We start from the raw sequence: 144,179 nt of genomic DNA on the forward strand, positions 1-144,179 counted from the left end.
CGAATGGGGCATGACTCCACCAGGGCACTGGGTTGGCTGACTTCATTACAATGGAGGACTACTAATACTCTATGGGGCTGAATTCAATCAAACTTGCACTGGTAAAATATTGTTGTTACCGCGGTGTAAAAGCACACTCTTAGGAAGAGTAATGAAAAAGAAAATGAAAAAAGGTTATTTTGATTACGATTACAATTCTTTTTTTAGTCATGAAGTGCCTGCAGGTTTAATTTAAAAAAAAAAACATTTGGATTCTGATTACAATTCTTGATTTACTTATGATTTGATTTGATTGAAAAATAATAAGTGCATTTCTTACCCCACAGGTTACTGGTTCAACGATAACAAGTATCTCATGTGTACTTATGACTGATTGTGCTGAACGTTTTTGGCTGTCTCACAACAAAGACAGAATGTCCATGCATCGAAAACGACAATGACTCCCCTGCTATCTGAAGGGGATGGGTGTGTTCGTGCCAGAAAAGTCTCTGAAGTCATATAAGTCAATAACCAGTCTGTCAAGCCAGGTCTCTTTCATGGTCTCTTAATACCAGTTACAGTAGGAGGTTTAGTGGAGACCCCCTGACTTTGGTGCAGTAATAGTTTCAACAACTGGAATGCAACTTTGGATAAATCGTGTTTGGTGGTTTGATAAAAGGGTGATTTGATGGGTGATAAAAGTGATTGTCAACATTTTATTTGAGAGGGAATTCATCTAAAATCCAAACATTGTTGTTATTACTGTAATACCAAATAGGCGTGGTTGCAATCTGTGAATATGGACGTTGGGATTGGGATAGACAACAGTGTACACAGTACTAGATCTGATTTATCTCAAGACAACGAGGGAAACCCTGACTCTGTTCATTTTGATCCTTGACCTCTGAAGTGTGTTGCCACCACCCTGAGGGCTTGGCTCGGCCCAACCTTTCCCACAGCCCCCTGGGAATGATAATCTCAGTGTGGGCGTTTACAACGGACGCCAGACACAACACTATTAGCCACAACCCTACTGCTGCTCATTAGGACCCCGGTCGATAAGAGGTGACCACCGAGATCGCCAGCGCTGCAGAACCACCAACCAGCTATATCACTCTTCAGAGTTATTATTATAAACAGGAGTGTCTGAGACTCAGGGCTGTCTTCCTCTCCTTATGGCTGTAAATGGGGAAGGTTGGCCTGAGTAAGTGAATGACTCTAGCTACCTTAATTATAACATATACTAATTTAGTCTGCAAAAGAGTATTGTCTGCAATAAAAATGGAAGTAATAAGTGGGTGTTCTGGTCTCCTGTCTTCTTTATGGGGTTGGTATGACACATCGCTAAGAAAAGAGAAACCTAGGCTGGGATTTAATCACATCGCACTTTGTGGAAAATGCGTCAATTAAAGGTAGTTTTCGATTGAGCCGGCATATCCAGTCTTTACCTTTCATGAGGTCTCGGCAAACGCGGGAACATTGCTTTTAAAAGCACCATTGTTGACAAAGGTAAACGGATTGAATCACGGCCCTAGTTGAGAGGTAGGGTAGAGTCTAACAATCACAGAGAAGATATTTTAGGGTTGATGAACCTCATATACCATGGACAAAGTGTTTGTAAAATTGACATTGGAAATGTGTTTTTCATGATGTCAATATTATTGTTACAATGGCAGTCATTTGTGAACATACAATGGTAACATCAAATTCTCTGAGAGACCAGATCACAACGTGTAAAAAAAAAAGAACTACCTTAGTTGTGTTATAAAATAGTGATTATAGGATCTGTTTTGTATCAAAAGAGCAAAATAACTTGCCATTCATTTCTCAATTTCTTTGCTTTAAATGAGAGTTGTGGACCTATAACTCACAGGAAATAGAAGATAAAAGAAGCTGATCCTGCATGTGTATTCAGCTGAGAGGTGAATCATATCGAGGCAAAATGTGAAACTAAGAAAAAGGGGAGATGTATTGATTTTTGGTGGAGCCAAAGAAAAGAGAGGGAATAAAGAAGTGCTCTTTGGCCGATGTGTCCAAATGATGTCCAGTGGGAGCTGCTTAATGGTGGGGGAGGGGTGAAGGGGGGTGAGGTGGGGATGACGGGGGCAGGTGCCTACCCTGACTAAGGCATGGAACTGCCCTTAGGCTAGGGCTAATGGTATTGGCTGAGCTTACTATAAGCAGCTCTCTCCTAATGGCCAACTATGAGTGTGCCACAGGACAGACAGGTATTGATTGGTTCAAATGCTCTCGAGTTGACAACAGCAAAAAGTGAAAACCTTTCAGGCATATATAAACTCCCAGCAAATTTTGTCACCCAGCAAGGTAATTAAAAACGCGCGCTTAGAGTAGATACACTCATTAAAAGTGCATAGAATCTTTCCTCTCTCACACACACACATAAAAAAACACACGCATGCACACACACTCTCTCTATCCTCAATTAATTTTGCCTTGTTTAGAGTGAACGACCTCTACTTTTTAACACTGACATCCTAGGTTACCTACCATCATTGAAGAACTTACATTTGTTGTCTGTGAGAGCCTTGAGGAAAAATCACTCTAATGCAAATGATTCAGAAGGAAATGGTGTTTTTTGTTTTGATGAATGTGTATTAATTTTGTACTCAGTTATGGATTGAGCCGTAATGTAGAGGGTTGGCATACTGTATCTCTTTGAAAAAACGAGCAGCATGCAGGTAAGCCTATATTTTACATGGAACAATACCATATGTGTTAGCTTTGTTGCCATGTTTTCATGCCTCACCCGTCCCCCCCCTTCCCCAAATGCTGCGTACAAGATTTTCTCGTATTCACAAGAGGCACTTTCCAGACTGCTTGAGGCATCTGCTTTTGATTGCATAATTCTCCAGAGAAGAACAACACAAAACAAAAATACTGACTGAATGCAGACCTATAATATACCGAACAAATACAAACCAGCTCTACTCTTCATATCCACGGTTCCTAAAGAGAAGGAATTGGAAAGTAAATGTCTTACTTGAAACCTTAGCTCATTCTAAAGGCACTGGAGAATGACGATGAGAGGGGATACAACCTTTTTTTTCCTGACTGAGCAGCGTATAGGCCATAGCCCAGACTGTCTATGTTGCCTGATGGGATCAAACACCGTGCCAGTGGGACAAAAGGCTCCACTACTAGCTCATCTTCCTAATGTCACAATCAAGAGAATTGAGGTGATCAAAATATTGGGAATAGTTTTATTTTTGGGGAACAAAGGCAACCACTTTGTCTTAATGAGACCATATGTTTTCATGGGTGATTAAATGCTAAATAAAACTGATAAAATATAAATATCCATGTTTTGAGACTAGCATGGTTTCATCGGAACTTTCTCTACATTGTGCTGGGAGTTGATGTTCATTTAATACTGAGTGAACGTGGGCACAATCAGACTGTGTGTTGTATGACTGGAACTCCCTCAAATTATGTGATTTTTTTTTTCTCCAAAAGTCAAGGAAAGGACCGTTACTTTCTAATGATAGAGCTGCTCTCAAAACAGTAGCTTTTTAGTTTTCCATTAAATGCTCTTTGTCTGGCTGTTTGTGGCATACAGTGGAGTGCGCTACATTGCTACTTTCTTCTCTACAGGGGCCCTGGGCTCCCCAAGCAATAGGAGTAAATTAGAGTGCACCTGTTCCAGCTCCAAGATAAGCCATCTCCAGGGGCTTTGCTCTGAGTAAAATGAAGTGAGTGAAGAATAAACAGAATATCACAGCATTACCCCACCAAGGTGAAGTTGCTGCCACTCTGGGGAACTGGTTCGTTTTGCACAACACCCAGTGAAATATCCTCCATAAAGCCCAATCGTAGACTGGAGGAACGGCCTTGTTCCCAGAGCACAGAGAACAGAGTTATGTTTAGTGCTCTGAGCAAGGCAGTCTGTTTTTCTATCTATTGGTAAGCTGAAGTTCTATCCTCTAGTATAGTGGTAAAGGAATCGGTCATTTCAAACATGTTGGGACAGAATCAACATAGAACATCTCTAATGGTCAAATATGCAATAGCTCACATCTCACATCTTTCTGTACTAATATACAATATATTCAAATGTATTTCATTAGCTGTGCAAAGTCTAACTAAGAAATGTGCCAGTGGATCTCCCCTTTCTTCTCAGCAGCCTAGCTGCATGAGTTACATCTGGCACTCCTTTCTTACAAGAAATAAAAGCTAGAACCCCAGTGTGATATCTGAAGGCCACTGGCCAGAGATGGCTAGTATGCAAAAAACATGCTGTTGGTCCACACATAAGGGAATGGATAATTAAAGGCTAGAATTTAAATCATCACTGCATTGTATGTTTGATTTTCTCCATATCCCACAACATATAACCCCCCCCCCCATTAGCCTCCCATTCGCATCTCACCCCAGCACTGTTCATCTATAACACATTATCATTATTGTGGCTAATTGCATGGCTTGCCTTGAAGTCGGGTTGGAGACTCGTGATCTGGGGTTGAAACGTGGACATGGATCCTGTCCTCCCTCACAGCTTGTCATATACTGCTAATTGCTGTGTGGCGATGGGCTAAAACCTACTAAGTGGACATGGCATAGAAAAGTCTAGGGAGGAAGGCTTATGGTATGGGTCCAGTGTTAGATGTTGGGGGTCATGGGGAGTGGTGTACCCAAATGATCATGTAAGTACTTATATTGTTTTGAACGGCCTCTAACAGTACAGCGACTTTATCTCAACTCTGGTCCAAAGACTCAAATTTAAATCAGAAAAGTTTAAAGAGAGGGCAACAGAAGAAGGATTTCTCTCAAAAGTATGAGGTCACAAGAAAATAAAAATGTTTCATTCCGAAAACATATCTTTGCTATTGATGAGTTCGTGTAAATGATGCTATCCCCCTTAATTCAGATGAGAACAGTTCTATAGTACATTATTAACTTATAACCTCCGATGAGTCACAGCTCCCAATGGGCATTAGGAACAGGAAATGAAAAGCTGCACAGTGGTGACAAAGCCTCAACCACCTCGTCTGCTGTTGTGATCTCATACCATCTGTAGGAACTCTGGCTCGACAGTAGAACTGGTTTCTTAAAACTCATTATTCTATTTGTCCAAAAGAGATTTCAAAATCAAACAAAAATGTATGATATTATTATTTATACATCACAATCCTCTTGGATAAATGATTTACACATTCTCTATGATTCTTGATTGATCTATGTGCAAACGAAACAGAGCTAACATTCAGCGCTAACTGTTATAAGAAACAAGCTGCTAAAGATAACATTTCCAAAATGCGAACACTGGCCTTTAGCAGTGTCTTACTGGGGTACTTTGAGACATGGGTCATACCACAAAATGAATCTCTTTTGCATCCCTTTGATATTGTAAGTAAAAAATGTCCACCAAATATTGAATGTTAAAAGCCTGTTATGTTAAATTAGTTTCCCTTTATTATCGACCACATGGAACATTAAATAAAGCCCTAGTTATTTGGTTGCTTTAACAAAATCATTTCTGAAGTTTATTGTTTATTTCATTTAAAAAAACACATCTTTGCCAATGATGAGTTCATATGAATGATGCTATCCCCCTTCATTTTAAGTATAAAAAAAACCTGGCCCAGGACAATTGCTGCTAACGTGCGTTAATGTGACTAGAATGACATTGTATACAACAGACAACTTTCTGGGAAAAATACATTTCTTGTTAATCTAACTGCAGTGTCCAATTAACAGTAGCTATTGCAGTGAATAAATGCCATGCTATTGTTTGAAGAGAGGGCACAACAACAACAACAAACTTATCATGGCAACTGGTTTGATACATTCACCTCTGAATGTAAATAATGTACTTACATTCAGTAATCTTACTCTGATGTGTCATCATGACGCCCCGGAGATAAAATGCAGCATAGGTTTGTTTGATAAAATCTATTTTTATGTGAAAATGTAGCAACTGGGCTCTACAATTTGACCCCACTGCTGTATTTGGTTCCACACCCACCACGCCCGGCCAACTAGATGTATGAAATGTAGTGTATGAGCTAATGATTCATCATGTATGACATTCCTGAGAGTATGTAAACTTTCATTTTTTATTACCATAGCATTTTGTATGTTCTCTATAGTTATGTTCTTTAAAATGTATCAATTGACCAATTCGTCACATTTGGGCAAACTCCTGGCAGACTTGAAACAAAATATTGTGCAGTAATGTAATTCTTCACTGGATCAGTCTGAAACTTTGCACACACACTACTGCCGTCTGGTGGCCAAAATCTAAATTACACCTAGACTCCTATCTGAAAATATGGCCTATCTCCTGCATTTCAAAGATGGTAAAAAAATATATATATGTATTATCTTTTACCAGGTCTAATGTGTTATATTCTCCAACATTAATTTCACATTTCCACAAACTTCAACATGTTTCCTTTCGAATGGAATCAAGAATATGCATATCCTTACTTCAGGTCCTGAGCAGTTAGATTTAGGTATGTCATTTTAGACAAAAATTTACAAAAAATGGGTACGATCCTTGAAGCTCAACACTGTTATGTGAACTGAAAAATGTAATATGGTGAAAAATATGCTTTAAGAAACATTGAACATATAATAGTCAAATCTGATTCTGGGGTTTTATGGTGGAAAACTGAGTGGGTCGAGCATAACTCGTTAACCCTTTTACTTATAGATAAAAAGAAAACGTTTTTCCTGTCTAACAATTAAAATGTTTGGTGAAGCTTGCATCTGATTACACCACCATGTCGTACACAAAAGCTTCAGTTACCCTTTCCATTGGGGGATTAATGGCTAATTTAAGATTAAATCATCACCCCTGTTACGGTCAACCCTGTAACTTTATTTTTCACTTAATAGGCACTTAATATAGTCATTTTTTATTTAACCTCTTGAGATTGGAAAACATGTTTCTTTATTAAGTTGAACATGTGCTCTTCATGACAGAATGTTAAAATTAGGTGAAATAAAATGTTTGTTTTTTTCACCAAGTTATACTATACCCAAAAAGGACTAATTTCATGGAACGACACACATATCCATCAAAGCACAGCTGTATTCATTAATATTTCATACTTACCTCTTCTCACAGTGCTTTAAAACTGTTCTTTGATCAAAGGATATAACTTGGTTCTCAACAGGAAGGTTCCCTGCCTGCATACAGTAGATAACGTATACTGTAGAAAATTCCTCCTATAGCAAATACCTGTTGTTACAGTAACTCAGAAATGACTATGTTTATTTACAGTGTGTGTTAATGAGATAGACATGCTTAGGTTGAAGTGACAGCTGTTTGATTCAATTCTTTGTTTGATTTTGAGAAATGTTAAATTTGTATGATTTACAGTGTGTGTTAATAATGAGATAGACATGCTTACACTTTCACTATGTACATTTGTTCATCCTAGCAAATATTTTTTTGTGAAAACAGCAGCATGTGCCACTCACCTGGATTTTAAGACCAGTGTAACCCAGCCTCGGCAATTAAAATATATTATTCTTAAATGTTTTCACCAACATGTGACATGCATGTTTTAGGTTGAAGTGACAGCTGGTTGATTCAATTCTTAGTTTGATTTTGAGAAATGTTAAATTTATATGATTGAAATGCTTGATGAGGTATGGACTAGATTCATAAGCAGACAGCTCAACAGTGTCACCATGTGGGGAAATATGGACATGGCAAAACATTCAAATGTAATATGTGATGTATTATGAGACCAGCATCATCCATTAGGCAATTTTAGTTTTGGTACAACACACTGAATTGGTGCTTTGTTGCTCACAGTCCAAAGTTTAACAATAACATAATCACTACAAAACATATAAAAATGATTTGATATGTCAAATAATATAGATCAAATAGGCTAATGATTGCCTTAGACCACCACATAACCTTGTCATCCCAAGTTCCTTGATGGATACCCTTACTATGAGACACTCAAATCGCTTTAAGTTCCCTCTGAAGTATTTGATGGCCTCCCTTGCATTTAAACTCTCTCTGAAGACTAACTTTGCTTCTCTCTATAGCCTGCGGGAACATTGTACTACCCTCATGAAACTTCAATTGATATTCCATCTCACGGTTACCTCATGGGATATTCACCAAGCTGTTAATAATAAGAGACACAATAATAAGTCACCTACTAGGGCATACAACTTCATCATACACTCAATCGTAACTGGTCTCACTGATGAATGTTTGAAACGAGCATTTTGTTTCTTTCTCTTCAATGCAAGTATACAGACCAATTGATAATAATCTCTAAACTGATACTGAAATTATGAAAACAAAGTAGGATGCTTGTTGGATGTACTCTTTTGACAGATATAAAATGAAATGCTTTGCCCTTGGATGGATGGGTTTTGAGACATTTTTCCTGAAGCTATTATCAAAATAAGTATTGTTTTGAAGATTACTCAATGGGACAAAGAATCAAAATGTATTGCTCTTCATAATAGTATTCCCTCCGAGCGAGGACAAGTAACAATGGGCTATTCTACCATCCTGTCCTTTCCCTCTCAATGTGCCAATGGATGTGACCTCCATCTTTAACAATAGCCAACCAATAACACAAGCACTTGGCCCTCTGGCACCACCACTAAGGCCCTATAAGGTTGCTTTTTATCTCTGTTGTTATATTTAAAGATGACATCCTAGCCTGCCGGCCTCTACTATTGTCTCCACCATGATTGTTTGCCACTGTTGTTAAGCTCCAGTTGCAGGTCTTGGATGAAAAGGTCACCACTCAATTGGAAAACAGTCATTAGAATGCAGTGGGTACTATTCACCCGTGTGCATGGGGGAGAGAATGCAACAGAGCTGGTTAATCAAAAGTTAATTATAAAAATTTCATGCAGATGAGGGCAACATTGAAATGAATCCCAACACTACAATCATTACCAAAAATAAATAAATATATAATTCCAAAATGCTATAAAATGTTCAGGGACTAAGAGGCTGTAAACAATATGAGGTTTAATTTCAGGTAAACAAAGTGAATATCCACCAGGGGGTCTGGAAAGGAGAGAGTGAGGTTAAATCAAATTTGGAAACATAGATACCGGCAATTTTTGTTTTGTATTAAAAGATGTGCAATTAACTAGGTCCTTGGTGAGGCCATCTGGAAAAGAAAAGGGGGATTTAAGAAAGTGTACTTGTTACAATTGCAACAACATTAAATGAATGTGTGGGTAGACCTAAACATATTTTAACCAAATATATACCCTCATCTTGTCTCATGAACCAATTAAGTGTTACTTGGATGAAAAAGTATGAAAAAATGTACTGATAGAATAAAAAAATATATATTAGCTAAAAGTATGTTGTCTCCCTGTCAAAACAATTCTATACTGAGAAAAATGTTGTTTCTTAAATGGTTCTTCCTCAGCTCTTAAGGTTTCTTGGACAACGTATGCCTAACAAACAACTTTTGAGTTCTTAACATTCTTAGATCTACAGTATGGAAGCCTGCAGATGTGTCCCTTTCATATCAAACAGCAAATGGGACAATATTACCTAGTGTTAATTTTACATTACATTTAAGTCATTTAGCAGACGCTCTTATCCAGAGCGACTTACAAATTGGTGCATTCACCTTATGACATCCAGTGGAACAGTGACTTTACAATAGTGCATCTAAATCTTAAAGGGGGGGTGAGAAGGATTACTTATCCTATCCTAGGTATTCCTTAAAGAGGTGGGGTTTCAGGTGTCTCCGGAAGGTGGTGATTGACTCCGCTGTCCTGGCGTCGTGAGGGAGTTTGTTCCACCATTGGGGGGCCAGAGCAGCGAACAGTTTTGACTGGGCTGAGCGGGAACTGTACTTCCTCAGTGGTAGGGAGGCGAGCAGGCCAGAGGTGGATGAACGCAGTGCCCTTGTTTGGGTGTAGGGCCTGATCAGAGCCTGGAGGTACTGAGGTGCCGTTCCCCTCACAGCTCCGTAGGCAAGCACCATGGTCTTGTAGCGGATGCGAGCTTCAACTGGAAGCCAGTGGAGAGAGCGGAGGAGCGGGGTGACGTGAGAGAACTTGGGAAGGTTGAACACCAGACGGGCTGCGGCGTTCTGGATGAGTTGTAGGGGTTTGATGGCACAGGCAGGGAGCCCAGCCAACAGCGAGTTGCAGTAATCCAGACGGGAGATGACAAGTGCCTGGATTAGGACCTGCGCCGCTTCCTGTGTGAGGCAGGGTCGTACTCTGCGGATGTTGTAGAGCATGAACCTACAGGAACGGGCCACCGCCTTGATGTTAGTTGAGAACGACAGGGTGTTGTCCAGGATCACGCCAAGGTTCTTAGCGCTCTGGGAGGAGGACACAATGGAGTTGTCAACCGTGATGGCGAGATCATGGAACGGGCAGTCCTTCCCCGGGAGGAAGAGCAGCTCCGTCTTGCCGAGGTTCAGCTTGAGGTGGTGATCCGTCATCCACACTGATATGTCTGCCAGACATGCAGAGATGCGATTCGCCACCTGGTCGTCAGAAGGGGGAAAGGAGAAGATTAATTGTGTGTCGTCTGCATAGCAATGATAGGAGAGACCATGTGAGGTTATGACAGAGCCAAGTGACTTGGTGTATAGCGAGAATAGGAGAGGGCCTAGAACAGAGCCCTGGGGGACACCAGTGGTGAGAGCGTGTGGTGAGGAGACAGATTCTCGCCACGCCACCTGGTAGGAGCGACCTGTCAGGTAGGACGCAATCCAAGCGTGTGCCGCGCCGGAGATGCCCAACTCGGAGAGGGTGGAGAGGAGGATCTGATGGTTCACAGTAACGAAAGCAGCAGATAGGTCTAGAAGGATGAGAGCAGAGGAGAGAGAGTTAGCTTTAGCGGTGCGGAGCGCCTCCGTGATACAGAGAAGAGCAGTCTCAGTTGAATGACTAGTCTTGAAACCTGACTGATTTGGATCAAGAACGTCATTCTGAGAGAGATAGCGGGAGAGCTGTCCAAGGACGGCACGTTCAAGAGTTTTGGAGAGAAAAGAAAGAAGGGATACTGGTCTGTAGTTGTTGACATCGGAGGAATTGAGTGTAGGTTTTTTCAGAAGGGGTGCAACTCTCGCTCTCTTGAAGACGGAAGGGACGTAGCCAGCGGTCAGGGATGAGTTGATGAGCGAGAGGTAAGGGAGAAGGTCTCCGGAAATGGTCTGAAGAAGAGAGGAGGGGATAGGGTCAAGCGGGCAGGTTGTTGGGCGGCCGGCCGTCATAAGACGCGAGATTTCATCTGGAGAGAGAGGGGAGAAAGAGGTCAGAGCACAGGGTAGGGCAGTGTGAGCAGAACCAGTGGTGTCGTTTGACTTAGCAAACGAGGATCGGATGTCGTCGACCTTCTTTTCAAAATGGTTGACGAAGTCATCTGCAGAGAGGGAGGAGGGGGGGGGGGAGGAGGATTCAGGAGGGAGGAGAAGGTGGCAAAGAGCTTCCTAGGGTTAGAGGCAGAAGCTTGGAATTTAGAGTGGTAGAAAGTGGCTTTAGCAGCAGAGACAGAAGAGGAAAATGTAGAGAGGAGGGAGCGAAAGGATGCCAGGTCCGCAGGGAGGCGAGTTTTCCTCCATTTCCGCTCGGCTGCCCGGAGCCCTGTTCTGTGAGCTCGCAATGAGTCGTCGAGCCACGGAGCGGGAGGGGAGGACCGAGCCGGCCTGGAGGATAGGGGGCATAGAGAGTCAAAGGATGCAGAAAGGGAGGAGAGGAGGGTTGAGGAGGCAGAATCAGGAGATAGGTTGGAGAAGGTTTGAGCAGAGGGAAGAGATGATAGGATGGAAGAGGAGTAGCGGGGGAGAGAGAGCGAAGGTTGGGACGGCGCGATACCATCCGAGTAGGGGCAGTGTGGGAAGTGTTGGATGAGAGCGAGAGGGAAAAGGATACAAGGTAGTGGTCGGAGACTTGGAGGGGAGTTGCAATGAGGTTAGTGGAAGAACAGCATCTAGTAAAGATGAGGTCGAGCGTATTGTCTGCCTTGTGAGTAGGGGGGGAAGGTGAGAGGGTGAGGTCAAAAGAGGAGAGGAGTGGAAAGAAGGAGGCAGAGAGGAATGAGTCAAAGGTAGACGTGGGGAGGTTAAAGTCGCCCAGAACTGTGAGAGGTGAGCCGTCCTCAGGAAAGGAGCTTATCAAGGCATCAAGCTCATTGATGAACTCTCCGAGGGAACCTGGAGGGCGATAAATGATAAGGATGTTAAGCTTGAAAGGGCTGGTAACTGTGACAGCATGGAATTCAAAGGAGGCGATAGACAGATGGGTAAGGGGAGAAAGAGAGAATGACCACTTGGGAGAGATGAGGATCCCGGTGCCACCACCCCGCTGACCAGAAGCTCTCGGGGTGTGCGAGAACACGTGGGCGGACGAAGAGAGAGCAGTAGGAGTGGCAGTGTTATCTGTGGTGATCCATGTTTCCATCAGTGCCAAGACATCGAGGGACTGGAGGGAGGCATAGGCTGAGATGAACTCTGCCTTGTTGGCCGCAGATCGGCAGTTCCAGAGGCTACCGGAGACCTGGAACTCCACGTGGGTCGTGCGCGCTGGGACCACCAGATTAGGGTGGCCGCGGCCACGTGGTGTGGAGCGTTTGTATGGTCTGTGCAGAGAGGAGAGAACAGGGATAGACAGACACATAGTTGACAGGCTACAAAAGAGGCTACGCTAATGCAAAGGAGATTGGAATGACAAGTGGACTACACGTCTCGAATGTTCAGAAAGTTAAGCTTACGTAGCAAGAATCTTATTGACTAAAATGATTAAAATGATACAGTACTGCTGAAGTAGGCTAGCTGGCAGTGGCTGCGTTGTTGACTTTGTAGGCTAGCTGGCAGTGGCTGCGTTGTTGACACTACACTAATCAAGTCGTTCCGTTGAGTGTAGTAGTTTCTACAGTGCTGCTATTCGGGGGCTAGCTGGCTAGCTAGCAGTGTTGATTACGTTACGTTGCGTTAAAAGAACGACAATAGCTGGCTAGCTAACCTAGAAAATCGCTCTAGACTACACAATTATCTTTGATACAAAGACGGCTATGTAGCTAGCTATGTAGCTAGCCACGATCAAACAAATCAAACCGTTGTACTGTAATGAAATGAAGTGAAAATGTGATACTACCTGTGGAGCGAAGCGGAATGCGACCGGGTTGTTGAGTTCTATTCGGAAGACGTTGGCTAGCTGTTGGCTAGCTGTTGGCTAGCTAGCAGTGTCTCCTACGTTAAGGACGACAAATAGCTGGCTAGCTAACCTCGGTAAATTAAGATAATCACTCTAGGACTACACACTCTAAACTACACAATTATCTTGGATATGAAGACAGCAAAGACAGCTATGTAGCTAGCTAACACTACACTAATCAAGGAGTTCAGTTGAGTGTAATAGTTTCTACAGTGCTGCTAATCGGTGGATGTTTGCTAGCTGGCTAGCTGCTGGGCAGAGCAGTGAAGACTACGTTGGGACGACGAAATACGATAATTACGCAATTATCTTTGATACAAAGACGGCTATGTAGCTAGCTAAGAAGAAATTGCTAAGATTAGACAAATCAAACCGTTGTACTATAATGAAATGTAATGAAATGTAATGAAAAATGTATACTACCTGCGGAGCGAAATGCGGATGCGACCGCTCGCTCCAACCCGGAAGTAGACAATTACATTTCTAGTGTTGATGCAAGAGTTAAAGTAACACTGTAAAAAGTTAAATTAGCACCCAGTGGTGTAAAATAATCCCATTGTTGGTGTTAATAACCAGAATTGAAACAAAACCACACCCATTATTATCATATTTCCCACTATGCTCTATTGCAGCTTGATCTTCCAACCAATCATCTTCCACAACAACTTCTCCCACATGTCGTGTGCACCTCTGTCATATTGGTCAGACATCTTGGCAATGAAGAGATGGTGTTTGTAGCTCTTATTTGGATTGTTTTTTCTGCAAGCTCCGCACACATTGACTGCAGATTGTAAGGGTGTAGTCTTTCTTATTCTCGGTGAAGCCATTAGCTAGCTAGATATGTCCTTTGCTACGTAATTAGCTAGCTGGAAGATAGGGCATGTCATTTTTTTCTCTCCCTTGAGGCCAGGGGGAATAATTTCCACTATATAGCACAGTTACAAATTCAAAATGGCCTAATTCATAAAAAATAAAAATAATAAAAAATCCTGAAAACAAAAATGTGCTTTTTGGTCTTAACCTCTTGAACCTCTGGGGGCAGTATTTCATTTTTGGATGAAAAACGTTCCCGTTTTAAACAAGATATTTTGTCACGAAAAGATGCTCGACTATGCATATAATTGACAGCTTTGGAAAGAAAACACTCTGACGTTTCCAAAACTGCAAAGATATTGTCTGTGAGTGCCACAGAACTAATGCTACAGGCGAAACCAAGATGAAATTTCATACAGGAAGTGAGCCAGATTTTTGGAGGCGCTGTGTTCCAATGTCTCCTTATATGGCTGTGAATGCGCAAGGAATGAGCCTACACTTTCTGTCGTTTCCCCAAGGTGTTTGCAGCAATGTGACGTATTTGTAGGCATATCATTGGGAAATTGACCATAAGAGACTACATTTACCAGGTGTCCGCTCTGTGTCCTCCGTCGAAACTATTGCGTAATCTCCAGGTGCGTGCATTTTTCCATTTTGAACAGAGGAGAAACAAAATTGCCATCTCTGATTTATCATCGAATAGATATGTGAAAAACACTTTGAGGATTGATTCTAAACAACGTTTGCCATGTTTCTGTTGATATTATAGAGTTAATTTGGAAAAAAGTTTGCGTTGTAATGACTGAATTTTCGTTTTTTTTTTCTTAGCCAAACGTGGGGAACAAAACGGAGCGATTTCTCCTACACAAATAAACTTTTTGGAAAAACTTAACATTTTCTATCTAACTGAGAGTCTCCTCATTGAAAACATCCGAAGTTCTTCAAAGGTAAATTATTTTATTTGAATGCTTTTCTTGTTTTTGTGAAAATGTTGCCTGCTGAATGCTAGGCTTAATGCTATGCTAGCTATCAATACTCTTACACAAATGCTTGTGTAGCTATGGTTGAAAAGCATTTTTTGAAAATCTGAAATGACAGTGTTGTTAACAAAAGGCTAAGCTTGTGAGCCAATATATTTATTTAATTTCATTTGAGATTTTCATGAATAGTTAACGTTGCGTTATGGTAATGAGCTTGAGGCTATAATTACGCTCCCGGATACGGGATTGCTCGTCGCAACAGGTTAATTTAAGGTTAGGGTTAGGCATAAGGTTAGCAGTGTGGTTAAGGTTAGGGTTAGGGTTAGGCATAAGGTTAGCAGTGTGGTTAAGGTTAGGGGGTTAGGTTTGAAATCTAATTTTAAGAAGATAGATTTTAGAAATGGGTGGGGTTTTGGCATGATTAGGACTTTGTGACTGTGTTAACTAGTGACAACCAGGGGGGAATGTTTTTCTAGCAAAGGACATAGCCTGATGACAAATACTTTACTCAGTAAGGTCACTCCAATAGAATGCTATGGTCACTCCTACTAAGGTAAACTTTGAATGGTTTATATCCCAGGCTTATACATATGTGCTGTGTGCACAATAGCCTGGGGACAATGTTGCACCAAGAAACATTTAGCTTGATGAAAGCCTCCAACATAAGGACATTGAATGTGGCATTCTTCTGGAACCAAGTTACAGGTTCTTCAGTACACACAAACACAACAATGTAACAAACCATAGCGTGCGGTGCTGGGCCCAGTCAGGTCTTTGTCACATTCACCCACTCCCCCACTGAAAGATCTGCAACAAAATGTTGGATCATTGTAACAGGTTGTAATCAAGCCCTGGTCTCCAGCATGGCAACAGAAGAGGAATATCTGGTGCGGTAGTCTCAGGTAGGACTACTCCAAATCATCTTGGCTCTGACACATACACACACAAACCAAAGCAAACTATGCATGTCCATCAACCCATCTAAACACCCTACAGTAACCTATGGATTATGAGAGAACCTTCATAAATGAACAGAACGTTTATAAACTATGTATTGACACATTATGTAGTGTCCTGTAATACTCAGCCTGAATATAACATGGATTATTTTGAGATTGTTTTGTCACTGCATAAACACTATACCCCATATTGTCAAAGTAGAATTATGTTTTTTCGAAAGGTATACAAATGAATAAAACACGAAAAGCGGAAATGTCTTGAGTCAATAACTATTCAAACCTTTTGTTTTGGCAAACCTAAATAAATGAACGAGTAAAGATTTGCTTAACAAGTCACATAATATGTTTCATGAACTCACCTTGTGTGTAGTAATAATGTTTAACGTGATTGTTGAATGACTACCTCATCTCTGTACACCAAACATACAATTATCTGTAAGGTCCCTCAGTCGAGCAGTGAATTTCAAACACAGGTTCAAATACAAAAGACTAGGGAGGTTTTCCAATGCCTCGCAAAGAAGGGCACATATTGGTAGATGGGTAAAAAAAAATGACATTGAATATCCCTTTGAGCATGGTGAAGATATTAATTGCACTTTGGATGGTGTATCAATACACCCAGACACTACAAAGATATAGGCGTCCTTTCTAACTCAGTTACTTGAGAGGAAGGAAACTGCCAATAGTGACTTTAAAACAGTTACAGAGTTTAATGTCTGTGATAGGAGAAAACTCAGAACTCAGGACAGATCAACAACATTGTAGTTACTCCACAATACTAGCCTAATTGGCAGAGTGAAAAGAAGGAAGCCTGTACAAAATACAAATATTCCAAAACATGAATTGTGTTTACAACAAGGCACTAAAGCAATACTGCAAAAAAAGTGACAAAGTAATTAACTTTTTGTCCTGATTACAAAGTGTTATGTTTGGGGCAAATCCAACACAGGACATTAGAGTACCAAACTCTATATATTCAGAAATATCAAGTATATTTTGATTTGTTTAAAACTTTTTGGTTATTACATGAATCCATATGTGTTATTTCTTAGTTTTGATGTCTTCACTATTATTCTACAACGTAAAGAAAACCCCTTGAATGAGTATGCGTTCTAAAACATTCGACCGGTAGCTAAAACATTCTACCGGTAGTATAAATCAATCATTGGTTCCAGCCTTAAAAGTAACAAGAAAGAAAGTTAGCAAGTTGTTAGAAAATACAATTGTCAAACCTTCTGGATAAGGGTATTTCTGTGCTGCACCAGAAATACTCTCGATTCATATGTGACTCACCAACTTGCAACATTTTAAATGATGTTTTTTACATTGGATAAAAGTAAAGACTCAGAGCTACAAAATGGTATATCATACACTGAATTTTTGAGGAACAATGGGAAATAAATATTTTTTTGAAAGCTGATAAATCAGTACACACACTTTTGAGAAAATGGCATTTGAATGTTTTGGTATCTAGTGAATAGCTATTATTTGTCAACACCCATTCAGCATCGTTCACACCCTCTCAATCTTTAGCCCCACCCATCTCGTTTCACTCTCAGAGAGTTCACTGCGCAAACTTGATGCTCTGGTCAATGATTTGTTTACCTCTGGATAACATGAAAACAGCCTAACCAGCTCTGCTGCCAACAATTGCATTATGTTTTTTTGCCGATGTTTACCAACACTGGCCATATTCAATGGGTGTTGTACACTTTAGCTTAAGACATGTACCTAGCTAGATCAGTAAACAATGAACCTAGCTAGGTAAATAACATGTAAGATCACACACGTCACATAACGTTAGCTAACAAGCCAGACAGCTTACGTTAGCTAGTTAAACAACAATGAACATAGTGCCAAATCATGTCATTATTACCCTGCATGAATCTTCTGGAAGCTAACCAACAAGGTTTAATGTTAGCTAGTAATCTGGAGACAGGTGTTTTCTTCATCTCTTTAGCTATCATACTCTAATTCCGCTGATTTCAAAACTCGATCCTCCAGGAAATGGAGAGCAACACATATGCAGCTCCACTACATTTTACAATTTTTTTAAAGTCACGTTTGACACGATTACAACACAGACTGACCTGCTCAAATTGACAGAAGCCCTCTATATGGCAGACCGATCCAAACTCCTCACTCTGCATATCCAGCCCACTCATTATGTCAGCCAATCATGGCTAGTGGGAAGGTTGCTTACTTTTTCTGTGGCTTAACTAACAAGGCTTGTATGTTAACAATTGTATAAGTATTCACAGATGGCATACAAGTTTGTTATTAAGGCACAATGAAAGTTCATGTTTCCAAAAAATAAATATATAAATGTTTCTCCTGTGAAGTGGTGACTTGCGACATACCCCTACTTTCCTGAAATGGGTCAATATTATTTTCGGCCACTTTCATTTACAAATCTCATGACGTGACTATGAGATGTGGCTATATCTAAGGGGATTTTTATTTAATTGAGTCTGCTAGCTAGCTACATGTTGTATTGGTATAGCTAGCTAGCTAGCTCATGTGTAACGACGTTCGTCTGTAGAAGGAGAAGCGGACCAAAATGCAGCGTGGTGGTTACTCATGTTCTTTAATGGAAAATGAACGATACATGAAATAACTTAAATCTACAAAACAACAAACGGAACGTGAAAATCTATACAGCCTATCTTGTGACAACAAACACAGAGACAGGAACAATAACCCACGAAACACTCAAAGAATTTGGCTGCCTAAATATGGTTCCCAATCAGAGACAACGATAATCACCTGCCTCTGATTAAGAACCACCTCAGGCAACCATAGACTTTCATAGACAACCCTACTCAGCCACAATCCCAATACCTACTAAAACCCCAATACAAAAACACACCACAAAATAAACCCATGTCACACCCTGGCCTGACCAAATAAATAAAGAAAACACAAAATACTAAGACCAAGGCGTGACATCATGCTGCTAATATTAGCTATCTATCTAATGTTATCTTGCTAGCAATTACTGTGAAGTCACCAAAATTATTTTAAATAACAATTGAGGTAGTTATGTAATCTACCTCAATGCTTAACTACTGCAAACTCATTGAAATTATAATAAATAAAGGTTATCTTACTCATTCGCTGTCCAGTATTACCACAAGTATCCATTTGATTTGCAAATTCCTTTACATGTGTGGTTGCTGTGATAAAGAAACACTTCTAACCAAACAGTGCATGCTCACTGAATTAAACGGTAACTACACTCAAAAATCTAAGTTTCTTAGATTTTTTCCATACCTCAAAAGTGGTCCCCTGACTCAGTTTAAGCATGGTTGTGAAGACAAAAAAATCACATTGTGCAGTTTTTCTATTAAAACAAGTGTGAAAATAACTTGGGGAAGCCAGAAAAAACTGTGAGAAATCCGAAACCTGGGAAAACATAACCCAGAGAACTGAATTTGGGAAAATGTTACAGAATTAGCTAAAAAAATACAAACAGATTTTAAAAAGGCCCTACTAGTGTAGGCTTTCTATTCTGTCAACCACCACATCCTCATCGGCAGACTCGACAGCCTTGGTTTCTCAAATGATTGCCTCGCCTGGTTCACCAACTACTTCTCTGATAGAGTTCAGTGTGTCAAATCGGAGGGTCTGCTGTCCGGACCTCTGGCAGTCTCTATGGGGGTGCCACAGGGTTCAATTCTTGGACCGACTCTCTTCTCTGTATACATCAATGAGGTCGCTCTTGCTGCTGGTGAGTCCCTGATCCACCTCTACGCAGACGACACCATTCTGTATACTTCCGGCCCTTCTTTGGACACTGTGTTAACAACCCTCCAGGCAAGCTTCAATGCCATACAACTCTCCTTCCGTGGCCTCCAATTGCTCTTAAATACAAGTAAAACTAAATCCATGCTCTTCAACCGATCGCTACCTGCACCTACCCGCCTGTCCAACATCACTACTCTGGACGGCTCTGACTTAGAATACGTGGACAACTACAAATACTTAGGTGTCTGGTTAGACTGTAAACTCTCCTTCCAGACCCATATCAAACATCTCCAATCCAAAGTTAAATCTAGAATTGGCTTCCTATTTCGCAACAAAGCATCCTTCACTCATGCTGCCAAACACACCCTTGTAAAACTGACCATCCTACCAATCCTCGACTTTGGCGATGTCATTTACAAAATAGCCTCCAATACCCTACTCAACAAATTGGATGCAGTCTATCACAGTGCAATCCGTTTTGTCACCAAAGCCCCATATACTACCCACCATTGCGACCTGTACGCTCTCGTTGGCTGGCCCTCGCTTCATCCTCGTCGCCAAACATACTGGCTCCATGTCATCTACAAGACCCTGCTAGGTAAAGTCCCCCCTTATCTCAGCTCACTGGTCACCATAGCATCTCCCACCTGTAGCACATGCTCCAGCAGGTATATCTCTCTGGTCACCCCCAAAACCAATTCTTTCTTTGGCCGCCTCTCCTTCCAGTTCTCTGCTGCCAGTGACTGGAGCGAACTGCAAAAATCTCTGAAACTGGAAACACTTATCTCCCTCACTAGCTTTAAGCACCAACTGTCAGAGCATCTTACAGATTACTGCACCTGTACATAGCCCACCTATAATTTAGCCCAAACAACTACCTCTTTCCCAACTGTATTTAATTTATTTATTTATTTTGCTCCTTTGCACCCCATTATTTTTATTTCTACTTTGCACATTCTTCCATTGCAAAACTACCATTCCAGTGTTTTACTTGCAATATTGTATTTACTTTCTCTTTTTTGCCTTTACCTCCTCACCTCATTTGCTCACATTGTATATAGACTTGTTTATACTGTATTATTGACTGTATGTTTGTTTTACTCCATGTGTAACTCTGTGTCGTTGTATCTGTCGAACTGCTTTGCTTTATCTTGGCCAGGTCGCAATTGTAAATGAGAACTTGTTCTCAACTTGCCTACCTGGTTAAATAAAGGTGAAATAAATAAAAATAAAAAGTATGCCATCCTGCAGCACAGCAAGTTGAGGTCAGGGGCAATACTGACTATGCACCCTAGAGGGAAAGAGGTTGGGCCATCCAATAACTGTTTTTGAGTAATATAATATATGCCATATAATATGTACACTTTTATCCAAAGAGATTTATAGACATGTGTGGATTAATTTTGACGTATTGGTGGTCCTGGGAATCTAACCCACTATCCTGGAATTACAATACTCTACCAAGATGCATGATACGGTTATAAATGCTTTGTGAAGCCTCAATTTAATATTATTTTATAAAGCTTTTATTAAGCGTTGCTTATGCCACCCTTTATAATGCACGGGTTTATGCCCTAGTAGATTATTTGACATTGGTGGTTATGTCACACAGTTATGCCACATTTATGAACTCTTTATTGTGCATGACATATGGTTATAGATGATTTGTGACAGATGTGTTCATGTGACAGATTGTGTTCATGAAGGCTTTATGAAGCCTTCATTAATAACTGCACATAATTTAAAGCAGGACCAAAATATGTATTGTATTGTCTTAAAAAAATTACATTTTAATGACAACATATTCACTTAGGATCTCACTTGGTTAAGGCCACAGGAGTGAAAATGAATGAATGCAACAACCATGAATCTGTCACTAGCAAGCACAGTCATGAATGGTACTGGTAACTATACAATTCACTCTAAGGGGACATGGAAAAATATGCAAATAAGATTAAAAATCTACTGCAGGGCTATTCAATTCCGGTCCTGGAGGACCAATACATTTTTGTTTTCTAAATTTTTGTATGGTTCTTCATAGACCCATCCCATTTATGGTTCTTCAGAGACACTGAATGGTTCCCTATGGCATCTCTTTCAAGAACCATATTTGGTTCCAACTTGCATTTTATTTGAACCTCTACGGGATCGGTGTCGCTAAACCGGGACGGTTGTTGCTAATGTGACTAGAATGACATTGTAAGTAACTTTCCAGAACATAGACATGTCTTTCATGGGCATAAATCTTACATTCTTCTTAATCTAACTACACTGTCCAATTTACAGTAGCTATTACAGTGACAAAATACCATGCTATTGTTTGAGAGTGCACAACAACAAAACACTTTTATCACGACAACTGGTTTGATACATTCACCTCTGAAGGTAAATAATATACTTACATTCAGTAATCTTGCACTGATTTGTCATCTCTCGGTCCCAGAGATAAAAGGTATTGTAGCATAGTTTTGTTTGATAAAATAAATTTTTATATTCAAATGTTGGAAATGTATGTTTGAGCCCCTGCTGTCTCTGAATAAAGAAAAACCCTTGACTGATTAGGTGTGTCCAAACTTTTGACTGGTACTGTGTATCTTTGTTGCAATAGTTGGAGCAAGTCCTCAAGTAAAAAAAAAAAAAAAAAGTTATTTTTTGAAGTAAAATAGTTAAGTTTTTCCTTATCCAAGAAAATGATTGCATTATGCAAATTGTAAACATGAATATTAAACGAACGATGTTAGGTATCACAAATGAAGAACCATTGTTCTGAAAGTGCAATGGAAAGTGGTTTAATTTCTTTCTAAATTCTATGTGCTTTAAAAATGTTCACCTTTTCCCTAAAGTACCGGCGGGTTTGGGTTCATTTGGTGGGCATTACAACCACACGCTAACAATGAAGGGTCTCCCTCGTGTTGGCACAGTTCATGAATCATGGGCCCCTAATGCACTACACGATTAGTGAGGTACCATGTCTGTTGGGCTTTGCCAGATTATGAGTTCTATTTGAAACAAATGCCCCCTGCAGAGTCCTTTCCTTGCCTGATATGAAATGAAAATGTGTATAACTAACACCAATTTATTGAATGACATTAAAGTTTTACACAGTCTTTTAGTGATGTCTATGATCCTGGCAAAACTATTCGAAAAATGTCAACCCTCTTGACATTTCAGAATTATTTTTAACTAAATAAAATGCAAGTATTCAACAGGTGACATACTCACATACATTTGAGGTAAAAATAAATGTCCTGTTTCAAAATGCAAATGGTCTTGTGGTTTTTATGGATGAAACGACTGACAAGCAATACGATCTTGTTATAAAGGGATATGGACCGCTGTTTCAAATCTAATGACACCATTGAATTTGAATACATTTACTTAATCACCAGCTGCTGTCATGCTAAGGTTGTTGAATTACAAGTTGATCATGCTTGTCGGTCATGGAAAACAAATATACAATAATATTCAATTGATGGTTTATCAACTCCACCCCAATCTTATGACGGGTCACAAATTGATGAATCCAAAATGGGATAGGACACTGCAGATACTGTATTGTAAGGACATACAAAGAGACATATCTTTCAATCACTCTTTATTACAATTTTACAGGAGGTTAGTGTTTCATACTTCAAGTAAATTACATCAATCTAAATGTGATCTTAGTTGGAAATGGACAGAACTGTTCTTGAATGCTCCATCATCGCTGTCTTCTTGCTTTTTGTGAAGAATTATCTCACTGTTCTTTATTTATGCGGCATCCGTTTCTTCGACATCTAGGGAAACCGTGTCAATGTCAGAAGTCTACTTTATGTTGTTTAATACTGTGTCTACAGTATATTGCAATGATGTATCAGAAATGAGCAACATTGTCTCCATACATTTATAAGTACCACTTCAGGAAAGCTTTCCGTTTGTCAGCCAATACTCTCATCTTAACATTTCTTTTAGATACTTTTACAACATATTACAAGGAGACATCAATTCAATATCTTTAGACGAAACAAGGACATTACCATTAGAAATACAATGAATACATTATCTAACCTAAAATATGAATATGAATACTTACTACATCATATGGTCTCAGTCTCTCTGGGATATGGGCATCTGTCTCCTCAGGAAGAGCCATTACACCACCTGTGTCCATCATCTTGATAGCAATATGTAAGAGGAATTTGTAATGTTATTACCCATATACTCGATATGCAACACCCTCAAAGAGCTTCTTAAACGTTGCCTACGTACTCTTGAAAAGTGCTTCTTGAACAAATATCCCACTCCAAAAATGACGGCCATTTCTGAGATACTGGATCTGGCAAGCCTGGCACGACAATCATACCATGCTCAAAGTCGATTTGGTCACTCGTTTAGCCCATTCTGATGTTCAATCGAACAGTAACGGAATACCTTGTTGCTTGTCTGCCTGCATTATATAGCAAACCACGGCCACGTGACTAGCAAGCCACAGCCACATGACAATGTCTGTTGGAGCGATACATTTTTGTGAACGGGGAACTGACCCATGAGTGTATATATATATATATATATATATATATATATATATATATATATATATATCTTCACAGGTTTTCAAGGCACAGTAAATTTACTTAAAGGACAATTACATGTATGTTCAGGTAGACATAGTTACTTACATACAGGTAAACATAGGGTAAATAGTACTTGCCCTGATGGTGGCCTCCAGCTCCCCAACACTTCTCTTTCCTCCAGGTAGCCACCCATACGACCAATGCTGAGAGAAAGTGACCTGAGCTATCAACGCCAACATCACCACCTGCACAACCGTTTTGCTGCTAAGATCCATGGAAGCTGGAAAAAAAAGGCAGTAAAATACAAGCTACATTTGATAGTCCAAAATATTTTATCGTAAATCAAATATAGTTTGGGATTGTCTTGCAATGATTACCTATTGAACATGCACTTAGTAGATATTATCAACACATAAATCAGTTAACAATTTGAAAGGTACTTGAAAGCATATGAATGAATCACATACTGTCCGTTCGGTCTATTCCTTCTTACAGTGTGGTGGGAATAATCATGGGTCCTTTTTATAAGGGTCGTTAGAAATGGAACAGTCTGTGGCATTAGGATTATAATCCCTTCTCCACAGGTGTGACACACTAAGTGCCTAATGGACACTAAACGTCACCAACGGGACCTGCTTAGTGCATAAGCTTCAAACTGAATTTAATGGAAACAAACAAATTCGTAATGTGTTAAGAGGTGACGTCAGTGTAGATATGATAAATATGTAATGTTTGTAAATTAAATAATATATTTGTCTCAATAAAAAAAAAAAACGTACTTTGATACAAGTGGCAGCTGGTGTGAAATGGCTGAAATGGAATAAAAGGAACGGAGTCAAACATGTGTTTTCCATATGTTTGATACCGTTCCATGAGTTCCATTTCAACCATTACAATGAGCTCATCCACCTATAGCTCCACCCATCAGCCTCCACTGTTTGATATACATGTTTTGTATTTTTTTACAAATATTCAGAAATGAATGGCAAATCAGTTTATTTTCATTGCATTTATTGCACTCGGAATAGAAAATTGTAAACTTTATACAGACTTATGATTGGGGCGGCAGGTAACCTAGTGGTTAGAGCTTTGGACTAGTAACCGAAAGGTTGCAAGATCAAATCCCTAAGCTGACAAGGTAAAAAATATGTTGTTCTTCCCCTGAACAAGGCAGATAAACCCACTGTTCCTAGGCTGTCATTGAAAATAAGAATATATTCTTAACTGACTTGCCTAGTTAAATTAAGGTTAAAAAAATAATAATATAAGAGGCTGTACAGGAACAAGATGCTTGTGCACTACAGCAACCACTAGCCTTAATTTCATACTCAGTACATAAGACTGATTCTAAATGAAGACACAATCCTTATATCTTTACCTAATACAGTTTGCCATTTAGCTTACAGTTATTAGTACATACAGGTGGTCCTGAGAATCCAACCCACTACTATACTGGCGTTGCAAGTGCCATCTTCTACCAACAGAGCTACAGATAACCACTCCTTAGAGGTTATAAATGCATAAATCTACCTTTGGTATGAAAAGGATAGCCTAACAACACTTAACCAGGTAACCAAGTAATTCCAATTTGTATTAAATTACATTTATGATCATATACTGTGTATATATTTCACAGTACATGACAGTACATTGAAATTTCAGAAACTAGCATCCTGAAATTTGCTATTGTCAATAACCAGGTGGCAGGTAGCCGAACGTGTTGCCTAGCGGTCGGGCTAGTAACTGAATAACCACTGGCTCGAAATCCCTGAGGCAACTAGGTGACAAAACTGTTAAAGTGCCCTTGAGCAACACACTTCACCATAATTGCACCGTAAGTTGCTCTGTATAAGAGTGTCTGCTAAATGATACTAATAATCAAGTTAATGAGTGATTGATATGAGGGCACCATGACTGAACACTCCTTATCAAGAGGAAATTGATGCCTGTTTCTAAATTATACTTTTCAAGTTGAGAACTCTATAAACAGAATAAATAATATACTTTTGGTTATTATAATAATTTCCCTTAACACCAACCATGTTTATTACAGAGATGAAGGCTGTTTTATTAACTATATGGAAACAGTAAAATGTATATTTTGTTGAAATCTAACTTCTTAATTTAGTCTTGAAAAACATAAAAACAGTCTGCTGGCTGAGCTATCTATGTCTACTTGAAGTTGAAGTCACTTGTTGACAATTTTTTCTTGATCAGAAAGGTTTTCCAATCTTTGTATGGCACTGCTTCATGCACACGCTGAAATATTAGGTCCAATATACTGTTATTTTGAAAAGCATACAAATGCTATATATATATATATATATATATATATACTACCTTTAAAAAGTTATTACAACTGTATGTACAGTACCAGGAATGAGTTTCTTTATTTGTACTATTTTCTACATTGTAGAGTAATAGTGAAGACATCAACACTATTAAATAACACATATAGAATCATGTAGTAACCCAAAAAGTGTTAAATAAACAAATCAAAATATATTTCATATTTGAGATTTCCAAGAGTGTGCAAAGCTGTCATCAAGGCAAAAGGTGGTTGTAGAATCTCAAATATATTTTGATTTAATTAACACTTTTTTTGGTCACGACATGATTCCATATGTGTTATTTCATAGTTTTGATGTCTTCACTATTATTCTACAATGTAGAAAATAGCACAAATAAAGAAAGAAAAAAAACAATACTGTTTATTTAAAAAACACATCATACACAGCAAATATTAAATGGCACTTAAGTCACTTGTAAGGTCAGTAATACAATGACAAACTTATGGCAGGTTGTGTATCTTCACAACAGCAGTTTTTTTTGTCCAATCTGTGGACTTCCACTGTATGTGCCATAGCTATGGTACACTACAGACCACAGGCAACGAAAGGCAATCTCGTGGTAATGTTTTTAACATACTCAAAATGTACATTAAATTCTACATTATATAAATAGATAAAGATTATATGCATAAGTTAATCAATATACACTGAGTGTACAAAACATTGAGGACACCTGCTCTTTCCATGACAGACTGACCAGGTGCACCTCAATATCAGGAAGCTGTCCTTAATGTTTTATACACTCAGCGTATTTACATAAAGTTAACATAATAAACCCTTCATTCCCATTTTTGATCAAATGGTTTTAGGTTTTCAATTCAAAACGTTTGACATCCAAATACTGAGGACACAAAGCTAGTTGAAAAGTCCATGACTAAATATACATAATATTACATTTTATTTTGGGCTGTTTTGAACGAGCTAACAAAATAAAAACAGACAGAGATACAAACAAATATATTACAATATGGAACAATAAGTTTAAGTACTGTGTTTAAGTGCAAAGCGTAAAAAGAGTGATCTAACAAAATGGTATATGCCTGTTGGAAAAATACATGGGTATATGTAGCAGATATTGTCATTTGAAATTGGCATAGTCTGAGAAAATGTCAACAAAATCTTGAACCACTCTGTAGCAGAAGTCATATTGTTCCTGAAACAACAAACACACACAAACATAAAATCACTGAAATACATCATTGTCATTCTATTGAATATCATTTGAATATGTCACCTTTATACTGTATCTTTTAATGAATTTAGACTACTATCATGCATTAAATCTCTATGATAGAAATTGTATCCAAACATTGCAAACAATGTGTTGATGCTACGATATGCAATACATACCACAGTCTGAACCATGTGTGGTCTCTTCATGCGTAAACTCTTGACTGTCTGAAACACATCCAGTAGGCCCTCGGCTTTCACCCGCTCCAGAATATTACTCAGGGCGATGAATGTCCCAGTCCGACCCGCACCAGCACTGAGAAATAATCCCAGGACAGAATCGTCATTATCTACAGCATCGACTAACTACCATTAGAGGGTATTGAAATGATGTGCTTAGAACTGAATGTGAATCAAAGGAGTTTACTACATTACATACACAGGGTTCTACCAGTTCACTGTCGTGCTGTTTGGGCTGCATTAAGCGGCAAAGCAATGCACTGATTTCACAACATTCAGGTAAGTTACACTACACGACTAAAAGTATGTGGACACCTCTTCGCCGAAGATCTCATTCCAAAATCATGGGCATTAATATGGAATCGGTCACCCCATTGCTGCTATAACAGTCTCAACTCTTCTGAGAAGGCTTTCCACTAGATGTTGGAACATTGCTGCGGGGACTTGCTTCCCGTTCAGCCACAAGAGCATTAGTGAGGTCGGGCACTGATGTTGGGCGATTAAGCCTGGCTCGCAGTCGGAGTTCCAATACAACTCAAAGGTGTTCCATGGGGTTGACGTCAGGGCTCATTGCAGGATCATTCAAGTTCTTCCACAGCGAGCGACAAACCATTTCTGCATGGACCTCACTTTATGCATGGGGACAATGGCATGCTGAAACAGGAAAGGGCCTTCCCCAAACTGTTGCCAAGGCCTAAGGGGCCATGTCCGAACCATGAAACAGCCCCAGACCATTATTCCTCCTCCACCAAACTTTACAGTTGGAAAGGTGGCATCCTATGACGCTGGCACGTTGAAAGTCACTGAGCTCTTCAGTAAAGCCATTCTGCTGCCAATGTGAGTCTATGGAGCTTACATGGCGGGATGCTTGATTTTATATACCTGTCAGTAACGGGTGTGGTTGCAATAGCCAAATCCACAAATTTAGAGGTGTCCACATTAACAAGATACTTTTGTATATATAGTGTGAGGTTGATAAGAGATATCTCTAATAGTAGAGCTCCTAGATCTACACCTTCCTAGTCTCCCATTTCCCTAGCCATAGGGCTATACTGCAAATCTAACAGCTTACAGTGGCGTCCTTTCCCATTTGTATTGAAAACAGTTAGTTGGAGAAAAGGTGACCTTTGACTAATAGTACTAATAATCAGCCTCCCTTAAAGAGACACTAATCCAAATGGTAGCACTAATAAATCTGTTATCTCTCACTCTCTTTGGATTGAGTCAGTGCTTACAATGCTGGTGAGAGCGAGAGAGGAGAGAGGGCGATTGTAATGGGCAAGCACCCATTCCCAACGGATGAGAAAAAGCTTTAAAAAGCCCCTCTTTAGACAGGCCCTGATGAAGGAATACGAGAGAGTGATGACACCATTTCCTGTCGTTAGCTCATTCTATCAGATTAATCAAAGCGCGAGTCGTAGGAGATTTCACTTTGAGAGGTTTTAATTGACTGTGAATCAGTGGATTGGATCAATCCCAGTGGGCCGTGCTGCATGATAAGTACTTCACCTGGAGCTATGCATGTTCTGATCAGAGCTTTCACAGCAAGTCTTTCACACAAGTAGTAATAGAGAGTTGGCCTGTAGAACAGTCTACAAAGGCTAAATGTACCACTTATTGAAACTGACACGACCAAAATGGAAAAAAAAGTTATCTATATTCTTTAAAACATAATTTTGTGTTTGGTATGATCCAAATGTGTTTTTCACCCCCTAGATTCGATTGACGCAGTACATACCAAATATATATATATATATATATATATATATATCCCCATCAAAATCTGTCAGTTTAAGCTAGAGATATATATAAAACAAATTGCATTGGATGTGTCTCAATCCACCGCATCTGCCAGTGCACTTCCACATCTTTGGTGAAAAGTAGTAGAGCTAGCACAAAAATGTCTGTAACATCCAAATGGTTTGACCTACAAACTATTATGATCACTCTATGCTCTACGACCCCTGAAGGTAACCTGTACCAGTTTTAAAAGACAAATGAAATATGATGGTAGTTTTGTGTCTACCCCAAAAAGTGGTTAAATGTGTAAAAAAAAAGAAATACATATATTTCACAAGTTTTTTTATATCTCCTAGATATACTCTAGGACAGATACTTTACAACCTTGTTTTTTCATTATTTATTTTTTGACTGTCCTTTTCGCTCTTTATGAATGCGTTATTCAATGCGTTTCTATGGGCTTTAGTAGTAAAGGCCAAAATCAATATTTTCTCAAATCATTTTGGGATATTTTTTTTTTACACCTAAAGGGGTCCTAAAATTCTAAATCCAATAACTAAATGATCCATAGAATAACCATCTGAAAAAAACAACATATGTCAGCTTTGCACCCCCCAGCCCCCCACACCCCTCAACGTCTTGCGCTCCACAGAATTAGAAGGGCAGTAGTAATGAGGCTACCAGATTTGGTGTGTGTGTACAGTACATGTACCTTACCTGCAATGTACTATGATAGGGTGGTTTCCAGACTGTTGTTGCTGTCTCTGCACTGAAGCAATGATGTCGATCATTCCCTTCCCCTCTGCCGGTATTCCGATCTCAGGCCATCCGTGGAAATGAAAGTGTCGGACGTGCCTTGACTGTTTTTCCTGGTGATGGGAAACATATGTGATTCATCATTACATACATCGTATACCTGGTAACAATAAAGGTAAACCTAACATGAACTTAAACTAATTCACTTCAAGATAAGACACACATTTAGATAGCAGAATGCCATTGATTAGAGGACCAAACCCAGTGATCCTCAAGGACAAAAATAAAGATCAAAGAATATATTTAAAATACATCCATATCGGATAGCTCACGTGCTTGTTTATGTAAAGGAAACTTACTGGTCCATATGTGAGCACCATGTCCTTCAGAGTGAAAGTGTCACATAGGGCATCCCCCTTCAATTCCAAAGTGTAGTCTTCAAATGTCGCAGTGCCCTCTGCTGGCCAGTACTGGAAACATTTGTCCTGGAGAAAGTGACAGATAAATATCAGGCAGGGGTGTCAAACAAAGCCCACAGGTGGGAAAAACAACCTACATCTATATTGAAATTACTAATAATAAATCGAAACTGTGTAGAAATTATAATGGTTGAAAATAAAATAATGAAAATGGATCAACATTTATAGTCTCTCTGTTCAGCTTAATAAAAATTCTAGAGTCAGGCCACATTGAAAAAAGCTAGAAAAGCTAGAGTCAGGCCACATTGAAAATACAGAAAAACGATGGATAGAAATGTCTTTGCTAATTTTGACGACAAGGAATGTTTGAGCGGACTTACAGACCACTAAAGTGGTCCCACGGGGCAAAATGTATTTGACACCCTGATGTAAGGCAATTCTACATGGACATTTCTGTAGAAGACTACAGAACATTTTAACCTCCCAAAAATTCTAAGATAAATAAATATGTTGTGTATCACTATTAGAGGCAGCTAACTAGCAACATGCATGCCCAGCCCACCTGAGGATCTCTATTTCCTGTATATGAGGGGTGCAAAATCGACTTGTCACTTATCTCTCGTTGGATTGATTGCTTTCATTTGACACTGTTAGCTCTTTCCCACTCTTGCTTGTGCCATTTTTCCCCCATTAACTTTAAGACCTTGGAAACATTTGAAATGACCTGTTAAACACATTCTAGTAATGGCTGAAATGGGCTCAATGGAATACAATGGTGTTGGAATACAATGAAAAAGTAAACATTTTAATAAAGTTGACATTTTTACAAATTAGATGTGCTGAAATTAAAGCAATTATCGAATATGAACACTCAGATTATAGTGATACTGATCTCTCAAACAATGTAAAGCAGGGGTCTCCAACCTTTTCTAGCATGAGAGCTACTTCAAAAAAGATATATATGCTACAAACAATATATATAATTTTAGCTTTTAAATAGGCACATTATTCTCTTCTCCTCTCCCCTGCAACTCTTCCCCAGGTCCTTATCGCACAAAATAATGTAGTGCACTATATTTTATAAACAAGCGTAAGGGGGGGCCCTATAAAATCATTTAAAAATATATTTTCCCAAATTATGTCTCCATTTTATTTTTCACTCTTAAAATTACAATCGTTCATAGAGAAACAACAAAATTGGATGTTCTGAATCCATGTCAATTCTTAAATCACATCGACATGTTGGAGACCCTTGATGTAAAGTATGCATAAATAGGTGTAATTACAGCCAAGCATTTTGTTTTTAAATCGCGGGGGTATCCTTCTCTACACACTTATTCAATTATGCAAGGGAATGTGACAACGACAGTAATTCATAATTAATGAGGCAGCATAGACAGTGCAGGTTAGCACTGCGGTAGGCCTAAACAGAGGAAGTCTTTGGTGGTTGCAGCCCTGTTATATAATGAATGCAAATACACCCAGTATATACAAATGAGGCACATATAATTAATTTTAAAAATACCCGATATACTAAGAAAATGTACATTAGGAAAAAAAGGTGAAGTTCAGAGGATTGTCATCCATTGTCCAACTGCAGCATTCATCAGAATTGTATTTGAAACCTTTTAAGCATTTTGTCGACTGCTGCTAAAATAACCGCTGTTATTTACTGATTAGCCTGTAGTTAGCGCTTGCCACAGTGGGATCCGTACCTGTTCCCTCTCCTTGAGTTCAGTGAGCATGACAATAGAGTGACACCTGTACTCCCACACCATCCTCCAGAAGTCCTCCACCGTGTGGGACAGAGGACCTTGGGTAGCGATGAAGTAGTCCTTCTGTCTGTAGCCCTGGACAAAAAAAAAAAAAAAAAACACTGTTCAGGTCATCATATACGTAAAAGACATAAACGGCTCTGGAGAAAGTTAAATGAGCTTCTAAATACTTACATCAATAAATGATGCATTGATGTAGTCCGTGAACTCTTGGCCCCTTTTCATTGACAATATAACCCGGTTGAAGTCATCTGTGGTAAAGCAAAAACCTTAACAACTTCATTTATTTCCAACAATAGTTCCACTACTTGTGTCGTTTGTGTCATTTAACTACAGTATATTAATTCCAAAAACTAAGACAACTTCAAAGGATTAGCTTGGCAAAGTTTAGGCCTAAAATGAATTCATATCAAGCATCAATACAGCACTAAGAGTTTGATGGTGGTAGCGTTGTAATGTAATATGGAACAGTTAAGAGTGTCAAGAGTATTCCTTACATGGAATGATCTGAAGCACACGGTTCTTCTTCATGTTGGCGGGAAGGTTTCCGGTCCTCATGTTCTCCTTCATTATGCGTACATTGGTCAGTTTCTGAGAAGACATGGAGTGAAATTAGGACTACTTAAGAGAGATGGCTACCCTCCTTTGAATGTGGCTATAAATGTGAGACAATTTAGGAAAGCAGATATACAGTAAGTGTTTGACTGGCCCTTACCCTGAACTCTTCTTCTAGGCCCAGCCTTTCGAGGGGTGCTCTGGTATTGTGGAGCTTCTGCAGATGGCCTTCCAGAGAGGACACATCCAGCTCTGTGTCACCATAGAGATAATACTCCAACAGAGCCTGATAGATGAATGAGTACTGCATCTGAAACACAGACAGAGTGGTGAGAGACGGGGTGAAAGAGTCATCTTTGCATGTTTATACTGCAGGAATACATTGAAATGTCAGGAAACACTTACATCAGTCTGGACGAGTTGAGAGCGCTGCTCCCGTATTCTGGTCACAAACCCAAAGACATCCAGCCTCTGCTCTACATGCATCATGTCAATCATGGCGTCTATGACGATAAATGTTCCAGTCCTTCCTACACCAGCACTGAGGAAAGACAAGAGACAGGACAGAATAGTGAACCTTACATTGTCATAGAACTCTGAGGTAAGTTAGATGATTCAATTGAAAGATAATGCACTGTATTTCCATGGCTCAGTTAGCAACAGGAATCTTGATTGTGGTGTGGCCTAAAATGTGCTAAATTGCAACATGTCCATAAGAAGTATTCTAAAAAGCCACATGTCTACAAGCCAACAACATCCACAGTGTTTGAAGGGCCAGTCACACAGAGAGCAGTCTGGGATACCAGCATACGGTGAAGGAAACCAATCAATGAAGCCCATTCAGGAAGCAAAGCCCCAGGGCCAACACCTGCTTCAACAGTTGTTCCTGCTAGTGTCTAACTTTGGTGGTGTAGTCAGAGGCAACATGCCCATAAGGGAAGGTGCCCCCTCAGATTTGTTCTGTTTAAAAAAAATACTTATGTATACAGTACCATTCAAAATGTTGGACACATCTATTCAGATTTGTACTATTTTCTACATTGTAGAATCATTTGTTTTTCAACAGGACAATCCAGGCTGAGTAAGGGCTATTTGACCAAAAAGGAGAGTGATGGAGTGCTGAATCAGATAACTTGGCCTCCACAATCACTTGACCTCAACCCAATTGAGATGGCTTGGGATGCGTTGAACAGCAGAGTGAAGGAAAAGCAGCCAACAAGTGCTCAGCATATGTGCAAACTCCTTCAAGGCTGTTGGAAAACTCATTCCTCATGAAGCTGGTTGAGAGAATGCCAAGAGTGTGCAAAACTGTCATCAAGGTAAAGGGTGGCTACTTCGAAGAATCTCAAATATAACACATATTTTAATATGTTTAACACTTTTTTGGTTACTGCATTATTCCATGTGTGGTATTTCATAGTTTAAGTCTTCACTATTATTCGACAAAGTAGAAAATCTTTCAAAGATAATTCGTAAAAGTCCAAATAACTGCACAGATGGCAACAGGATGGCAACAACAACTGTCCGAGTTAACCCAGGAACGCACAATCCCTCCATCAGCGCTCAGACTGTCCACAATAGGATGAGAGAGGCTGGACTGAGGGCTTGTAGGCCTGTTGAAAGGCAGGTCCTCACCAGACATCACCGGCAACAACGTTGCCTATGGGCACAAACCTACCGTCGCTGGACAAGACAGGACTGGCAAAAAGTGCTCTTCACCAGGGGTGTTGGTCGGATTCACGTTTATCGTCGAAGGAATGAGCGTTACACTGAGGCCTGTACTCTGGAGAGGGATCGATTTGGAGGTGGAGGGCCCGTCATGGTATAGGGCGGTGTGTCACGGCATCATCGAACTGAGCTTGTTGTATTTGCAGGTAATCTAAAACGCTGTGAATTACAAGGAAGACATCCTCCTCCTTACTGTGCTACCCTTCCTGCAGGCACATCCTGAGCGGTTCAGCCCTCAGCGGTCCCGTTCTGTGAGTTTGTGTGGCCTAACACTCCATGGCTGAGTCATTGTTGCGTCTAGACATTTCCACTTCACAATAACATCACTTACAGTTGACCGGGGCAGCTGTAGCAGGGCAGAAATTTGACGAACTATGATGGTGCCATGTTGAAAGTCAGAGCTCTTCAGTACGGACCATTCTACGTCCAATGTCTGTATGGCGGTGTGCTAGTTTTTATACACCTGTAAGCAACAAGTGTGGCTGTAATAGCAGAATCCACTAATTTAAAGTGGTGTCAACATATTTTTGGCCATGTATAATTTTAGTCCCCCCCAAAAAAAATATAGACACAGTTGAAGTTGGAAGTTTACATAGGTTGGAATAATTAAAACTCATTTTTCAACCACTCCACAATTTTCATGTTAACAAACTATAGTTTTGGCAAGTCGATTAGGATATCTACTTCACGCATGACACAAGTCATTTTTCCAACAATTGTTTAAAGACAGATTATTTCACTGTATCACAATTCCAGTGGGTGAGAAGTTTACATACACTAAGTTGATTATGCCTTTTAACAGCTTGGAAAATTCCAGAAAATGAAGTCATGGCTTTAGAAGCTTCTGATAGGCTAATTGACATCATTTGAGTCAATTGGATGTGTGTCCGGGGATGTATTTCAAGGCCTACCTTCGAACTCAATTTCTCTTTGCTTGGCATCATGGGAAAATCTAAAGAAATCAGCCAAGACACCTCAGACCTCAGTCTTGTATATCCTTGGGAGCAATTTCCAAACACATGAAGGTACCATGTTCATCTGCACAAACAATAGTACGCAAGTATAAACACCATGGGACCACACAGCCGTCATACCGCTCAGGAAGGAGACGCCTTCTGTCTCCTAGAGATGAACGTACTTTGGTGCGAAAAGTGCAAATCAATCCCAGAGCAACAGCAAAGGACCTTGTGAAAATGCTGGAGGAAACAGGTACAAAAGTATCCATATCCACAGTAAAACGAGTCCTATGATCGACATAACCTGAAAGGCCGCTCAGCAAGGAAGAAGCCACTGCTCCAAAACCGCAATAAAAAACCCACACTACGGTTTGCAACTGCACATGGGTACAAAGATCGTATTTTTTGGAGAAATGTCCCCTGGTCTGATGAAACAAAAATAGAACTGTTTGGCCATAATGGCCATCATTATGTTTGGAGGAAAAAGGGTGAGGCTTGCAAGCTGAAGAACACCATCCCAACCGTGAAGCACAGGGGTGGCAGCATCATGTTGTGAGGGTGCTTTGCTGCAGGAGGGACTGGTGCACTTCACAAAATAGATGGCATCATGAGGAAAGAAGATTATGTGGATATATCGAAGCAACATCAAGACATCAGTCAGGAAGTTAATGCTTGGTCACAAATGGGTCTTCCAAATGGACAATGACCCCAAGCACACTTCCAAAGAAAATGGCTTAAGGACAACAATGTCAAGGTATTGGTGTCATGTTTTGTCTTATATCATCTTGTCATTTTGCTTTTCTTCTGTTCGTTTCCCCCTGCTGGTCTTATTAGGTTCGTTCCCTTTTTCTATCCCTCTCTCTCCCCCTCCCTCTCTCTCCTCTCTCTATCGTTCCGTTCCTGCTCCCAGCTGTTCCTATTCCCCTAATCATCATTTAGTCTTCCCACACCTGTTCCCGATCCTTTCCCCTGATTAGAGTCCCTATTTATTCCTTTGTGATCCGTTCCTGTCCCGTCGGTTCCTTGTTTTGTATTCACCATGCTGTGATTGCGTTTCGCCCTGTCCTGTCGTGTTTTTTTGCCTTCATCAGATGCTGCGTGTGAGCAGGTGGCTCTATCAACTACGGCCTGCGCCTACCCGAAGCGACCTGCAGTCTGTGGCCGCTTCTCTAGTTATTCCCCTCTACAGACTAGAGGATTTTTGTTATTCCCTGTTTTGGATTTAAATAAACTCTGTTTCTGTTAAGTCGCTTTTGGGTCCTCTTTCACCTGCATGACAATTGGAGTGGCCATCACAAAGCCCTGACCTCAATCCCATAGAAAAAATGTGGGCAAAACTGAAAATATTTTGCGCGAGCAAGGAGGCCAACAAACCTGACTAAGTTTTACCAGCTCCATCAGGAGGAAAGGGCCAAAATTCACCCACCTTAATGTGGGAAGCTTGTGGAAGGCTACCCGAAAGGTTTGACCCAAGTTAAACAATTTCAAGGCAATGCTTCCAAATACTAACTGAGTGTATGTAAACTTCTGAACCACTGGGAATGTGATGAAAGAAATCATTATCACTATTATTCTGACATTTCAAATTCTTAAAATAAAGTGGTGATCCTAACTGACCTAAGACAGGGCATTTTACTAGGTTTAAATGTCAGGAATTGTGAAAAACTGAGTTTAAATGTATTTTGCTAAGGTGTATGTAAACATCTGACTTCAACTTTATATAGTAATATTACCAGCCAACCAGCAATTTTATGAAGTTGGCTTTATCTATCTCAGATAGGTTCCCAATCCACCAACTGCATAACTAGCCACCAATAAGTCATTTCAGGCTATCAAGTTAGAGTAGCTAGCTTGTCTAACTATCTTAGCTGGCATGCCTGCTGGCAATGTGGGTAGACCTTAAAAAAACAAGCAAATCTAAATGTCCTGTATAATAAATCACATTTCTTTCAATCTTTTACCCAGAGTTAATCAAAAATATACATAGAATCAAGCAAAATGATTATGGCTCTAGATTGCAGGAAAATGCGGTTTCAGGTGTTTAAATACGGACCCCCCCGCCATCCTCACGTACCGTGTGCCCCCTTAGATCAGTAACGATGCCCTTTTTTAAAGTAGTTTCATATGACATGACACAGGCATTGAAATTCCAGCCATACCAGTACTAAATGGGAAGATGATTGGCATACTTTTTTAGTAAACAATTTTACATTGTACAAAATCCTCCCCCCATTATACAAAATCATACCATTTATATTAACCACTATAGCCTTTAGTACAACCTGTAGATATGAATTTCCAGTTACAATCCCCAGTCTCCTCCCCTGGTTCAGTACCTGCAGTGCACCACGATGGGTCCTGCATAAGACGGGTTGACCGTCTTCACCTTCTTGAGGAACTTGAGCATGCCAATGGGGGAGAAGGGCACCCCAAAGTCTGGCCAGTTGGTGAAGTGGAGCTGGGTGACCAGGCAGGGGGCCCTTGGACCATCACTCCCCTGCTGTTTACAACAGGAAAACACATCAATCATTTAGATAATAAACTGCAAATTGTCACACTGATCTATTTCACCCGTCTGGTGCTTGTCTCCACCACCCTCCAGGTCTCGCTCATTTTCCCCATTATCCCCTGTGCATTTATACCTGTGATCTCTGTTTGTCTGTTACCAGTTCGTCTCATCAAGCCTACCAGCGTGGTTTTTCCCGTACTCCTGTTCTCTCTAGTCCCCGTTTTCTAGATCTTCCGGTTTTGACCATTCTACCTGCCCTGACCCTGCCTGCCATTCTGTACATTACCGACTCTGCCCTGGATTACTGACCTCTGCTTTCCCTTGACCTGTCGTTTGCCAGCACCCTCTTTTGTAATAAACATCTATGAATCGAACTGTCTGCATCTGGGTCTTATCCTGAGTCCCGATTGTAAATACCTGGTCACAGTCTCACACAGCATCATGTTTTATAAGTGAGGGATCATACGCAGGGTTGTCATGTAGGCACACACAATGACACTTACATATTGTACACAGAACTTGCGCATGGTGTAGTCCACCAGTACAGTAAAGTCCTCTGCTGCCACCCTCACATTCCCATACATCCAACAGCCCTGGTCTGGCCAGTACTGGTAACATTTGTCCTGAAGAGAGGTGAAATGGACATTCAGCAAAGCAAAAATTACAAAATAGACACCATTTGAATAGTTTCACCATTGTGAATGGCAGAGACTTTCATGGGGATTAATATTACTGACCAGCTGATAGAGTTGACAGAAGTGATAGTCTGTCAGTCAATAAGTTAATCACTCTGATGTTGTAGACTATTAATGAGACTCTCAGACTAATTATAATCAAGCCTTGGGATGACATTATCAACAAATTGTTTAGTGCCGCTAAACCCTTTGTTTTGTTATTTATTGATCAGCCCCTTGAGGTTCAATGGAATGTGATGCCAAGTCATTTGGGGTGACATATTGTATGGATTAGGAATGTTAGGAAAGGGTCAAACCCATAACCTTGAGGTGTGAGAAGACAAGAAGGGGTCTAGCAAAGGCCCTTTATAACATCTAAGGATGTTGAACTGTCAAATCATTCCACAAGAGATCCCATTAGCAAATCTGAAGACCTGCTTATACAACCAGTAAAGAATATAAGGGATCAGTCAAAGTGAGAGACCTCTTTTCTCTCTTTCAGGTTAGTGAGCATCACTATAGTAGCAGTCTTCTGTTCCCAAACCATCCGCCAAAAGTCTGCCACAGTGTCGTGCATTGGGCCTATGGAAAAGAGAGAGTGACACGCTTACCACAGACGTAAGAAGACATACTGTTGATATACAGTAGGCCTAGTGTGCTGGAAAATGGCATATACTTAAATAAGAGTTCATTGAAAAAAATGAATCTCCTAGTAGTACAGTATTTTTACAATAAACATTTTTACAATAAACATTATTTTACAATAATGTTGCACATAGCTTATTTACCTTGAGCTGCAATGAATTTGTTCTTCTCTTTGTAACCCTGGTGAAAAAGAAAATGTGTTTTGGCAAGTTACAGTAGTTATTAGACCGTAATGAGAAAGGAAGTAACACTGGATGCATTGAAATTATTTATAATAGGATGGAATGAAATACATAGTAAATATAACTCACATCTATGTACGAGGCATTTATGTAGTCCGTACAAGAATAACCATCGATTTGAGTTAACAACACTCTGGAATGGTCATCTGTTGAAAATGTCAAAAGAGACAAAATTGTACTAGGAAAATAGGTATCCTGTTTAAATGATTTCATGACATGTTATAATTTTATTTGTATCTCTCTTAAGTGGGTTTAATGGTTACAAAATGTATTCCTATAACAATTCCATCACTCACATGGTAGGATGTTTGGATATCTGTTCTTGTCCCTGTTGATCACCCTGCTAGCCTCCTCAAAGGAGCAGTGCTGGTAGCCACAGGGCAGTGACTACACAGACACAACAAACACAGGGGGTCAAACTATGAAGCCATTAATGTAACCCTCATACATGCAGCATAGTATGTACGTAACAACTATAAACTCTACATGACATTATTAGCATTAACAAAGGGAGGTATCACACTACTGTGACTACTATGTGTTGTATGAAAAGGAACCCACATTGAACTCCTCTCTGAAAAGCTTGCAGTCGTCTGCCGAGCATATCCGGAACTGGTCTTCTAGCGAGTCCAGGGCGATGGGGAAGTAACGCTTGGATGGAGATGGGGATCGTGGGAGGAGGACCACTGTCTGCTCTCCTGTGTACAAAAAAATAAAATACATGTAAACATCAATGTTTTTACATTCAGTACAATAATTGTGATATAACTGAAATAATAGTTCTGCAATTCTCCTTTGTATAGGGGAAAAAGTAGATGACCTAATAAATGTGATGAGGTGAACATAAGGAGGGTGACATCATACAGGGATTCATAAAAACAACTGACAGGGTCTTCAACTCTCACTCACACTTGCTAAACATTGTACTTTACATGTGAAAGTTACATTATAACTTACAATAACACACCTCACCATCGCAGGACAGATCATCCCTCCCTCCCCCTTACACAGAACCCAAACCGGCTGCGTGCGTGCGTGCGTCATCGTGCATAAATGTATTGTCAAACGCGATCACGACACACAGGTTCAAATATCAAAACAAACTCTGAACCAATTATATGAATTTGGGGATAGGTCGAAAAGCATTAAACATGTATGGAGTTTTAGCTAGCTTGCTGTTGCTCGTTAATTTGTCCTGGGATATAAACATTGAGTTGTTATTTTATCTGAAATGCACAAGGTCCTCTACTCCTCCAATTCATCCACACATAGAATGGTAAACAGAGTCGTTTCTAGTCATCTCTCCTCCTTCCAGGCTTTTTCTTCTCTTGACTTTATATTACGATTGACAACTTTCATAAATTACATGCATTACCGCCACCGACCTATTTTGTCTTTCAATCCCCCACGTGGGTATAACCAATGAGGAGATGGCACGTGGGTACCTGCTTCTATAAACCATTGAGGACAGGGGAAAGACAGGACTTGCAGCGCGATCTGCGTCAGAAATAGAACTGACATCTATTTTAGTTCGTGGCAACTCAGACGCTCGTTGGCGTGCGCAAGCAGTGTGGGTGCAATAATTGAATAATATAGATGTAAAAAAAAATATTTTGCAACACGAGCGGTGTAGTCAGCATGTCAGTTTCCAATCTGGGTGTAAAGCTAGATTCCTCCCTAACCTTTGACCCGCCACATCAGACACCTTTGTAAAGCATCATTCTATCACCTCAAGCACATTGCCAAACTCTGTCCCACCCTCACTCAGTCTGATACAGAAAAGCTTGTCTATGCCTTTATCTCCTTGAGGCTGGTTTACTGCAACACACTCTTCATCGGGATCGCAGGCAGGAGTCTCCAGAAGCTCCAATACATCCTGAACAGAGCTGCCAGAGTGTGGAAACGCCAACACATCATCCCCATCCTGGCATCTCTGCAATGGCTCCCAGTCTCATTCCAGATTGAATTCAAAAACCCTCCTGCAGATTTTCCAGTGTATTCATGGAAATGCCCCTCCTTATCTCAAATAACTGCAGTCCCTTACCCCCACCCGCACCCTCAGCTAGACTGCCCCAGCCTCTGGAATGCCCTTCCGGGCCGCCTGAAGGCACCACAGACTCTGGGCTCCATTAAAATGGCCCTAAATACCTTTCTCTTTAGGAAGACTTTCTGCTGATAGCTTGCTTTATATATATATATATTTTTTTATATATATATATTACATAAAACACAAGGTAGGGGTAACAAAGTATTAGAACTTGAAGGACAAACAATACAGCATCAAGACACTATCAAACATGTATCAGTCTTTCCGCAACAGAACCTTCCTTGTGTGTGAGGGTGCGTGGTAGTGATATAAAATATGTCATAGTTTCCTTTTTCATGATCACAATCTTGTGAAACCCGAACCCTCCAAGGCCCCCCCCACAGTTCTCCAATAGCTGTCCCTCAACCATTCGAGACTCCTCCCGCAGTCCTCCCCCCCGGAATAAAAAAAAATCCATAAATTACTAAATGAAGTAACGAGAAAAAAGGAAAAGACAGAAGGAAACAGAAAACAATGCAAAAAAACAACAACTATAATAACAATACATTTAAATCAAAGAACATCAAGGACAACTGAAATCATAACAGCAATGCCTACTTTATATGTTTGTGTGCATGTCTGGCACTTTTACATGTATGTGTGTGTTCTTGTATGTGTTTATTTGAATGAGAGTGTGTGTATATGCATGTGTACAAACACCTGCATGGCATCAGCATCAGCCTCAGGCAAACCAGCATTAATTGTAAAAACATTGCCACTTAGTGTCATTCAAATGTACTTTTATTATGTTTTATTTGGACTTTTTTCCCCTTTATCCTTTGACCATCATTCCCTCTCTCACACAGCAACTCCACTCCCACTTGTCTCCAATTCCACATACCAACCCTCAGCCTCCCCAGCCCATCCCATCTAGCTCTGCTGGCCACCCATTTCGTGTTTCTATGCAACACTCATCTTTCAACTATGCTATGATGTATAACGTACAATTTCAATCTATCGAATCGAATAGAATCTACAAATTGCATGTTGAAGATAAATACTTTTACTAATAGTATTAGTATATTAGTAATTGACTGACCCGTTCTCTCCAGATCTCCTAACAGTACTATTTCTAGGGTCAATTTTAGATCAATGCTATGCATTTTCAGCCATTCCTGAACCTGAGACCAGAAAAAGGCTACCTAAGGGCAATACCAAAATAAATGGTCTATTGATTCTGTATCCTCACAACAAAATCTGCAGAACTTCAATGATTTTATGCCTCAAATATTCAACATTTTGTTGGTGGCAAGAATTCTATAATAATTTTAGCTTAAAAGCACGACGTCTATAATCTTGCGTTGTTTTATATATCAACTCGTACACCCTGTAGCATGGAATCAGTACATCAGATTGCAAAATAGTTGGGAAGAGATCTTTGTATGGCACAACTGTCAACATCCTGGTCCTATAATTAAACTGGTGTAATTTCCTATTTATGCTATTTTTATTCCTCCACCAGTTTTGATCCTTTATATTGGGCAGACAGACCAGTTCCATTACATTTACATTTAAGTCATTTAGCAGACGCTCTTATCCAGAGCGACTTACAAATTGGTGCATTCACCTTATGACATCCAGTGGAACAGCCACTTTACAATAGTGCATCTAAATCTTTTAAGGGGGGTGAGAAGGATTACTTTATCCTATCCTAGGTATTCCTTAAAGAGGTGGGGTTTCAGGTGTCTCCGGAAGGTGGTGATTGACTCCGCTGTCCTGGCGTCGTGAGGGAGTTTGTTCCACCATTGGGGAGCCAGAGCAGCGAACAGTTTTGACTGGGCTGAGTGGGAACTGTACTTCCTCAGTGGTAGGGAGGCGAGCAGGCCAGAGGTGGATGAACGCAGTGCCCTTATTTGGGTGTAGGGCCTGATCAGAGCCTGGAGGTACTGCGGTACCGTTCCCCTCACAGCTCCGTAGGCAAGCACCATGGTTGCACCTGTTGCGAGCTTCAACTGGAAGCCAGTGGAGAGAGCGGAGGAGCGGGGTGACGTGAGAGAACTTGGGAAGGTTGAACACTAGACGGGCTGCGGCGTTCTGGATGAGTTGTAGGGGTTTAATGGCACAGGCAGGGAGCCCAGCCAACAGCGAGTTGCAGTAATCCAGACGGGAGATGACAAGTGCCTGGATTAGGACCTGCGCCGCTTCCTGTGTGAGGCAGGGTCGTACTCTGCGGATGTTGTAGAGCATGAACCTACAGGAACGGGCCACCGCCTTGATGTTAGTTGAGAACGACAGGGTGTTGTCCATGATCACGCCAAGGTTCTTAGCGCTCTGGGAGGAGGACACAATGGAATTGTCAACCGTGATGGCGAGATCATGGAACGGGCAGTCCTTCCCCGGGAGGAAGAGCAGCTCCGTCTTGCCGAAGTTCAGCTTGAGGTGGTGATCCGTCATCCACACTGATATGTCTGCCAGACATGCAGAGATGCGATTCGCCACCTGGTCATCAGAAGGGGGAAAGGAGAAGATTAATTGTGTGTCGTCTGCATAGCAATGATAGGAGAGACCATGTGAGGTTATGACAGAGCCAAGTGACTTGGTGTATAGCGAGAATAGGAGAGGGCCTAGAACAGAGCCCTGGGGGACACCAGTGGTGAGAGCGCGTGGTGAGGAGACAGATTCTCGCCACGCCACCTGGTAGGAGCGACCTGTCAGGTAGGACGCAATCCAAGCGTGGGCCGCGCCGGAGATACCCAACTCTGAGAGGGTGGAGAGGAGGATCTGATGGTTCACAGTATCGGAGGCAGCCGATAGGTCTAGAAGGATGAGAGCAGAGGAGAGAGAGTTAGCTTTAGCGGTGCGGAGCGCCTCCGTGATACAGAGAAGAGCAGTCTCAGTTGAATGACTAGTCTTGAAACCTGACTGATTTGGATCAAGAAGGTCATTCTGAGAGAGATAGCGGGAGAGCTGACCAAGGACGGCACGTTCAAGAGTTGGAGAGAAAAGAAAGAAGGGATACTGGTCTGTAGTTGTTGACATCGGAGGGATCGAGTGTAGGTTTTTTCAGAAGGGGTGCAACTCTCGCTCTCTTGAAGATGGAAGGGACGTAGCCAGCGGTCAGGGATAAGTTGATGAGCGAGGTGAGGTAAGGGAGAATGTCTCCGGAAATGGTCTGGAGAAGAGAGGAGGGGATAGGGTCAAGCGGGCAGGTTGTTGGGCGGCCGGCCGTCACAAGACGCGAGATTTCATCTGGAGAGAGAGGGGAGAAAGAGGTCAGAGCACAGGGTAGGGCAGTGTGAGCAGAACCAGCGGTGTCGTTTGACTTAGCAAACGAGGATCGGATGTCGTCAACCTTCTTTTCAAAATGGTTGACGAAGTCATCTGCAGAGAGGGAGGAGGGGGGGGGGAGGATTCAGGAGGGAGGAGAAGGTGGCAAAGAGCTTCCTAGGGTTAGAGGCAGATGCTTGGAATTTAGAGTGGTAGAAAGTGGCTTTAGCAGAGACAGAGGAGGAAAATGTAGAGAGGAGGGAGTGAAAGGATGCCAGGTCCGCAGGGAGGAGAGTTTTCCTCCATTTCCGCTCGGCTGCCTGGAGCCCTGTTCTGTGAGCTCGCAATGAGTCGTCGAGCCACAGAACGGGAGGGGAGGACCGAGCCGGCCTGGAGGATAGGGGGCATAGAGAGTCAAAGGATGCAGAAAGGGAGGAGAGGAGGGTTGAGGAGGCAGAATCAGGAGATAGGTTGGAGAAGGTTGGAGAAGGTTGGAGAAGGTTGGAGAAGGTTTGAGCAGAGGGAAGAGATGATAGGATGGAAGAGGAGAGAGTAGCGGGGGAGAGAGAGCGAAGGTTGGGACGGCGCGATACCATCCGAGTAGGGGCAGTGTGGGAAGTGTTGGATGAGAGCGAGAGGGAAAAGGATACAAGGTAGTGGTCGGAGACTTGGAGGGGAGTTGCAATGAGGTTAGTGGAAGAACAGCATCTAGTAAAGATGAGGTCGAGCGTATTGCCTGCCTTGTGAGTAGGGGGGGAAGGTGAGAGGGTGAGGTCAAAAGAGGAGAGGAGTGGAAAGAAGGAGGCAGAGAGGAATGAGTCAAAGGTAGACGTGGGGAGGTTAAAGTGGGGAGGTTAAAGTCGCCCAGAACTGAAATACGAAACACGGCTTGTAACAAAAATAAAACAGTAGCCTACCGAGAAAGTCAATGGTCACTATCTTCCTTCTCCTGTGCACTGAAACCACTGAAGTCATCTCCTTCGGTGTCGGAGTTGAATAGCCTCAGAATTGCTTCATCCGATGTTGGATTGCTGCACTCTTCAACACGCAGCAGCCTTTCGAAACCCGTTGATGATAGTGGATTTTTTGACAATGCTCCATGCTGTCAGCAGCTCTATTTCCTTATCCAACAGCCAGATCGATCACCTTCAACTTGAAAGCTGCATCATATGCATCATATCCTGGTTGCAGGATCTTGTCTATTTTTTTTACAAGTATTCTATTGAAATTCATTGTGGAGAGCTTATTTATATATTTGTGATATGAATCCCGAGTATGTCTACTTCACCATCAGTCCATTTTATAGGTAAGCTGCAAGGTTATTTTTTAAGGATCCAATACGTAATATTGTACACTAATCATAATGAACTTTTCTGTAATCTCTGGATGAAAACCTATCTAGATCTTTAACCAGTTGGATATAGGGGGGGGCTGTTTTAATTTTTTGGATGAAAAACATTCCCATTTTTAAACAAGATATTTTGTCACGAAAAGATGCTCGACTATGCATATAATTGACAGCTTTGGAAAGAAAACTCTGTCGTTTCCAAAACGGCAAAGATATTGTCTGTGAGTGCCACAGAACTGATGTTACAGCCGAAACCCAGATAAAAGTCCAATCAGGAAGTGCCACATTTTTTGAAACCGCCTCATCCCAATGACTCCTTATATGGCTGTTAAGGAGCTAGGAGTAAGCTTACGTTTTCCACGTTCTCCCCAAGGTGTCTGCAGCATTGTGCCATCTTTTTCGGCATTTCCATTGGAGTATGGCTGTATGTGGACGCATGGTGTCTACTGGACAAAACCTTGTGTAAAATACTGAGGTAGCCATTTTTCCAATCATTTCTTATGAGAAACCAACTGCCTCCACGGATATATTATCGAATACATATGTTAAAAACACCTTGAGGATGGATCCTAAACAACGTTTGCCGTGTTTGTCGATATTATGGAGCAAAGTTTGAAAAAGTTTGCCGTTATAGTGGAAGTATTTTCGGTCGATTTCTCAGCCAAGCAGGATGAACAAACGTGACGTTTTTCGCCTACAAATATGTTATTTTTGGAAAAAAGGAACATTTGCTATCTAACTGAGAGTCTCCTGAGTGAAAACATCTGAAGTTCTTCAAAGGTAAATGATTTAATTTGGTTGCTTTTCTTATTTTTGTGAAAATGTTGCCTGCTGCCAGCACAGCCTAGCATAGCATTATGCCATGCTAAACTTACACAAATGCTTGTCTAGGGTTGGCTGTAATGCATATTTTGAAAATCTGAGATGACAGTGTTGTTAACAAAAGGCTAAGCTTGTGTTTCAATATATTTATTTCATTTCATTTGAGATTTTCATGAATAGGAAACGTTGCGTTATGGTAATGCACTTGATTATGTTTATGCTCCCGGACATGGGATTGCTCGTCGCTAGAGGTTAACGAGACATTGCAGACTTGCGGACTTAACATAAAACGTGAGTCATCGGCATACATGGACACCTTCGTTTTTAAGCCTTGGATTTCTAATCCTCTAATGTTGTTATTGGATCTGATTTTTATATCAAGCATTTCGATGGCCATAACGACATGGTGACAGCGGACACCCTTGTTTAACTCCTCTTGACAATTCAAAACTCTGAGAAGTAGCTGTTTACTATTTTACACCTCGGGTTGCTATACATTACTTTTACCCATTTTCTAAGAGAATCACCGAAATTGAAAAAAAAATCCAGGCATTTAAAAAAAAAAATTCAGTCTTACTTTATCAAATGCCATTTCAAAATCCGCTATAAATACCATTCCTGGCTTCATATGTTTCATGATGTTCTATTATTTCTAGTAGTTGTCGTATATTATCTCCAATGTATCGCCCATGTAAAATAACTGTCTGATCAGGATGAACAATACCTTGTAAAACCCTTTTAATTCTGAGTGCTATGTATTTAATAGTATTTTTGCATCACGACATTGAAGTGTAAGTGGCCTCCAGTTGTTTTTAGATAGACCGGGTCTTTATATGCCATCTGGGTCTTGTTTTAATAATAGAGAAATCAGACCTACCTGACAGACTACCATTTCTTTAGGAGTAGTTAAAGCAATCTAACAATGCAGCTTTTAGTATATAAAAATTTACTTGATATACCTCTACTGGTATGCCATCAAGCCCTGGGGTTTTTCCAGACAAAGGATTTTATAGCCTCAAAAGGTTATTCCTCTGTAATTTGGCCTTCACACTGATCTTTCAATACATTTGTTCATTTTCCACTTTTTATATTATTTGGAAAGAATTCCTTACCGTAATCCTCATTCAGTGGGAGAGGATGAGACGGAAAAGAGAACATCTACCTAAAATAATTAGCTTCCTCTTAAAATATAATTTGGAGAATCATAGATGACTCAGTCTTCAGTAACGAGTTTCTGCAAATTATTTTTGTTAGCGTTCCTGTATTGGAGATTCAAGAATACATTTTATTAATCGCTCTCCACATTCCATCCAGTTTGCTATATTTTTGTAATAGATTACATTATATCGTTCTTGAATAAGTTCCTCAAGTTCTTAGTCTTAACTTATTTTGAATCTCTGTTTTTATTGCTATGTACCTGTACTATTAGTTCATGGATTTCCCTTGTTAGTCTTGTTTCTTTAGCCAGAAACTGCTTTTATTATTGATGAATATTGAATGACCCCTGAAGTTACATTTAAAAGGTATCCCAAACAAGAGGATTTTCTGAACCTATATTATACTGGAAAAATTCAGTTATAAATGATTTTGTCCCAGTTAAAAATAAATTGTCCTCCAGTAAACTTTGATTACATTTCCAATATCCCTGTTCACGTGGAAAATCTATAAGAGTTGTGTGAATGCCAAATAGATGATGATCCGATCGCATTCTGTCTCCTATTAAAACGTTTTAAATCTTTGATGCAAGAGAGAAAGAGACAAGAAAGTAGTCAAGACGACTAGCTTGATTAAGTCTCCTTCCATGTAGACCTCAATAGGTCAGGGTTTATTAGTCTCCAAATATCCACTATTTCTAATGTGTCCATAATATTTGTGATTTCCTTAAATGATGATAGTTTGTAGAGTGATTACCTTTACGGTTCATTGAGGTACTTAACACTGTTATAGTTGCGTGTAAGTTCAATAAATTTGTATAAATGTTTTCGAAGAAGAGTGGATCATCCGGATTTGGACCATATAGAGTAATGAGCCAAATCTCTTTTTTGTCCACTTTCATATTCAAAGGGATTCACCTTCCTTACGAATCATTCCTGATTATTTGGACATTCAGATCTAAATGTTTGTTAATTAATATCATCACACCCTTTGAGTTCCTTTGTCCATGACAGAAAATTCTCTCACCACCCCAATCCTTTTTCCACGCAACTTCATCTAAGGATGAAGAGTGAGTTTCCTGTAAACAGTACATGTTATATTCCTTTTCTTATAGCCATGTAAAGACTGATCTTTTTTTAATAATCTGCCAAATCATTACGATTGTAACTAGCTATACGTATTTCACCCCTTACCATAAGGGTTGAAGGAAATTCCTTCCTGCGCTGACAGAGATGGCCGCCTCGCTTCGCGTTCCTAGGAAACTATGCAGTTTTTTTTTAAACGTTTTATTTCTTACATTAGTACCCCAGGTCATCTTAGGTTTCGTTACATACAGTCGAGAAGAACTACTGAATATAAGAGCAGCGTCAACTCACCATCAGTATGACTTTCGCGAAGCGGATCCAGTGTTCGGAATGGATCCCAGCCGGCGACCCAAAAAAACACTTCGTAAAAGAGGGAAACGTAGCGGTCTTCTGGTCAGACTCCGGAGACGGGCTCATCGTGCACCACTCCCCAGTATACTTCTCGCCAATGTCCAGTCTTTTGACAACAAGGTTGATGAAATCCGAGCAAGGGTAGCATTCCAGAGGGACATCAGAGACTAACGTTCTTTGCTTCATGGAAACATGGCTCACTGGAGAGACACTATCAGAGTCGGTGCAGCCAGCTGGTTTCTCCACGCATCGCACCGACAGAAACAAACATCTTTCTGGTAAGAAGAGTTGCGGGGGCATATGCGTTATGGCTAACGAGACGTGGTGTGGTCACAAAAGCATACAGGAACTCAAGTCCTTCTGTTCACCTGATTTAGCATTCCTCACAATCAAATGTCGACCGCATTATCTACCAAGGGAATTCTCTTCGATTATGATCACAGCCGTATATATTCCCCCCCAAGCAGACACATCACATCGATGGCTCTGAACAAACTTTATTTGACTCTTTGCAAACTGGAATCCATACATCCTGAGGCAGCATTCATTGTAGCTGGGGAATTTAACAAGGCTAATCTGAAAACAAGGCTCCCCAAATTCTATCAGCATATCGATTGCGCAACCAGGGCTGGCAAAACCTTGGAATACTGCTATTCTAACTTCCGCGACGCATATAAGGCCCTGCCCCGCCCTCCTTTCGGAAAAGCTGACCACGACTCAATTTTGTTGATCTCTGCCTACAGACAGAAACTAAAACAAGAAGCTCCCACACGGAGGTCTGTTCAACGCTGGTCCGATCAATCTGATTCCACACTCCAAGACTGCTTCCATCACGTGGACTGGGATATGTTTCGTATTGCGTCAGACAACAACATTGATGAATACGCTGAGTCGATGTGAGAGTTCATTAGAACGTGCATTGAAGATGTCTTTCCCATAGCAACTATTAAAACATTCCCAAACCAGAAACCATGGATTGATGGAAGCATTCGCGTGAAACTGAAAGTGCGAACAACTGCTTTTAATCAGGGCAAGGCGACCGGAAATATGACAGAATACAAACAGTGTAGCTATTCCCTCCGCAAGACAAACAAGCTAAGCGTCAGTATAGAGACAAAGTAGAATCTCAATTCAACGGCTCAGACACAAGAGGTATGTGGCAGGGTCTACAGTCAATCACGTATTACAAAATAAAAACCAGCCCCGTCACGGACCAGGATGTCTTGCTCCCAGGCAGACTAAATAACTTTTTTGCCCGCTTTGAGGACAATACAGTGCCACTGACACGGCCTGCAACCAAAACCTGCGGCCTCTCCTTCACTGCAGCCGAGGTGAGTAAAACATTGAAACGTGTTAACCTCGCAAGGCTGCAGGCCCAGACGGCATCCCCAGCCGCGCCCTCAGAGCATGCGCAGACCAGCTGGACATATTCAATCAATCCCAGTCTGCTGTTCCCACATGCTTCAAGAGGGCCACCATTGTTCCTGTTCCAAAGAAAGCTAAGGTAACTGAGCTAAACGACTAGCCCTCACTTCCGTCATCATGAAGTGCTTTGAGAGACTAGTCAAGGACCATATCACCTCCACCCTACCTGACACCCTAGACCCACTCCAATTTGCTTACCGCCCAAATAGGTCCACAGACGATGCAATCTCAACCACACTGCACACTGCCCTAACCCATCTGGACAAGAGGAATACCTATGTGAGAATGCTGTTCATCGACTACAGCTCGGCATTTAACGCCATAGTACCCTCCAAGCTCGAGACCCTGGGTCTCGACCCCGCCCTGTGCAACTGGGTACTGGACTTCCTGACAGGCCGGCCCCAGGTGGTGAGGGTAGGCAACAACATCTCCACCCCGCTGATCCTCAACACTGGGGCCCCACAAGGGTGCGTTCTGAGCCCTCTCCTGTACTCCCTGTTCACCCACGACTGCGTCATCATCAATCATCAAGTTTGCGGACGACACAACAGTGGTAGGCTTGATTACCAACAACGACGAGACGGCCTACAGGGAGGAGGTGAGGGCCCTCGGAGCGTGGTGTCAGGAAAATAACCTCACACTCAACGTCAACAAAACTAACGAGATGATTGTGGACTTCAGGAAAAAGCAGAGGGAACACCCCCTTATCCACATCGATGGAACAGTAGTGGAGAGGGTAGCAAGTTAAGTTCCTCGGCATACACATCACAGACAAACTGAATTGCTCCACCCACACAGACAGCATCGTGAAGAAGGCGCAGCAGTGCCTCTTCAACCTCAGGAGGCTGAAGAAATTTGGCTTGTCACCAAAAGCACTCAAACTTCTACAGATGCACAATCGAGAGCATCCTGGCGGGCTGTATCACCGCCTAGTACGGCAATTGCTCCGTCCTCAACCGTAAGGCTCTCCAGAGGGTAGTGAGGTCTGCACAACGCATCAGCGGGGGCAAACTACCTGCCCTCCAGGACACCTACACCATCTGATGTTACAGGAAGGCCATAAAGATCATCAAGGACAACAACCACCCGAGCCACTGCCTGTTCACCCCGCTATCATCCAGAAGGAGAGGTCAGTACAGGTGCATCAAAGCTGGGACCGAGAGACTGAAAAACAGCTTCTATCTCAAGGCCATCAGACCGTTAAACAGCCACCACTAACATTGAGTGGCTGCTGCCAACACACTGACTCAACTCCAGCCACTTTAATAATGGGAATTGATGGGAAATGATGTAAAATATTACTAGCCACTTTAAACAATGCTACCTAATATGTTTACATACCCTACATTATTCATCTCATATGTATATGTATATACTGTACTCTATCATCTACTGCATCTTTATGTAATACATGTATCACTAGCCATTTTAACTATGCCACTTTGTTTACATACTCATCTCATATGTATATACTGTACTCAATGTCTCTATAAGAGTAAGACTATAATGTGTTATGTCCAAATAAATAATAACTCTGCCAATTTGCATGTTTGAGTGTCTGTGTGTTATGCAGTGCGTATAGCCTTAATATTATTCACTGTAATCCATATCGTATCACATTCATAGTTGCATCATAATTACCTTTAACATAATTGAAGAACACATCCCAGCATTTCCATAGCAATTGACATTTCACATGATCATGAAAGAGACCTTGCATTACTATAGAGACGGCTTCAGCACATTACAAATGTATTCCGTACAATATGTTACTATTCCCCAATTTTGATATCTTCCCCTTGCTTGTTGTAAACATATATAAACTCGTGGACAAATACATAAAAAAGATAGACAAACAATAAACACATTAAATTATAAAACAATATGACAATAGAGAGAGAGAAGAGAAAGAGAGCTGTGCTCCTTAGTGTACTTGTTGTCCCTTGTAGCATCAGCTGTGTTCTTTGTGTCAGTTGACCTGTTTAGTTGTGTTCATTATTTGCTATTTGGTTTCTTTAATATTGTATTTTATGCACTTTGAGTGTGTACAATGAAGTGCTTTACAAATGTAATAAATTATAATGATTAATTACAAGGTTAGAAAGTTACAATTAATTTTGCTTCAACTGCATGTGGTAAGGTAGACAGTGAATCTTTTTATAATTTTCTACCATTTTAGACGTGTTAATTCGTCTTGACAGATCTCAATAGCAGAATATGCCTTCAGTAGGATATCGCTACAGAATAGACCTGACTGTGTTTTGATTGTGACGACTTATCTAGACAACAGATAAGTATTGAAATTCAAGAAGAACTATGTACACAACCTAAGGCTTCCATATCATATCCCACAACACATACTCAATGGTTCAAATTAAATATTGTATACATAATTAGGGCTGTGGCGGTCATGAAATTATGTCAGCCGGTTATTGTCATGCAAAAGCCTGCCGGTCTCATGGTAATTGGCCGTTAATTAACAAACACGTTAAGCATCTCCAGGCCACCAGCATAGAAGCCGCTGATGCGTGCCTTTGGAACATATTCTTTCCAAATGCACTGTATTCAGACTCCTTGACCTTTCCACATTTTGTTACGTTACAGCCTTGTTCTAAAATTGATTTAATATTTTTTTCCCCTCATCAATCTACAAAGAACAGTTTTTTTTTGCAAATGTATTAAAATGTACATAAATATTCAGACCCTTAGCTATGAGAGTCGAAATTGAGCTCAGGTGCATCCTGTTTTTATTGATCATCCTTGAGATGTTTCTACAACTTGATTGGAGTCCACCTGTGGTAAATCCAATTGATTGGACCTGATTTGGAAAGGCACACACCTGTCTATATACAGTGCATTCTGGAAGTATTTGACCTTTGACTTTTTCCACATTTTGTCACGTTACAGCCTTATTCAAAAATTGATTAAACTGCATTTTTTTCCTCATGACAGCCTGCTTGGAGTTTGTCTACAGGCTTCTAATGGACTCTAAAGGACTTTCAGACCATGCGAAACCAGATTCTCTGGTCTGATGAAACCAAAATTGAACTCTTTGGCTCGAATACCAAGCGTCATATCTCCAGGAAACCTGGCACCATCCCTAAGGTAAAGCATGGTGGAGGCAGCATCATGCTGTGGGGGTGTTTTTCAGCAGCACTGGGAGACTAGTCAGGATCGAGGGAAAGATGAACGGCGCAAAGTACATAGAGATATTTGATGAAAAGCTGCTCCAGAGTGCTCAGGACCTCAGACTGGGGCAAAGTTTCACCTTCCAACAGGACAATGACTCATAGCACACAGCCAAGACAATGCATGACTGGCTTTGGGACAAGTATCTGAATGTCCTTGAGTGGCCCATCTTGAGCCCAGACTTGAACCCGATCGAACATCTCTGGAGAGACCTGAAAATAGCTGTGTAGCGAAGCTCCCCATTCAACCTGACAGAGCTTGAGAGGATTTGTAGAGAAGAATGGGTGAAACTCTCCAAATACAAGTGTGCCAATGTAGTAGCATCATACACAAGAAGCCTTGAGGCTGTAATCACTGCCAAAGGTGCTTCAACAGAGTAATGACTAAGGTGTCTGAATTCTTATGTTAATGTGATATTTGCATATATAGGCCAATGCATATGCTCTAATATGCATAGGTGCCAACCGGCTCAAAATCGGTCTTATGCAGCAACATTTGAAATGTAGTCTTTTACATTGGATAACAGTAGAGGCTCTCTACCCAATGGTATATCATACACTACAGTGGATAAACAATGGGAAAGTCATTTTGCTTTGAAAGTTTATAAACTTGTATACTCACTTTTGAGAAAATGGCCTTTGAATGTTTCGGTACTACTATTGGAGAGCCCTTTGTCTACACCCATTCAGCATCGTTCACACCCTATTAAGCTTTATCCCCACCCATCTCTTTAAGGGTTGATCCCAATGTACTAACAACAGCAGTCAAGCAACCAAGCTAACTTGCTAGCTACTTCCAGACATTTAAGTGAGAGAGAAGAGATCACTGAACATTACTCGCCCTAGCAGAGATGGTTAGGCCGGTATGTTATCCAGAGCATTGGTGACTAACTGTGCTGTCAAATTGTCCGTTTGTAAATTCAGAGCGTTTCGTGATCAGAGCGCACACCGGATGCTCTGGCCGATGAGTAGGGTTGATCCGAACGTTCTGACTTCACAACGGCACTCAAGCACCCAAGCTAACTGACTAACATTGACTAATTCCAAACACATAATGAGAGAACATCCCACTCTGGCCATTTTACTCACCCTGGCAGAGCTGGTGAGGCTGTTTTCATGTTATCCAGAGCGTTGGTGACTGTAACTATGCTGCTAGCAACAATTGAAATTGAGACTCAATTTACGAACGCACCCGAAATGGTTACTTGCATAGTGGAGTCTTTGGTTAACCTGTTAAGCCTAGCCCTGTTTACTGCCTCTTCTGGAGGAATTGGGTACCCATATAAAACAGGATACATTTTTGTCAAAAGTTGCTAATATATGCATATAAAAAATATTATCGAATAGAAAACTCTAAAGCTTCTAAAACCGTTTAAATTTTGTCTCTATGTAAAGCAGAAGTCTCAGGGCAGGCATTCTCCCAAAATCTCTCGTCATGGAAAAAGTTGGCCCAACTTTGACGTCATCTTAAACGCACTTCCCAAAAGGCTACCGCTCTGGGAACAGTTACATTTACATTACATTACATTTAAGTCATTTAGCAGACGCTCTTATCCAGAGCGACTTACAAATTGGTGCATTCACCTTATGACATCCAGTGGAACAGCTACTTTACAATAGTGCATCTAAATCTATTAAGGGGGGGGGGGGGGGGTGAGAAGGATTACTTTATCCTATCCTAGGTATTCCTTAAAGAGGTGGGGTTTCAGGTGTCTCCGGAAGGTGGTGATTGACTCCGCTGTCCTGGCGTCGTGAGGGAGTTTGTTCCACCATTGGGGGGGCCAGAGCAGCGAACCGTTTTGACTGGGCTGAGCGGGAACTGTACTTCCTCAGTGGTAGGGAGGCGAGCAGGCCAGAGGTGGATGAACGCAGTGCCCTTGTTTGGGTGTAGGGCCTGATCAGAGCCTGGAGGTACTGAGGTGCCGTTCCCCTCACAGCTCTGTAGGCAAGCACCATGGTCTTGTAGCGGATGCGAGCTTCAACTGGAAGCCAGTGGAGAGAGCGGAGGAGCGGGGTGACGTGAGAGAACTTGGGAAGGTTGAACACCAGACGGGCTGCGGCGTTCTGGATGAGTTGAAGGGGTTTAATGGCACAGGCAGGGAGCCCAGCCAACAGCGAGTTGCAGTAATCCAGACGGGAGATGACAAGTGCCTGGATTAGGACCTGCGCCGCTTCCTGTGTGAGGCAGGGTCGTACTCTGCGGATGTTGTAGAGCATGAACCTACAGGAACGGGCCACCACCTTGATGTTAGTTGAGAACGACAGGGTGTTGTCCAGGATCACGCCAAGGTTCTTAGCGCTCTGGGAGGAGGACACAATGGAGTTGTCAACCGTGATGGCGATTGACAATGCTATAATGCTATAACATAATGCTATAGCTAGCCAAGCAAATGGTTGTCAATTTAAAACGTGTAATATCTGAAAATGTATAGTTAGCTAATGCACTGTAAAGTACAATTGACCTTATTTTAGAGCCCAAAAATGTAATATTTTCAGGTCAACTGTAATATGAATACCATTGTAAAGCACAATGTCTCCCCTCTCCAGCACAATCAATGACGAGACCTTCATGCTGCTCGTCTCTGCATAACTGAAGGCAATGAGTTCCGTTGGGTCTTTTAAAAAAAAATGATGGGTGGGGAAGCGAAACCTACTTTGTGACAGGGAAAGGGGAGATGAGCCATGTGGGGAAACAGCTTTTTCATCCGATCTGTCCAACATCACCTCTAAAATGTAAATAAAACATTATAAAGATAATGTATAAGATATATAATGTGTAATTGCATAGCTATTCGAAGGTTTGTGTCGAAATTGGATTGGGTTTTTAGGGCGGTGCTAAAGTTATCTTCAGAAGTAAACAGAGGCTGTCGCGGCTTTTGAGAGTCATGGTGGCTTGCTGTGATGAAGGAAAAAATGTATGCATTCAGTTGACACAGAATTAGTTGCATTACGCGTGCTGTACGTTACGTCATGACACGTCACAATTTAACGTACGGTGTCAGAGGGGTTTTCTCCAATACTACCGGACCATTACCATGTCAACCAATGCTTGAATAGAAACGTAGTTCACACCCCAGATTTTGATGCCAGCTGCTACAGTCCCATTAGTTTTCATTGCAGCCTCGTTTGAATGCCGCGGTTGCACACATTTGTACGGAATGGGGTTAGTCAACAGTGGCTAGCTAGACTATCTTACCCATATACATCATTCATGGTTGGACGAGTCTCCTGTCGGATGCCATGGTTGCCCTTAGTTTGAAGATGTAATTCGGAAACATGTGTTTTCTCCATCTCCTTAGCTATCATACTCGAAGTCCACTGATTTCAAAACTCAGTCCTCCAGAAAGTAGAGAGCAACACTTAAGCAGTTTTAATACACAATACATTTTTAAAAGCAGCGTTAGCCAGTATGTCTAGGTAATCCTGTCTATCTCAAATAGACAGAAGCGTGCTATATAGCAGACCAATCCAAACTTCTCTCGGCATGTCCAGCCCACTCATCATCTCAGCCAATCATAGCTAGTGGGAAGGTTGCTGGCTTTTTCTATGGCTAATCCAACTAGGCTCGTAATTTAACAATTTAATTCGTAATTACAGATGGCATACAAATTTGTTAATAAGGCACATGAAAGTGCACATGTTCGAGAAGGCATTTCTGCCAAAAAACACATTTTTGACAAATAAAAAAGTTTACGTTTAAACGGCTCTCCTGTGAAGTTGTGACCCGCGACATATGCCTATTTTCCTAAAAACATGTCACATATGGATGTTTTGAATTAATCAATCAATCACTTTCGAAAGCGCTGTCCATTTTGTTGTGTTAGGCTTTGAAACATCAACCATGTTTTACAATCAGTTTCAACCGGTTGTTGAACTTCTTTCTTCAAATTGATCATCACAGTGAGTAGAATTTTAAAAGCACATACTCTTTTGATGATAAGTATATGATGTGATTTTCAATTGCTTTCACGTTGATGTCAGATGACAATACAACCCTGAGCCCTGAGTACCAGGCCATGAGAACCGGATGATCGTTCGAGAGTTGGGTACTACTAACGCATGGCGAGAGTGCATAAGAGGAGATTACTGTGAGTCGACGGTCAAGTGGAATTTTACTGTGGTCAACTCATGACTGCCGGTGTGGTGGTAATAGTTACCGCAACAGTCCTATACATAACATGTACTGTATGAGGAAAAGTGAAGTTGTGAGACGTACCTTGATCTTCCAAGAAGCCATTTGGAATCTTCTTATCAACTGAGGTGACAATAGCCTTCCTGTGGTTTCTAAACCTAACCAGAGATTGTGACAGAGAAGAGGAAAAGGAAACAAGAGGAAAGAACTAAAATGTTATCCGACCATAACCGATGAAAGAGAATATTTCAGCTCAACAAGTCAGAAGAAACAGAAACCCACCATCTGTACTGAAAGCTGTTCTTTCTCATGAGAAGCACAGAGTATCCTCACCTCTGAGAGAGGAGTTGACAGTGAGTGAGTGAGTGAGTGAGTGAGTGAGTGAGTGAGTGAGTGAGTGACCGAGCGAGCATGGTATAATATAACCTAGCTAGGCATTTGTTTTCTGTTTTACTGGTAGAGCAGTTGTTGGAACACTTTCCACCCACACACACAGTGGGGGTGGGCTGGGCTGATGATAAAGGAAATGATGGGGGTGAGGTGAAGCCACCCAGTGTTGTTTGTTACCTTAGGAAGTATACTGTCGGGAGAACGATGATGATGAGAAGAAGAGAGACGACCAGCATATAGGAAAGTACATGGGCACCCTGGGGGGTGGGGTTTTCTGGGAAACAAAGATAAATATATTATTTTGTATACTACACATACAAGTGTTGTCAATATTTTCACATCTATATGCAGCCATTTAAATAGCTAATTGTTAGACATGCCCAGTGCAATTGTTTACATTTAGGATCGAGTTAATGTATGCTGATTGTCCTGGGCCTCGTTTCCCAGAGCCTTCATAGCGTTACGTTCATCGCTAGAACCATCTTTAGTAGCCGAGTTGTTTCCCAAAACCATAGTTACATCTCTAACGAAGTTGACTACAAATACAAGTAAATAATAAAATGATGCTTCAAGTGAAAATGTAGATGACTGCAAAAGATACATACATTATAGGGCAGGTAGGCCTATATATTTCAATCACATTAACATACATTTTATGTTCATTCCATTGTATTCTATTTAGATAATTATAGGCTGCTGTCTGTAATGTTTTGCTCAATATATTTCATGTGTAAGTAGAGGTCAGGAACTTTTTTTCCAACTTGAAAATAAATATATATTATGGCTGTCAAACAATTAAAATCATTAATTGCAGCCTCCTGAGTGGCACAGCTGTCTAAGGCACTGCATCACCCCAGGCTGTGTCACAACCGGCCGTGAACAGGAGTACCATAGGGCAGTGCACAATTTTCCCAGTGTCGTCAGGGTTTGGGGAGGGCTTGGTTGGGGAGGGGGGCTCATCGTGCTCTAGCGACTCCTTGGGGCAGGCCAAGTGCCTGCAGGCTGACTTTTTCGTCAGTTGAACAGTGATTCCTCCGACACATTGGTGCGGCTGGCTTCCAGGTTAAGCGGGCAGGTGTTAAGGAGTGCGGTTCAGCAGTTCATGTGGACTCATGACTTGACCTTCGCCTCTCCCGAGTCCGTTGGGGAGTTGCAGCGATGAGACAAGATCGCAATTGGATATCACAAAATTGGGGAGAAATAGATGGAAAAGTCCTGTAACTTACTCTCTCTCAAACACACACATTCTTGTACAGGTAACCTTGTGGGGGGACACAATTCAGTCCCATTCAAAATCCTATTTTCCCTAACCTTAACACAAAAGCCTAACCTTAACCCTAAACCCAAACCTAGCACCGAATCCTAAACCCAACCCTAGTTCTGATGTCCCCAGTTGGTCAATTTTTTTATTTGTTTACTATTATTGTGGAGACCATAAGTCCCCACAAGAATAGTTAAACACACACACAGTCGTCCTTCTGTTTCTTTTCACTGAGGCAGTTCCAAAGACAAACAAGACTGTTGACATTTTCAGATGATAAAGCTGCCCTTTACTTTTGCACAATATGCCCAGAGAGTGAAAACAACCTCTCACAAGGTACTGATGTAGCAGGCGTTGCCAGGTAACTCCGTGCAATGCAGGCCAGCCTGGTGTGTGCCCCTGCATGCTCTGACCACCACTGTAGTAGACAATCCTCCATGTTGATGCTGGGCTCTGCCTTGTAACGCTCTACACATTTCTCAATGAACTCCTCTTCATCAGAGTCCGACTCAGAAGAATTCAACAAAAGGGCAGCTTTCTTTTTTGGTGGCTCTGACTCTGTTGCTTTATCAGGTTGCTGGGCAGGCCTCTCTTCCTTCAGAAAGTTGCTGAACAAAGCCCCCACCTCACCCTTCTCAGATTTGGGAAGGCACTTCAGGTCTTTAAACCTTGGGTTGAGAGCTATGGCGATCTTCAGCCATGTGAGGTTGGTGTTTTCCTTGCGTTTCTCCAGGTCTGTTGTGAATGTCAGCTTGAATCTTTCCATGTAGGCAGGGTCATTATCAGAACTCTCCATCGCCCGAAGGAGATGACACAAAGCAGGCAACACCACAGAGAAGGAAATGTACTTCTCTCCATATCAGAAGTTCAGTCAAGTACCTGCAGTGAAAGATAATTCAAAATTACTTCAGTCAATTGTGAGAGGCTTGTTACACACAGACTCTCTCACACAGACACCACATCTTATTATAACACTAATATAGAGATAAAGAATATTACCTGCAGGGCTCCCATAGAGCCTCCAGCTTCTACAGTTTCTCCAGTTCAGCTGTGATTGGCATGGTGATGTTCGTTTTCTGTTGGGCCAGAGGCTTTACCATTTCCAGAGTGGAGGTCCATCTTGTGACATCTTGTGTGAATGACTCCTTCTTTAGCCCATTTGCAACTTGCTGCGGTCATAGCAATGCAGCGTTTGGTGGGTTGTTCGGCACTTGGCTAGGGCATGTTCGAACCCGCTTGTAATGATCGTCTTACGGGAGAAAGAGAGGAGGACCAAAGCGCAGCGTGGTGTTCATCATTTTAATTAAAGGAAGCACTGAATCAAAACAAAATGACCGAAACAAACCAGTCCTATCTGGTGACATACACATGCAACACAAAGACACAAACACCCACAAAACCCAGGTGGAAAAAGGCTACCTAAGTATGACTCTCAATCAGAGACAACTAACGACACCTGCCTCTGATTGAGAACCATACTAGGTCGAACACAAAAACCAACATAGAAAAACAAACATAGACTGCCCACCCCAACTCACGCCCTGACCATACAAAAAAAAGACAAAACAAAGGAACTAAGGTCAGAACGTGACACCGCTGTTCTGTAGGGACACTGTGATGGACATTTGGAGACAGTGTGCGATGCAGGGCAGGTGTTCAAAAGGCATATGTCTCGAAGCTGCAATTATGTTCCGTGCACTGTCTGTGCAAACTGTGGTAACTTTGTTTTCAATGTTCCACTGCTTTGCTAGATCCATGTCTTCTGTCTTCATTATGGCCATAGCATGTGAATGCAGTTTCCAGTTTTTATTGATGTGGTGCGCAGTAACCCCAAGGTAGTTGTGGATACAGACAGAAGACCAGTGGTCTCCTGTGAGAGCAACAGCCATTGCATGTTTCAACTCCTCCGCTTTCGTAGCCCTCTCGCTTTCATACAGCTTGTGTATTTTTGTAACGACGATGGCTCGAGGGTAACTCATACGTTGAGTCGTCCGATCCTATCCAAATAATATCCCTCAAGCCTTCGTCCTCCAGTGTTAGCTCACTGCTCGTCGACTTGTCCATAGGCCTCCAGCGCGCACACTCCTCTAGCTTGCCAAAGATGTCCTCTATTGCTACTATTAACGTTACTTGTATTGCTGCCGTCAACAGCATATTTTGCTTGTAAATGATAACGAAGATTCGATGTTCAGTACCAGTCAAATATTTGGACACACCTACTCATTCCAAGTTTTAACTTTATTGTTTATATTTTCTACACTGCAGAACAATAGTGAAGACAAAACTATGAAACTATCAAAACTATGAAATAACACATATGGAACCATGTCGTAACCAAAAAAGTGTGAAACAAATCAAAATATAATTTATATTTGAGATTCCACCCTTTGCCTTGATGACAGCTTTAAACACTATTGGCATTTGTTCAATCAGCTTAATGAGGTTGTCAACTGGAATGCATTTCAATTAACAGGTGTACCTTGTTAGAAGTTAATTTGTGGAATTTCTTTCCTTCTTAATGTGTTTGAGCCAATCTGTTGTGTTGTGACAAGGTAGGGGTGGTATACAGAAGATAGCCCTATTTGGTTAAAGACCAAGTCCATATTATGGCAAGAAGAGCTCAAATAAGCAAAGAGAAATGACAATCGATCATTACTTTAAGACATGGAAATCAATCAATGAAAAAAATTAAGAACTTTGAATGTTTCTTCAAGTGCAGTCGCAAAAAACATCAAGCACTATAATGAAACTGCCTCTCATGATGACCACCACAGGAAAGGAAGACCCAGAGTTACCTCTGCTGCAGAGGATAAGTTCATTATAGTTAATATTCAACCCTACAAATGTGTTTGATATAGAAAGACCAGGTTTTTGGAAGGTTTTTGAACTTATGTTTATTAAATTATGACAAATATTAATTGTATTCCACCAATGAGGCCAATAGATGGCGATTTGGTCAATTGACTGCAGGAAGGGCTAGATGTACTCGGAGGGCTAATATCAATAACATGCATGTCAATCTGTTGGCTCAAAGTAGAGGAGAGATTGACTGTATCACTACTTGTCTTTGTGAGAAGTATTGATGTGTTGAAAGCACTGAAATGTCTGTACGAACTGGGAACACACAGCTCAGACACCCACATTCTTATAAAAAAGGGTACCAAAAGGGTACCAAAAGGGTTCTTAGGCTGTCCCCAGGTGGAACCCTTTTGGGTCACAGTCCCCAAGTCCAGAACAGACTCTGAGAAATGCACAGTACTACATAGAGCCATGACTACATGTAACTCTCTTCCACATCAAGTAACTCTCAAGCGAGCAGTAAAATAAGAAAACAGACAAAACAACACCTCACAGCACAATGCGGACACACGCACAAAGCCTTGGCAGCAGCTAATGGGGATCCTAATGAATACTAAAATGATAGGTTCAGCATTGAGAATAAGCTGCATCTATATCTGCAGCCATAAGTGGTAATTTATCTCGAGGAGCTGATCTGTCGTTAGTATTTTAGGATAATTATAATGCTGAGGTACGATTTGAATGGAGAAAGCTGATCCGAGAGCAGCTCTGCTTTTCTTTCGATCCTATCAGTATTGTCAGATGTTCTAACATTGCACTTAACGAACGTTCTCTCTACGTGCTTGTTTGGGGAACACTCTTAAAAAGTTGACTCGTGAATAACGATGCATCTGGTAAGATCATCGAAATGCTTAAGTTACATCGCAACTGGGAAACAAGGCCCTGTTTGATTCCCTATTCTTTTGAAAGTTACTTACCTGTAGTCTGGTTCTCATGAGAGGAGTTATTCAAGGTTATTATAGTTGCAGTCAGAAACAACACCATTGTGACTGTGGAGATAAAACAGAACATGAGTGAATACATAATGCTGTAAAAAAAAATAAAAAAACACTAACTAAATTCCACTAGAGGGCGCCCACGATACAAACACATTCTGGCCTGACGATGTCAGTGTTGTCAGTGTAAATAAGAGGATGATGCCCTCTGTCTGTCTGATTCTGTAACTCCTTATAGCCTATCAGTTTCCTGTCCTGTCTGAGCATATCCACATAGCAGCATGGTGCATCTCCTCTGACCTCATATCCCTAAAATACACATATCAATGTCCAAACAGGCAGCATTATCTCATAGACAACAGAAACCAGATCCGCTGTAGTCCTGGACAGACTGGAGCAAAGCTAAACATAAGCTCAAGAGATGTACATCTCACATAGCAATGAGCAGCGCTTGGATAGGAGGGAGTGAGAAACAGTGAAAACCGAATGAGAAATATCCTTTTCTCAGAACAATCACTTTGAAGGAAGAGGAATCCCCTGTTACCATTGAGTCACTCTATGTAGCCTGAAGGCACTACAAGGATACATAGGCTGTATTAAACCAGAGTACAGTTATTGTTAAGAGTTTTATCCATGTGCAGACTTGAGAGCACCACTTTCTTCTCTGTTTTAGTCAAAGCTGTATGGCATATATATATAATCATTAATACTGCCATTGTTAATACTTTTCTCTCTCTCTCTAATTATATTTGCTTCATTGGCATGACGTAACAATGTACATATTGCCAAAGCTTACTTTGGAGAATTACAATATTAACATAATGAATAATAATAATCAATGTTGTCAAAGGGACAACAGTAACAACAATAACCAAGGGTCAAAATAACCCTACATTAAACAATAACAATAAGCATAGAGGACATGTTCAGGTTGGTTGGTTGGTCTGTCAGACACTGTCCCTCATTTTATGACAGGCAGAAATGTAGTGCGCTGCCAACCCACGGCTCTCTGCATCCTCCCCCAACAGTGTCTAGGCTGTGATCACTGAGCCTGTACTTTGTCAAGGTTTTTATGGTCAAATAGTTTGCCACGGTGTACTGTCGATTTAGGGCTAGATAGAACTGGATTTAGCTTTGTGCTTGTGCTTCCCAATAAGTACTGTAGTTTTGTTTTGACTGTGTTATAATTTGTTTTGATCTGATGGATCGGATGTTCTGGTCCTGAGGCTTCAGTGTGTTAGTAGAACAGGTTTGTCAACTCAGCCCCAGGACCAGCTGGATGTGGGGACTCATTTCTTTGCTCAGCTCTTGGCATTGCAGGGCTTGGTAATGACATCAAATCAAACTTTATTTGCCACATGCGCCGAATATAACAAGTTTAGACTTTACCGTGAAATGCATTCAATTACTTTTAGCCAAATTGTATTAGTCTCTCTCTCTCTCTCTCTCTCTCTCTCTCTCTCTCTCTCTCTCTCTCTCTCTCTCTCTCTCTCTCTCTCTCTCTCTCTCTCTCTCTCTCTCTCTCTCTCTATTTTCTACATTGTAGAATAATAGTGAAGGAATCAAAACTATGAAATGGAATCATGTAGTAACGAAGAAAGTATAAAAAATACATTTTATATTTGAGATTCTTCAAAGTAGCCACGCTTTGCCTTGATGACAACTTTGCACACTCTTGGCATTCCCTCAACCAGCTTCATGAGGTAGTCACCCTGAATGCATTTCAAAACTTTTTAATTAATGTGTGGAATGTCTTTCCTTCTTAATGCATTTGAGCCAATCAGTTGTGTTGTGACAAGGTAGGGGTGGTATACAGAAGATAGCACTACTTGGTAAAAGACCAAGTCCATATTATGGCAAGAACAGCTCAAATAAGCAAAGAGAAACAACAATCCATCATTACTTTAAGACATTAAGGGCAGTCAATGCGGAAAATGTCAATCATTTTTCAAGTTTCTTCAATTGCAGTCGTAAAAACCATCAAGCGCTATAATGAAACTGGCTCTTTTGAGGACCGCCACAGGAAAGGAAGACCCAGAGTTACCTCTGTGCAGAGGATACGTTTGTTAGAGTTACCAGCCTCAGAAATTGCAGCCCAAATACAGTGGCAAGAAAAAGTATGTGAACCCTTTAGAATTACTTGGATTTCTGCATAAATTAAGTCGAAGTCACAACAATATACAAACACATCCTGCTTAAACTAATACCAAACAAACAATTATACTTTTTCATGTCTTTATTGAACACACACTGTGTAAAGTGCAGGGAAAAGTATGCGAACCCCTGAATTGAATAACAGGTTGACCCTCCTTTGGCAGCAATAACCTCAACCAAACGTTTTCTGTAGTTGCGGATCAGACCTTCACAATGGTCAGGACTGACTGGGCCACTCCAGAAGGTCAGGACTCTGACTGGGCCACTCCAGAAGGCGTATTTTCTTCTGTTCAAGCCATTCCGTTGTTGATTTACTTCTGTCTTTTGGGTTGTTGTCCTGTTGCATCACCTAACTTCTGTAGAGCTTCAATTGGCAGACAGATAGCCTTACATTCTCCTGCAAAATGTCTTGATAAACTTTGGAATACATTTTTTCATCGATGATAGCAAGCTGTCCCGGCCCTGGGGCAGCAAAGCAGCCCCAAACCATGATGCTCCCTTCACCATACTTTACAGTTGAGATGAGGTTTTGATTTTGGTGTGCTGTGCCTTTTTTTCTCCACACACAGTGTTGTGTGTTCCTTACAAACAACACAACTTTAGTTTAATTTGTCCAAAGAATATTTTGCCAGTAGCGCTGTGGCACATCCAGGTGCTATTTTGCGAACTTGCAGCAATGTTTTTTTGGACAGCCATGGCGTCTTCCATGGAATCCTCCCATGAACATCATTCTTGTTTAGTGTTTTACGGATTGTAGACTCGTCAACAGAGATGCTAGCATCTTCCAGGGATTTCTGTAAGTCTTTAGCTGACACTCTAGGATTCTTCTTGAACTCATTGAACCTTCTGCGCTGTGCTCTTGCAGTCATCTTTGCAGGACGGCCACTCCTAGGGAGATTAGCAACAGTGCTGAAATTTCTCCATTTATAGACAATTTGTCTTTACCATGGACTGACTTTTAGAGATACTTTTGTAACCCTGCCCAGCTTTATGCAAGGCAACAATTCTTAATCTTAGGTCTTCTCTTTTGTTCGAGGCATGATTCATCAGGCAATGCTTCTTGTGAATAGCAAACTCAAAATTTGTGAGTGTTTTTTTATGGGGCAGGGCAGCTCTAACCAACATCTCCAAACTCGTCTCATTGTTTTGACTTCCGGTTAGTTGACTCCTGACTCCAATTAGCTTTAGAGAAGTATATATGCCATTTATGCTATTTAGCAGACGCTTTTATCCAAAGGGACTTACAGTCATGTGTGCATACATTCTACGTATGGGTGGTCCCGGGGATCGAACCCACTACCCTGGCGTTACAAGCGCCATGCTCTACCAACTGAGCTACAGAAGGACCAGAAGTCATTAGCCTAGGGGTTCTCATACCATTTCCAACCTACAGTGTGAATGTTTAAATTATGTATTCAGAATAGACAAGAAAAATTCAATAATTTGTGTGTTATTAGTTTTAGTTAATTTATTGTTGTGAAATTTTATGTCACATTTATGCAGAGATCCTGGTAATTCCAAAGGGTTCACATACTTTTTCATGCGACTGTAAATGCATCACAGAGTAAGAGACACATCTAAACATCAACTGTTCAGAGGAGACACCGTGAATCAGTCATTCATGGTCAAAGTGCTGCAAAGAAACCACTACAAAAGGACACCAATAATAAGAAGAGACTTGCTTGGGCCAAGAAACACGAGCAATGGACATTAGACCAGTGGAAACCTGTCCTTTTGATTTTTGGTTCTTCATGAGAGCCAGTTTCATCATAGCGCATGATGGTTTTTACGAATTGACTGACATTCATGTTTTAAAGTAATGATGGACTGTCTTTTCTCTTTGCTTATTTGAGCTGTTCTTACCATAATATGGACTTGTTTTTTTAACAAATAGGGCTATCTTCTGAATACCACCCCTCGCAACACATTAAGAAGGAAAGAAATTCCACAAATGAACTTTTAACAAGGCACAGCTGTTAATTGAAATGTATTCCAGGTGAATAACTCATGAAGCTGGTTGAGAGAATGCCAAGAGTGTGCAAAGCTGTCATCAAGGCAAAGGGTGGCTACTTTGAAGAATATAAAATATAAAATATATTTTGATTTGTTTAACACTTTTTTGGTTACTTCCTGATTCCATATGTTATTTCATAGTTGATGTCTTCCCATTTATTATTCTACAGTTTAGAAAATAGTAAAAATAAAGAAAAACCCTTGAATGAGCAGGTGCATCCAAACGTTTGACTGGTACTGTATGTGTGTCAAATGAAGTGAAAGTAACTGTTTAAATGTGATGAATCCCCTCTGATCTAGTTTGACCGTCAGCAACACTGATAGGTGGGTAAATATTAATCCCAGCCATAATCCTGAGTGGAAAATCCTAATGTTCATTGTTACTTTACTTCAGTAAGCCCTGAAAGCTATTTTATGTCTGTGCACACACACACACACACACACAACTGAATGACGCTTTCATCCAATGAAGAGTGTGCATTTGAATTCCTAATTCCTAGTTACCAAAATATCCACTCGGACATGTGGATAAAGACAAATGTTACGTTATACAACCTGACAAGAACCCAGATGAACCCAGCTAAAGGGCACACAGTGATGAATGGATTAAAAAATGTATGGTTTATACATTGTTAAAACCTATCTCACGGGTTCCAATGTCAGAGGACAATGTATACTGTATCCGCGAGCATTGAAATATGTTTTGTGTATGTTCTTGACCAATGGACATGGTGCAAACATACATGGACTGCAAAATTGTATCCAAGCATAAAAAGGCATCGAAAATACAGCAATCCATTACAGCCCTTGAAATCTTTCCTTGTCTCCAATTTCAAAGAGATTTCATCAGATTGGCTAGACTAGTGGCTCCCGAGTGGCGCAGAGGTCTAAGACACTGCATCTCAGTGGAAGAAGCGTCACTGCAGTACCTGGTTTTAATCCAGGCTGCATCACATCCGGGCGTGATTGGGAGTGCCATAGGGGTGGCGCAAAATTGGCCCGGGCTAGGCAGTCATTGTAAATAAGAATTTGTTCATTCCTGACTTGCCTAGTGAAATAAAAACATTTAAAATAGTGTATCCTTTGTCTTATGAAACAACGATAAAACATTCATCTTCATGTGGCATCCCAATCCACATCCATATAACTTCAGATTTCTCCATGAATCAATAAAACCTAAAAGCATTTATTTTTTTTTTTTACAAGGAGAGAAAAAAGAAAGACAGTGGAAAGCAACACCCAAACACATTCAGCAGCATGGTTGTCTGGCTGGAGCAGTCAGTGGAAGTGCAAAACAAATACATGTCAGAAGAGCGTGTGAACAGAGGAGGAGAGGATGCGAAGAGATGAGAGGCTGGAATAGATACATGCCTGGGCCCTGGGTAAAGCATTAGCAGCCATAATGGGAAACTTCCCTATCAGACAAACAGCAACAGTACTAGAGGGAAGGATGGCTTCACTGGTAAGAAGCAGGCCATGCTACAGACAAATATCACAATCACCACTATATGCTTTATGGCATCAATTGTCAAAGGAATGGCTAGTTTACACAAACTGATTTTCCCTTTGTTGTGGGATGATGGAAGGTTGAATGTTTGCCTGTTCAAAAGCATGATACTGTATTGAGCCTCTGTTCTGGGATTTGCTTTCAGCCAACATGCACTAAGCTTAACCATACACACAAGTCATCACAGTACCATATGCACTGACATTGAAGCTGTACCATAATCTTGTTTTTGTAATCTCCTATATCACTGTGTCGGAAGAATGGTAAGGGTCAACAAAGTAAATTCAAGAATTGATTTGAAATCCTAATTGAAAACAAGGGTCCCTTTGCGTTAATAGATGTCATTTAGATTGATTCCCTAAATTTATTGAGTTTAAATTAAATTGACTCAGGGTTTACTCACAGTTCCAAGCAGAGCTGACACGATTCAGGAGTTGATCCAATAGTCCATAGCAACCTGAGCGTCTAATTCTCTTCCTGACTGGGCCCTTGGGGTTCTGTACCCATAACACAGTCCACATTCACATAGTCTCAGAGGAACAGGGTCTGCTGGGACTGGCTGGGGAAGTATTGGTTGTGATCAGGACACAGTTTGTTCCTGTAGCAAGGTCCAGTGGGCTGGGTTTCAGGGGACTTCCAAGTTTCAAGTCATTACACGGTTTAAAAGTCGTCTCGAGCTCAGTGATCTCCATAAACACATAGCACCTGAAGAAAGAGAAGACAGGAAAAAAGGTTGGACCATGGTTGCTGCTATTAAAGTGGCTATAGAAAACCTTATTGCCTCCTTACTATGGTGACACGCCCAGATATAGTACATTCAAAATATCTTTAAAAAGACCAGGGAATTCAATGAATACAGTCATCACCTGGACTCCACTGGACTCCACTGTTTGCTTGTTAGTCAAAATACATGTTTCTCTTGCTCATTGTTTGGGCCTGACTCAGAGGAAAAGTCTTCATAAAAGAGATGAACAAACTAATAAAGCTACTTCCTGTGTACACCAGGAGTGGGTGTCTGATTGAGTGAACTGTACCGTAGGGAGAGATTGTACTATGCTAGACTGTGTGGGTGAGAGGAGGGAGGGTCGAGAATAGAGAGAGGAAAAGAGAGAGAAAGAAAGAGAAGGGGTGTAGTGTTCACAGTCACGAGTGTGTGTGTGTGTGTGTGTGTGTGTGTGTGTGTGTGTGTGTGTGTGTGTGTGTGTGTGTGTGTGTGTGTGTGTGTGTGTGTGTGTGTGTGTGTGTGTGTGTGTGTGTGTGTGTGTGTGTGTGTGTGTGTGTGTGTGTGTGTGTGTGTGTGTGTGTGTGTGTTATTCTGTTCCTTTGTCTGCACTGAGACAAACCCCTTTGTTCTAGCCCACACAGTGTGGCAAAGCAAAATATGAACATTTCAAGAGCTATTAAATCGCTAAGCATGCAATCTAATCCCACCCACGGCAGAATTTCAGAACAGAGTGAGGAATAGACAATCAGTTATGCTATCTCTCAACAATAGAAACATTGAATGCTTAAAATGTTTTATATGACAGCCAAGCCAAACACACATACAATGCTGTTTTTATTATGGCATCTACATGAAACACACCCAGGTCTGTACATATTTGTAATTGACAGTATTTCATTCCAATGTGCTCTAAACGACTAAGTATTGCTACACATTGTTGCATTTTGGAATCTGAGCGCCCAAAACAAAGCATTGACTGTGGCGTTACTCTATGGCTCTAGCAGTGTACGAAGGAAAAAAACATGGCTCTGAGTGCCTACTCACTCCCTCTTGCTCTCCCAGCCCCAGAGTTCCTCTACCCACAAGTGGAAACACAAAGCCAGATTGTTAGCACCCGGCCACTGAGACAGAGCAGAGGTGAGTCAGTGAGCTTAGCTGGAGAACCCGTCTCATACAGAGCTGTGATGGGAAAATGGGGCATCTAGGAAAAAGGGAAGAACTATTGCACAATGTCAGTTCTCTACTGATTCAAAATAATGGACGAGAACCTGGGACAGATAAGGAGCATCTATTGGGTTACATGATAATGATCACATTCTAAAACTGCTGACACAGATTATACAAACAGTTACTTATCCCTGTTGATAGTACATGACTTTCACTGTTCATTGGTTTACTTTAGCGATGCACGATATATCGGTCAGCATATCGGAAGCGGACGATATTAACTAAAATTCCAACATCGGCATCGGCACGATGTCTAGTTTAAAGCCGATGTGCAAAACCAATGTCAAAGCTGACGTACAGATGAAGTCGGAAGGTAAAAATGACACCTTAGCCAAATACATTTAAACTCAGTTTCACAATTCCAGACATTTAATCAAAGTAAAAATTCCCTGTCTTATGTCAATTAGGATTACCACTTTATTTTAAGAATGTGAAATGTCAGAATAATAGTAGAGAGAATGATTTTTATTTAACCTTTATTTCTTTCATCACATTCCCAGTGGGTCAGAAGTTTACACTCAATTAGTACTTGGTAGCATTGCCTTTAAATTGTTTATTTTGGCTCAAACGTTTCGGATAGCCTTCCACAAGCTTCCCACAATAAGTTGGGTGAATTGTGGCCCATTCCTCCTGACAGAGCTGGTGTAACTGAGTCAGGTTTGTAGGCCTCCTTGCTCACACAAGCTTTTTCAGTTCCGCCCACATATTTTCTATAGGATTGAGGTCAGGGCTTTGTGATGCCCATGTCCAATATCTTGACTTTGTTGTCCTTAAGTCATTTTGCCAAAACTTTGGAAGTATGCTTGGGGTCATTGTCCATTTGGAAGACCCATTTGCGACCAAGCATTAACTTTCTGACTGATGTCTTAAGATCTTGCTTCAATATATCTACATAATTTTCCTCCCTCATGAAGCCATCTATTTTGTGAAGCGCACCAGTCCCTCCTGCAGCAAGCACCCCCACAAATGATGCTGCCACTACCATGCTTCATGGATGGGATGGTGTTCTTCGGCTTGCAAGCCTCCCCCTTTTTCCTCCAAACATAATGATGGTCATTATGGCCAAACAGTTCTAATTTTGTTTCATCAGACCAGAGGTTATTTCTCCAAAAAATACGCTCTTGTCCCCATGTGCAGTTGCAAACCGTAGTCTGGATTTGGTCAGGGAGGTTACCAAGAACCCAATGGTCACTCTGAAAGAGTTCATCTGAAGATGGGAGAACCTTGCCAGAAGGATAACCATCTTTGCAGCACTCCACCAATCAGGCCTTTATGGTAGAGTGGCCAGACGGAAACCACTTCTCAGTAAAAAGGCAAATGACAGCTAGCTTGGAGTTTGCGAAAAGGCACCTAAAGGACTCTCAGACCATGATAAACAAGATTCTCTGGTCTGAGGAAACCAAGATTGAGCTCTTTGGCCTGAATGCCAAACGTCACGTCAGGAGGACACCAGGCACCACTGATCACCTAGCCAATACCATCCTTACGGTGAAGCATGTTTGTTGCAGCATCATGCTGTGGGGATGTATTTCAGCGGCAGGGACTGGGAGACTAGTCAGGATTGAGGGAAAGATGGAGCAAAGTACAGGATAAATCATTCATGAAAACCTGCTCAGGACCTCAGACTGGGGCGAAGGTTCACCTTCCAACAAGACAACAACCCTAAGCACACAGCCAAGAGAACGCAGGAGTGGCTTTGGGACAACTCTCTGAATGTCTTTGAGTGGCCCAGCCAGAGCCCAAACATGTCTGTAGAGACATGAAAATAGCTGTGCAGCAAAGCTCCTCATCCAACCTGACAGAGCTTGAGAGAATCTGCAGAGACGAATTGGAGAAACTACCCAAATACAGTTGTGCTAGGATTGTAGAGTCATACCCAAGAAGACTAGAGGCTGTAATCGCTGCCAAAGGTGCTTCAACAAAGTACAGAGTAAAGAGTCTGAGTACTTATGTACATGTGATATAAGTTTGCAAAAATAATTAAAACCTGTCCTTCCTTTGTCATTATGGGGTATTGTGTGTAGATTGAGGACTTTTTCTGTGTGTGTGTGTGTGTGTGTGTGTGTGTGTGTGTGTGTGTGTGTGTGTGTGTGTGTGTGTGTGTGTGTGTGTGTGTGTGTGTGTGTGTGTGTGTGTGTGTGTGTGTGTGTGCGTGTGTGTGTGCGTGTGTGTGTGTGTGTGCGTGCGTGCGTGTGTGCGTGCGTGCGTATACACACATTCTCAACCTGATGCAGGACTCCATCACCCTCCTTAATTCAAAAAGCCCTTACACAGTCCGGAGGTGTGTTGGGTCATTGTCCTGTTGAAAAACAAATGATAGTCCCACTATGTGCAAACCAGATGTGATGGCGTATCACATTACAGGGAAAGGTTTTACAGTGTAAAGTAGACACATGCTATAGTCCAGAATAATTACTCAATTTGCCCATTGACTAAGCGAGAGGGCATATGCCAGTCATTAAGATTGTATGTGTGAAGTCATCGTGTAGTACTCCTCTGTGACTTGATCATTCATTCATACTTACTTACAAACACACATCATCAAGTCGTGCATAAGTCATGCCTAGTCTACACATAGCAGCCAAAACATTGGTTGGAAAATATTTCAAAATAATGTGACATTTTAAATGCTGGTGTTGGATTACAAATGCATTGTCAGCTTCTTAGTTAATGACATAAGATGATGTTGTATTTTAAGGGAAGTGTCTTGCTAGTTGCTCCACTACGTGGCGTCTTTAAGCAGAACGAGTTAATAAAAGGGTTATTCCACGTGCATGTAGATATATTTCTGGGATGCAGGATATGAAATCAAGCTATAGGTTCACAGAGAACAGCTGATCTTATGGTAAGGTGTTTAACATTCCTTGTCACTAACATCTGTAGTTGTGGTTTCTAGACATACTGAACACGGATGTGTGGGGACGTTTGAGGAGGTTTTGCCAAGTGGATGTGTGGAGATGTGCCTTTGAAATGCTAACGCTAGATACATATTCATCACAGATGATTGCATTTCATGTCATAAACGACTATGATCGATTTAGAGTGTGGATGGACGAACAAAGAAAACCTCAACCAATGACTCCAGACATCCCCACCCTTGAGTTTTAGGGGACCAAAAATTACACTTCTAGGCCACAGCCAAGGCGGGACCATGAACCGGCAAACATAATCATTACAATTACAACTCAATGAATCCTCCTACAACGTGGGGTCCTACTTTATCAGAACTCTTCACGTGTTCATCATGCTGGAAAATAAACATTACAGTTATTCCACAATGATGGGAAATACATGGTAACGAGTGTCATAATTCTTTTACAATTTAGTAATTTTGCATACGCTTTTACCCAGAGCGACAGTAGTGAGTGCATACATTTCTCGTACTCGCGTGCGAATCAAACAACTCTGGCGTTGTAAGTGCCATGCTCTACCAACTGGGCCACACGGAATCATAAAACATACTGTACTTTACAGTATCGGTTTCTAGGATGCCATTCAAGAACTACGCAGCACCGTCATCTTTTCAAATGTTTCAAATTAGCTTCTCACAGCCGGGTTTCATGAACTGCTTAAGTTAAGTTTTAAAGAAACAGCTCTTTGTGTTAGCTTGCAGACGGGCACAGTAAAGTGAAAAGACACTTCCTTCTTCTCCCTCAACATTTACTCATTGTAACCACTGGCATTCCGTATAAATGAACATCCTCTCCACTGAGTCAGATCAGGACACATCAAGTTGTTTAATGATATCTGATGTACAACTTGTCGACGTACAACTTGTCGATGTGGTCATCCTTTTGATGACCTTGCGCTTTGTGATGCTGCTATAAACGGTCTACTACAGTAATCTTATAGCAAGGCCCAATGATGATAACAGAGACAGAGGTTTTGCAAGGCAGTGCACTATAACTGACACATCCCAGTCCCACATCCCACAATCCATATAAGGAGCATGGGCAATTCCATTCCCACACAGTTCATCATTATGATTACACGGAAACGTTGTTGTGTATTTTTTTTGAAAGCCAACCTCCTCCCACAGCTTTCCCTACAGGGATGTGAAAGACCAGGCATAACTCATCAACTTGGTTTGCTCCAGTGTGACTAATGCATTGTAACATGCAAACTCAGGTTGATACTTCAATGTGTCATGTTTCCTCTCCTCCAGGGACAGATTTAGCCGATGCACATGCACACAAGTGCATACAAGGTCTCTCTGCCTCTTCTCTCTCTCCATTTTACTTTCTCTCACCCCAACAGGCCTCTTAGCAACAGAAGACTTCTTAAGCATCCTACTTCAAGGACCCAAGGCAGACTAAATAAAATATGTAACAGCATTCTAGAGCCTCTTAACTTCATCCCAATTGTAATTACCCAGCTGCTCACAAACAGATGTATAGTAGCAATAAGCTCAGATGCACCCTTCAATCTTAGGTTTAGTAGAACACACACCAGGGTGGTTTGCAATTGTCAGTCAGGGTGGTTTGCAATTATGGTCTGCAATATATGCCAAATGAGCCAAGTAGGAGCATACTACCAGGGGATGAAACATAAACCATGTGGATTGTATCAGCACATATGGGTATACAGGGCAGTTCCAAATAAACTGTTCATTTTCTATGAAATGTCATATATTTTTTATATAAGCCAGACACTTTAACACAATAAATCAAATCAAATCAAATTGTATTTGTCACATACACATGGTTAGCAGATGTTAATGCGAGTGTAAGCGAAATGCTTGTGCTTCTAGTTCCGACAATGCAGTAATAACCAACGAGTAATCTAGCTAACAATTCCAAAACTACTACCTTATACACATAAGTGTAAAGGGATAAAGAATATGTACATAAAGATATATGAATGAGTGATGGTACAGAGCGGCATAGGCAAGATGCAGTAGATGGTATCGAGTACAGTATATACATATGAGATGAGTATGTAAACAAAGTGGCATAGTTTAAAATGGCTAGTGATACATGTATTACATAAAGATGCAGTAGATGATATAGAGTACAGTATATACGTATACATATGAGATAAATAATGTAGGGTATGTAAACATTATATTAAGTAGCATTGTTTAAAGTGGATAGTGATATATTTTACATCAATTCCCATCAATTCCCATTATTAAAGTGGCTGGAGTTGAGTCAGTGTGTTGGCAGCAGCCACTCAATATTAGTGGTGGCTGTTTAACAGTCTGATGGCCTTGAGATAGAAGCTGTTTTTCAGTCTCTCGGTCCCAGCTTTGATGCACCTGTACTGACCTCGCCTTCTGGACGATAGCGGGGTGAACAGGCAGTGGCTCGGGTGGTTGTTGTCCTTGATGATCTTTATTGCCTTCCTGTGACATCGGGTGGTGTAGGTGTCCTGGAGGGCAGGTATTTTGCCCCCAGTGATGCATTGTGCAGACCTCACTACCCTCTGGAGAGCCTTACGGTTGTGGGCGGAGCAGTTGCCGTACCAGGCGGTGATACAGCCCGACAGGATGCTCTCAATTGTGCATCTGTAAAAGTTTGTGAGTGAATTTGGTGACAAGACAAATTTCTTCGGCCTCCTGAGGTTGAAGAGGCGCTGCTGCGCCTTCTTCACCATGCTGTCTGTGTGGGTGGACCAATTCAGTTTGTCTGTGATGTGTACGCCGAGGAACTTAAAACTTACTACCCTCTCCACTACTGTTCCATCGATGTGGATAGAGGGGTGTTCCCTCTGCTGTTTCCTGAAGCCCACAATCATCTCCTTAGTTTTGTTTACGTTGAGTGTGAAGTTATTTTCCTGACACCACACTCTGAGGGCCCTCACCTCCTCCCTGTAGGCCGTCTCATCGTTGTTGGTAATCAAGCCTACCACTGTTGTGTCGTCCGCAAACTTGATGATTGAGTTGGAGGCGTGCGTGGCCACGCAGTCGTGGGTGAACAGGGAGTACAAGAGAGGGCTCAGAATGCACCCTTGTGGGGCCCCAGTGTTGAGGATCAGCGGGGTGGAGATGTTGTTACCTACCCTCACCACCTGGGGGCGGCCCGTCAGGAAGTCCAGTACCCAGTTGCACAGGGCGGGGTCGAGACCCAGGGTCTCGAGCTTGGTGACGAGTTTGGAGGGTACTATGGTGTTAAATGCTGAGCTGTAGTCGATGAACAGCATTCTCACATAGGTATTCCTCTTGTCCAGACAGGGTGGACACTATGCAACTAAATTATTTTAGATTTTAATGAACGAAACCCAAAATCTTGCAGCATACTCCAAGCAGATTAGGAATAATGAAAGATGGACAATGTAGCCATTGTGTTTATTTCTTACGATTTGCAAACAAAGTGAAGTGAACACTGCTTCCCAGTGTCCTCCCTATTGATGGAATGGTAAATAGTTCACAGCCAATTCCCACTTCTGATTAGCAGGAAAATGGCTAAATTGACCTCTATCTAGACTCATTCTCCTCAGAGATGGACATTTCATCCATATCCACTCCCTCTCATCTAATCTCTCCCTCCCCTTTTCATCCATCCCATGTCCAACTACATACCTGATGGGACTGTAAAGGCTGCAGGATTAGATTTCACAGCTGTAATATAATTGTGCTTCTATGGCAACCATTGAATTATTCCTCAGGCAGATGGCAATCTGAATCTTTTCAGCAAACAATGTCAGAGCACGGAAGTGGATCTTGACATTCATATAACAACCCTGGGCAACCATGGGCGTGTTCTGTATGCGTTCAAGTGTTGAACCTAGTGAACAGAAACAGCAGTGATACCATTACTCTCAAGATAATAAAAACAAGTGATTCATTCAACTACACATTTATTTAACATACTCTGTGGTGTCAAATTGGTGCTGATAAAGAAAAGGAGATGAAGAGATACTCATGCATGGATTTAGCCAATGGGTCAGCCTTACTGAATGTGGTCACTGGTTACTTGAGTCAAGATGAGGAAGTACATAAGCTTAGTACATAGGTTCAGTCAATGCTAAACCATTTTGAGTGAATTTAAACCAATAGTAACTCAATATTCTAATAATCTGAACTAGGACTTCTGCTAAATTATTTAAATTAGCCCTTCATTCCTCTTCCTTGTAAGAGTAGACACAGTATATTGACTGCTGTAGAGATACCAAACCGTTTGGTAAAATGTTTTGACCAATCAAAAGCATAAAGAGTAATGTTGTTACTCCATGGGAATAGTACACATTTGTAAAGGTCCACGTTACACACAAAATACACATTCAGTATAAACTATGCCATTTCTTTGAAATGTCTGTCTTTAACTGAATTGCAATTAAGCAAAAGCCAAACCTGCAAAACACTGTCATTGAAGTGATTACCTACTAACCGGAATGTGAATCAGAACATGGAAAAAAGTAATCATGAAATTAATCATCTCCATTTGAGCAACACGTATCTAATCCCATCCCACATATCTCCAGGTGTGGAAAAAAACCAATATATTATTCATCGACTTCTGGATGAAGCATCTGTTTATCAGTCTAAAATGATCTAGCTTTATTTTCGTCATTTGATCAGGGATAGAACTGAAGGATATTAAAGCACTAATATTGTGAATTAATAACATCTATAATTAATGCGTGAGAATACTGATTAATTTCAATGCTCGGCCTATGTCACATATTTGACCAATTACTGCCAAATGTAACTCAGAGTCTATTTGCTGTTATACAGGCTAATAGGGTTTCGTCACATTAAACAGAGAAAGTGGGGCAAAAAATAATTTAGTCAGCCACCAATTGTGCAAGTTCTCCCACTTAAAAAGATGAGGCCTGTAATTTTCATCAGACGTACACTTCAACTATGACAGACAAAATGAGGAAAACAATCCAGAAAATCACATTGTAGGATTTTTTATGAATTTATTTGAAAATTATGGTGGAAGATAAGTATTTGGTCACCTACAAACAAGCAAGATTTCTGGCTCTCACAGACCTGTAACTTCTTCTTTAAGAGGCTCCTCTGTCCTCCACTCGTTACCTGTATTAATGGCACCAGTTTGAACTTGTTATCAGTATAAAAGATACCTGTCCACAACCTCAAACAGTCACACTCCAAACTCCACTATGGCCTAGACCGAAGAGCTGTCAAAGGACACCAGAAACACAATTGTAGACCTGCATCAGGCTGGGAAGACTGAATCTGCAATAGGTAAGCAGCTTGGTTTGAAGAAATCAACTGTGGGTGCAATTATTAGGAAATAGAATACATACAAGACCACTGATAATCTCCCTCGATCTGGGGCTCCACGCAATATCTCACCCTGTGGGGTCAAAATGATCACAAGAACGGTGAGCAAAAGTCCCAAAACCACATGGGGGACCTAGTGAATGACCTGCAGAGAGCTGGCACCAAAGCAACAAAGCCTACCATCAGTAACACACAACACCGCCAGCGGCTCAAATCCTGTAGTGCCAGACGTGTCCCTCTGCTTAAGCCAGTACATGTCCAGGCCCGTCTGAAGTTTGCTAGAGAGCATTTGAATGATCCAGAAGAAGATTGGGAGAATGTCATATAGTCAGATGAAACCAAAATAGAACGTTTTGGTAAGAACTCAACTCGTCGTGTTTGGAGGACAAAGAATGCTGAGTTGCATCCAAAGAACACCATACCTACTGTGAAGCATGGGGGTGGAAGCATCATGCTTTGGGGCTGTTTTTCTACAAAGGGACCAGGACGACTGATCCGTGTAAAGGAAAGAATGAATGGGGCCATGTATCGTAAGATTTTGAGTGAAAACCTCATCAGCAAGGGCATTGAAGATGAAACGTGGCTGGGTCTTTCAGCATGACAATGATCCCAAACACACTGCCCGGGCAACGAAGGAGTGGCTTCGTAAGAAGCATTTCAAGGTCCTGGAGTGGCCTAGCCAGTCTCCAGATCTCAACCCCGTAGATAATCTTTGGAGGGAGTTGAAAGTCTGTTGCCTAGCATCAGCCCCAAAACATCACTGCTCTAGAGGAGATCTGCATGGAGAAATGGGCCAAAATACCAGCAACAGTGTGTGAAAACCTTGTGAAGAATTACAGAAAACATTTGACCTCTTTCATTGCCAACAAAGGGTATATAACAAAGTATTGAGAAACTTTTGTTATTGACCAAATACTTATTTTCCACCATAATTTGGAAATAAATTCCTAAAAAATCCTACAATGAGATTTTCTGGATTTTATTTCTAATTTTGTCTGTCATAGTTGAAGTGTACCTATGATGAAAATTATAGGCCTCTCTCATCTTTTTTAAGTGGGAGAACTTGCACAATTGGTGGCTGACTAAATACTTTTTTGAGCCACTGTATCCATTCAATGGTGTGCCTTTGTTAAGATTATCTGATTTTAGAAAGGTATGTAAACAAATCACAGCACACATTCAATCAATGCAGTCCCCCAGAATCCTGTCTGAAAGATTACATGCAGGCTCCTGTTATGAACATCAATATTACCTAAATGAAGAGCACACATAAATGTATTTATACAATGGGTAGGTCTAAACCTTGGACACTGATTGGTTAAAAGCTATGAAGTTGAAATGCCTTTTTACTCTGTTGCCTCTCACTGCGCAATCCAATGTCTCATCAGCCCAGGCAGGGAAGTTATAGACTTGATCTCCACTAATAAAAAACATCTAGACATTATCTCACATTTCCTTAAGACTAACATGTAGTTTTCAACAGCAGAGATTTGTATAAACCTTGCTGTCTATCTCTCTGACATTTGCAACATTGTTTCAATATTCAGATTCGATCTCCAACTGTCCCATAGTAAGAACGTGTATTGTTCGGGATTCAGGCGGAGAGAGAGGCAGGCAGCTTTTCTCAGCCAGTCGAAATCATGAATCAGCTGGCATCATTTTTATGGATATATACAAAGAAATGTCAATTGAAAAAAGGTCAAATGAAACGAAGTGAAGCTAGTTTGCAGTCTTTCCAGCTTCAGTTTGAAGTTATTGTGTTAGCTGTGTTGTTGGCTAGCTCCCCTAAATAACAGTGTCCTAAACAGAGAGCACATTTTCTATGCCATGTGAAATCGTACCTCATTAGGTAATTGTTACGGATGTCTCCAAATAAATGTCACTAGCAAACAGCTTAAACAAATGCAGCTACTGTTGTTATTATGTCTGCACTGTTGGACTTGACTGTAAATTAGCCGTAGTTGGCTAGCTACAAAGGTTTGCGAAAGTATTTACCCCCCTTGGCATTTTTCCTATTTTGTTGCCTTACAACCTGGAATTAAAATAGATCTTTGTGGGGTTTGTATAATTTGATTTACACAACATGCCTACCACTTTGAAGAGGCAAAATATTTTTTGTGAGATTTTTGCCCATTCTTCAAGGCAAAACTGCTCCAGCTCCTTCAAGTTGGATGGGTTCCGCTGGTGTACAGGAATCTTTAAGTCATACCACAGATTCTCAATTGGATTGAGGTCTGGGCTTTGACTAGGCCATTCAAAGACATTTAAATGTTTCCCCTTAAACCACTCAAGTGTTGCTTTAGCAGTATGCTTAGGGTCATTGTCCTGCTGGAAGGTGAACCTCCGTCCCAGTCTCAAGTCTCTGGAAGACTGAAACAGGTTTCCCCTCAAGAATGTCCCTATATTTAGCGCCATCCATCATTTCTTCAAATCTGACCAGTTTCCCAGTCCCTGCCAATGAAAAACATCACCACAGCATGATGCTGCCAACACCATGCTTCACTGTGGGAATGATGTTCTCGGGGTGATGGGAGGTGTTGGGTTTGCGCCAGACATAGTGTTTTCTTTGATGGCCAAAAAGCTCAATTTTAGTCTCATCTGACCAGAGTACCTACTTCCATATGTTTGGAGAGTCTCCAACATGCCTTTTGGCGAACACCAAATATGTTTGCTATTTTTCTCTTTAAGTAATGGCTTTTTTCTGGCCACTCTTCAGTAAAGCCCAGCTCTGTGCAGTGTACGGCTTAAAGTGGTCCTATGGATAGATACTCCAATCTCCGCTGTGGAGCTTTGCAGCTCCCTCAGGGTTATCTTTGGTCTCTTTGTTGCCTCTCTGATTAATGCCCTCCTTGCCTGGCCCTCTCTTGGTAGGTTTGTTGTGGTGCCATATTCTTTCCTTTTCTTAATAATGGATTTAATGGTGCTCCATGGGATGTTCAAAATGTATCTTCATTTTTTTTTATAACTCAACCCTTATCTGTGCTTCTCCACAAGTTTGTCCCTGACCTGTTTGGAGAGCTTCTTGGTCTTCATGGTGCCACATGCTTGGTGGTTCCTCTTGCTTAGTGGTGTTGCAGACTCTGGGGCCTTTCAGAACAGGTGTATATATACTGAGATCATGTGACATATCATGTGACACTTAGATTGGACACAGGTGGACTTTATTGAACTAATTATGTGACTTCTGAAGGAAATTGGTTGCACCAGATCTTATTTGGGAGCTTCATTACAAAGGGAGTGAATACATATGCATGCACCACTTTTCTGTTAAAAAAATATCTATTTTAAAGTAATTTTTCTCCATTTCACATCACCAATTTGGACTATTTTGTGTATGTCCATTTCTTGAAATCCAAATAAAAATCCATTTAAATTACAGCTTATAATAGAACAAAGTAGGAAAAACGCCAAGGGGGATGAATACTTTTGCAAGGCACTGTAGCAATAGCAAGCAAGGGATAAGAACGTTGCCAGCCAGTATGGCAATGGAACATTAAGAATGAACGACTGAGTCATGTTCATATACACAGAACAAAAAGACTGAACGACTGGGTCGGTCTCTGGCAACCGAACCAATGGAATGAACGATCAGCCGGATTGGGTAGCAACCCTACATTTGTGTCGGGACTATATCTTGTGGAAGGATGAAATAGTATGAATAAATTCAGCAAAAGAAGTTTCTAATTAAAATATGTCAATCATTATTTTAACATGTTGGTAACCCATTATATAAAAGTGATAATTCCCGAGAAGCCGGTACTGGTTTGCGGCCTGAGATGAACACCCATGCCAATATATCCTCCAAACACTGGCTTCTCAGGCGTTATCACTTAAGTATACAATGGGTGGGTCTAATCCTGAACGTTGATTGGTTAAAACCACATTCTAGCCGGTGCCTATATTCCACCAATTTTCACTGGCTAAAGCTATTACTGAAATGCCTATTTACTCTGTTCCATCTGACTGCGAAATCCACTGCCTATCAATCCAGCAAGACAATTTATAAAGTTGAGCTCCACTGTAACAAGCATCTAGCCATTATCTCCCATTTATTTTAGACTAGCCATTGGTTTTCAATAGCAGAGATTTGTATAAACCTTGCTGTCTGTTGCTCTGACATTTGCAACATTGTTTCAATATTGAAATTCAACGTCCAGCTGTCCCATAGTAAAGAACATGTAGGGGTTGGGAGTCGGCACGAGAAATACAGGCAGGCAGCTTTTATCAGACAGTCGAAATCACGAATCAGCATAGTTTGTATGGCTATATACAAAGAAAGGTCAATAGAAAACAGGTAAACCGAAACGAAATGCAGCTAGTTTGCAGTCTACCCAGCTTCGGTTTGACGTGAGTGAATTAGCTGTGTTGTTGGCTGGCTCCTCTGAAGAACAGTGTCCTGATGAGAGCACATTTTCTATGCCAGGTGAAATATCGCATCATTAGCTAATTATGAATGTCTCCAAATAACCATTGCAATATAACATTTATTACGAAACGTTTTGGTCACGTCCATAGCTATAGAACAAAAATACTTAACGACCAGCCTGGCTTGGGTAGCAACCCTAGATTTGTGTCGGGATATATCTTGTGGAAGGATGAAATGGCATGAATAAATTCATCAAAATAACGTTTTTTAATTAAAATATGTCAATCATTATGTTAATATAACCCGTTGTATGAAAGTGATAATGGTCTCGAAGATGGTGTTTGGAGGATATATTGGCATGGTTTGCCAGCCCTTGTAGAAACCCATGTCAATAGATAACATATCTACTGCACCCCTACCAATTACAGTATCGAGCCATTTCTTAGATACACAGCTAGAATATCTACTTTTAAAAGATGCACATGTCTCATACAGCATCTATCATTGAAGGTGGTCAAGGGTGAACTACAGTTGTGACATTAGGCAACCTGCTGCTGTATTGGGTAGCCTACAAATAAATATCCAATGTGTATCTGCTCCTCGCCCCTGCCTAATTCCGTCTAAACCGGGTGGGCTAACCTCAACACCCTGTACTTAGTGACGGTGTAAGATACTGCAGGTGAATATGAGCTTCTGAATGCTCAGAAAAGTGCAATTTAAACAGGTTTAGATCCACAGTGATCAAACGTTATCAATGAATGCATTCGTGAACATTCTTGGTGGTCGCAAGAGGAACGGGTTTGCTCTACGTACTGTAGTGTAGACGTCGCCAACCTCGTATCATGCCAATTTAAGGAACTCGAATTATTCATGTTGCATTCAAAGCTAGCACACAATATGCCTGCTGCATGGACAATATGAAAATAGATGTTTTGACATCTGCCATATATAAATGCGCTAGGCCGAGTCACAGGGCTCGTTGACACGGATTGAATTGTAAAACATGATTGGTTGGGTAGGCTATATCGATTCGGTCTACATTAGAGAGCTATCTCAGAACTGATTTTTCGTTTGTTCACTAGGCTCAGGCTGCCATTTGAATAGAAGTGGCATCATCAAAGCAGATACATTCTTACCGTAGAGATGTAGGAAATGTGATCTCGCAGCGTCTTGATGAATGATATGGTTTATTGGCTGAGAAAAAAAGCTCAGTGTTTTTTTATTCGCTGGTGTTAATGAGAAGTGGATATGAAAACGAAGACTATCTTCCATGCCGCAAACCTCTTACGAAAATATTAATCTTCCTGCCCGGCCAATGATGCCGTTGTGCAAAAGTCGCTATGAGCGAAGAAGGCCTGGTCCGTCCCACGGGGCGCATAGTTTACATGAATCTACATCAGGCAGGTAGGAGTGAGCATCACTGCAGAACGGCGTATCATCTACACCCCTCAATTCGTAATGATGATAGCTGCTGGACGTTCCATGATAATAATTTTCTCTATGATCCTCTGTTTTTCCTGTAAACACGCCTACGTATTGAAATTAAAGTGACATCGCACAAGTAGGATACTAGCATAAGTGTAATAGGCCTAATATGTATATAATAAACAGGCACTTGGCACATAAAGTGAAGAGAATTAAAGTCAGATGATTTCCCGGTAGCCTAAATATGTCGTTTTTGGTTTATGTTTAGGCCTTTCTAAGGTGTTTAGCCTACAACGACTAATTCCTGAACATAGGCTACACACTTAATTATTAGTCTACACCGTTTTATTGAAAGGTTGATTAACGTTTTGTTCGAGATTCACACAATAATTACGGTAGGCTATCAACAGAGCCATCTGTTGGTAAGAGAGAGCAAACAGCCTACAACACACACAAACAATGGATAGCCAACAGTGTCTCGGGGCCTAGGGAGGTGAATAGTGATGGGTATTCCGTCTCTTTTCAGTGAGCCTGCTCTTTTGGCTCCCAAACGGCTCTATAAAATAAAATATGTTTTGTATTGTATCAAGTCAGTTTGCGATAGTTTGACTATGATTGGTGTTAAAACAATTCTAATTAAATTATTACATTAAATCATACTTAACCACAAAAAATGCATTGGTTTGTTATGAAAAATAATGCTATTAAACATTTGCATTTAGAGTATAACTTTTGAATGTATATAAACAAAGTGCATATAAATCTAACCATTCAAAACGAATACAATCTGAACAGCATAATAGAATATTGCACCATATCAGAAAAAGAAAACAAGTTGCAAAACTGCAGCATCCCACTTAAAACATTAAACGGGTCCCTATTTTCTCTCTCTTCTTTATTGCCATGTTATAACCAGCAGCACACAGCAATGCTGACCAGATTGAGCTTTTATGAGAGATTTGCATTCAGAAATGCAAGCTGCCTCACTTTCGAGGGGCTGATGCGGTTTCTTCTCCCAGTAATTATTTATTCCATTTTCGAGAAGACCCTCTCAGAGGGAACGGATGTGGCAACTATGCAGAGTCTCCCTGTAATGACTTTAGTAAGCTGTGGGTAGACAGAGGCCTTGTTCTTCCACTAGCTCAGATCCTGCTGAGGGATTCCTTCGTGCTGCATCCCCAGTTACTCTCTCGTCAAACAGCATCTGCTCCATCTGATCTCTCTCCTTCCTGTTGCCCTGGTGCCTGACCCAGCTGACCGCTGGGGCTGTCCCTCCCTGCTGCTGAGGTTATTCTTTGAAGAGCCTCATCAATCGCTCTGACAACACTGAAGGCTAACTTCTTAAACCTGGGGTCAAGTGCAGCGGTTTCTGATAGCACGTGATTATGTTCCATTCTGTGGAACTTTCTGTCTATTGATGAACATAGGGTCTCCATCAACTCTGTCACATGTCCTGTGTTTACATTTGCTTCTCTCTGGTGGCTAGCTGTGATTTGCTGCAGTCCCTTGCACAGGAGTACCATTTTTGAGTCTGTCACATAGCTGAAAATAGAGAACAGTAACTTATTAGTTCAGGTTAGTTCTTGTCTACTGATACTACATTCTCATCTACTGCTCATATACATATATAATACTGGATTAAATAATGATGTAGTAATAACTGCTTACTGTACCTCTCTCCACTGATCTCCACAGTGACCTGCTCAAAGGGTTCCAGGACTCTGCATACCTCCTCCACCACCTCCCATTCCTCTTGGGTCAGAGCATCATCAGGTGCATTGACAATGGCCAGGGTAGAGATGATGGCATCCTTTGACTCAAGAAACCGCTTCAACATATAACATGTTGAATTCCACCTTGTAGTGCAGTCTTGTTTATGCCTCAGCTCAGGCATCCCCATCTGGCATTGTGTAGACTTTAGTTTTTCAGCACCTTCTGTGCTCCTGTGGAAGTTTTCCACAGCTGCTTTCACTTTGTCAACAGTGGGCTTCATCACCTTCAGAGCATCTCATACAATCAGGTTGATTGTGTGGGCAAGACATGGATGATAGGTCCATTTAAACATTTATGGCTTTGGTTATGTTAGCTGCATTGTCGCTAACACAACAGACCACATTTCCATCTACTTGCCATTCTCTGGCCACTCTCAACAGTTCCTCTGCCATGTTCTCTGAGGTGTGTTTGTCACTAAACTCAAAGCAGTCAGAAGACAGTTAGACATCGAAAAATCTTCAATGAAGTGACATGTAACCGACATGTAAGAAGTGGTTACTCTTGATGACCAGCAGTCAGTGGGAAGGCAAACTGCAGTAGCTTTTTGTACTCTTTCCCGCACTGAAGCCTTTGTGGTCTCATACAGTTGCGGAATAAGTGATTTTGAAAGGTTATTCCTGCTTGGAATTGTGTACAATGGATTTAGACTATTGCCATAATTTCTAAAACCTCTGTCCTCCACAATCGAAAATGGCTGGAAAATGGTGGCAATCGTTTTAGCCAATGCAATATCAATTTGGCCTTGTTTTGCTACAGATATAGACTTTGGCATACACTCGTCCGTAGAAGACTGCGTTGCTGTGGGTCGCGGAGTAGGTCTACCTGACCGAGTGAATATGCTAGCTCCACCATTATCACTAGCAGGCCCACTAGTTTATCGAAGCTCCGCTACAGCTAGCTTCATAGTTGGGTGCACAGTTTGCATATACCGGTGTAGGTTGTGCATAGAACTGGCTTTATATGAGATTTTGTTTTGGCAAATTCTACACTGTGCTCTAATATTGTCTACATTATGAAAATGCATCCAAATGCTGCTGTGCATCCAACTCATTTTCCAGCTGTTGTTTTCACAGCTGTCCTTCCTCTCTCCTCGGCTGCTAAGTGTGTGACTGTGAGTGAGTTGACTCGACCCTCCCTCACGCATCTTTGGTTCATTGTTTGACACTGCGTGTCTGATTGACAGGAACAGTCTGAGCAGACAGTCAGAATGAATGTGTATGCTCTTGAGCATTTAGGCTTATATTATTATTATAATTTATTTAATTATTTGAATTAGTTAATTCTATTCAATCTTTTGATTATTCATATCTTATTTTTTAAATATATTCGGCTCTTCTGATATGCGAGCCGGATCCCAACATTTACCTACAAGAGCCAGCTCTTAGAGCCAACTCGTTCGCGAACGACCCATCACTAGATGGCGTAGCAGTCATACGTCTTTGTCCTGTTGTCGTGTCCCTTGTATATATCGTTTTTTACATATTTTTCTTCGCATATCTTTTAAAATAATTTGCTAAACCTCAACGTCTAAATACTCCTGCAACCCACCTCACCCATTGTAGCGTAGATCTGCTTTTTTTCTAAATGATCTATATTTACTTCGGATCTGGAATCCCTCAACTGAATCTAACCAGCTAACTACCAGCTATCAGCCAGCAAACCATTGCCAGTGGTCATCAGCTAACCTTCAGCTCGAATAGCTCGCGCCAGTTCGAACAACGTGACTCTAACCAGAGCATAACGGACCTATTATTTTTATCCCCGGGTTCCCACCACAAACTGAACATTTTCATCTGGATCTTCACAACTAGCTAACCGCAACCCTGGATGAATACTCCTGGCTAGCGTTTCCATCCACTTAGCTTGAAGCTAGCCCGGCCAGAGCTCCTGTGCTACCACCAAAGCATACTCCTGGGCAACAATATCCGGACCCCTTCTACAGCCGGTACGGGGCATGGAACCCCGCAGATCCCCTACAACTGGAATACCGACATAATCTGCCCGAGGACTCCAACAAGCCCCTCAGGCGCGACACCCGCTCAAGGCCCATTATGCTAGCCAGCTAGGCTTGCTAGCTACCTAGAGCTACTTGGAACTCTACTAATACCACGACCGGTCTATCAACGTCACCGCATAAAGAGCGAAAAACAGACGTAACCCCATCGTGACGTCCCCCAAAGGCTAACTTTCTAGCCCCTGCTATCTGCCTGCTTGCTAACCCGGCCTGCTAACTGCTAGCCTGCCCCGGTCTACTAACTGCTAGCTTGTTTAGCTCCGGTCTGCTAACTGCTAGCTTGTTTAGCCCCGGCCTACTAACTGTTAGCTTGTTAGCACAGGCCTGCTAACTGTCTGAATCGCCGTGTCCCCAGCCAGCCCAACCACTCACTGGACCCATATTTATTTTCAATCTCTTTTCGATTTTTAATTAAATTATACAGTGGGGCAAAAAAGTATTTAGTCAGCCACTAATTGTGCATGTTCTCCCACTTAAAAAGATGAGAGAGGCCTGTCATTTTCATCATAGGTACACTTCAACTATGACAGACAAAATGAGCAAAAAATATTTTCCACCATAATTTGCAAATAAATTCATTAGAAATCCTACAATGTGATTTTCAGGATTTTTTTTCTCATTTTGTCTGTCCGCCGCCATTGTCGCAACACCTATTACCAGCCTGTTCAACCTCTCCTTCATATTATCTGAGATCCCCAAGGACTGGAAAGCTGCCACGGTCATCCCCCTCTTCAAAGGGGGAGACACCCTGGACCCAAACTGTTACAAACCTATATCCATCATGCCCTGCCTATCTAAAGTCTTCGAAAGCCAAGTCAACAAACAGATCACTGACCATCTCTAATCCCACCGCACCTTCTCCGCTGTGCAATCCGGTTTCCGAGCCGGTCACGGGTGCAACTCAGCCACGCTCAAGGTAGTAAACGATATCATAACTGCCATCGATAAAAGACAGTACTGTGCAGCGGTCTTCATCGACCTGGCTAAGACTTTAGACTCTGTCAATCACCATATTCTTATCGGCAGACTCAGTAGCCTCGGTTTTTCTAATGACTGCCTTGCCTGGTTCACCAACTACTTTGCAGACAGAGTTCAGTGTGTCAAATCGGAGGGCATGTTGTCCGGTCCTCTGGCAGTCTCTATGGGGGTATCAAAGGGTTCAATTCTGGGCCGACTCTTTTATCTATATATATCAATGATGTTGTTCTTGCTGCGGGCGATTCCCTGATCTACCTCCACGCAGACGACACCATTCTGTATACTTCTGGCCCTTCCTTGGACACTGTGCTATCTAACCTCCAAACGAGCTTCAATGCCATACAACACTCCTTCTGTGGCCTCCAACTGCTCTTAAACGCTAGTAAAACCAAATGCATGCTTTACAACCATTCGCTGCCTGCACCCGCACGCCAGACGAGCATCACCACCCTGGATGGTTCCGACCTAGAATATGTGGACAACTATAAGTACCTAGGTGTCTGGCTAGACTGCAAAATCTCCTTCCAGACTCATATCAAACATCTCCAATCCCAAGTCAAATCTAGAGTCAGCTTTCTATTTCGCAACAAAGCCTCTTCACTCACGCCGCAAAACTTACCCTAATAAAACGGACTATCCTACCGATCCTCGACTTCGGCGACGTCATCTACAAAATAGCTTCCAATACTCTACTCAGCAAACTGGATGCAGTTTATCACAGTGCCATCCGTTTTGTTACTAAAGCACCTTATTCCACCCACCACTGCGACCTGTATGCTCTAGTCGGCTGGCCTTCGCTACATGTTCGTCGCCAGACCCACTGGCTCCAGGTCATCTACAAGTCTATGCTAGGTAAAGCTCCGTCTTATCTCAGTTCACTGGTCACGATGGCAACACCCACCTGTAGCACGCGCTCCAGCAGGTGTATCTCACTGATCATCCCTAAAGCCAAAACCGCATTTGGCCTCCTTTCCTTCCAGTTCTCTGCTGCCTGCGACTGGAACGAATTGCAAAAATCTCTGAAGTTGGAGACTTTTATCTCCCTCACCAACTTTAAACATCTGCTATCTGAGCAGCTAACCGATCGCTGCAGCTGTACATAGTCCATCGGTATATAGCCCACCCAATTTACCTACCTCATCCCCATACTGTTTTTATTTGATTTACTTGTCTGCTCTTTTGCACACCAGTATCTCTACCTGAACATGTTCATCTGATCATTTATCACTCCAGTGTTATTCTGCTAAATTGTAATTATTCACTCCTATGGCCTATTTATTGCCTACCTCCTCATGCATTTTGCACACAATGTATATAGATTATTTTGTTTCTACTATGTTATTGACTTGTTTATTGTTTATTGTTTACTCCATGTGTAACTCTGTGTTGTTGTCTGTTCACACTTCTATGCTTTATCTTGGCCAGGTCGTAGTTGCAAATAAGAACTTGTTCTCAACTAGCCGACCTGGTTAAATAAAGGTGAAATAAAAAAATGATAAAATAAAATTCTTACTGTAGGTCGGCAGCACAGGTTGCAAGATGATTTCCAATTGGTGCCGGATTTATTGAACAATGGGTTAGGGAGCTATCATTGGCGACAGCATTCATGTGCTCAAAACCAAGGAGAAATTAAGAAAAAAAGGAGCAAAATACATTGGCCCAAACTTGACATGGCTAACGTAGCAACACACATTTACATTCTCCTTCTTCTCATCCCAAAGACTGAAACCAACCGATTCAAATAACCTCTGTTTCAGGAAGCTCAGTCTAGTGGAATATAGGCCTACTATTGCCATATGTAAACAGGTTGCATCAGGTAAATAGATTTTAGGGCAGTGTTAATTTTCCCAACAAAACTAGCACAGTTGGAACCAAGTCACTGTTATTCGAGTAACAAACAAGTCTCAAGTCACAAGGTCCAAGTCTCAAGTAGAACGGGTTGAGTGAAGTTCAAATTGTACATTTAAAGAGCAAGTTGAGTCAAGCCAAGTTTTTAGGTCAAGACTCAAGTCAATTAAAACAATTAATCGATACAAGCAATGACTTGTTCAATTTACAAATCTGTGTCTATTTATTGATGCTACCAATCAGCCATCTTCATTATTTTGTCTACAACACATTTTGCTTATGTTAATCTCAACAACAAAATCCAAATGCAAGCTTCATAAGTAAATTATCAATTTCAAGCAATTTTGACATACCAAAAGATGCTACTAATTGTTGCTTGTTGCCCCATTGCATATGACCTTGCAAACTAAACGGTTAATATTCTTGATCACCAAACAATTTTTGTAGTTGCACAATCATTTATGGCAATCCTCTCTCCCTGCAATTTGACATTTGTCCTGCAACCTGCGATTTTATAGCTGTAAGGCAAATCAGCAATCTGTTTGATGGCTCAGTGGTTTCCAGACGTTTTAACCCGCAACCCCCAAAAAGTGGTTCAAAGCATGCGAGACTCGCGCACGCATGCAATCTCTGCGCAAATAAACAGTGATTCATTTTCAAAACGCAAGATGCAGAAATAAACAGTGTTTTACACCTGAATTTTGAGCTGAAAAGTCATTAATTAATATTAGCATTCAATATCAACTAGGGATATCATGTCACACTGTCACTTCTCTGTAGACCAGAGCAAGCAGAATCATAGGCCTATCTACCTGTATGCACAGCCTGGTCTCACAACCTAGACGTCTATGAGTATGATACTGTATGTTACATTTGGTTTGGTTACATTATACAGAAGGTAACTTAATGCAAAAACGAAATAACGCAAATGTCTAGCAACCCAAAAGTTGCTTGTTCAAATCTGATCATGGACAACTTGAGCATTTGAACTAAATAGAAACTTTTCAATTAATTATTTATTTTTAGCTACTTTGCAATTATTTAGCATGTTAGCTAAGCCTAACCCAAACCTTAATCTTTTTAGCGAACCCTTCCCCTAAACCTGAACTTAACCCTTTAACCATAACTCTTAACCCTATCGTTAACTTGAACCCCTAGCCTAGCTAACATTAGCCAGCTAACTAATGTAAGTCTTAGCCATTTAGTCACCTAGCTAACATTAACCCACATTTTTAAATTCATAACGTATCACACAAATTGTAATTCGCAACATAATATGAGAATAAATGACGGACTTCCACAAATTAATTTAAATCATACGAATAGTAACATATCAATCCAAATAGACTGCCCTCGGATTTACGTACAGAAAAATATGAAATGCTCTGAGATCAGGTTGTATATATACTTAAGTGGTGGTACTGCATGTCTAAAGATAGCTGTAACATCACACTACCTTCAATAATTATGAGATGAAGACGTAACATATTAATTCATTACGATATGTGCGAGGAATAAAAAAACTACAGACTGTTCATGCTTTCCATCCAATCCTGAAACCTCCACTGCAGACTATTTAACCATACCAAAATTTGAGTGTTACGGATTTACTTTCTCAAAAACAGGTTACAGTCTACTTGTGCACCACCAAGACAGTAGGCGAAATTAAGAGGTGAAAATAGACCAAATTATTAGGGTGAGGCACACGGGCTACTAATATCTTACTACACAACATACACTTAGTATTACTTTCTTAGCTACAATATACATATCTGCCTGGCATATTACATCCTTTATACAGAAGCATACAGGCATTTTTGGACTCACCTTGTTGTGCTGTGTTCACTTGAACAGGAAGGTGGCGCGGTAAACTTTGTCATTAAACTTTGTCATTAAAGTCTGGCATTCTCTGGATTTATGGTGCTTTCAAGAGAACTGGGAACTCAGGGAAAAAAAGGTTGAATCATGATGATGTCAGTGATCTTCAGGTCATAGTTCTAGAAAGAGGCCAGAGTTCATTTGGATGAAAGTTCAAAACGTAGTCTCCCAGTCGTAGCTCGTTTTCTCCCGAGATCCCAGTTGTCTTGAACTCACAAAAGTCTGATTTTTCTGAGTTAACAGTTCTTTTGAGCAAGGCACAAATCATGCTTCATTGACAGCAGAGAGTAAGGCCGGACACCATAGGCTAATATTGTAACAGTTGAACGTATACATAAATAAAATATATTATTGTATTAAAAGGTTTATTTATTTTAAAATAAAAATATGCAAATGAGTTAAACCCTCCTTAAATATGAGCTAATTTCCATATTACTAGAATCCATTTTTCAACACATTGCTTCAAGGCAAATCAAAATCAAATCAAATCAAATGTATTTATATAGCCCTTCGTACATCAGCTGATATCTCAAAGTGCTGTACAGAAACCCAGCCTAAAACCCCAAACAGCAAACAATGCAGGTGTAAAAGCACGGTGGCTAGGAAAAACTCCCTAGAAAGGGCAAAACCTAGGAAGAAACCTAGAGAGGAACCGGGCTATGTGGGGTGGCCAGTCCTCTTCTGGCTGTGCCGGGTAGAGATTATAACAGAAAATGACCAAGATGTTCAAATGTTCATAAATGACCAGCATGGTCAAATAATAATAAGGCAGAACAGTTGAAACTGGAGCAGCAGCACAGTCAGGTGGACTGGGGACAGCAAGGAGCCATCAGCAAGGAGGCAGAATTGTTTATATATATTTTTTATTGTGATAAGACACTCAATGGTCAGACTTTTACAGATTATTTTATCAAAATATTGTTATTTCATGGAATTATTTAAACACTATTCACATGTATCAGCCACCAGTATTTATGCTGCAGTAGTTTGTGTCGGGGGGCTAGGGTCAGTTTGTTATATCTGGAGTACTTCTCCTGTCCTATTCGGTGTCCTGTGTGAATCTAAGTGTGCGTTCTCTAATTCTCTCCTTCTTTCTTTCTCTCTCTCGGAGGACCTGAGCCCTAGGACCATGCCCCAGGACTACCTGACATGATGACTCCTTGCTGTCCCCAGTCCACCTGGCCATGCTGCTGCTTCAGTTTCAACTGACCTGAGCCCTAGGACCATGCCCCAGGACTACCTGACATGATGACTCCTTGCTGTCCCCAGTCCACCTGACTGTGCTGCTGCTCCAGTTTCAACTGTTCTGCCTTGTTATTATTCGACCATGCTGGTCATTTATGAACATTTGAACATCTTGGCCATGTTCTGTTATAATCTCCACCCGGCACAGCCAGAAGAGGACTGGCCACCCCACATAGCCTGGTTCCTCTCTAAGTTTCTTCCTAGGTTTTGGCCTTTCTAGGGAGTTTTTCCTAGCCACCGTGCTTCTACACCTGCATTGCTTGCTGTTTGGGGTTTTAGGCTGGGTTTCTGTACAGCACTTTGAGATATCAGCTGATGTACGAAGGGCTATATAAATAAATTTGATTTGATTTGAAGTATGACGGATGCATATTATGCATATATTTACACATAAAATGACACTTAAAATCAAAACGACACAAGATGTAAAAAAGCCTCTGTAAAGTCTGACAATTATACCTAAGAACCTGTGTGTGGAATAATATGAATGTACGTCTACGTCCTTTGAAGACTGAGAAGAAAAAAAATTGCCGCACGGGGAACATGTCAATTTTGAGAAAATAGCAGATAAAGATAAGCTAATGCAATTAAAGTGTACTTTCCATAAATATGACAATTTATGTCACATTAATTCAACTCTTATTCATATATCACTTCTAAACTGACAAATAAACATAAAATATACATTTTACAAATACATTTTCACATGTAATACATTTGTTTCAAGCCTTAAATCATATGCTTTGAAGACTGGTCTGTTGGACAAATATGCAGTTTTGGGCAAATTATCATATCACTTTGCTCAATTTGTCACATACAAGGACAGAGATGGCCACCTCACTTCTCGTTCCTATGAAACTATGCAGTATTTAGTTTTTTTTATATGTTATTTCTTATAATGTTACCCCAGAAAATCTTAGGTTTTATTACATACAGTCGGGAGGAACTACTGGATATAAGAGCAACGTCAACTCACCAACATTACGACCAGGAATACGACTTTCCCAAAGCAGATTCTCTGTTTGGCTTACCACCCAGGACAATGGATCAGATCTCAGCCGGCGACCCAATACAACAGCGCCGTAGAAGGGGCACATGCGCACCGCTCCTGAACATACTACTCGCCAATGTCTAGTCTCTTGACAACAAGGTAGATGAAATCCGAGCAAGGGTAGCATTCCAGAGAGATATCAGAGACTGTAACGTTCTTTGCTTCACGGAAACATGGCTCACTCGAGACACGCTATCGGAGTCGGTACAGCCACCTGGTTTCTTCACACATCGCGCCGACAGAATCAAGCATCTCTCTGGTAAGAAGAAGGGCGGGGGTGTATGCCTTATGGTTAACGAGACGTGGTGTGATCATAACAACATACAGGAACTCAAGTCCTTTTGTTCAACTGACTTAGAATTCCTCACAATCAAATGCCGACTGCATTATCTACCAAGAGAATTCTCTTCGATCATAATCACAGTCATGTATATTCTCCCCCAAGCAGACACATCGATGGCCCTGAAAGAACTTGATTCGACTCTATGTAAACTGGAAACCATATATCCCGAGGCTGCATTTATTGTAGCTGGGGATTTTAACAAGGCTAATCTGAAAACAAGGCTCCCCAAATTCTATCAGCATATCAACTGTGCTATCAGGGCTGGCAAAATCCTAGACCATTGTTATTCTAACTTCAGTGATGCATATACGACCCTCGCTACCCTCCCTTTGGAAAAGCTGACCACGACTCCATTTTGTTGCTCCCAGCCTATAGACAGAAACTAAAACAGGGAGCTCCCGTGCTCAGGTCTGTTCAACGCTGGTCCGACCACGCTCCAAGATTGCTTCGATCACGTGGACTGGGATATGTTCCGCATTGTGGCGAACAACAACATTGACGAATACGCTGATTCAGTGAGCAAGTTTATTAGCAAGTGCATCGGTGATGTTGTACCCACAGCGTCTATTAAAACATTCCCCAACCAGAATCCGTGGCTTGATGGCAGCATTCGCGCAAAACTGAAAGCCCGAACCATTGCTTTTAATCAGGGCAAGCTTACTGGGAACATGACCGAATACAAACAGTGTAGCTATTCCCTCTGCAAGGCAATCAAACCAGCTAAACGTCAGTATAGAGACAAAGTAGAGTCGCATTTCAACGGCTCAGACATGAGAGGTATGTGGCAGGGTCTACAGTCAATCACCGACTACAAAAGAAAAACCAGCCCCGTCACGGACCACGATGTCTTTCTCCCAGACAGACTAAGCAACTTTTTTGCTCGCTTTGAGGACAAATACACAACATGTAATTGATGGAATTGGAACCAGGTGTGATGGAAGACAAAACAAAACCAATGGAAAATGAAAAGTGGATCAGTGATGGCTAGAATGTCGGTGACTTCGACCGCAGAAATCCACCCAAGCAAGGAGAGGGACCAACTTCGGTGGAAGTCGTGACAGCGGTTGAAGTCCTACATGAAACATGCTATCAAGAACGACATTTATGGTAGGTGTGGTTGACAGAGTTTGGATAAAATGATACAAAAAGTATTTACATACATTATTGACTATTTGTTTGTACATTTAATGTAATTTAATGTAATGTTTATGTCCAATGGGCGATGAGCACCAATACGTTTTATCTATAATTTATACTTAGTATTTATCTTCATATGACAAGAATTAAAAAGGATTTGCCAGTAGATTGTCGACTTGATTCATGATTATGACTGCGAGCTAAGATTTTGAAAGTATGATGTTGACATGATCAGTACAATCAAAGCTACTGCAGATATAATGTGATTTGACGTAGTGTCCCCATGAGTGACAGAACATTGAGCCAATCACAGTGCAACGCTCAGTATTTTCTGCTGACTTGCCCCACCACCACCACAGAAAGCCAGAGCTAGGCTGAAACAGCTGCATTTTGGAGCTGTCTTACTGAAGAAAACAAAAAAAGAGACCATGTTTGTATGCAGCTTTATTAACTCAATTATATATTTTTGACATTGTTTGCAAACTGATATGTGACATGTATTATTACCAAAATAGCATGCAAAACAGGAAAGCCCCCCAAACATATGGGCCTCAAAGCCCCACCTGCCTTGAATGACGGGTAGCCACTGGCTAGAAAGGATATGGCTGAGACATGATGTTGCCAAATCACAATCTGCTCAAACGAGTAGAGAGTAGAGAACTGAGCAATATGTAATCAACCAAACATTAGTTTATAGTTCATTATAGTTCATTAGTTTATAACGTGTAGTTTATAACGCGCTACACGTTATGGGGCATAACGTGTAGCCTACACACTTTAATAGTTAATAGCAATGTGAAAGTTTGTATGTAGGAAAACAGAGCTGTATAGTCACATGATGATGGAGGTTTTATGATGAAAACGTTTATCACACACGGGCACATACACTTTATTTATGTAGGCTATGTATCACAGGCAGACCCGGTGTGGTGAGAACTCGATCAGTTTGGAATAAGGAGATTTAAGCATTTATTTCAAAGAGCACTCCATAATCCACAGACCAGTGGGCAGAGCTAGGCATGTTGGACTGGGGCACGTTTTCATACAAAGAAAAAAACTCTTATTTTACAATGGGTCCGACGTGATTCTGTGTAGCCTAATTATGCTAATATATTTAAGACCATTGTATTGCTGTTAATTTCTTCTTTGACTTAATAAGTAAAATATCTTTGGGTAGTAAAAATGGAAACAACAACGAGTCCTAGACAGTTCGCAATAGAACATACCAAAGGGGGGCATCGTTTACCAGGCTAAATCAATTATTGGGATCATCTGGTTACCACCAGTGTTTGGAATATATTGATTGAGGTGACAAAACTGTCCAGGGACCCCTTTTCACACAGAGATTTATTTGTCCACAGTGGGTCTGTGTAAACTATGCGATTATATTGCAGGCAGGTTTATAGCAGTGAATGTCATCTACTGTTATAGTATTTCAAAGTAGCAGCCATATTGTTAAGGGAATATGTTTTACTTGTGTTTAATAAATGATTTGAATATTACACTCTGAAACCATAACTTCGAAACCGTATGATTTTATGAAATTGATTTGAATCAAAACTGATTAGAATCGTTAGATTATTATAATGCATGTATGAAAGTGATTTGAATCGTTAGGTTATTATAATCCTATGTGTGGTTATCGTCAGTAGAATAATATTATACCCTGTAGTGTAGTTCTTAGTCAGAATTAATGTTTTGGGGATAACAGACTATCTGAGTCAGATTCTGTGCCGACCTTGATTGGGACACTGAGAACTTCCCAGGTCTCTCCCTATCTTGGAGGAAGGAGGGGAGAAGCTATTCTCACGGACCCCAATCTCTGTCGGCTGGGTAGATACCTGATGTTTTGTGTGGAAGTATGTGTGTCGCTATAAAATGAAGGTCTTTGTACTGTGCAAGTCAGAACGTTCCCTTGAATAAACATTTGACTGTGGTAGACTGGGCCTCCGTCTGTTTTCCTTTCTATCAGTGTCTTACAAATCCTGATATAGCAGACTGAGTAATTACAATTGAAGTGGTTAATGAACAGGAGAACATAATTCTCCTATCACATATCAGCCAGGGAAACTATTTGTTCTCACTTTGATAGACCATTCAGATTTTTCTGCCTGACTTTGTTGGTCGTTTAACTGAATTGTTAGGATTTTCTTATGATCAAACAAAACAGCTTATTTTTCCTCAAATAGATATATAATTTGATTGTGTTTTCTTTTAAAACACGGGCCTGGCTGAGAATAGAACATTCAGTTTTCTGCCTGAGTGTGGTGCTATTTACCGTAATTTTCTGATGACCAGAACAAAACGATTTATGTCAATAAACTAGAGATTGAAAAAAATGGTGTTTCTTTATTTAAAAGATGGGCCTGCCTAACATGGGTGTTTCTCCACCTTACTTTCATTGTGGTTATCCATGGTTGTTTGTTATTTAACAGGTAACAAGAAAGGAAAACAAAATCCTTGAAATAAATGGTATTTCTTGTGAAAAGTAGGATATTGAATGCTACCTGAATTGACTCAGAAAAGTTAAATAGGTAGGCCTACAGTATCACAGCCAGGTCAAACAAGTGTGTGTTAGTCAGATTATCCAATGTCCACAGCAACACTATTGATTACTCTCTACTCCCAGTGCATGTGGTGTACTATGGTCTTAGCCATGCTCTCACTAACCATTATTTGTTTTTATCTTTCGCTGTCGTCTCTCTTTCCGGGGACCTGAGGCTCTTGGACCACGACTGAGGACACCCTGGCCTGACACCTGGACGTACCTGGCCCAAGCCCACCTGGGCCCCCTCTACCTGCTACCAGTCTGCTACTTTAAAGTCCATAGTTAACCTATACAGCTCTGGATCCATTGTCTTACCTAACGTTACTACTACAACAACTTGTGTCAATTATTTTCTCTTTTATAGAATACCCTTTATTACTAATGACTCAAAGGTGTGTGACCATTAACTTTGGCTGCATATCCATTGTCCTTCTCCCAAAGGGTGGCTATAGCTAGTTTTCCATCAAATTGGTGATAGATTTTCATGTGAACATTCTAATATCTGCATAAAAACAATATGTGCACTTTAGAGTTTCCTTCAGGAGCATTTTCCGCTGGACAATGTAAAGATTTTAAATAACTGGACATTTGAGAAATTTACCAGACATCTATATGCATTCAGATCCGACCTGGTGCAGCAAGCGCCATCAATACATGAGGGATATTGGCCAAATGAGCCATAACAGCCTATAACAACTTACAAAAACATTATTCATTGGGTTTCGATGTGTAGCATGTGCAATTTTTTTTATACCCTATTTATTTTTTTGGGGGGGGTTACTTTCCTAAAACAATAATTGTCCATCTTACGGTTCAGCTGTCGGAGATTTGAGCACTAAATGCATCAGGGCATTGCATGAATAGGCTAAAGGCTTAGGTGTCCACTTTATGATATACAGTGCTTTCGGAAAGTATTCAGACACTTGGACTTTTTCCACTTTGTTACGTTACAGCCTTATTCTAAAATGTAATATTAAATATATTTTTCCCCTCAGCAATCTACACATAATAAGGTCCCACAGTTAACAGTGCAAGTCAGAGCAAAAATCAAGCCATAGGTTGAAGGAATTGTCCCTAGAGCTCCGAGACAGGATTGTGTTAAGGCACAGACCTGGGGAAGGGTAACAAAAAATGTCTGCCGCATTGAATGTCCCCAAGAGCACAGTGGCCTCCATTTTTGAATGGAAAAAGTTTGGAACCACCAAGACTCCTAGAGCTGGCCGCCCGGTCAAACTGAGCAATCGGAGAAGGGCCTTGGTCAGGGAGGTGACCTAGAACCAGATGGTCACTCTGACAGAGCTCTAGAGTTCCTCTGTGGAGATGAGAGATAGGAGAATCAGGCCTTTATGGTAGAATGACCAGGCGGAAGCCACTCCTCAGTAAAAAGGCACATGGTAGCACACTTGGAGTTTGTCAAAAGGCATCTAAAGACTCCCAGACCATGAGAAACAAGATTCTCTGGTCTGATGAAACCAAGATTGAACTCTTTGGCCTAAATGCCAAGCGTCACGTCTGGAGGAAACCTGGCACCATCCCTATGGTGAAACATGGTGGTGGCAGCCTTATGCTCTGGGAGACTAACCCTAACCCTCATACTGGGGGAGAAAGTTCACCTTCAAACAGGACAATGACCCTAAGCACACAGCCAAGACAACGCAGGAGTGTCTTTGGGAAAAGTCTCTGAATGTCCTTGAATGGCCCAGCCAGAGCCCGGACCCGAACCCGATCAAAAATATCTGGAGAGACCTGAAAATAGCGATTTAGTATCGCTCCCCATCCAACCTGACAGAGCTTGAGAGGACCTGCAGAGAAGAATGGGAGAAACTGCCCAAGTACAGGTGTGCCAAGCTTATAGCGTCATACCCACTAGGTAACGCTCAATACCTTTCCAAGAAAACTCGAGGCTGTAATTGCTGCGAAAGGTACTTCAACAAAGTACTAAATAAAGGGTCTGAATACTTATGTAAATGTAATGTTTCCACTTTTTATTGTTTATAAATGTGCAAACATTTCTAAAAAACAGGTTTTGCTTTTTCATTATGGGTTATTGTGTGTAGATTGATGAGGGGGAAAAAAATCTTAAATACATTTTTGAACAAGGCTGTAATGTAACAAAATGTGGAAAAGATCAACGGGTCCGAATACTTTCTGAATGCACTGTATGTGGCCACATTATCATGGAACAACTTGCGAGAGTGATGATCTGCAACCGACAGCACATTCAGTATCAGAAGTACGAACACAGCCAGACTGGCTTGCTATTGTGGCTTTCTAGACCTTATAAACTGTCAAGAGTAGATCCACAACTGATCCAAATTGAATGAAACCTTCAAAATCACAGGGATTTTGTCGTTATTGAAATGACATTTTCACTGCAGACTAGAATATAATTTTGTACTTGCTTGAAAACAACACTGAAAGTATGCATTAATTAGGCTAGTCTAGTCTAGGTAGGATCATTTTATTGTTCCTAAACAAGATCAATAGGGGAGCTTTTTTGAGCTGTGTGTCATGTCTTGCGAAATGATGCACCTGGTCTCACCACTGCCTATCAGCTGCCTATCAGCTTTTCCTATTTGTTCTCGTGGATTCATATTTAAAATAGATGAAGCTTTGAATGCTTCTATGTGTGGTATGATTGCTAGTTAGCCTATTGCAGATCTAGAAAAATGATCCACCTAGCATTATTGTCACTATGAATGGTGCAAAGAGGGCAGGAGGGACCGTTAGACTGGTAGACTATACTGACTTGTGGTATAGTAAAAACACGGAAAAGCGCAGTACATTATGGAAGTACAAAAACACATTGATATAGGGGAAGTGCATGCAAGCAGATGAGGAATTTGGCTAGGATGGATGAAATTATACAGTACAACCTGTAAACCAGGGGGTAAAAAAACACACAAACCTCCACAAAGCAAAAAAAAGTTTTGACAAACCTCCCCTATTTTGGACCACCCCTCCACCCAGTAAACCATGATCTGTCTCTTATTCACATAAAAACAATGAATGGAAACCTAGTTTATTTGAACAAAATAAGTAGTTTTGTTATGGTCACAAGGAAATCCTACCAATTCTGGTAAAGAGCGCCACAATCAGGCAGAAAAATCTTAATGTTCTATCATAAAGTGAGAACAATTAGTTTCCCTTGCTGGTATGCTGCTAATTAGAAATACTGTAACAGTAAATGAATAGATGACATTCACTGCTATAAACCTGTCTCCAATATAATCGCATAGTTTACACAGACCCACTGTGGACCTTTAACAAATAAATATACGTGTGAAAAGGCATCCAGTGGTCTGTTTTGTCAACTCACTCAATGTATTCCAATATATTGGCATAATTAGTATACACTGAACCACGGCGTACCCATTGTAAAATTAGAGGCTTTTCTTCATATTAAAACGTGTCCCAGTCCATTATGCCAAGCTCTGCCCACTGGGGCGTGGCTTACGGAGCACTTTTTGAAATAAGTGCTCCTTTGGCCTAATTCCAAGGGATCGAGTTATATCACCACACCGGCACCAGGATAAATTAACGAAGGGGGCAGTTGAAATTGTCAGGGTGCAACATTTTCTGGGGTCCTTCCATTGGAATTATATTAAATTCTGCTTATACAGTGGGGCAAAAAAGTATTTAGTCAACCACCAATTGTGCAAGTTCTCCCACTTAAAAAGAGGAGAGAGGCCTGTAATTTTCATCATAGGTACACTTCAACTATGATAGACAAAATTAGATTTAAAAAAAAAAAATCCAGAAAATCACATTGTAGGATATTTAATGAATTTACTTGCAAATTATGGTGGAAAATAAGTATTTTCGTCACCTACGAACAGACAACATTTCTGGCTCTCACAGACCTGTAACTTCTTCTTTAAAAGGCTCCTCTGTCCTCCACTTGTTACCTGTATTAATGGCACCTGTTTGAACTTGTTATCAGTATAAAAGACACTTGTCCACAACCTCAAACAGTCACACTCCAAACTCCACTATGGCCAAGACCAAAGAGCTGTCAAAAGGACACCAGAAAAAAATTAATACAGGTAATGAGTGGAGGACAGAGAAGCCTTTTAAAGAAGAAGTTACAGGTCTGTGAGAGCCAGAAATGTTGTAGACCTGCACGAGGCTGGGAAGACTGAATCTGCAATAGGTAAGCAGCTTGGTTTGAAGAAATCAACTGTGGGAGCAATTATTAGGAAATGGAAGACATACAAGACCACTGATAGTCTCCCTCGATCTGGGGCTCCACGCAAGATCTCACCCCGTGGGGTCAAAATGATCACAAGAACGGTGAGCAAATATCCCAGAACCACACGGGGGGACCTAGTGAATGACCTGCAGAGAGCTGGGAACAAAGTAAACAAAGCCTACCATCAGTAACACACTACGCCGCCAGGGACTCAAATCCTGCAGTGCCAGACGTGTCCCCCTGCTTAAGCCAGTACATGTCCAGGCCCGTCTGAAGTTTGCTAGAGAGCATATGTATGATCCAGAAGAAGATTGGGAGAATGTCATAGAACTCAACTCGTCGTGTTTGGAGGACAAAGAATGCTGAGTTGCATCCAAAGAACATGTTGGTAAAATTATGATTAAATGACTGAACAAATAATTTTAAATGGAACTGTAACTAAGTAAACTTATACGATGTTTTAGTATATCTGATTAACAATATGAGTTCATAAGATGTGATTGTGAGACACAGACAAGGAGTAAATAAAGTTAATGAACACCATTCCAATTGGGAAGAAATAAGTGGACTGTGTAAACAGATAAGGTCATTAACCTATGGTTGAACCGACGCACCTTAGCTCTGGGGTGTTTAAGATAAGACAGTGAGTGCATTCCTAGGTTTTCTGTTAATTAGAACTGTCAGCTAAGGGGTGATCGATAATGTTGAGGGGTCAAAAGTTACCTGGGAGTGTGTTAGTAAGTTAGAAGGAACTTTTCACCTCACTTTGTCCCTGTCGAGAGGAGGGGTTTCTGCTAAACAATGAAATGACGTCATGTTTTGTATATAAACTGTTGCTCATGGTGAAGTGGCAGCGCACTCCGAGAATAAATTATGTTACCTATTATTGAAATGGCTGGTCTCCGTCTATTTTATGCAAACAAGAATCTTACAAATTCTCATAAAATAGATTAAGACTTTTCAATTAATGAAAATACATAATTAAATTACATTAACAGAACACCATACCTACTGTGAAGCATGGGGGTGGAAACATCATGCTTTGGGCCTGTTTTTCTGCAATGGGACCAGGACGACTGATCTGTGTAAAGGAAAGAATGAATGGGGCCATGTATCATGAGATTTTGAATGAAAACCTCCTTCCATCAGCCAGGGCATTGAAGATGAAACATGGCTTGGTTTTCAGCACGACAATGATCCCAAACACACCGCCCGGGCAACGAAGGAGTGGCTTCGTAAGAAGCATTTCAAGGTCTCCAGATCTCAACCCCATAGAAAATCTTTGGAGGGAGTTGAAAGTCCATGTTGCCCAGCAACAGCCCCAAAACATTGGTGCTGCTCTAGAGGATATCTGCATGGAGGAATGGGCCCAAATACCAGCAACAGTGTGTGAAAACCTTGTGAAGACTTACAGAAAACGTTTGACCTCTGTCATTGCCAACAAAGGGTTTATAACAAAGTATTGAGATAAACTTTGTTATTGACCAAATACTTATTTCCCACCATAATTTGCAAATAAATAAATAAAAAATGAACTACAATGTGATTTCCTGGATTTTTTTTCATTTTGTCTGTCATAGTTGAAGGGTAGTCCCTACCTCATGTAACTTGTTACATTTGTTACATGAGGTAGGGTAGTCCAGTTTATTTCTGTTATGTTCTTTGCATTCATTTTCTGAGTTGCCTCAGATTTTTTTATTTTACCTTACATTGATTTGAGGTTTGATTGTGCTATCCGATGTTCATTTTCCTTGTTGTTTTCCAAACATTAAAATGCACCAAATCTCTTCATGTAATGCCATTCACTTGAGTATGAGAACTGATGCAACTCTATGTCAATTTACAGTTTACAATTTACAAATTGCCTCATTCTTGTGATGCTATTCACTTGTGCAACGTCTGACAGGCTTATAGTATCTTAGACAGACCTATGTTATTGCACTTTTCCCAACAGGTGTAGGTTTACAACACAAGCGTGCTACATATATTTCCCACCCCCCCATGTTATTTCTGAAATACTCCCAACTATTATGTCTGGCTAAGAATGAACGAGGCGCTCTGACTATATGTTAAATTGCAGGTATCTTTGGATGATTGTTAAACCCTATATGTAAGCTACTCGGGATATGGTCGACCTTCAATTGTACTCCATGGGAAAGTTTTGTTATATCGCTATATAATATTTACATTTACATTTAAGTCATTTAGCAGACGCTCTTATCCAGAGCGACTTACAAATTGGTGCATTCACCTTATGACATCCAGTGGAACAGTCACTTTACAATAGTGCATCTAAATCTTAAAGGGGGGTGAGAGGGAATACTTATCCTATCCTAGGTATTCCTTAAAGAGGTGGGGTTTCAGGTGTCTCCGGAAGGTGGTGATTGACTCCGCTGTCCTGGCGTCATGAGTGAGTTTGTTCCACCATTGGGTGGCCAGAGCAGCGAACAGTTTTGACTGGGCTGAGCGGGAGCTGTACTTCCTCAGTGGTAGGGAGGCGAGCAGGCCAGAGGTGGATGAACGCAGTGCCCTTGTTTGGGTGTAGGGCCTGATCAGAGCCTGAGGTACTGAGGTGTTCCCCTCACAGCTCCGTAGGCAAGCACCATGGTCTTGTAGCGGATGCGAGCTTCAACTGGAAGCCAGTGGAGAGAACGGAGGAGCGGGGTGACGTGAGAGAACTTGGGAAGGTTGAACACCAGACGGGCTGCGGCGTTCTGGATGAGTTGAAGGGGTTTAATGGCACAGGCAGGGAGCCCAGCCAACAGCGAGTTGCAGTAATCCAGACGGGAGATGACAAGTGCCTGGATTAGGACCTGCGCCGCTTCCTGTGTGAGGCAGGGTCGTATCTGCGGATGTTGTAGAGCATGAAACAGGAACGGGCCACCGCCTTGATGTTGGTTGAGAACGACAGGGTGTTGTCCAGGATCACGCCAAGGTTCTTAGCGCTCTGGGAGGAGGACACAATGGAGTTGTCAACCGTGATGGCGAGATCAAACGGGCAGTCCTTCCCCGGGAGGAAGAGCAGCTTCTTGCCGAGGTTCAGCTTGAGGTGTTGATCCGTCATCCACACTGATATGTCTGCCAGACATGCAGAGATGCGATTCGCCACCTGGTCATCAGAAGGGGGAAAGGAGAAGATTAGGTGTGTGTCGTCTGCATAGCAATGATAGGAGAGACCATGTGAGGTTATGACAGAGCCAAGTGACTTGGTGTATAGCGAGAATAGGAGAGGGCCTAGAACAGAGCCCTGGGGGACACCAGTGGTGAGACGTGGTGAGGAGACAGATTCTCGCCACGCCACCTGGTAGGAGGACCTGTCAGGTAGGACGCAATAAGGTCGGAGATGCCCAACCGGAGAGGGTGGAGAGGAGGATCTGATGGTTCACAGTATCAAAGGCAGCCGATAGATCTAGAAGGATGAGAGCAGAAGAGAGTTAGCTTTAGCAGTGCGGATTCCGTGATACAGAGGAGAGCAGTCTCAGTTGAATGACTAGTCTTGAAACCTGACTGATTTGGATCAAGAAGGTCATTCAGAGAGAGATAGCGGGAGAGCTGGCCAAGGACGGCACGTTCAAGAGTTTTGGAGAGAAAAGAAAGAAGGGATACTGGTCTGTAATTGTTGACATCGGAGGGATCGAGTGTAGGTTTTTTCAGAAGGGGTGCAACTCTCGCTTCTTGAAGACGGAAGGGACTAGCCAGCGGTCAGGGATGAGTTGATGAGCGAGGTGAGGTAAGGGAGAAGGTTCCGGAAATGGTCTGGAGAACAGGGAGGGGGCAGGTTGTTGGGCGGCCGGCCGTCACAAACGCGAGATTTCATCTGGAGAAGAGGGGAGAAAGAGGTCAGAGCACAGGGTAGGGCAGTGTGAGCAGAACCGGTGTCGTTTGACTTAGCAAACGAGGATCGGATGTCGTTGACCTTCTTTTCAAAATGGTTGACAAGTCGTCTGCAGAGAGGGAGGAGGGGGGAAGAGGATTCAGGAGGGAGGAGAAGGTGGCAAAGAGCTTCCTAGGGTTAGAGGCAGATGCTTGGAATTTAGCGTGGTAGAAAGTGGCTTTAGCAGCAGAGACAGAGGAGGAAAATGTGAGAGGAGGGAGTGAAAGGATGCCAAAGTTTTCCTCCATTTCCGCTCGGCTGCCCGGAGCCCTGTTCTGTGAGCTGCAATGAGTCATCGAGCCACGGAGCGGGAGGAGAGGCCCGAGCCGGCCTGGAGGATAGGGGACATAGAGAGTCAAAGGATGCAGAGAGGGTGGAGAGGAGGGTTGAGGAGGCAGAATCAGGAGATAGGTTGGAGAAGGTTTGAGCGGACGGAAGAGATGATAGGATGGAAGAGGAGAGAGTGGGGGCGAAGGTTGGGACGGCGCGATACCATCCAGCCAGGGGCAGTTGGGAGGTGTTGGATGAGAGCGAGAGGGAAAAGGATACAAGGTAGTGGTCGGAGACTTGGAGGGGAGTTGCAATGAGGTTAGTGGAAGAACAGCATCTAGTAAAGATGAGGTCGAGCGTATTGCCTGCCTTGTGAGTAGGGGGAAGGTGAGAGGGTGAGGTCAAAAGAGGAGAGGAGTGGAAAGGAGGCAGAGAGGAATGAGTCAAAGGTAGACGTGGGGAGGTTAAAGTCGCCCAGAACTGTGAGAGGTGAGCCGTCCTCAGGAAAGGAGCTTATCAAGGCATCAAGCTCATTGATGAAAGGGATCCTGGAGGGCGATAAATGATAAGGATGTTAAGCTTGAAAGGGCTGGTAACTGTGACAGCATGGAATTCAAAGGAGGCGATAGACAGATGGGTAAGGGGAGAAAGAGAGAATGACCACTTGGGAGAGATGAGGATCCCGGTGCCACCACCCCGCTGACCAGAAGCTCTTGCGAGAACACGTGGGCGGACGAAAGAGAGCAGTAGGAGTACAGTGTTGTCTGTGGTGATCCATGTTTCCGTTAGTGCCAAGAAGTTCGAGGGACTGGAGGGAGGCATAGGCTGAGATGAACTCTGCCTTGTTGACCGCAGATCGGCAGTTCGAGAGGCTACCGGAGACCTGAACTCCACGTGGGTTGCGCGCTGGGACCACCAGATTAGGGTGGCCGCGGCCACGCGGTGTGGAGCGTTTGTATGGTCTGTGCAGAGAGGAGAGAACAGGGATAAACAGACACATAGTTGACAGGCTACAGAAGAGGCTACGCTAATGCAAAGGAGATTGAATGACAAGTGGACTACACGTCTCGAATGTTCAGAAAGTTAAGCTACGTAGCAAGAATCTTATTGACTAAAATGATAAAAAATGATACAGTACTGCTGAAGTAGGCCAGCTGGCAGTGGGTGCGTTGTTGACACTACACTAATCAAGTCGTTCCGTTGAGTGTAATAGTTTCTGCAGTGCTGCATTCGGGGGCTAGCTGGCTAGCTAGTGGTGTTGTTTTTCCAAACTTTAAAAGAATGACAAAGCTGGCTAGCTAACCTAGAAAATCGCTTAGACTACACAATTATCTTTGATACAAAGACGGCTATGTAGCTAGCTATGTAGCTAGCTGATCAAACAAATCAAACCGTTGTACTGTAATGAAATGAAAATGTGATACTACCTGTGAATGCGACCGGGTTGTTGAGTTCTATTCAGTAGACGTATTAGCTGTTGCTAGCTAGCAGAGTCTCCTTTACAAATAGCTGGCTAGCTAACCTCGGTAAATTAAGATAATCACTCTAAGACTACACACTCTAAACCTAAACAACACAATTATCTTGGATACGAAGATACGAAGACAGCAAAGATAGCTATGTAGCTAGCTAACATTACACTAATCAAGTCGTTCATTGAGTGTAATAGTTTTCCAGTGCAGCTAATCAGTGGACGTTAGCTAGCTGGCTAGTGAAGAACGTTAGGACGGCGAAATACGATAATTACGCAATTATCTTTGATACAAAGATTGCTATGTATCTTTGAGAAGAAATAAGATTAGACAAATCAAACTGTTGTGCTATAATGAAATATAATGTAATGTAATGAAAAAGTTATACTCCATGGGAAAGTTTTGGATAACCACTCGCTCCAAACCGGAACCAGTAACTATATAATATATAATATAAGTAGGTTATATTGCATGCTAATCAAATGCATGCACTTGTGTGCAGTCTGTTTCGACACAAGCAAATCAAATGTATCATTAAAGCCATTCTTGAACATAGAATGAGACATTCCTACCAATTTACTAGAAAACCAGTTTGGATTTAAGTATAACTTTTGTATGACTGATGCCTTTATTGAGAGGTCTAATGCCTTAATATTTAATAATTTCTGCCCTCCAAATTCATATTAATTATATAAAAAGGCCCTTTTAATTTGGTGTGGCTTGCCATTCCAAAAAAATAAATGTTCATGTAAATTCAAAAGCAGGTCACTAGGTTTAGGCAAAACCATAAGAAAATAGGTAAACTGTGATATGACTAAGGTGTTAATCACGGTGATTTTTCAACAAATAGACAGGTATTTTCCTATCCATGGTTGCAAGATCTTATCTATTTTTGCTAACTTTCTGTAAAAATGTATTGGAGTGAGATAATTTATTTCTTTTGGGATTGGTATACCAAGTATGTCCACATCTCCGTCAGGCCATTTAATTGGTAAACTACATGGTAATGTAAACTTTACATATTTTTGTGATCCAATACTTATCATACTTTGGTTTTAATCCAGAGAGGATAGCAAAAGTATCTATAACCTCTGGGGCCATGGGGAGATTCTAACTGTGGTTTTAAAAGAAAACATGAATCTTCAGCGTACAATGACACCTTAGTTTTTAAGCCATGGATTTCTACTCCCTTAATTGTATTGTTTGATCTAATTTTAACAGCTAACATTTCGATGGCAATAATAAATTGATATGACGATAGTGGACAACCTTGTTTTACACATCTAGATAGTTTAAAACTTTCTGAGATGTAGCCATTAATTACTATTTTACACATAGTGTTACCATACATAACTTTAACCCATTTATTAAGATATTCCCCAAAATTGAAATATTCTAGGCATTTATATATAAATTCCAGTCGCACTTTATCAAAAGCCTTTTCAAAATCAGCTATGAAAACCAGGCCTGATGTCCCCAATATTTCATAGTATTCCATTGTTTCCAGTACTTGTCTTATATTATCTCCAATGTATCATCCATGTAAAAAACCTGTCTGATTAGGATAAATAATGTCTGACAATACTTTTAAAATTCTATGCGCCAAGCATTTTGATAGGATTTTTGCATCACAACAGTGATGTGTAAAAGGTGTCCAATTTGTTTAAATGGACTGGATCTTTATATACACCACTTGGGTCCTGTTTCAATAATAATGATATCAGACTGCGTGTCCAATAATCTATCATTTATATAGGAGTGTTTAAAACATGCTAATAATGGTCGTCTGAGTATATCAAAAAAGGTTTTGTAAACTTCTACTTGTATGCCATCCAGCCCTGGAGTTTTCCCAGCCTTAAAGGCTTTAATTGCACCAAGAAGTTCCTCCTCTGTAATTTGGCCTTCACATGAGTCTTTCTGTACAGATGTTAATTGTACATTATTATTAGGAAGAAAATTGGTGAATCATGCGTGACTCTATCATTTGTAACAAGTTTCAATTTTAAAAAAAATCTATATTTAAGATTGAAAAAGATTTTGGTGCATTTTTCCCCATATTCCATCCTGTTCACTTTATTTTTATAATATATTACACTGGATCTTTCTTGAATAAGTTCCTCCATTTCTTTTTGTTTTTCCTCTAACTTATTCGATTGAGATGCTGTGGTGTGACCTTATTAAAAAGGCACAACCAGTTATTCGGTTTAGGGGGCAATTACTTTTTTACATAGGGCCACGAAGGTTCGGATAGCTTTTTTCCCTTAATAAATAAAAGCATCACTTAACTGCATTTTGTGTTTACTTGGGTTATCTTTGTGTAATATTTCAATTTGTTAGACGATCTGAAACATTTAAGTGTGACAAATGTTTTTTTTTAAAGAAATCAGGAAGGGGGCAAAAACTTTTTCACAGCACTGTATACATATTTTAAAATCCTGTTTATTAATTTCCATAATTAGCTTAATATTTGTAGTAATGTAGGCAATTTATGCAAAGGATTTTACCTATCACCAGTCTCACCATTGCCAAAATGACATTATTGCAAGCAATTATTATATTAGCAAACAATTCTTGTGAATCATCCTATATTGTCCCTGACATCTTTTACTCCTTCGCAACAGTTGTTAGATATGCACATACGCACATACACCAACACACTCAACCCTTTCCCCCACACAACCATAGGCTCACATTCTCAACAGTTGCACCATCCCAGAGCCCAACTCAAGAAAGGTCTTGATTTCCAAATGCATATACAGTTGCAGCTATATGAGAAGGCCTGCAAGACTGTGCAAAACAGGGTATAAATGGAGAGATTTTATTAACCATTGTCACGTTCTAGATGGAGGTCAAATGTACACCTTTTCCCTGAAACACCCACAACACGGTCCCCCTTATTGACCAAATGCTCAAGCATCTCCATGCAGCCAGAATTTTGATTTTGTTCCACCAGGGCCACAATAATATACCCCCTCTCTGAAAGTCCGAGTGTGACCCCCATCCCCATGGGTTACTGCAGGTAGTGTTGCCAGCACTGCCACTGCCTGGGTGGGGGCACCCCATCGGCTAGGTACAAGGTTCTCATTAGCAGCTTTGAGAATGTCCTTGAATAGTATGCTCTCCCTTTATGGGGCTTTGGCTTTGCAGGACCAACCCTGCCAAGCAGGCTCAGAATCTTGATGGGGCAGTGCTGCTCTAGGTCTCTGATTGCTTTTTGGCTGCATACAGATGGCTTACAGCAATCCCATTAAACAGTTAGGGACTTCTCCTTTGTATTTGGCTCATTCAGGTGGGTGTCTAAGGTATAGGGTTGTGGACTGTTCCATCAATAGAGGATCATAAATAAATATAGTGGATATTTAATTTATTTAAAAATGTAGTTTCCCATGATAGGACAATAAAGAAATCAAATGTTATTATTTATTTTAAAATACTGTTCCACCATGATAGGACAATAAATAAATAAGATGTATAATTCATTATAAATTATCTGAACAACATTGAAAGCTCTCTCACACCCCTGCTCACAGCAAAACTTTGGTTCTGGGATATGCAACCATTTCCTTTCTCACTCAACGCCACACTTTCCACCACAACATCCACACATACTGTGCCTTCTGTTTACTGAGTTTTTATCTTCACCATGTTGAATTCGTGCTTTTGTGTTCCAATTAGTTATATTTGAAGATATATAGAAAAACTATATTTTGTATTGTATTATTATAATCCATAACTGGGCTAGAATTGTGTTTAATTATTTCCTCGTCTATAAGAACTTTGTAATTTTTTAAATAGCCATGGAGAAGTCTTTGTCTCTGAACAACTGGTTATCAATATATAGTTTATCGACAACGAGAGCTACTTGTTTCCCTTTTAATCTATTTTCCTTGACAATTGGATACAGAACTTTACACTGTTGTGCAATTTCCTGCGGGAACTGGTCATTCATGCCAATTTTGGTCCCAGTAAGTCTTTTACCCAGGCTTTTAACCATGATTTTTTATTTTAATGAAGCACATTTGGCAATGATTGGGCGTTCATACCTCTGCCCTCTCTGTCCGAAGCGGTGTACACGTTCGAGTTGGATTTTGTCTACAGCTTTGCTGCGCTGTAAGAAAGAACTCTCTAACTACGGACTGAGGAACTTTTCCTTCTTTCTTTTGGATACCTGTAAGTACCAGATTCTCTCTCATGGATCTAGTCTGTATGTCAAGTAAGGATTCTCTCAGAACGGTGTTCTCCTTTTTAAGTTCATTCACTTCGGTTTCAATCTAATTGACTGTCACTTTTAGCTTGTTTGTTTCCTTCTTGAGAAACAGACACCTCACAAGTCCTCAACTGGCAGCTTCATTAAACAGTACCCGCAAAACAGCAGTCTCAACGTCAACAGTGAAGAGGTGACTCCGGTATGCTGGCCTTCTAGGCAGAGTTGCAAAGAAAAAGCCATATCTCAGACTGGCCAATAAAAAGATGCTTTTAAGATGAGCAAAAGAACACAGACTCTGGACAGAGAAACTCTGCCTAGAAGGCCAGCATCCCGGAGTCGCCTCTTCCCCATTGACGTTGTGACTGGTGTTTTGTCTATGAAGCTTCCAGTTGAGGACTTGTGAGGCATCTGTTTCTCAAACTAGACACTAATGTACTTGGCCTCTTGCTCCGTTGTGCACTGAGACAGGTAATGGCGGACTGTCACGGCCATCGAAAGAACTGGACCAAGTGCAGCGTGGTGAGCGTACATTTTTCCTTTATTTGAAAATGACGCCAACAAAACAATAAATCATACAAAACGACAGTGAAGCTTAAGGACTATAGTGCCACAAACAAAGGCAACTTCCCACACTGAAATTAAGGAAAACGGCTAACTAAGTATGGTTCCCAATCAGAGACAACGATAGACAGCTGTCCCTGATTGAGAAGCATACCCGGCCAAAACACAGAAATACAAAATCATAGAAAAAAACATGGAATGCCCACACCAAATCACACCCTGACCAAACCAAATAGAGACATTAAAAGGCTCTCTAAGGTCAGGGCGTGAAACAGTTTATTACTTCTTTAATCAGAACAACAGTTTTCCACTGTGCTAACATAACTGCAAAAGGGATTTATAATGATCAATTGGCCTTTTAAAATGATGAACTTGGATTAGCTAACTAAACGTGCCATTGGAACACAGGAGTGATGGTTGCTGATAATGGGCCTCTGTGTGCCTATGTAGATATTCCAAAAAAGAAACGTTTCCAGCTACAATATTCATTTTCAACATGAACAATGTTTACACTGTATTTCTGATCCATTTTATGTAATTTAATGGACAAAATGAGCTTTTCTTTAAAAAATAAGGACATCTCTAAGCGACTCCAAACTTTTGAACGGTGTGTGTGCATATATACACCCACTACCGTTCAAAAGTTAGGGGTCACTTAGAGATGTCCTATATATCCTTAAACATCCTGTGTTGTGTGCTTATTCTTTTACCAGGTACTGCAGGAATGACTACCAATTGTCATGTTTTGTCATTTATTATCTTGTCTTGTCCCTGTGCTTCCCATTCTATTCGTTTCCCTCTGCTGGTCTTATTAGGTTCTTTCCCTCTTTCTATCCCTCTCTCTCCCCCCCTCCCTCTCTCACTCTCTCGCTCTCTCTTCTCTCTATCGTTCCGTTCCTGCTCCCAGCTGTTCCTATTCCCCTAATCAATCATTTAGTCTTCCCACACCTGTTCCCGATCCTTTCCCCTGATTAGAGTCCCTATTTCTTCCTTTGTGTTCCGTTCCTGTCCTGTCGGTTCCTTGTCTAGAATTCACCGTGCTGTGTTTGTGTATCGCCCTGTCGTGTCGTGTTTTCCTCAGATGCTGCGTGGTGAGCAGGTGTCTGAGTCTGTCTGGTTCAAGTGCCTTCCCGAGGCAACCTGCTGTTCACCTGCTGTTCAAGATCGAGTCTCCAGTTTGTCCTCGTCATTTCGAGTGAAAGTTGTGTTTTTTGTTTGTATTTACTTTACTGGATTAAAGACTCTGTTTTCGCCAAGTCGCTTTTGGGTCCTCTTTCACCTGCATGACACCAATGGCATACCCATCTTTTTTGTGAGAAATATAAGTAGCGGTCACTTTATATAAGGGACTGTAAAACTATTTGACTAATAATTAGTAAATAGTTTATAAATGTGGGAGTTTATGATATGTGATTAATAAATGATAAACTACACCATTTATAAATGGTTTAGTACGTTCCCTTAGAGTAAAGTGTTACCGAACAGGGTACAAAAACACATTTATTGGAAGAACTGTGCAGATGTTATTTTTTAAGTGACCACATTTTTCCAAAACTCTTAAAAATCTGCTCTGATTATGATTTAAAGATGTCTGCAAATAGAATGGGGTGTCATCTATGACATGAGACCTTGACTTTGAAAACATCTATTTTGCTTATTGAACTACAGTAAGTGTAGTGGAGTTACATCCGGTAACAGAATTATGGTAACGGATTTACCTCATGGGTCCCTGATCTGTACTATACAGAAATGCATAATTATCGATATGAATATAATCTCTTCATGATGATGTATCCTGAAAAGGTACACAAAGGTACAAATATGCAATATCCTCCTTTGCATATAAGCGTATTATTCTACACACTGGCTATTATTCTAATGAGCTCCGCCACCAAACAAGACCACATTTAGTTGGTCCGGACCAAATCTGAACCAATCATAGACATCTGTTTCAAAAGTTTGGACATCACAGTAGAGCACTGTAGATTACAGTACAGTAGAGTAGAGTTCAGTACAAAATATACAGTATAATCCTGTTCAAGATTGATATATAGCCCTATATATAGATGTCCTACCTTACCTCTTTCAGGTAATGCAGTCAATGCAGTATTAGCCTTATATTTAGCGAATTAATGATGGGTTATGCATAATAATCTGCTAATTTATAGCCTCTGATTCTTGTGCAATACACACGCGTCCCATGCAGGAAAAGCTAGACTAGAATAGATTGCATGACATAATTATTTTTACAAATTCTTATACCAATAGACTATTCGAGGAGGGGCTGAATGTTAAATACAGCAGCCAATCGCCTCATGGGTAGTTTGAAAGAAGAGCGAATGTGCGAGGCTAGCAGTTATTTTTTCAGACCCATAACTGTTCATGAAGAGATGTTTAAGCCTTCTGCATCAATTCTAGTCCTATATTATTCAAGGATATCATTTGAAAGATGAAGATAAGAAATAACTTGTTTAATTTAAATTGTTGAAATCGAGAAAGGAATGAAGCAACAATAGAGAGATAAAGAGGAGGTAGGCTAATAATATTAGTGGACCTGTTATGAAAGGTATATATGCGTCAGCCTACTAATTATACAAATAGGCCCTAATATATTTCAAAATTTAAAATCTAGTTCGCTAGCCTATTCTTGTCAATTTGTAGGCTGCATGTGCTTCACCAGAATCACATCTTCTCTCCCTACTTCATTATCGTTTGAATGACATGCGTGAAGACCACTCCATATAATACAGTATTGTAATATAGTTCACCCTCAAAAAGATTAGCCTACTGGAGCTTGTTTAATTTATTTACACAAGAGAGCATATGTTGTTGCTACAGTGGTTCCTCCTTTAAAAGTTGTGAGTTTACACCGCAGGACTTAGAGGTACCCAGCTTCACGACTTCATTGCTCCAGACCACCACAAGGGGGAGTTAGAGCACTCATTATGCATTTGGGTCCCAAGGTTTTTCTATGACTAATCATATCAAGTGGTTTCAATGACGAATTTGACGGGAGCCACTGGTGACTTTCTTCAGCAAAGATGGCTGACAAAACATTCCGGGGGAATCAAATGTATGTAGTTAAAACGTTATAACGAGTCACGCAAAAAAAATGACAATTGAGAGGAATATGCTAGTTAATGTAGGTACAAACAATTGTGCATATTTTTTCGTTATCAAGTTAATTCACAAAAATCGCTATTTAGCAACGGGTTTTTTTCTCAGTCATATCCAATACCAGGTATATCAAACTCCATTATTTTAATGATGCTGTGTCTGCATGTATGTATTACAATTATACACTATACAAACTCCTGCACCTGGGACATCAATGATTGCACATTGTAGCTATGCAATAGTCTAGGATGTTAATTCTGTTTGTCTCCCCTGGTTAACACTGTAGACCACTTGCAGACAGAGCTCTTTAATTGTGTTAAAATGTTGGATGATGTGCCTGACATGGCCTCCATTTGGCACAACTCCTTGCACAGAGCTTCTCTGGTGTCCACTTCTGTTCAGACCAGTGAGGGCCAAGCTGGCACCTCAGAACCGCCAAGATGAGGCAATGCTGCAGCCACCACTTGTATGATGCAATCCACCATGCATCCTGGTGTTAGTTTTTATGGTCCGATAAGGCCCTCACCCTCTACTTCCTCCTAGCTATTTTGTTCATGGTGATTTGAGTAGACGTCATGTGGGGGCGATGCCCATTAAATTGCAATTTCCCACCTTTGGGAAAAAATGATGACAGTCCTGATCCGCTAATGTATCAGGAAATATGTTGTGACTTTCTTGCCCTCAATCCCTTGGCTGACAAAGAACTCCTTACCAGATTGAGGAATGTGTTGCATGGGACAGCTCAAGACTGGTGGGATGTGGCACGTCTCACCACTACCTCCTGGGCTGACTTTGAGGCCAAGTTTTTCTCTGAGGACTACACTGATGAGCTGGCAGAAAGATTCAGGAATCGAGTGCAAAGAGAGAAAGAGAGTATCTGTGACTTTGCATACAGTTACCAATCCCTGTGCAGAAGGTGGAAGCCTGGCATTGAGGAGGAAGAGGTCATTAAGTTGATCTTGATGAACATCAACCCTCTACTAGCCAATCAACTCAGTGAAAGTCACCATTGTTGATGGACTGGTTCGCCTGGGACAGCAGTTTAAAAAGAACAGAGAATGCCAACAGCAAATATAAACAGAGAAAGAAACAGACCCCCAAACAGTTACCCAAGCCAGACCATCAACAACAGCCAGAGCCTCCAGCCCAGAACCCTCCCATGTTCTGTTGGAGATGTAGCCAAAAGGAACATTCTTCAGCCACATGTCCAAGACCGTATCAAGTAAACCCTTCTAGATACCACAAATCACAACAGGCCGACACACCTAACCCTCTTCGCAGGATTGACCATCCTACTCTGGGTGCTTTAATTGGGATAGGGGCAGTAACCTTCACTTTTGGATAAATAGCGTGACCAATTTCAACTTCCTGCTACTCATGCCAAGAATATAAGACATGCATATTATTAGTAGATATGTATAGAAAACATTGAAGTTTCTAAAACTGTTTGAATCATGTCTGTGAGTATAACAGAACTTATGTAGCAGGCAAAACCCTGAGGACTAACCATTCAGAATGATTTATTTTTGAGGTCACTGTCTGTTCATTGGGTTCTCATGGGGAAACAATATTTCTTAGGCACTTGTTTGCAGGTGCCTACCGCTTCCACTGGATGTCACCAGTCTTTCGAATTTGGTTGAGATTATTCCTTTGTGCAATGAAGAAGTATGGCCATCTTGCAAAAGGGCAACGCTGTTGAGAGTTGGGCAAGACTTGAAAAGTAGGGTTAGTTTCCTCTCGTACTCTATTGAAAACAGATAGACCCGTCTTCAATTTGATCGATTATTAACGTTTAAAAATACGTAAAGTTGTATTACAAAAGTATTTTGAAATGTTTTGGCAAAGTTTTCAGGTAACTTTTGAGATATTTTGTAGTAACTTTGCGCAAATTGAAAGCTGTTTTTTTCTGGATCAAACACGCCAAATAAATAGACATTTTGGATATGTATGGACGGAATTAATAGAACAAAAGGACCATTTGTGATGTTTATGGGACATATTAGAGTGCCAACAAAAGAAGCTTGTCAAAGGTAAGGCATGAATTATATTTTATTTCTACATTTTGTGTAGCGCCTGCAGGGTTGAAATATGCTACTCTGTTTACTGTGGTGCTATCATCAGATAGTAGCATCTTATGCTTTCGCCGAAAAGCCTTTTTAAAATCTGACATGTTGGCTGGATTCACAACGAGTGTAGCTTTAATTTAGTATCTTACATGTGTGATTTAATGAAAGTTAGATTTTTATGTAATTTTACTTGAATCTGGCGCTCTGCATTTTCCCTGGCTTTTGGCCAAGTGAGACGCGACTGTCCCCCTATCCTAGAGAGGTTATTAACCAGAGCTGAAACCCAAGAGTCACTGCCTTTGCCCCCCCCCCCATCGACATTTCCTTCCTTTCAGTTAATACCGCACCAACTGGTGTTACCCCTGTCCATAGGCCCGTGGACAGGAAGAACCAACCTGGATTCCTCCTTTACTGCTCAATGAGAAACTGTGGAAGGAGGTAAAAGGTCCACAAAATAACTTGAAGCCGTGGACAGAAGGTTCACTCTACCTGGCTGATGGTGAGGCCAAATGACCACTTGGATGGAGTGAGGTAGAGTTCCGCCTGTGTAACCGCTCCTATATGATGGATAGATGTTATCCTACAAACCAAGAACCTTGCTTTTCCTGTCATATTGGGAATTGATTTCATGTACTTCAGTGGTGTTCAGATAGATATTGCACACAATTGCTACTGGTTTCCATACAATCCGAGCGAGAAGCATTTCTTCTAATCAGAAGCTACGAAATTACATGATTGGGGTTCAAATGTGGCAGTCTTCTCTGCCATTGCTACCACTAACCCTGGGTAATCCTTCTGATGATCTCCTTTTACAGGCTGTGAGAAGAGCTCACCTGGAACAGCCAGAGGAGTTAAGGCTGTTGGAACAGCTGCAGAATAATACTGATGTATGTACTTCAAAGCTAGGAACCACTGGGCTCCTGAAGTACAAAATATTCCTTACACAAGAAATGCCGATCAAGCAAAAGCCATATAGTTTGTCCCCTTGCGAAGCTAATCATCCAAAAGGGACTCATTAATGATATGTTGACACAAGATATAATTGAACATTCCTCCTCTCCCTGGGCTGCTCCTGTTGTCCTCTTCCTAAAAAAGACCGGTGGTCTTAGATTTTGTGTGGACTATAGGAAGACCAACAATGTTTCCCAGACTGATACCGATCCTCTTCCCACCATCCACGAGATCCTGGAGTCATTGTCTGGCGCTGTTGTGTTCACTACCCTTGACCTCAATAGTGGCTATTGGCAGGTTGAGATGGACCAGGAAAGCAAGGACAAGACTGCTTTTGTCTGTGCTGAGGGCATGTTTTCCTTTAAGGTGATTCCTTTTACATTTACATTTACATTTAAGTCATTTAGCAGACGCTCTTATCCAGAGCGACTTACAAATTGGTGCATTCACCTTATGACATCCAGTGGAACAGCCATCTGTCATTCCTTTTAAAGAGTGCTCACACTTCAAGGCTTTACCATGTCTTTTTGACGAAGGATACACTCTGTTTATTAAGTTCTACTGTTCCAGGTAGAACCCGGTGAGTTTCCATGCAGAACCCTCTGTGGAAAGGTGTCACGAGAATTTTTATCCCAATGGTTGAACTCAACTATCTCTATAGCTTTGACCAATTCCCAGAAGTTTGTAAGACCCTGGTTAATGAAGAATTAGACAAAGCCCCCAGTCTGCAAAAGGTTAGTTCTTTATTCAGAGAACGTTCCGAAGTCAAAAAATGCAAAGACATTCATTTTATAACTCTCACACACACACACACACACACACACACACACACACACACACACACACACACACACACACACACACACACACACACACACACACACACACACACACACACACACACACACACACACACACACAGTTTTATCACTTTTCTACCAGCCTTGCATATTATTAGTATTGGATAGAAAACACTCTGAAGTTTCTAAAACTGTTTCAATGATGTCTGTGAGTATAACAGAACTCATATGGCAGGAAAAAAACAAAAAAATCCAAACAGGAAGTGGGAAATCTGAGGTTGGTCGATTTTCAACCCAGCCCCTATTGAATACACAGTGGGATATTGGTTATGTTGCACTTCCTAAGGTTTCCACTAGATGTCAACCATCTTTAGAAAATTGAATAAGGATTCTACTGTGAAGTGGGACCGAATGAGAAGGGAATGAGTAAGGTCTGCCATGAGCTGACTATGCTCTGACCATGCACATTCACATGAGAGGGAGCTCCGTTCCATCACACTTCTGAAGACAATGGAATTCTCCGGTTGGAACATTATTGACGTTTTATGTTAAAAACATCCTAAAGATTGATTCCATACATTGTTTAATATGTTTCTACGGACAGGAATGGAACTTTTTGACATTTCGTCTGCAACTAGGGAACGCGCTTCATGACTTTGGATTTGTTTACCAAACATGCTAACAAAAGTAGCCCTTTGGACACAAATGATGGACATTATCGAACTAAATCAAACATTTAATGGTGAACTGGGATTCCTGGGAGTCTTTTGGATGAAAGAATGCACCTGCCACTTTCCAAAGACTCATGGAGATTGCATTAGGTGAGCTCAAGGGAAGATCTGTTTCGTCTACCTGGACGATATAATTATCTACTCCCAGAACAGAGAACAACACTTTCAAGATATTCAAGCTAAGAGAAGCTGGTCTGACATTGAATATGAAGAAGAGCAACTTCTGCCAAACCTCCCTGAAGTTCCTGGGCCATATTGTGTCTTTTGACGGCATTCATGTGGATCCTGAAAAGACCAAGGCTGTACAAGACTTCCCTGTGCCAACCACACTCAAGGCCCTTCAACGGTTCCATCAGATGGCTGGATGGTACCATCGATTTGTGTCAAACTTCTCCCAGGTGGCAGAACCCCTCAACGCGTTGAAGCGAAAAGGAGTGAAATTCTGATGGACAGCAGAGTGTCAGACCTCCTTTGAAACCCTGAAATAACACCTCGTCACACCTCCCCTTTTGGGTCATCCCAACTTTGATTGCCCTATTGTTGTTTACACTGTTGCAAGTGATGTTGGACTTGGTGCTGTCCTAGTCCAGCAAACTGGACTTGGCACTGAAGAAGTGCTAGCGTTCGCCAGTCGGACATTGAATGGAGAAGAATGGAACAACTCCACAACCGAGCAGGAGTGCCTTGCAGTTGTCTGGGCTTTGGAAAAGTGGAGGTACTACCTGGAGGGAAGACACATCACTGTGGTCACTGACCATTCCTCCCTTGTGTGGGTGTTCAAGACCAACAAACCAAGTACCAGACTCATCAGATGGGCTCTACGGTTGCAAGAGTTTACCTTTGCAGTACAATACAGGAATGTAAAATACAACACTGTTCCAGATGCCATATCCAGAGCTCCTGCTGGTGGAAGTTCTTTGTCAATCATTGGAATCATTGTCTCATTCACGCGTTGAAAGGGATGGAGTCACAATCCATGCCAGGCACACCTGTGAGCTCTGGAACTCCACCTCTAACAGGCATAGTCAACATACGTGGAGGGTTCGTCAGGTCTTCGGTTCACCCTGACATTTCCATTAATCTTCTGAAAACAGAACTTGACCAACTGCTCACCAGGCACAGCAAGGGCCGCCCGGAGCGTTATGCTGGTCAAGTGGGCACAGAATACTTAGGCTTCCTGCTGTGGACATATATTTCTGACTGGGGATGGCAAGGAAGAGTCATGCTAGTCCTGAGGCATGGTCCTAGGGCTCAGGTCCTCCTCCGAGAGAAAGAGAGAATTAGTGAGCGCATACTTAAATTCACACAGGACAACGGATAAGACAGGAGAAATACTCCACATATAACAGACTAACCCTAGCCCCCCGACACATAAACTACTGCAGCATAAATACTGGAGGCTGAGACAGGAGGGCTCAGGAGACACTGTGGCCCCATCCAATGATACCCCCGGACAGGGCCAAACAGGCAGGATATAACTCCACCCACTTTGCCAAAGCACAGCCCCCACACCACTAGAGGGATATCTTCAAGCACCAACTTACCATCCTGAGACAAGGCCGAGTATAGCCCACAAAGATCTCCGCCACGGCACAGCCCAATGGGGTGCGCCAAATAATCAAGTTAGGTTTCTCCAGAAATAAATAATTCTAAATAACAAACTGGCTTTATTTAGAAATTAGGGCGAATGTCTCACCCCATGTCCTAGAATTGCCTTTTTCTCGCTCACTCTATGTTAAATGAAAACAATCTCCAAAGTATTGTTACTTTTTAAACAAAGCGATTATTATTAATTAATTTAGAATTATGTAAAAGCCTTTAGGATCTGTGAGAATATCTAACTATCTTAGATATGAATTTAGAGTCCTCTAATTCTCTAAATGTAATTATTGGCGGAGAATCACGTCATTGAATATACTGATATACTGTAGGCCTACCATAGGTGAAATGAGTCTCACTAGTGTTGAGTAATGTGTTGTTAAAAATGGTGTAGGTCTTATTTATTTAAAGAGCATATAAAAGTTAGAAGCAAAATCCTACAACTTTTAGCACCATTTCACGCTGCTCTGAGGCAAGCATGGGGACTAGTCTTGATAAATCATTGAGAATTGTATTTTCACTTAATCTCCATTTGGATATTGTTAAGACAATAATTTGAAAATTAGGGTGCAGAAATGTTATGCTCTTAGTGTAACCTTTATTTAACTAGCCAAGTCAGTTAACCTCTCTGGGATCGTTCGGTTTCCTAGCATCCCATCTCGCCAACAGCCATTGAAATTGCAGGGCGCCAAATTCAAAACAACAGAAATCTCATAATTAAAATTCCTCAACCATACAAGTATTTTACACCATTTTAAAGATACACTACTTGTTAATCCAACCACAGTGTCCGATTTCAATTTTTTTTTAAGTGAAAGCAGAACATATCATTATGTTAGGTCAGCAACTAGTCACAGAAAGCATTCAGCCATTTTCCAACCGAAGAGAGGGTTCACAAAAAGCAGAAATATAGATAAAAAGAATCACCAACTTTTGACGATCTTCATCAGATGACACTCCCAGGGCTCAATGTTACACAATACATGTATGTTTTGTTCGATCAAGTTCATATTTATATCCAAAAACCTCAGTTTACATTGCTGCCATGTTCAGAAATGGCTCCAAAACATCCGGAGAAATTGCAGAGAGCCACGTCAAATAACAGAAATACTCATCATAAACTTTGATGAAAGATACATGGTTTACATAGAATTAATGATAAACTTGTTCTTAATGCAACCGCTGTATCAGATTTCAAAAAAGCTTTACGGCAAAAGCACAATATTCAATAATCTGAGAACAGCGTTCAGCCACAACAGCAAGCCATACAGTTACCCGCCAAATTGTGGCGTCAACAAAAGTCATAAATAGCATTATAATCTTCACTTACCTTTGCTGATCTTCATTGGAATGCACTCCCGGGACTCCAACATCCGCAAGAAATGTTTGTTTTGTTCGATGGACATCCGGTACTCAGTGGGTGAGGTTGCTTGTTACACTAAATGGTGGTAGATGTCATGGTGGTGTCAGAAAGAGCCGGGAAAGGTGACATTAACTAGAGGCAGAGGGAATGGGAAAGGGAGTTTTCCAGATTGTTTTCAGTCTTGCTTTGACCACCAGATGACAGAAAGAGAAAGAAAACAGTTATGAGCTGAACATAACAGTATGCCAGTGGAAGGGAGGACAGTAGCAGATGACCCAGCTGTGGTTTGTGACTACCATGATTTCCCATTGTAGCCAATTCAATTGTATTTCCTTTACTGAGTTTTCAGTAATTCCTTTACCGATTTGGTAACATAATTACATGTTTTAAGTTGGTAATTCATTAACAAATTTAATAGAAGTTTTAAAAAATGAACTAATTTGTAGGTGTACCTTTTCTTTTTACTTCTGTGAACTCATAATCCTCCCTCATGGAGAGAAATTTGAAAATATTTTAAAGATATGCAGGTTTTTGGTAACATAATTAAAAGACAAGGCAATGGTTTCTAAACTTACAGAAGCTAAATCATTTCTCAAATGAAATATGTGTTGATATTAGTTGGCAGGTGTCTTTACTTCAACATTGTTTTTCTGGTAAATGTTGTCAAAGACCTACTTTCCATCTGTTTGACCAGTAATCAAAGCCTTTGCTTATTCCTAATTCTTAGGATGGAAAATGGTTGAAAAATGTATTATGCCTTAATTTCTCAAATATAGACTCTTAGCTTTCACTTGACACCCAATTTGACATGCTCCTATGAACTTCATATGTTGATGCTCATCGGTCCTTTTACATGTCTCAGAGCAGTTTTTCAAACACGGAGTGAAACTTCAACCTGACTCATAATTTGGACTCGCTCTCAGACATACACACAGTTTACTGCCTTAATCAAATGGACACTTTGAGGTCAGTTCACAAGTGGGTTGGTGTTACACCATCACTCAATCACATGTTTGTCCCCCTAGAGTTGCCACAACACCTTCCACTAAACACTTGATGGATGGTATATGCTGTGGTCTGCACTCAATAGGATGGCAGTGAATATAGATATGCCCTCTTTAAAGGGTGAAATGCAAGGTCAAGTGAATGTTTTGTTGTGGTCTGTTTTTAGATAAAATACGTTTTTTGCTTAAATTGTATTAGAGTTTGATCAGTACTAGAACTAATTTGCTGTAGGCCTTCATGTAATAAGGGATAACCTGAACCATTCAGACTACAATGTCCTAGAACGATTCTGAACCAGTCTGCACCTCTGTGCTGCACACCATCAATGGGCTCTTCTCAGGGTCATTCTGATACTCTGTCCAACTGAACGGGAGTTAATTCCAGGTCATCTGGTTTCAATTAAGCATATCTACCTCCTCACATACCAAAAACAAAACATATAGCACAGCAATGGAGATGCCCTTCAGTTGAGTGACATGGAGTGGAAGTATTATAGATCTGGATCTGTGTGATTGTGCTATATTAGACTTTGATTGATTGACATTGTACACATCTAATGGCTGATTTAAAAATACAACATTGACTCAACCAACTGGGCAAAAACTGATTGAATCAACATTTTGTCCACATTTCAACCAAAAAATTAAATGTGATGATGAATCAATGTGGAAAACTGATTTAATTTGCAAAAAGTAATCAACTCAAGGAAATTTAGTATTTTTTCACTCAACTTTCAACTTAAATCCAATGTCAGGGTGAAAGTTTTGGTTGAATTCATGATAGTTGACTGACTCCTGTGCCCAGCGGGAAGCATGTTACAGGGCATCAGAATGATTTTGTTTATAGTACATTTTGTCTGTAGGGGGGAACTAAGCCAAAATATGGAATTATTTTAAGATAATTCATTTTGCTACATGATTTTGAATTTTAGGACAACTTTAGGTATGTAAAAAAAATATATAGTTAAAAAATATATAGTTAAAAAATTATATAGTAAGGCTTGAAGTGACAAATCTGAAATGCCCACTTCGTGGAAATCTGTGTTAATTAATGCGATATCTTTTCTTATGATGACATACCATTTTTTCAACCTGTTTCATTTCAGGGCTGCGTTTTTATTTGAATGTTACCACACACCAGCATGGCATTGTTTATTATTCATAAACAGATGCAAAGTTATTCCTCTTTGCGATTGAGTTGAGCCAAACAGCCCCGTGTCCACTTAGCACCATGGCCTGAGCCATGAATGAAATTCAAATTTGACCACTAAAGTTTTGCTTCACTACACATTCAACTGTTCTGACTGAAATAACATTAGCTAGAAACCAAGTGTCTATCCAGATAATGAAAAGGCACCCGCCATAGAAAATACAAGGAACTTATGTCATTTGCAGCGTGCATGATCATGAGCAAACGGTTAGCATGCTAGCTAGCTACACTGGTACAGTAGCTGTTAGTCCCCTATTTGTTGATGTTAATCAACTCCACGTGGAAATTCCCGTACCCAATTTGTGAATATGTAAACAAAATACATCGGGGTATTGCATGAATAGGCTATAGGCTTAGGTGTCCACTGTATGATATACTTACTGTATGATATACTTATACCTTTACTCAGTACTTTGTTGAAGCAACTTTGGCAGGGATTACAGCCTCAAGACTTCTTGGGTATGACACTACAAGCTTGGTACACCTGTATTTGGGGAGTATCTCCCATTCTTCTCTGCATATCCTCTCAAGCTCTGTCAGGTTGAATTAGGAGCGTCACTGCACATCTATTTTCAGGTCTCTCCAGAGATAGATCGGGTTCAAGTCCGGCCTCTGGCTCGGTCATTCAATGACATTCAGAGACTTGTCCCGAAGCCAATCCTGCATTGTCTTGGCTGTGTGCTTATAGTCATTGTCCTGTTTGAAGGTGAACCTGGAGCAGGTTTCATCAGTGATTTCTCTGTACTTTGCTCCTTTAATCTTTCCCTCGATCCTGACTAGTCTCCAAGTCCCTGCCGCTGAAAAACATCCCCACAGCATGATGCGGCCACCACCATGCTTCACCGTAGGGTTGGTGCCAGGTTTCCTCCAGATGTGACACTTGGCATTCAGGCCAAATAATTCAATATTGGTTTCATCAGACCAGAGAATCCTGTTTCTCATGATCTGAGAGTCTTTACAGTAGGTGCCTTTTGGCAAACTCTAAGTGGGCTGTCATGTGCCTTTTACAGTAGAGTGGCTTTCATCTGGCCACTCTACTGTAAAGATCTGATTGGTAGAGTGATGCAGAGATGTTTGTCCTTCTGGATGGTTCTCTTATCTTCACAGAGAACCTCTGAAGCTCTGTCATAGTGATCATCTGGTTCTTGGTCACCTCCCTGACCAAGGCCCTTCTCCCCCGATTGCTCAGTTTGGCCCTGGCGTCCAGCTCAGGGAAGAGTCTTGGTGGTTCCAAACTTCTTTCATTCAAGAATGATGGAGGCTACTTTGTTCTTGGGGACCTTCAATGCTGCAGAAATGTTTGGGTACCCTTCCCCAGATCTGTGCCTCGACACAGTCCTGTCTTGGAGCTCTACGGAAAATTCCCTTGAAATCATGGCTTGGTTTTTTTCTCTGACATGCACTGTCAACTATAGGACCTTATATAGACCCGTGTGTGCCTTCCCAAATCAGGTCTAATGAATTTACCACAAGTGAACTCCAATCAAGTTGTAGAGACATCTCAAGTATGATCAATGGAAACAAGATGCAGCTGAGCTCAATTTCGAGTCTCATAGCAAGGGCTCTGAATACTTATGTAAATAAGGTATTCCTGTTTTTTATTTTTATACATTTGCAAAAATGTCAACCTGTTTTTGCTTTGTCATTAGTGTGTAGATTGACAAGAGAATAAAACAAAATCATTTTTAGAATAAGACTGTAAAGTAACAAAATGTGGAAAAGTCAAAGAGTCTGAAAACCTTCCGAATGCACTGTAAGTAGCCTTTGTCATTTTTCGGAGGTGGAACCTTAAAAGACAATTTCCTCGCTAGGATAGGAAATGGTCAAAATACTGTTGGCAACTTCCTCATGGGGGGGGGTTCCTGAACACAATCTCAATATAATGTTGTGATTGATTAGCAGTCAGAAACTTGTGATCCGTCACAATTATGTACAGTGGAAAACCAGTAATGTGTAAAAGTCAAAGGGTTGCCATGTTGTCTCCAACAGACTTAAGTGCAAATATGAAGGATTCAGCTTTTTTGGAGACATTCACACTGTCATCACAGTGACAAAGCACTTTGGCTCTGTGGAAATATCACTAGAAAAAGACATGGTCTGGAAAGGGAATGAGATGCAATGGAGTACATTCACTCCCCTAAGGGCCCAAGAGACCTTTGAGAGTTACATATTTTTCCTCTGCATATGAAATATACTACTGTCTTTATAAAGGTGAATGATTTCAGTCGATAAAATTGCAAGTTCAATTTGCTTAACATTTTATTGTGTGATATAAAATTCAAATTGACCCTATGCATGCAATGCATGTTTTGGCCTCAAAGGAACCTGGCAAAAATTGAAGAAACTGTTGTGGAAGACCTCAAATACTTTAACTGAGCTACATTTGATTTATTAAACCTTTATTTAACTAGGCAGGAACAGATTCTTATCTAGCATGACGGCGTAGCTGTAAAGCCCCCCACCGGCCAAACCCTCTCCTAACCCTCTACATCTACAGTTGGAGTCGTAAATTTACATACACTTAGGTTGGAGTCATTAACTCTTTTTTTCAACCACTCCACAAATTTCTTGTTAACAAACTATAGTTTTGTCAAGTCGGTTAGGACATCTACTTTGTGCATGACAAAAGTAATTTTTCCAACAATTGGTTACAGACAGATTATTTCATTTATAAATCACTGTATCACAATTCCAGTGGCTCAAAACTTTACATACACTAAGTCGACTGTGCCTTTAAACAGCTTGGAAAATTCCAGAAAATTATGTCATGGCTTTAGAAGCTTCTGATAGGCTATTTGACATCATTTGAGTCATTTGGTGGTGTACCTGTGGATGTATTTCAAGTCTGGTTCATTCTTGGGAGCAATTTCCAAATGCCTGAAGGTACCACGTTCATCTGTACAAACAATAGTACGGAAGTATAAACACCATGGGACCATGCAGGAAGGAGACGCGTTCTGTCTCCTAGAGATGAACGTACTTGGTGCGAAAAGTGCAAATCAATTCCAGAACAACAGCAAAGGACCTTGTAAAGACGCTGAAGGAACAGGTACAAAAGTATTTATATCCACAGTAAAATGAGTCCTATATCGACATAACCTGAAAGGCCGCTCAGCAATCGCTGAAAACCACTCCGCTGGTTTTTGCAGCCACTGCTCCAAAACCGCCATAATACTGCACATGGCGACAAAGATCGGACTTTCTGGAGAAATGTCCTCTAGTCCGATGAAACACAAATAGAACTGGTTGGTCATAATGACCATCATTATGTTTGAAGGAAAAAGGAGGATGCTTGCAAGCCAAAGAACACCATCCCAATCGTGAAGCACTGGGGTGGCAGCATCATGTTGTGGGGGTGCTTTGCTGCAAGAGAGACTGGTGCACTTCACAAAATAAATGGCATCACGAAGGAAAATTATGTGGATATATTGAAGCAACATCTCACGTCATCAGTCAGGAAGGTAAAGCTTGGTTGCAAATGGGTCTTCCAAATGGACCATGACCCCAAGCATATATCCAAAGTTGTGGCAAAATGGCTTAAGGACAACAAAGTCAAGGTATTGTAGTGGCCATCACAAAGCCCTGACCTCAATCCTATAGAACATTTGTGGGCAGAACTGAAAAAGCATGTGCGAGCAAGGGGGCCTACAAACCTGACTCAGTTACACCAGCTCTGCAGGAGGAATGGGCCAAAATGTACCCAATTTATCGTGGGAATCTTGTGGAAGGCTACTTGAAATGTTTGACCCAAGTCAAACAATTTAAAGGCAGTGCTACCAAATACTAATTGAGTGTATGTAAACCTCTGACCCACTGGGAATATGATGAAAGAAACACAAGCTGAAATAAAATCACTCTCTACTGTTATTCTGACATTTCACGTTCTTAAAATAAAGTGGCGATCCTAACTGACCCAAGACAGGGAATTTTTACTAGGAATACAATGTCAGGAATTGTGAAAAACTGAGTTTAAATGTATTTGGCTAAGGTGTATATAAACCTCCGACTTCAACTGTATGTCCTTGTACTTGACACATTCACTAGTAATGCTAAATGATATAGTATTCTGAAGTAGGACGCCATGACAAGTTGTTCTGAAGTGACCGGTGTCACTGCATCCCTCTTCTTTAACTACATGTCGACACAAACGAGACACAAGGTGCTCTGCTTTATGACAAAGTCCTTTCTCCCCCATTAACCTTCACAGTGTGGGTATTGAGAGGGGATTTGAGTCCGGGAAAACTATCAGTGTCACAAGGCAGGTGTGTCACAAGGCAGACATGATACAGCAAGCAAGTGGGAGAATTCTGCTGTCCTTCATTCTTCCTCTCTACATATGGTCATTATTTAGTTGAGCTCTGACAGATTCTACTGATAAAAAAATGAAGTATAGCAGAATCTGCTACAACCGAATCTACCTGTGAAAACGCTACCTGAGGAAATGGCATGTTAAATATAAGTACTTCAGATTGAGTGACGGGAAGGACTGAGATTATTCCTGTGTGAATGCTATATTTGTCATATTTTTGCCTGTAATATAATATAATATAATATATGCCATTTAGCAGACGCTTTTATGCTAGTATTTGTCATATTTTTGTCTACAAGCGCCATGCTCTACCAACTGAGCTACAGAGCCACATCGATCCGTGCACAGATATTAGCCAAATAACTGTTATTAAAACATGTTGACTGTTTAGGCAGGATCACACACACAAAACCCTCTTCTATTATTTACACACATCTGTGAGAATCAGTCTACAGAGATCAGCAAATCTGCCATGAAATTCACTTGGTGATACGTCTGTGCACGCATGAAAATGGAAATGGCAGGTTGTGATCTATAGATGGGGGACAATGCAGAGGCCTTTCATTAGAGCTGGGCACTGTCTATTAGGCCTCTAATCCTCCTCACAAACAGCTCCACACACAGCCATGGATGACCTTGAGATGGTCAGGCAGGACAGGAACCATAGGAACAGTCTTGTTAAAGAATTCTCAAAAATAAGATATGAATGTGAGAGCGATTGGTTACTGCAGGCGAAGATGATTTTTGGGGTATGGTAACGTTGTTGTAAGACTTAGATAATTGTATTCTGTATATCTCTGGATCTGATGTGTAATATTTCCTGCATGCAGAAACTACTCTTGCTATATAACAAACATACAGTACATAGTGACAGAAATTAGATATTATACTATGACAGTTCTATAGAAAAATCACTCCGAAATAACAATTCTTAAACTCAAAATGTTTTGCTCAATGTTGTATAAGATGAGCTGTTAAATCCAGATGCCTTTATTTTATTTGACTGAGGGGATCAGGATTCCAACAGGCACCTCGTTTTTATGTGTCTGTGGAGAGCTTGACTAATGACGAATACTGGCTTGATTTGTTTTCTATAGACAGTTCTGACCTTTCCAATTGGCACATCCTCTTATGAAAATGACCAGGAACGACCAGAAACCAGGAATGATCTTGCATTAAGTACACACATACATTACATTTGCCCACTTGCCACCTGGATGTGAAAACACTAACAGTGGAGGCTTCTCAGAGGAGGAAGGGAAAACCGTCCTATTAATTTAATAAAAGTACAAATTGTGAAACATTAAAAAAGTGGTAATTAACTGAATAACTTTTCTAAGGCATGCCCAAATTAAACAGCTTTCTACTCAGGCCCAGAAGATAAGATATGCATACAATTAATAATAATTAGTAGAGTTGGATAGAAAACACTCTAAAGTTTCCAAAACTGTTAAAATAATGTCTGTGAGTTTAACAGAACTGATTTGAGAAAAATCCATTCAGGAAGTATGATTTATTTTGGTTGTTGTAGTTTTCTATTCATTGTCATTACAGTATCCATTGACTTAGGACTCAAATTACAGTTCCTATGCCTTCCAGGCTTGTATTCTCAAAAATGAGGGAGTAAGAGCAGTCTGAATGAGTGGACCCTGCCGTGTCACAGAGCTTTTTCATGCGCACGACCAGAGAGAGTGCCTTTCTTGTTTACCTTTTATATTGACGACGTTATTGTCTGGTGGAAATATTATCGATTATTTAGGATAAAAACAACGTGAGGATTGAATATAAACAAAGTTTGTTATGTTTGTAAAACAAAAATCCAGAAATTCACATTGTATGATTTTTAAGAAATGAATTAGCATTTTATTGCATGACATAAGTACAGTATTTGATACATCAGAAAAGCAGAACTTAAAATTTGGTACAGAAACCTTTGTTTACAATTACAGAGATCATACGTTTCCTGTAGTTGTCGACCAGGTTTGCACACACTGATGCAGGGATTTTGGCCCACTCCTCCATACAGGACTACCCCAGATCCTTCAGGTTTCAGGGCTGTCATTGGGCAAAACGGACAGTCTGCTCCCTCCAATGATTTTCTATTGGATTCAGGTCTGGAGACTGGCTAGGCCACTCCAGGACCTTGAGATGCTTCTTACGGAGCCACTCCTTAGTTGCCCTGGTTGTGTGTTTCGGGTCGTTGTCATGCTGGAAGACCCAGCCACGACCCATCTTCAATGCGCTTACTGAAGGAAGGAGGTTGTTGGCCAAGATCTTGCGATACATGGCCCCATCCATCCTCCCCTCAATATGGTGCAGTCGTCCTGTCCCGTTTGCAGAAAAGCATCCCCAAAGAATTATGTTTCCACCTCCATGCTTCACGGTCGGGATGTTGTGTTCTTGGGGTTGTACTCATTCTTCTTCTTCCTCCAAACATGGCGAGTGGAGTTTAGACCAAAAAGCTCTATTTTTGTCTCATCAGACCACATGACCTTCTCCCATTCCTCCTCTGGATCATCCAGATGGTCATTGGCAAATTTCAGACGGGCCTGGACATGCGCTGGCTTGAGCAGGGGGACCTTGCCTACGCTGCAGGATTTTAATCCATGATGGCGTAGTGTGTTACTAATGGTTTTCTTTGAGACTGTGGTCCCAGCTATCTTCAGGTCATTGACCAGGTCCTGCCGTGTAGTTCTGGGCTGATCCTTCACCTTCCTCATGATCATTGATGCCCCACAAGGTGAGATCTTGCATGGAGCCCCAGACCGAGGGTGATTGACCGTCATCTTGAACTTCTTTCATTTTCAAATAATTGCGCCAACAGCTGTTGCCTTCACACCAAGCTGCTTGCCTATTGTCCTGTAGCTCATCCCTGCCTTGTGCAGGTCTACAATTTTATCCCTGATGTCCTTACACAGCTCTCTGGTCTTGGCCATCGTGGAGAGGTTGGAGTCTGTTTGATTGAGTGTGTGGACAGTTGTCTTTTATACAGGTAACAAGTTCAAACAGGTGCAGTAAATACAGGTAATGAGTGGAGAACAGGAGGGCTTCTTAAAGAAATACTAACAGGTCTGTGAGAGCCGGAATTCTTACTGGTTGGTAGGTGATCAAATACTTATGTGATGCAATAAAATGCAAATTAATTACTTAATAATCATACAATGTGATTTTCTGGATTTTTTGATTCCGTCTCTCACATTGAAGTGTACGTATGATTAAAAATTCAGACCTCTACATGCTTTGTAAGTAGGTTAACCTGCAAAATGGTCAGTGTATCAAATACTTGTTCTCCCCACTGTATGTTTGTATGTATAGAGAGATAAATATATTATTGCACGATAAAATTGTTGATAGAGATTTTTTTAAATACAGTAATATTTTTTTTCTTCTCTCAACAATTTTATCGTGCAATAATATATTTATGAAAGAGTTAGTTTATTTTGTGTATGGGTCTTGTTTTGATGTTTTGCCGTGAACAAGTTTAGTTAAACCAAACAACAAGGATTTACTCTTACTTGTTTTCTACAAACCAAATCTATTAGGATTAAATGTAATTGGACCATCGTAATACTTTGACCATGAAAGCCAGAGCAGTATTAACTCCCTACAGTTATACCTCCTGTATTGTCTGTTACATTTAGCAGTCTGGTCATTTTTTACATTTACAGTTTTTTATCAGAAAGGTGAGATTTTATCTTTCTGGCACAATGCAACAGTTAGCTGTTCATTGATGGTGTCAATGACATTCAGGTGGGACAGAGCCTCCTTAACAATAGTGCATCTAAAACTTTTAGTCAGAAAAGTACATGGCAATTGCAAACTCTTTCTTTTCACTCCCAGGGAAATCTATCGCCAACCAATGGCTTTGATTCTTACTTAACCTGATAAACTAGGTATTCATCCTAAAGAGGTAGGGACATATCATTTGCCTTACAACAAGTAAGGTGGCCTGATTGCACTGAGGTTGCATTACAGTCATGTATTGCTTTGAGATTGGGGAGTTTGTTCCACCATTGTTTACTGTGGGGCCAGGGCAGCGAACAGTTTTGACTGGGCTGATAATGGAGCTGTACTTCCTCAGTGGTAGGGAACATATAAGGCAAACAGAGTGGATGGATGTTTGTTGATTTGGCATCAGTGCCCTTGTTTGAGTTGTGCAAACAACTGCATTAGGGCTAAACCAAATCAAAGCCTGGAGGTACAACAAGTGTAGACCTTACCGTGAAATGATTACCCCTCTTAACAACAGTGCAGTTTTAGAAGAGTTTAAGAAAATATTTACCAAATAAAAAAGAAACACAATAACCATGGTCTTGTATCTTGTGTTTTTGTTATATGTTTGGGTAGGCCAGGGTGTGACATGGTTTATATGTTGCCAGTGGGGTTTTGTATTAATTGGGAGTGTATTAGTAGGGGTGTGTCTGTTAGGCTTGGCTGCCTGAGAGAACTTGGAGGGAAGGTTGATTGGGAACCAGTAGCTTGAGGGCTGTATTTCATGGCGTGATTGTCTGTCTCATTGTTAGTCAGCAGTCTGCTCATTGTTGTTGTATTTTTTACAGTACCGCTATTTTTTTTATCAGAAAGGTGAGATTTGTATCTTTCTGGCACAATGCAACAGTTAGCTGTTCCTTGATGGTGTCAATCAAAGCACTAATTCAGGTGTCAGAGCAAACACCACAACAGAGCTACACGGCTATACAGAGCGAAAACTTTCACATACTGGCAGAGTATGGTTGAAACTCCCTTTAGTCAGAAAAGTACATGGCTTGGGAGATGAATTGCAAACTCTTTCGGGAGAATTTTCACTCCCAGGGGAAATCTATCGAGTATGAACCAATGTTTCCGGAAATTCACCCCAAAAAATGATTCTTCAACAACACTGTAACACGCTGATAAACTGTTATGCTATGGACATCACTAAACATCCTAATAGGAGACAGTGGGATAGAGGACATATCATTTGCCTTACAACAAGTACAATTAGGCCTACACCCACCCCTTTGCACTGAGGTTGCATTACAGATCATGTATCCAGCTTTGAGATTGGGGACAGTGTTGTTGGGTGAAGGCTTGTTTAAAACCAGAGCTGTTCTCTGTTTACTGTGATGGATTAGCTTTCTGTTGGGGGCGGGGGAGCGCCACCAGTGGTCCCATAGATAATAGGAGGTAATAATCCTCAGATGAACTTGCAGTGGGTATTGGAACATATAACTCAAACATGCCAGTGGATGTGAATGTTTGTTGCCAAGATCTTTGGCATCAACCTGACATCCTCCACCAGCCAGCCTGTTTTGAGTTGTGCAAACAACTGGCATTCAACCTGACTGGGCTAAACCTCTGTCTGAGAAACTTTGCCCCTGCTGTCCTGAGATGCAACAAGTGTAGACCTTGAGATGCCCCTCTGTGAAATGATTACTGTCCAAGCCCTTAACCAACAGTGGGGCAGTTTTAGAAGAGTTTAAGAAAATATTTACCAAATAAAAACGAAACACAATAACATAACACTGTCACGCCTTGGTCATTGTATCTTGTGTTTTTGTTATATGTTTGGGTAGGCCAGGGTGTGACATGGGTTTATATGTTGTATTTCGTATTGGGGTTTTGTATTAATTGGGAGTGTGTATTAGTAGGGGTGTGTCTAGTTAGGCTTGGCTGCCTGAGGCGATTCCTAATTGGAGTCAGCTGATTCTAGTTGTCTCGGATTGGGAACCGTATTTAGGTAGCTTGAGTGCGCGTTGTATTTCATGGGTGATTGTACCTGTCTCTGTGTTAGTCACCAGATAGGCTGTAATTAGTTTCACTCGTTTGTTGTTTTCGTATTTTCAGTTATTTCATGTACCTCTATTTTCTTCATTAAAAGTCATGAGTAACCTACACGCTGCATTTCGGTCTGACTCTCTTCAAACAGCAGACCAACTACATTACAAACACTAACGAGGCTATATACAGGGGGTATTGGTACCGAGTCAGTGTGCGGGGAGTACAAGTTAGTTGAGGTAATTTGTACATGTAGGGATGAAGGGACTATGCATAGATAAACAGTGAGTAGCAGCAGTGTACAAAATAAATGGAGGGGGGTTCAATGCAAATAGTCTGATGGCCATTTGATTAATTGTTCAGCAGTTTTATAGCTTGGGGTTAGAAGCTGTTAAGGAGCCTTTTGATCCTAGACTTGGCGCTCCGGTACCGCTTGCTGTGTGGTAGCAGAGAAAACAGTCTATGACTTGAGTGACTGGAGTCAATTTTCGGGGCTTTCCTCTGACATCGCCTATTATATACTGTAGGTCCTGGATGGCAGGAAGCTTGGCCCCACTGATGTACTGGGCCGTACGCACTACCCTCTGTAGCGCCTTATGGTCAGTTGCCGAGCAGATGCCATAACAGGCGGTGATGCAACCAGTCAGGATGCTCTCGATGGTGCGGCTGTAGAACGTTTTGAAGATCTGGGGACCCATGCCAAATCTTTTCAGTCTCCTGAAGGGGAAAAGGTTTTGTCGTGCCCTCTTCACGACTGTCTTGGTGTGTTTGGACCATGATAGTTCGTTGGTGATGTGGGCACCAAGGAACTTGAAACGATATCCACTATAGCCCCGTTGATGTTAATGGGGGTCTATTCGGCCCGCCTTTTCCTGTAGTCCACCAAACTTATCTGGAATGAACAATGAACGGAATGCAACCATTTCAATATATCTGGATAGCCGTATCAGCAAGATCCAATATTAAACTAATATTCTTTACAGCGAGCAAAACAGCAGATTCCAACCAATGTCTAGACACTGCATATTCAGTGAACACGTAAGTCTAGCATTTGTTGATGGAACTAATAATATTGACAGCAGAGCAGAATGAAGGGAAAATAAAAGAAAGCTTTGATGAGTGTTACAGCCAGGATATGGTAGGTTGTATTGACCCATGATTATGTACTATAGCTGATGAGTAGCATCACAAGTACCGTGCAATGCAACAACTTTTTTTCATTACACTGGGAAAAATAATGCAATTTTAGTGAGCTGAATAGAGGGATTCCTCTTTCCAACTGCGAGGGGGAAGAGAACAAAGAGTGTATTCCAGCTGGCTCTCTCTATGGGAGTGTTAATGTTTGTTTTTTGCTGTGGTCTCTGTTTGTTACACAATGTACCGGCTTCCTATTTCGCAACAAAGCATCCTTCCCTCATGCTGCCAAACATACCCTCGTAAAACTGACTATCCTACCGATCTTTGACATCAGCGATGTCATTTACAAAATAGCCTCCAACACATACTCAACCAATTGGATGCAGTCTATCACAGTTCCATCCATTTTGTCACCAAAGCCCCATATACTACCCACCACTTCGACCTGTGTGCTCTCGTTGGCTGGCCCTCGCTTCATATTCATCGCCAAACCCACTGGCTCCAGGTCATCTATAAGTCTTTGCTAGGTAATGCCCAGCCTCATGTCAGCTCACTGGTCACCATAGCAGCACCCACCCTTAGCACGCGCTCCAGCAAGTATATATCACTGGTCACCCACAAAGCCAATTCCTCCTTTCATTCCAATTCTCTGCTGCCAATGACTGTAACGAACTGCATAAATAACTGAAGCTGGAGACTCATATCTCCCTCACTAACTTTAAGCACCAGCTGTCAGAGCAGCTCACAGATCACTGCACCTGTACATAGCCCATCCAACTACCTCATCCCCCATAATGTTATTTATTTGATTTATTTTGCTCTTTTGCGCCCCAGTATCTCTACTTACACACTCATCTTCTATAAATCTATCACTTCAGTGTTTAATTGCCATATTGTAATTATTTCGCCACCATGGCCTATTTATTGCCTTACCTCCCTTATCCTACCTCTTTTGCACACTCTGTATATAGACCTTTTCTTTTGTATTATTGACTGCATGTTTGTTTATTCCATGTGTAACTCTGTGTTGTTGTGTCGCACTGCTTTGCTTTCTCTTGGCCAGATCGCAGTTGTAAATGAGAACTTGTTCTCAACTGGGCTACCTGGTAAAAAAGGTGGGAAAAATAAATAAAAAAGATTGATGTCTACTGCTTCACTGTCTGTCGAGGCGATCTATGGCAGTGTAAATCTAAAGTTTACATCTACACACACACACACACATCCTGCTTCATAATCTTCTCTCTTTACAATCATCTGGTATGTACCTACGTAGGCCTTTTAGCTCACTCTACCTGGCACATCCCAACTCCCATGTTACAACGGCAATTGCAGTTAAAGGGAGTGGGAAACCTTCAATCTAGAACATTCTAAACATGGTCCTTGGTAATGATGACCGGAGTCACATTGACCATCTGCAGCGTCTGTTCCCTTCGTCAGGGAACTGGAGAAGGATGCGCTGTCAGTCTAACAGGGGAAACATTTGTTCCCAATAAATCACTCTGGCGTCGACATGCAAATTATCTATCTGTGCTGTTCTGAATTTTATTGCCTTAGTCCTGTGCTTTTCTAAAAGGGGATAAAACATGGTTAGTTAAGAGAGTGAGTTTCTTCTCTGGTTCTCTCTTCTCTCAATGATTTAAGAACAGGGATTGTTCCCAAGTGAAATAATAGAGGGTTAATCACCACATCCATCAACTATCCTGTCACTTGGTATGGCTAAAGAGAGGAACAGTTCTACACTTAAGTAGTAACAATATTGTCATTATGTGGTATGTTTAAGAGCATTTGCACATCGCAGTACTTGGGTGACGGGTCACCCCTCTTCATTTGGTGCATCCAAAACCTATCCAGTCATCCCATTTCAGACACAAGACAGGTTTATGTATCATGGGAGGTATGATTCATGTTTGATGCCATTGATGAAAAAGAAAGTATCAAATCATTGTTTGGATTAAACTATTACACTACGGCCACACACAGACGCAATGCATATGGCACAAAAGCAGACATGGGGTGACATTTTTCTCTGGCAAAGACACTTGAGCTGTGAGCTAACGCACTGTAAATTAAATTATAATCTGGAGCATGATTTATGTTGTGACTTTTTTCTGTGAGAAGGAACTTTACTTTAACCAGATATTTATTTACTGTGCAATACACACAATACAGTCGTGAGGTACAGTATCAGAGCCCCTATTATTTAGAACTTTTCTGTGTGTAAGTAAATTCAAGCACAGCTATTTTAGTGAGAGGAAAAAGTTGCCCATATTATATTTCTTGACAGAGAGACAAAGAACCATCTCCGTTGTCCATCATCGATCAATGGGTGACCCATTGAAAAACTCATTTTCGGGCACAAAATCTCTATGTCCATAGCCTTAAAGGTGTAAAGGGTGTGCCTTGCCTTTAGTTGTTTGTCATTGTCAATCACTCGCTACCGAAAGGATGAGGCGGGGGGGGGGGGGGTTAGGTGAGAGAATGGGAGGACGAAATGAAAGGAGAGAGAACCCTGGTGTGTGACAAAGTGAAGTGGCAACCAGAACACTAAAAATAGACATCCAATAATGAAGCACAACCAAATAACAAAACAAAAACTTAACAATGATGTTGAAAGTCTCCTGTCTCTCAAAAAGATGACCCAATGTCCTTGTTATGAGAGACAGAAATTAAGTACTGTATTTCCCAGATAAGGACAAAGAATTCCAATATCAAGAGGTTGTGAAAAATGTTGATGAAATGCCACACATATACCACAGGATGCCATTTGACCTGGAAAGATCCATCTAAATCATTATACAAACTCTGTAGGGACAATGAGGAAGATTGAATGGATTGAAGGTCAGTTAGTAACGCTATCGTGTACACCTTTTATATTGGTATAACTTTTATTGGATATATTCTTTACAGGACAATGATTAGCAGCGGTGAAAAAGACATCTGTAATTACAAATGCTTCAAGTGTGATTGATGTATGTCAGCAGTTTGCTGTTGGCATCCATATTTTTGCTTCTATTATGTCATGGTGCACTTTATCCAACCGATGGCAATTCATATCACTGCTGACCAAAGATTTTATTTTACTGTACTCACAACCTGCTACATTATCCATCATTTAGTATTTCTTCTTATGTTACATTACACAGACAGACATCAATCCATTAGAGCAAAGCGAAATTCAAATAACACTAAAGACACTAACACAGTCTTGAAGGAGTTCCCACATATGCTGAGCACTTGTTGGCTGCTTTTCCTTCACTCTGCGGTCCAACTCATCCCAAACCATCTTAATTTGGTTGAGGTCGTCTGATGCAGTACTCCATCACTCTCTTTGGTCAAAAGGCCTTACACAGCCTGGAGGTGTGTTTTGGTTCAATGTCCTGTTGAAAAAACAAATAATATTCCCACTAAGCGCAAACCAGATGGGATGGCATATCGCTGCAGAATGGTGTGGTAGCCATGCTGGTTAAGTGTACCTTGAATTCTAAATAAATCACTGACAGTGTCACCAGCAAAGCACCCCCATACCATCACACCTCCTTCTCCATGCTTCACAGTGGGAACCACACACATGAAGATAATATGTTCACCTATTCTGCTTCTCACAAAGACACAGCGGTTGGAAACAAAAATCTCAAATTTGGACTCATCAGACCAAAGGACAGATTTCCACTGGTCTAATATCCATTACTTGTGTTTCTTGGCATAAACATGTCTCTACTTCTTATTCTTATCCTTTAGAAGAGTTTTCCTTTGCAGAAATCTGCCTATGAAGGCTTGGCTCATGCAGTCTACTCTTTATTTTTTATTTGATTTCACCTTTACTTTACTAGGCAAGTCAAAACCTCTTAGAGCTTCCCGGCTACTTTGTGCAATTTCCGCCTGATGACATACCCAAATCTAACGGCCTGTAGCTCAGGCACAGAACCAAGGATATGCATATTCTTGGTACTATTTGAAAGAAAACACTCTGAAGTTTGTATAAATGTGAATTGAATGTAGGAGAATATAACACAATAGATCTGGTTTAGATAAAACAATGGAACAACCATACGTTTTTTATTTGTATTTTTATATCATCATCTTTAAAATGAACAAGATAAAACAAACATTCAGATAGGATGATGGGGACAAGTTCAGTGAAATATGTAAGAGGGCATAAGTACTTGTGCAAAGTTTCAGAATGATAACTTCCAAAATGAGTGTGCTACATGACATTTATCATGAAGTAACCCAGGTGTCCCACACAAGTAGCCCAAATGTACTCAAGTGGTCAAATTGGTGAAGGTATACATTTTGAAACGAATAACTATATACAAAATACCAAAATGGTATTCTAACACACACCCGCCCAAAAATTGAGAAAAATAAATGGAGAAAAATGTTTTTGGGGAAAAAATATAATTATTGATAAAAAAATATGTATATATATATATACATTTACAAAATAACATGGGTAACTATTTACACACATTCAATATTTGGAAGACCCTCAGTCCTCCATCAAATCTATTTATATAGCCCCAGCCTAAAACCCCAAAACAGCAAGCAATGTAGTTGTAGGAGCACGGTGGCTAGGAAAAATTCCCTAGAAAGGCAAAAACCTAGGAAGAAACCTAGAGAGGAATCAGGCTATGAGGGGTGGCCAGTCCTCTTCTGGCAGTGCCGGGTGGAGATCACAATGGTTGTAGAGGGTGCAACAGGACAGCACCTCTAGAGTAAAAATGAACAGTTTAGGGTTCCATAGCTGCAGGCAGAACAGTTGAAACTGGAACAGCAGCAAGGCCAGTGAGACTGGGGACAGCAAGGAGTCATCATGCCAGGTAGTCCTGACGCATGGTCCTAGGGCTCAGGTCCTCCGAGAGAGAGAAAGAGAGAATTAGAGAGAGCATACTTAAATTCACACAGGACACTGGATAAGACTCCCATTCGGAGTCAGTGTCACTGTGAAAGAAAATGTTCAGT

At 41.1% G+C, this 144,179-nt stretch overlaps 2 protein-coding genes across 4 annotated transcripts; both read right to left on the reverse strand.

The window, feature by feature from the left end:
- Nucleotides 1–23,248: 23,248 nt before the first annotated feature.
- Nucleotides 23,249–24,645, reverse strand: LOC124019438 (progonadoliberin-3). The gene is made up of 4 exons (XM_046334784.1): nt 24,639–24,645; nt 24,309–24,451; nt 23,691–23,771; nt 23,249–23,394 (listed from the first exon to the last, which is right to left on the reverse strand). The coding sequence occupies exons 2-4, from the start codon at nt 24,444–24,446 to the stop codon at nt 23,365–23,367; spliced, it is 249 nt and encodes an 82-aa protein (XP_046190740.1). The 5' UTR covers nt 24,447–24,451; nt 24,639–24,645; the 3' UTR covers nt 23,249–23,364.
- Nucleotides 24,646–26,787: 2,142 nt separating this feature from the next.
- LOC124019437 (receptor-type tyrosine-protein phosphatase epsilon-like) lies at nt 26,788–85,848 on the reverse strand. Of its 3 annotated transcripts, none has more exons than XM_046334781.1 (21): nt 85,494–85,848; nt 70,253–70,554; nt 64,158–64,229; nt 59,298–59,394; nt 58,815–58,888; nt 40,493–40,629; nt 40,228–40,318; nt 40,001–40,077; nt 39,833–39,869; nt 39,529–39,626; nt 38,874–38,993; nt 38,198–38,361; nt 33,583–33,718; nt 33,338–33,487; nt 33,120–33,213; nt 32,797–32,873; nt 32,563–32,697; nt 30,788–30,913; nt 30,390–30,541; nt 27,873–28,008; nt 26,788–27,675 (listed from the first exon to the last, which is right to left on the reverse strand). In XM_046334781.1, the coding sequence occupies exons 2-21, from the start codon at nt 70,368–70,370 to the stop codon at nt 27,601–27,603; spliced, it is 2,166 nt and encodes a 721-aa protein (XP_046190737.1). In that variant the 5' UTR covers nt 70,371–70,554; nt 85,494–85,848; the 3' UTR covers nt 26,788–27,600. The 3 variants fall into 3 exon arrangements, with proteins under 3 accessions (XP_046190737.1, XP_046190738.1, XP_046190739.1); XM_046334782.1 differs by lacking the exon at nt 85,494–85,848 and adding an exon at nt 70,716–70,854; XM_046334783.1 differs by lacking the exons at nt 26,788–27,675; nt 27,873–28,008; nt 30,390–30,541; nt 30,788–30,913 and adding an exon at nt 30,923–31,550.
- Nucleotides 85,849–144,179: the final 58,331 nt, after the last annotated feature.

Source organism: Oncorhynchus gorbuscha, unplaced genomic scaffold (genome assembly GCF_021184085.1).
Source record: "Oncorhynchus gorbuscha isolate QuinsamMale2020 ecotype Even-year unplaced genomic scaffold, OgorEven_v1.0 Un_scaffold_939, whole genome shotgun sequence".
In the NCBI taxonomy this organism is placed as follows: Eukaryota; Metazoa; Chordata; class Actinopteri; order Salmoniformes; family Salmonidae; genus Oncorhynchus; species Oncorhynchus gorbuscha.

What these genes read in the sequence shown, in the direction of transcription:
- LOC124019438 (XM_046334784.1), bottom strand. Translation starts at nt 24,446, where the DNA reads ATGGATCTTAGCAGCAAAACGGTTGTGCAGGTGGTGATGTTGGCGTTG. An exon ending in AGCTGGAGGCCACCATCAGG is followed by an intron (nt 23,772 to 24,308) that starts GCAAGTACTATT and finishes ATTGCTATCAAG; the next exon opens with ATGATGGACACAGGTGGTGT. An exon ending in GACTGAGACCATATGATGTA is followed by an intron (nt 23,395 to 23,690) that starts GTAAGTATTCAT and finishes CGGTTTCCCTAG; the next exon opens with ATGTCGAAGAAACGGATGCC.
- LOC124019437 (XM_046334781.1), bottom strand. Translation starts at nt 70,370, where the DNA reads ATGTGGACTGTGTTATGGGTACAGAACCCCAAGGGCCCAGTCAGGAAG. An exon ending in TGTGCTTCAGATCATTCCAT is followed by an intron (nt 32,874 to 33,119) that starts GTAAGGAATACT and finishes GCTTTACCACAG; the next exon opens with ATGACTTCAACCGGGTTATA. An exon ending in CCTATCATAGTACATTGCAG is followed by an intron (nt 28,009 to 30,389) that starts GTAAGGTACATG and finishes ATTATTTCTCAG; the next exon opens with TGCTGGTGCGGGTCGGACTG.